This window comes from Choloepus didactylus, chromosome 3 (assembly GCF_015220235.1).
Source record: "Choloepus didactylus isolate mChoDid1 chromosome 3, mChoDid1.pri, whole genome shotgun sequence".
NCBI lineage: Eukaryota > Metazoa > Chordata > Mammalia > Pilosa > Megalonychidae > Choloepus > Choloepus didactylus.
The window spans coordinates 71,466,932-71,574,258 of NC_051309.1; the positions used below are offsets into that span (position 1 = coordinate 71,466,932).

The 107,327-nt window shown below is 35.8% G+C and overlaps 1 protein-coding gene across 1 annotated transcript; it reads right to left on the reverse strand.

The window, feature by feature from the left end:
* Nucleotides 1-3,734: 3,734 nt before the first annotated feature.
* Nucleotides 3,735-105,098, reverse strand: LOC119530283 (transmembrane protease serine 11C-like). Its single transcript, XM_037831429.1, has 10 exons — nucleotides 105,043-105,098; nucleotides 69,308-69,423; nucleotides 49,674-49,792; nucleotides 40,444-40,511; nucleotides 34,086-34,249; nucleotides 19,547-19,585; nucleotides 10,466-10,637; nucleotides 9,082-9,341; nucleotides 7,876-8,018; nucleotides 3,735-3,896 (listed from the first exon to the last, which is right to left on the reverse strand). Exons 1-10 carry the CDS (start codon nucleotides 105,096-105,098, stop codon nucleotides 3,735-3,737), a joined length of 1,299 nt encoding a protein of 432 aa, XP_037687357.1.
* Nucleotides 105,099-107,327: the final 2,229 nt, after the last annotated feature.

The window sequence follows — 107,327 nt, forward strand, 5'->3', positions numbered from 1 at the left end:
TCCACATCTGATAAAAAGGACCTGGGTAGAACACCAACAATGTTCATTGCAACCAGTATGATTGATTGAAAGATCATTCTAGGAAATCAATGTTTGAGGGCAATAGCATCCTCTGTCATGAGATTTAAATTATTTTTTAAAAATAATGAATGTAATGTAGAAGAAAGAACATTGTACTGAGAATCAGTAGATACCAGTACTCTTATGTGACCCTCAACTCTCTTGGATCTCATCTCTGTTACCTGTAAAATTTATGTCATAGTCTTTTATGTTCTCTTTCAGTTTCAAAATTACTTTTTGTTTTCTTTTTTATTATGCACAGATTTCCACTGATTAAAATGGACTATGTTCATCTGTGGATATACATCATCTAATAGTGATTGGAACTATAGTTTCCAAACTTTATCCTCTCATTCATTTATTTAGCAAATTTTTATTATAATGTGCCAGGCAGAGTTCAAGGCTTTGGGGATACAGAACAAGACAAATGCCCTAATCTCATGAAGTTCACTTTCTTTTTAATAAACAAAATTTTAAAGAAATGTATTGGGAGAACAGTTTTACTCTCAGAAAAGAATTAATTTGAACCTATATTAAAACCCCCACACAGTGAAAGATTAAAAGAGAATGTGATAAAACTATGCTTTTGGGGGGGAGGGGCATTTGAAAATGTATCAATATGGCTCTTTTCTTTTTTAGTAAGGGGATTCTTGAAAACAAAGAAATAATAAGCTCTCTTGAAAGGCTTTTGTTTTTATTTTGTTTTGTTTATTCTTGAAAACAAAGAAATAATAAGCTCTCTTGAAAGGCTTTTGTTTTTATTTTGTTTTGTTTACTTGGTGGAAAGTCCTCTTGGTGAAAACCTTTGAGAAAGCCAGTCCTTCACACTTAAACTAGGGATTTTCTGAGGGAAAGTAAACAAATTATGCCAGAAAGGATCTGAACAATCTACAGTACATTTTCCAGCAGCATAAACAAAGTAGTATGCTCAGCAAAAGAGCCCAGAAAAGCAGCAAAACTAGCAGTTGGAGCAAAAAGGAGAGGAATCAGAGATCAAAGCATAAATAGTAGTCTGCAGTAAGGGTAGCAAACTAGAATTGGCTTTACTAGATATTGAAATAACTTGAGAGTCTATAAGCCACAGCTGAGTACAAACAATCACAAAGATGCTGAAAGAGATGCCAGATAATTCGGGTGGTAGGAGTCACAAAAGCTTGAGCTTTAAGAAGGGAAAAGAAGAAACCAACTGAGAAATGAACCTTCAGTTCATGAAAGAATTCCTAGCTCACTAATGAGGAGGAATTTGTGGAGAAACTGTACTTCAACATATAGAGCTTACTTGTGATGTATATGTAACAGCATACCTATTTTATAAACTTGGCCATTATTTATATTTGGTGTATTAATTTCACTATTAATTCAAAGTTCTTATTCATGAATTCTTGCCAGATGCTATTTATAGCAGAAATGCCCTAATCTGAAGGGATACAGTATTTAATACATTAATGTCCAAGTGGGGAAGTTCCATTGTTACTGTTATTGCCTATTATTTTCTCTGTTCTATATAGAGGAAAAGCGAGTATATCATCACACAGTATATCAACATTGGTTGGTTTACTTCAACCAGCCCTATTTAGAGGTAGCATACTTCTTAAATGTGCTAACTTAACATACTTGCCTTCATGTCAAATTATTTTCAAAATTAAATGTTGTGTTTCTTTCCCACAGAAATTTTACCCAGTTTCTATAGATGAAGAAATTAGATAAAGAAGAGTATTGTGGCTTATATCACTTGTCCATATTGCTTTTCTTCAAGATACGGGAATATGCATAGATGACACTTCTTTATGCAAAATCTGAGACAAGACTTAATGAAAAGATAGGATTTCTGTTTATTCTGAGGTTATATGGTTTTGAAAAACAGTGTACTAAGTCAGAAGGTAGATTTATTTGGCTTACAGAGCATTTTTTTGCACCCTGCTCCAAGCTGGGCCGGAGTACTTCCTCAGACGTTTTTTTTTTTTTTTTTTAACTGTAGCCAGTGGGCAAGAGGGCTCTAGTTTTGTTTGGGATGTCAGCCTAGCTAAGCATTAAGAAAAATCTAAATCTAGAATTACTGAGCACATCTTTACTACTTCAAGAGAAGTTCCTGTTCATGAATGAATCAGAGAAGGGGAAAGTTAAGATGTGGTTAGAGATAGAGATATTGTTTGTACTCCTGGATCTAGCCTCAGCCATGCCAAATATACATCCCTAGATTTTTTAGTTAGATGAGCCAATAAATTTCCTGTTACTTAAGCAAAAGTTAATTGAATTTCTGTCACTTGAAACCAAAAGAATTCTGATCAATATGCATATTTCATAGATCCTTAGTTATAACCATATTATATAACATAGCATGTTTGTTAAGAATGTGGACTCTGGAATCACATGATTTTGAATTCCAGCTCAGTCAATTATAAAATCTCTGCTCTTGGGCAAATTATTTGACTTCTCTGTACCTCAGTTTCCTTATTTATAAAATCTAGATAATAAGAGATCATCCTCACAGGGTTATTGTGAACATTCAATGTAATAAAACATGTAAAATGCTTCAAATGGTGTCTGGCACATAGTAAGGAGTCAATAAATGTTAGTATTATTAATGCAATTATGTTATTGGGTCTGTGAAAAAAGTTTACATCATAGTAATGGCTATTATTGGTAGCTATGGGATTGTCAGTGATGAAAAGAGATGGGTAAACTCCTCTAGAGACACTGGTGGACTGTAGTCTGGGAAGGCACCTTGATGAGTAATTTCCAAAGTAAAGTTAACCAACTTGCTGATCTGGCAAGTTGGCATGGGCATAACAGCAAGCCAGTACACTTATAGACATCTGTGACTTCATGAAGATGTTTCTGAATAGGCAAAAGGTGAGTCCAGTGGAAGAAAAATTTCTGCATTATTTGTTCTTGTTGATAATTTGTATTGTTGAAGAATTTTAAGAGTTTCAGATATATAACACAGCTTTATTTGCATTACTCAAGCTCTATATTGAAACGTAGCCCATGTGTTCTGAGGATAATTTCACTATTGGTGAGAACCATATTCTGGCCACACTTTCATACTTGAAAGACAAATGGGGAAACTCAACATGCACCATGATCAATTCCATGCACCCTATGAGATTCCCATGCTGTTTTGTGTCACTCAAGGTGAGAAAACTGTAAATAGAGAAGGAATTACCATTGGCACAAGGACTAGAAAGAAATAGGCAGAGAGATTTTCCTTGGTAACTTTTTACAGGTATTATTCCTGTACTAAGCTACAACCTACCAATATGTTGATCCTGTGCAAACCATGTGTTTATCAGCAAGGGATTATTTATACATCCAGAAGGAAATTTATTGCTAATATCTATGATCATGGAAATCACACTATTCTATAATTAATTATCTAACTAAATTAGCAGGGCAGTTGTCCTTCGTAAATTGTAATCCATATTCACTGTTATAATTACCTCCAATCTGGAAAAGGGTAAAAGGAAAATTGTATGTCCTGGTCCATTAGTCTCAATCAACCCTTACCGAAATCTAACACAAAATTTTTCACTGTTTTAAAATTGTATGTATCTATGTTGGCAAGATTAATATGCATTAGGGAGGTGATATCTAAAGTAAATATGGTTTGGGAATTACAAACATATTTGATGGGCAAATGACCTGCAAACTTTAATATACAGGAAACTTATGTATTAGAGACCAGTTTTGGACCTGATCCAGTCTCGATAGTATGTCACTCGAGTGTAGACTCCAGGTTTGTTTGGAAGAGCACATTCATCTCCCCAGCTTACAATGCCAGCAAGGAACCAGATGCCTTTAGAATCTGCACGAACCAGAGGTCCACCAGAGTCACCCTAGAGAGAAATAGGATATATGCAATTGCAATAGTTAAAAGATGAATCATTTAAAATGACTATTTTTGTGTTCTAGAATTGTCTCTTGAAAAAAAAAGTATTAGTATATGTCTTTGGATAAATATAATAGAAAATATCTGATACATTTCAACTTAATTATCACCCAAAGAGGATATTGGAGGCAGTATTGCTTATGCAGCCATATTGAGGCATGATTTGATTATCTCCCCAAATGCCCCTATTTCTAGGCCAATGATGGGAAAAAGGGAAGATTGGTATTTACCCACCACCAGCACTGGACTATTGCTCTTCTATTCTTGTGTAAACATTCCTTCAATTTTCAGAATCATGTAATTTGGCTATTCTAATCCTGACATCCCTTATGGGTTTCATCTATTAATATTTAGGCCATTTTCCCAGAATAATAGATGTTGTCATCTGGATTTTCCTTTGCTCTAATTCTTTCCATCATTGTGGATAATTTCATCATCTATTGGATGCCATTTCTGGATACCTTAGCTCACAGTCTCTTGGCTTCCTTGACTCTGCTAATCCACATATTTTAGTCCACCCTTCCATGTCACTCCTTGTTATTACCTGTGACTGCTCCACCTCTGAAATGTCATTATTCAGCATTATGATTACATCTACCTATCCTTTCAATATTCATATTCCATTTTTCACTCTATATCTGCTCTTTAACCTCATTAATGCCAATTCTTTGACTCCTCTCTTTCTTCTTTGTGTATTAGTTCACTTCCTACTTCCCCTCTTTATTTATGTATAATAGATTCCATTATTCACCTGAACCACTGTCTTCCAACTGCATCCTCAGCTCTTTATCTTTAAACTTCCTCCCCACCGTATCCTAGGCCAAACCATACACTATGAAAAACCATTTTACAAACTTACATCCTCTAACCAATACCTCTCAACAATATTTATGTGTGTCTGGCCAGCTTTCTTTCTCATTTTTCAGGGCAACCAGCTCAAACTTTTGACATCTCACAGCTGTAAAAATCTGGTTCCTTCAGTAGAATCTAGTATATTGCTTACTTTCAAATTCATAGAGTACAGAGTAACAGATGACAATCCCTTCTTTTAGTGTCCTTGTCCCTTTTGACTTCCTAGCTCACCTATGCCAGCCCATGCTGTATCTACTCTCCTCATATGAATGAATGTGTTTAGTCCTTTACAAGGCTAATCTCATTATTTATTCCTTGGATCAAGGACCTTGTTCTATCAATAATCTTCTCATTGTTTGTTCATTTTTTCTAATACATCTTCATTTTCTCTATTGTCTTTCCCCTCTAGGTACATACATGATTGCTTTTTGGTCTTGTCTACCTGAAAAATGGCAACCTGCCTTTATTTTAAGACCTCCTCTGTTTCCCTAATTTTCTTTTTTCTTTCATAGCAAAGTGTCAAAATCATCTATATTAAAGTTTCCATTTTCTCATCCCATTCTCAACTTTCTTCCCAAAGGATTCTTTCTCCTCCAGTGTACTAAAATTGATCTCCCAAATTTCACCAATGAACAAATTTTTGAATTTGACAGATTCTTTCTAGGATTTATCTTATTTGATCTCTCTATGGCATGTGTCACTTCTGCAACACCAATTTCTTGCTGTTTTTCTGATCCCTGGATCCTACAATACCTTTGCTTTTTATGTCCCCCTGATAGCCCCTTAAAAGCACGTGCACCCAAGAGTTCTATTTTAGATGTTTCTTATTTTACACATTTTAGCTGGGCAATTTATTTGTGCTCATGGGTTTAACTACCACCCAGTTGGAAATGACTTTAAGTACATATCTCTAGCCAGAACTCTTTCCTGGCTCAAGGTTTTATTTCCAGTGGCATACTGGACATAACTCATAGGCCCTCAAATTCAGCATACTCCAAACTGAACTTCTATCCTCCTCAAACCTGCTCTATCTCCTATCCACCTTCTCTCAAGTTTCTCATAGAGAAACTTTCTTTTCCCTCATTCTCACAGCTAATAAGTCACAAAATCTTGTCCTTTCAACTTTCTTATTGTCTTTTCATTCATGCAGTGTCTTGGTTGAAGCCCTCATTCCCCTTTTCAGGCAAAATAATAGATCCCACTGTCTCAAGCTCCCTTGCCTCCATTTAGCCTTCCACTCTGTACGTATTGGATTTGGCAATTAGAAAATCATTAGGAATCTTGACTAGAATACTTTCAGTGAACTGATGGGTCAATAGTCTGCAAGTGGTAAGGTCCGAAAGTAAAGAAGTTGAGAATGTGAAACAATAAGGGTAAACTATTATTTAGAAACCTACCAAGAAGGGAAGAAGAAAGAGTAGGATCTATCAAGGGGGAGACTTGATCATGTTTACAGAATTAGGAGAGGGTCCATTAGAGTAATAATGATTGGAAAATATGGAAGAAATATCAAATAAATGGAAAATTCAATATCTGTATGAAGAACACAGGAAAGAAATTATCCCTAAATAGAAGAAACTTGCTCATCCTGAGCTTAGAAGGCAAAGATGAGTAAAATATGAAAGTATCAAGGAGAAAGAAATTAAGGAGTTCTCATATAATTGCTTCCATTTTTTTTCTGGTAAATAAGAAGCAATGTCATTAGCTAGGGAAGATAAGGGTTAAAGAATGTAATGAAGGTTTAACACAGCTCCATAAAAGACACATTAATGAATTATACAGTGTAAGGACTCAGCTGTAATTGTATGACACGAGTTTACAAGACTTCAAGATTTCCTGTGCCTGTACTTGGCATCTTGCATGTAAGAGCAAATAAAGCAGACCGATTGCTCTGTGGTTGGAGTTAATTAAGATGGGTGTGGGGGAAGTGGAAGATGGTGAAGTCATTGAGGGTGCTGTCAATAGTGTGGTGGAAATAATAAAACGTGGGTTTTAGGGTGTATAAAGTTGGAAGAGAGCCATGGGAATGGAGGTGATGGACTGAGAGAAAATAAAAAGATACAAGGATTTAAGCTCTCCATGACTCCAATGAATAGATTTAGTAGCAAAGTTAAAAAGATAGGTATCTGTAATTAGAGATGATAATTATGTATTGCAAATACTTGTTTGCATGTCTTCTAGCTCCTAGAATACAGGAATAATGTTCTACTCACCTTTAACTTCCCAACCTATCACAGTGTCTGGCACAATAAATAGTCATTACATGAGAGAATAAATGACTATATTAAGGGTCCTCCTGAAATGATCACTGATTCTCTCTGCCTAGATAACTACAGTGGTATTTTTTTCCAGGACTATTGTTTATAAACAACATCAGAGATTTTAGAAGCATAGTAAGCATAAGGAAAGGCAGGTTAGTATAGGGTTCAAAGTATGGGCTCCAGAACTCAATTTCCTAGGTTTGGATCCCAATTCTGTAAATTGCTAGTTGTGTGACCTTAGACAGGTTAATTAACTCTTTTTGTTTTAATCTCTTCATCTGAGAAACAATCTATAATAATACAAACATACTTCACAGGTTTTTCACAAGGATTGAATGAACTAATATTTTTAAAAGACTTAAAACAGTGCCTGGCACATGGAAAATGCTATATAAAGGTTTGGGTTGTTAAACAAATAAAATATTTAGAACATTGGATTAGGATATTAGCCAGATTAAGAAAGCTCTGTGATCGTTAGGTTTGGTGTTGGAGTCAGTTGAATATTTCTTGGTAAAAAAAGGCCAATCAAACTAAGATCACCAATATTCCATTTCATCTTTTCATTGTTTTTTCTGAACTGAGTCTCTTCCCCATTCCTATCTGAGCTTTTTATAACAGGAAGGGTGGTTTAGCAACTTTAGTGCTTTAATGAAATCTATAAATTTTCAAAATAATTTTAATTAGATTGTTTGGCTATAATAAATACTTAAGTCTTTTAAAATTGTCAGCTCTTTGAGGAAATTGAACTGGTTAATTGGACATTAAAAACTATAAGAAAAAAAAAAATCTCAGAATTGGAACAATCAGATTTACCTGGCAGGCATCCACACGTCCCTTCAAGAACCCGGCACACAGCATTCCAGGTGTGATGACACCACCATATACCGTTTCACTGTTGCAGGTCTTATTATCTATAATCTTCACTAATCCTTTTTGGAGTATATTAGGAATTTTTCCTAAGGGAAGAAAATTATATAATTTTTGCTAAAGTCAGTATTAATCTCTCTGGCTAGTTTATTAGCATCAATCTTTAACACTATGCAAACTTTCCAAATCAATGTAAAACACATTTTAATCCAGCTTGTATTTGTCTCCTTCTTTAGCAACAAAGAAGCAAGCATTATTTATAAACATGCCAAAGTAGTGCTAAAAATGACCAGACGTAGAAGTGCTTAGTGTATACATCCATATATGATGGGATTTTTTTCCTTTTGAACAGTTTTGGAATTTTAAATGTATTATATTTATGCCTTAGAAAGCAAAATGAAAAATTGAAATTCTAGAAGCATACATTTCAAGGCTGTTTTTAGATTTTCTGCTGATTTTGTTACTGTATTTCTGGATCTTTGAATTAATTTTAGGTTTATTTTTTTGCTTCCAAAATGAATAGAAATAGCCACCAAATCTTTACATTATTAGGGTCATGGTGATACACATATTGAAATGATTTTTGCTCACATATTGCCTGGTCACTGAGGGCGACTCATTTCCCACCATTTAAATTTGCAATCCTCATTCCCATATGCTATGCCCCATATTGGCCAATCATCTGTAGTCCCTATTTTTTTCTATAGCACTTACCTCCATAAAACGTGTAATTTAATTATTTATATTTATTGATTATTATCTGGCTTCCTTTGCTAAGAATGTAAGTTTTCTGAGGATAGGAATATTTGCCAATTTCATTCATTATTATATCCAAACAACTTAGAACAGTACCCAGCACTAAGGTGGTAATCAAAATGAACATTTATTAAATGAATGAATGAAATAGAGGAAAATGCATTATTTATTCAAATAATACATTTCCGTAAAAACTGACATGGTTAAGGGAGATTATGGTGAACAGCTCTATGAAACTTGTGGCTTTTGTTGTTAAGGATATTTTTCAATCCATTGCACATTATCTTCTTTAAAATGACCCAGAGGAAGCATTTCTCAGATTTAGTTGTGATTTTGAGTGTTTTTTTTCAACTCCTAAAACTCAAACCATACTGTGAAAGGAAGTTAGGAACTTACCATTAAATTTTAATGTTCCCCATCCTGTGACCACCGCATCTGAATTGGGTGGAAATGTAACAGTAGCTTCTGGAAGACATGCTCTTCGGATATTGCTTGAGTATAATACTGGTGAAGATATATGTACAACAGCAATATCATTATCATGAGCAGGGTAGTGGTAGCGTTCGTGAATTATAATATCCTTGATACCTCGCTGTATTTGTGGATCGCTTAAAAGAAGCCCAAAACTAACATTCCATTCTTTGGGATCACTGACCCTAAAGAAAATAGATTTATTTATTAAAAGTTCTATTTATCAGAATTGTAGGAATTCATCTTTTATTCTTTTTAAAACAATTAAAATATTTTGAATTTCCATAGTACTTATAAGCATACATCAGTAAAGCTGTATGTAAGAGAAATATAAAAGATGAGTTAGAAAGATAAATATGACATTACAAGATAGTAAGATTAAATAAAAATTGGGCAAGCATATGAGACAGAGTGAATTTATAGAAATTAAGGAAATAGTCTAAATCCTCATTTTGAGCCATTAAAAAACTATAAATAGGAAGATATTTTTGAGTTTTACTATTTTTAATCAATGATTTGTGTATAAGTAGTGAAAAAATAGTGCTTCTAGAGCATTTTCAAGCTCTCTATGAAAGTGACATAATAAGCAAGCATGATTTTGAAAAGACAGCTGATCAAGTTTCAAAAAAAAGGGCTACACAAATGCAATAGAAGTTAATGAAAAGAACCGTCAACCAAAAGAATAAAAAAGTTTTTTACTTTTTTATAAGTAAACTTTGAGCTCAATAATTTATCCTTTAAAGTAATCATCATCATTTTAAATATAGCTATAACATGTTTTGGAGGATGCAGTCAGAATTTAAATACTGATGACCAAATTAATAAAACCCAATATAACAATAATGAGAAAGAAGTAGAAATCCTTTGATTTGGGATTTCTAGTCTCTTTTTAAAATTGAAGTAAGTGACCCTAACTTATTAGTTCTCAATGAGGGGGGAGGCATTGATTTTGCCCTCCAGGGGATATTTGGCAATATCTGGAGATGTTTTTGGTTGTCATAACTTGGGAGTGCTACTTGCATCTAGGGGGTAGAGGCCAGGACTGCTGCCAAACACCTACAATGCATAGGACACCTTCCTACAGCAATGAATTATCTGGTCCAAAATGTCAGTAGTGCCACTGTGGACAAACTGCTCTTGCCTGACTATATCTGTTATTTTACTGATAATTCATTGAATAATTTTGAGGCTACTCCTCACCATATTGAATAGCTGGAGGCATAGTTGTGTGACTATATTGTTGAGAGGTATGCATCACACTTTTAGGCACTTGAGTGACTTTGAAACATTCACATGGGCCAGAACTTACTCTATGAAACAGTGAGCAGCAGTGACAAGCCAGCTGTTACTAATCAGAGTGGCTCCGCATCGATGGACATTGTTTTGTTGAAGACTAGCTTGCCAGGGCCATTCCCCTTCCTGGGCATCCATGCCCCCTGCTATTTTGTTGCCGGAAGGAGTTATTGTGCGATGTCCACAACCTGCTCAAAATTGAGTCCATTAGCATTGATATTGCTTATGCATGCTTTGCTATAGTAAACAAGCTCCCCATAATACATATCTCTATTAACTATTAACTTTGGGAAAACTCACAGTCTTAGGACTGACTGCTGATATGAAATTTCCTGAGAATACATTCAAAATGATTGACATCCTCCTCCCCACCACCCCCGACCAACACTCACATACACAATCTGTGGGTCTGTGTTGTCTCTCTATGGCCTGCTATAGGGATGGGTGGAATAAAACATCTGAATTTAGAAGAACACAATCATATAACAAATTAGAAACTTGCACAGGGAAATGTCTACTTTCCAGTTTTAGTGAGCAATTGTTGTAGAGCAATGATTGCTATGGAAACATTCATAAGGAAATATAAATGAATGTGGATGTAAATGAAACACTGATGGGATGCACAGTAGACACAAATGCATTCACAATCAAGTCACAATACACAATATCTGGATTAAAAAAAAACACATGAAGATATGTAACCATTTTCCAAAGTCACATGCTTCTCTGAACCAAGACTGTGCTTTAGTTTTTTTTAGATTCTGAGAAACTGCTGAACTTTTAAGTTTTTAAAGCAAATCAGCAGTAATGTTACAACCTCACAATTATTACCCATTTCCTTCATCTGTTCCTTTGATTATCTCATCTTTACTTCATCTAAAGCACTGAGTTTGTACCTTAAAATTTTTTGTATCTTTTACTATGATTGTCACACTCATTAATAAACATTTTTAGAGGACAAGTACCTATCTTTTTATTTTAATATATTTCCAGACCTACCACAGAGAACCTCAACAAATATTTGTAGAAATGAAGTCTATATAGTCCATGAGACATCTTGAAATAAAAATGCTTGACTTCAAAGCTTTTCCCTGTATTAGGTATGTTCCTAGGGATTTAGAGTGAAAAAGCTTTCCATAATCAATGCAGGGGACATAGATTAAAGCAGTAGCTTTCAATGGGGAATGATTTTGCTCCCCCAGGGGCTATGTGGCAATGCCTGGAAGCATTTTGGCATGCTACTCTTATCTAGTGTGTAGCGGTCAGGGGTACTGCTAAATATCCTACAGTGCATGGGATAACCCACCTTGCAACAAAGAATTATCTAGCCCAAAATGTCAACAGTGTTAAGGATGAGAAAGCCAGATTAGAGAAGTGCACTTGCACCATCTTTGAGAACATTTAAGTTAATTGGAAAGGTTAGATGATTAATTGTTTCACAAAGTTGTTATTGATTTTATGAATCTAAACATACCTAAAGATATTATTTTCTGAGGGTGGGAAGCACAAGCAAAGGTCTTGTAAAGTTTTGTATAGACATTTCCAGGCCCTCTAAATCCTTAAGTTTGTATATTGATTCTAGATTATTCTGTTCTTTTAAAAAATATTTTTAATCTTTTTTTTTTTTTATTAGAAAAGCTGTGGGTTTACAGAACAAACATGAATAAAATACAGGAGTCCCATATGCTACCCCACCACCATTCCATTGGTGTGGAATATTTGTTACAACTGATGATAGCAAATTTTTATAATTGTACTATTAATTAAAGTCCAGTTTAACTTAGGCTTCACTGTTTGTGCAGTATAGTTCCATGGATTTTGTTTTAAATTTTTATTCTGTCACCATATACACAATCTAACATTTCTACTTTTAATCATATTCAGATATATATTTCAGTACTGTTAATTGCATTCACAATGTTGCACTTCCATCACCAACATCGATTACCAAAATATTTCAATCATTCCAAATAGGAAATCTGTACATTTTAAGCCTTAACTTCCCATTCCATATCATGACCCCATCCCCTGGTAATAGATATTCTAGATTTTGACTCTATGAGTTTGCTTATTCTAGTTATTTCAAATGAGTGAGATCATACAATAGTTGTACATCTGGCATGAAACGTGATGCTTTTCAAAACATGATGTCTTCAAGTTTCATCCATGTATGTTGCTTGCACATATTTTTAATGCCAAATAATATTCCATTGTATGTATATACCATATTTTTTAATCCATTCATCAGCTGATGGACCCTTGGGTTGCTTTCATCTTTGGCAAATGTGAATAATGCTGCTGTAAACATCAGTGGGCAAATATCTGTTTGAGTCCCTGTTTTCAATTCTTTTGGATATATACCTAGTAGTGAGATTGCCAGGTGATAGGGTACTTCTATACTTAACTTTCTGAGGAACTGCCAAACTGTCTTCTACAATGGCTGCATCATTTTACAATGCCACCAGTAATGAATGAGTGTTCCTATATCTCCTCATCCTCTCCAACACTTGTTATTTTTCATTTTTTAAAAAGCAGCCATTCTAATGGGTGTGAAGTGCTAACTCACTGTGGTGTTGATTTGCATTTTCCTAATAGCTAGTGATATTGAGCATCATTTCATGTGCTTTTTAGCCATTTGTATTTCCTCTTTGGAAATATGTCTATTTAAATCTTTTGCCCATTTTTAAACTGGGTTGTTTTTCTTTATATTGTTGAATTGTAGGATTTCTTTATATATTTTGGATATTAGACCCTTATTGGATATGTGGTTTCCAAATATTTTTTCCCATTAAGTAGGCCTTTTCATCTTCTTTATAAAGTCCTTTGAAGCAAAAAAGTATTCAATTTTGAGAAAGTCCCATTTATATATGTATTTTTCTTTCATTGCTTGTGCCTTGGGTATCAAGTCTAAGAAACCATTGCCTACCAAAAGATCTTGAACATGCTTCCCTATATTTTCTTCTAGGAGTTTTATGGTCCTGGCTCTTATATATTAGGTATTTGATCCTTTTTGAGTTCATTTTTGTATGAGGTGCATAATAGGGGTCCCCTTTCATTCTTTTGCATATGGATATCCAGTTTTCCTAGCATCATTTATTTAAGAGACTATTTTGTCCCAGTTGAGTGGACTTGACAGCCTTGTCAAAGGTCAATTTGGCCATAGATGTGAGGGTCTATTTCTGAACTCTTTATTAGATTCCATTGGCCAATATATCTCTTTTTATGTCAATATTATGCTGTTTGGACCACAGTAGATTTGTAATATACTTTAAAGTGAGTAAGTGTGAGTCCTCCAACTTCATTCTTCTTTTTCAAGATGTTTTTGGCTATTCAGGGCACATAACCCTTCCAAATAAATTTGATAATTGTCTTTTCCATTTATGCAAAGTAGGCTGTTGGAATTTTGATTGGGATTGCACTGAATCTGTAAATCAACTTGGGTAGAATTGACGTCTTAATGATATTTAGTCTTCCAATCCATGAACACAGAATGTCCTTCCTTTATTTAGGTCTTCTTTGATTTCTTTTAGCAATGTTTTTTAGTTTTCTGTGTACAGGTCCTTACATCCTTGGTTAAGCATATTCTTATATATTTGATCTTTCAGATGCTATTGAAAATGGAATTTTTTCTTGATGTCCTCCATAGATTGCTCATTACTAGTGTGTAGAAACACTACTGATTATTGCATGTCTATCATGTATTCCACCACTTTGCTGACCTCCTTTATTATTTCTAGGAGTTTTATTATTGATTTTTTGGAATTTTCTATATACAGGATCATGTTATCTGAAAATAGTAAAAACTTTACATTTCCTTTCTGATTTGGATGACTTTATTTCTTTTTCTTGCCTAATTGTTACAGCTGGAACTTCTAGCAAAATGCTGAATAACAATGGTAAGAGTGGGCATCCTTGTCTTGTTCCAGATTTTAGAGGGAAAGTTTTCAGTCTTTCACCACTGAATACAGTGTCAGCTGTAGGTTTTTCATATATGCCTTTTATCATGTCGAGGAAGTTTCCTTCTATTCCAATCTTCCAAAATGTTTTTATCAGAAAGGATGCTGGATTTTGTCAACTGCCTTTTCTGTTTTGATCAAGATGATCATGTAGTTTTGTCTTTCATTTTGTTAGTATTTGCTTCATATATTTTGGAACTATGCTGTTGGGTGCATATATATTTACAATTGTTAATCTTCCTGTTGAATTGTTCCCTTTAACAGTATATAAATGCTATATCTTTGTCCTTTGTAACTGTTTTTGACTTAAAGTCTATTTTGTCTGGTATTTGTATAGCCACCCCAGCTCTCTTTTGGTTACTATAACACAGTATACTTTTTAAATACACAGTATTTATTTTTCCCATTCTTTCACCCTCACCCTACTTGTATCTTTGGTTTTAAGGTGAGTCTCTTGCAGAGATCACATAATGGGCCATGCTTTTTTTCCTTTTTTAAATCAATTCTGCCAATCTCTGACTTTGACTGGAGATTTTAATCCATTTACATTTCAAGTTACTATTGATAATACAGGATTTTCTTCTGCCATTTTGCTATTTAGCCTTTGCAAATCTTATACCTTGTTTTTGTCCCTCACTTCCATTAGTGCCTATCTATATTTGCTTTTTTGTCTTATACCATATTGAATGCCTTCTCATTTCTACCTGCATATATTTTTCATCTGGTTTTCTTGTGGTTACCATGGCATTAAAATTTAACATCCTAAATACATAAAAATTATGTTTGATTTGATATCAACTTAACTTCATTAGCATTACATGCATACTTTTCCTATACCCGTCTCTTTCCCCATTATTTGTACTTGTTCCCACTTGTATCTTTGTTCATTGTAGGTCTAAAACCATAGATTTATCTATCTAAAAACTACCCTTTTTACATTTGCATTTTAGCACCTGTAGGATGTAAGAAGTGTTGTGACACATCAAAGAATACAATACAACAATTCTGGCATTTATAATTACCCTAATGGTTAACTTTACAGTAGGTTTTTATTTCTTTATGCTGCTTTGAACCATTGTCTAGTGTCCTTCCCTTTCAGTCTGAAGAACTCTCTTTAGAACTGCTTGTATGGTAGGTCTAGTGGTGACAAACTCCCTTAGCTTTTGTTTATCTGAGAATGTCTTAATTTCCCCCTCATTTTTTGAAAGAGTCTCACCAGATATAAAATTCTTGGCTGGCAATTGTTTTCTTTCAGCACTTCATGTATTTCACCCCACGTGCCTTCTTGTCTCCATTGTTTCTGATGAGAAATTGGCACTTAATCTAATTGGGACTCCCTTGTATATAAAGGTTTGCTTTGCTCTTGCAGCTTTCACAACTCTCTCCTTGTTCTTTGCATTAGACAGTTTAATCAATATATGATGGTGTGTATTTTTCTTCATGTTTATTTTTCTTTGGTGTCCTCTGAGCTTCTTGGATTTGCATATTTGGTATATATATATATATATATATATATATATATATATATATATATATTTGTCAGGTTTGGGAAGTTCTCTCTCATTATTTCTTTGTATATTCCTGATTCCCCTTTCTCTCTTTCTCCTCCTACTGGGTTCCTATAATGTTTATATTTGTACACTTGACCATGTCATATGGTTGTTTTAGGCTATTTTAGCTTTTAATATTTCCTTTTTCTTTCTATTCCTCAGCTTGACAATTTCAATTGTCTTGTCTTCAAGTCCACTGATTCTTTCTTCTGCCAGCTCCACTCTTGAAACCCTCCTGGGCATTTTTCATTTCAGTTATTGCGGTCTTCAACTCCAGTAGTTCTGTTTGATTTCATTTTAAAATTTCCATGTCTTTACTTGGACTCTCACATTGTTCATTCATGTTTGCGTGATATACCTTAATTCTTTCTCTGTACCTTCCTTCATCTCATTAAACACTTTTAAGATCTTTTTTTTTAAAGACTTTGTTTGGTATGCTCACATTTTTGTCTTCTTCATTCGTGTTTCATGGATATTTATCCTCTTCCTTTGTATGGGCTGTCATTTCCTATTTATTTGTTTAGCACTCTTGTTGCAACTGTTCCTTTTACTATTTTTAAATGTTAACTCTGGAATTTATTCCCCAGTATGTCTGTTTCTTGAGTTTGAAACCAGCTGGTGATAAGATGGAGATTTTCTGGGGCTTCAGCTCTCTTATCAGGAAGATATGCCCAAGGTGAACAACATACAGGGTTTACTCTGTCTTTGTGTACCTGTGCCTTGTCTTTTGCTTTTGCTTTTTAGTTATTTTGGAGTTCCCCTGTTTACAGGAGCTTGGTTGTCCCCTGTGTTTCCCAGAAGACAGACCTCCCTATCTTGGGTGTTTGAAGCCAGCAGATCTTCATCCCAGACAGTCTGTCTGTATAATTTTTACACTCCTTTCATTGTCTCAAGCTGTTTTTGCCTGGAGGACAAATTCTGGGAGAAGGGACACCCCAGAGGACTTTCTTAAGTCAGTCTTCCCAGCCAAAACAGGGCCACAGACCCAAAAAGCAGTCTGGCTCCAAAGTGCCATGGAGCAGGGATCAGCAAGGGCACCAAGAGGTTCTATGATGGTTCCCCAAAGCTGAGCTTTCTTGGCCTGCCCAGCAAATGCAGTCCATCAGCTAACTATCCCCTACAGCCCTGAGGAAGCACTGGGTCTTTAAATCTTTGCCACCTCTACCTCTGTCTGGGGAGGATTGAAACAATAGCTTCCCATAGAGCAGGCAAACAATGATCTGAATTTGCTAATCAAATCCATGACCAGTGATTGGCTATGCCCATCCCTCTTTTGGATATTTATGTCCCTTTCTGTCACCAGTTAGCTAGCCATGGATTGGACCCCCCAGCAGCCTGCTGCTGGAGTGTGGGATGGGCACTGACAGCCACTGCTCAAAGAGAGTAATTTACTGTTTGTTTGTTTTTTACCATAATTTATCACCTTCTTACTCCTGCTCTTACTGTGCAGTGTTCTTTCAGCCTCCAGAGTTTCAAAATAGTTGTTTCAGACAGTTCCTGACTGTTTAATCATTATTTTGATGGGAGAACTGAGTCCTGGAGCTCCCTAACCTGACATCTTTTCTGGAAGTCCCTCCCTCTAAGTTACTCTCTTGATGCAACCCAAACCTCCAGTTATTAAGGCATCCTCTTCATAAAACCACTTAGTCAAAGCAGAGCTTCGGTGGTTTATTTCTGAGTGAGAAGGCTCTCACATTCAGTCACAGAATGTAACCCTTTCTTTTCCTATTTCTTCCCACTCCCTTAACATGGATGCTTAAGAGGGTAAAACAAATAATAGAGAACCCAGAGGTAAAATGGTTGCTCCCTATCCTCCTTCCCTGTTTGGACAACTCCTAAAGGAAGTTGGCTTTTACTCAACTTCCTCCAGAGAACTATAAAAACAAAGGTGCTTTTATTTGGGCGAGGATAATATCCCCCAGGCATCTCCACTTCCATGTTCCTGCTCTTACTCACAATTTTAATCTAATTTATACCCATGTATCAGCTTCCATTCTGATTTCTCACTTACTAATGAGCATTGTGGCTGTTAAGCTTTCAGCCTCCACCTCTGCAGGATTGACCTTGTCATGACCTCTGCTGAAGTCTTACACAGCACCTTGTAGCTTTTGTTGTGTCAAAAGAGGTCAGATGGCAAATTTCAAGGACATTAGGAATGTGATGAAGACTTACTGGCTGTACTTTCAGAACTGCCAGAGAATCTATCAAAGCTCTTACAGCATCCCTACACTTCTAACTATTGCTACACTTTAATACACTTTATGTCACATTCCAAAACTGTATGCTTTCCTTAGTCTTGCTTGATTTTTCTTGCCCACCTCCCCTCTTTTATCTGAAGTATGATCAAAATCCCAGATATGCCAGATTAAATTCAGAATACTGAAATGGATGGGCATTTAGTGTTTCAGCTGGGAGATGGACAAATTGGCTGATCTCTTTCTTACCACTGTTTTTATTCGTGTCTTGAATACCTCTCTTCTGTCCACCTGATGAATCCCCAACCATGGATTTTGATTGTTTGATATTGAGGTTTTAAATTGGAACAGTTGACTTTTTTAAAATTTAGATTTTGTCCCCATTTTTCTACTCATCTGTCCATATACTAGATAAAGGGAGTGTGAGCCACAAGGTTTTCACAATTACACAGTCACATCATGTAAGCTACATAGTCATGCAATCATCTTCAAGAATCAAGGCTCCTGGGGTGCGGTTAGACAGTTTCAGGTATTTTCTTCTAGCTATGGAATAGTTGACTTTTAACATGTCTTATCAAGTTGCTTGAGGATTGCTCAACCTAAATGTATCAGAGAGAAAAATATCTAATGCAGTTTAATGCTTATGTTTTTGCCAGGTTGCTCAGAAATAACTAAACTTGTGGCTGAGGGTCAGTATGAGCATTGTGTTGGTGTTGCCTGGCTCGGGAGTGGGGTGAGGACGACTCTCTAATCCAGTTGCCCCAATCAATCTTAGCCCCAGGTAACAGCATACTTCTTGTGACAGTCTACTCCTACCTCACTCAGGTTCCAGCAACCCTAAGGCAGTAGTTTGAGAATGGAAGCAGATGCCTTGGCTGGCAAGGAAGCTGCTTGCAGATAAGCAACTCTTAACTTCTCAACAAATAAAACGTGGCTTCTAGGATCAGAATTCCCAGTGAGTTACTATGCCTGGGGTTTCCATAGGCAAAAATAGAAGATACAAATAGCTAACATTTATTGAGTGCTCATTATGTACCATGTGCTACTTTATTTCATCTGTGCAACAACTTGGAATAAGGCTCTGAGTGGTTAAATAATCCTTGTAGTCATCCAGTTAATAAGTACCAAGGACTCAAAATTCAGTTGTACCTAGTTTTAGGTTTTACATTCTTAATCATCACTACTGATTCTTGTTACCCCCTGTACATGATGGCATGTGATAATGGTCCTCATTTTAAATCCATGACATCAGTCAATTTAAAGCCAACTACAGTTTCCTTCACATAAATTTCTAAAATCATGTTTCCCATTATACTTTTATCAATATCATATTGACTCAAGTGAGGTCCAAGAAATTAAGTTTCACTGGAAAATGACTCTTTGTGGATAAACTTACAGACATGGAGAAGATTTTCTGCTGCTGGCATCGCAATGTCTGAAAGTAAAGAGAAAAGGAAATTAAAATATTTACCTTTATGAATATTTGATTTTAATATTAATATTATTTTGTTTTGGTAGACCACATTATGATTCAGCAGGAATAAATACCTTATTTAATCTCAACCAAATAATTTCTACGTTCATAAATCAGAATAGAGAGTAATAGAATCTTAGTATTCATATTCATTCTTCTGTTTTATTAGAGAATATCAAGTCCTCCATTATAAGCTATTTGAAAAGGGGCCTGTGTTTTGGAAAGTACTCCATATATGGAAAATGGTGATCTCCTGCCAAATCCTGAATCCAAATCACATGAAACCTGAATGCATTTGCCACCTTTTATGTGTCAATTCAAATCCTTTTCGCCCATCTCTCACTTGAGCCACAACCATGGTGACCAAGTCCATGGAGGTTTGGATCAGCTCTGCTCAGGGGGTAAACTGACAGGTGTCCTGAGATTCTCAAGTCAGTATCTAAGACTTCTCATTTTTTTCCAGAAGAAACCTGCTGGCTGCTCTTAGAAACTCAACCTGGAAGTGTGGGCGTTAATGCCCATGGGGCTACAGGCCAATGCAACATGGATGCTTTTCCCTCTAGTCATATGGGACAATGTTTCTGAGGCAATAGTTTCCTCAGGGGAGAGAAACAGTTGCTCCTAGTGGTGGCCAGCTCTCCTTCCCCATTTTACTCTTCCTGCCCTTCACTCTCCTTCAATCAACTATCTGCTTGCAAGCCTTTGTCTCAGGTTCTGCTTTTTGGGGGAAACCCAGCTAAGACAATCAAATAACTACATATGATGATAAATAATGCCAGTAACTAAGAAAGAGTACATATATTGTTATATTTACTGTATTTTTTTATATGAGTGTATATTACTATATTTATTCCTTCTAAAATTAGTACTGTCTTTTGTGGTAAGTTTCAATTGTTCAGAATATTCAATTAAGCATGGAACCCCTTTTCTCATTCATTTTGAGTCAAAAAGAATTTATTTTACTAATAAGGCAACTTTAACATTGTTTACTCATTCCTGGATAGACAAATCATTCCAGGGAGTATTGCAAGATGAGATTATCTACTCCAGACAATTTTGCTATGGACCCCACATCACTGCAGAACTGCAAACCTCTTCAATCCATGGGGGAAGTGGGAAGAAGGTGAACAAATGACACAATTATCCTCCAAATTTGAAAGGTAGAGAACCATAAACCCAATAGCCATTTCTCCTTAAGAATTTCTTTCAAAAAGGAATCACCAGCTGCTCTAAAAATCAAACATTATAAATGCCAATGTAGGTTCATTTTTATTACGCTCTTGGATCTCCATACATCCAGGAGGGAGTTCCAGTTCTGCTTGCCAATTACAGAATTACAGTTACACACTCTTACATTAGGTTATAAAACCAATCTGGGAGACAAAGGAATCCTTTACCAGAAAGTCAGCTTGTCTGAACAAAAAGGCAGGAGCAATTCAGCTGTCTGATGGGACTTAAAAAGAGACAGCTATGATGATATGAGCCACACCTACTAAAAACAGAAAGTTGGCTATTTCCATCCAATCTCTCAAAGCTGCCTTCAAGAAGCTGTTTTTTGTTTGACAAAACAAAACCTCTAGAGTTTAGTTTTGAGTTTTGGGCCTTGGTACAATATATCAAACCATATTAAGATTTTGGGAAATAACTAAACTCTTTTACCTGGATTGGGAAAATGTTAATTACCACATTTTAAGAATGAATTATTTAGAAACCCTACTAGGTTCCCAGAAGTTTCTTCTTTCTTTGAGGTTTTCTTTAATGATACATGACTTGCTAAAGGAAAGAAATGTTTTGGAGTAATTTTAAATTTTAATAATTGTTCTATCCCAGAGCTTAATAGTATAATCACCACTTGGGTGAGGTGGAAGACAGGCTACAATGCATGGGGAAGTGACTTAAACCATCACCCATTTGTACTGAGTCACTGCGGTGGTTGTTTGTGTCTCTTTTTAAGTCCCTTGGCTCATACTCAAAGGCTGGAACTCCTGTAAATTTACCTCTGAATCAAGGAGTCAACAATGTAACCTAGGATACTCCATTTATATGTACCATGTAAAGGAAGGGACAAACAGTGGCACTGTTTCTGCCAGGAAGGAAATTGCTTCAAAGGATAGTAAGGCAAAGCGTTTTAAAAACGGCTCAGCCAATGTCCATTGGTCTTCCGAATGGACCAGGAATAAAAGAAGAATAGACCTGGGACACGACTGTCAGTGAACCTGAAGTCTAGTGGAAGAGAAAGACACCTATGTAAATAATTTAAAATCATGTGATTAAGGATGTGGCAGAAGTATACATTGGAATTTGGTGCACCAAGAAAAGTCACTTAGTATTTAGGATGGGAATAGCTATCAGGGAGGACAGGAACAGCTGATGACAAATATTCTTTTGCGGGTGGGTGTTGAAAAATTGATTTTACTGAGGGCAAAATAGGCATAATTCACTAAATGCTGAACACCAGATCAGAAAAGATGCTTAGATGTTTTCTAAATGGACTTTTGGATCAGTAGTGTCTCAGGTTGTTTCCCCTTGCAAAAGCTGCCAGAATGCAATGTACTAGAAATGGATTGGCTTCTATAATGGGGATCTATTAGTTCACAAATTTACAGTTCTAAGGCCATGAAAATGTCCCAGTTAAGGTGTCAATGGGACAATACCTCCTCTGAAGAAAGGGTGATGGTATCTGGGGTTCCTCTGTTACATGGGAAGGCAATGGCTGGCTCTGCCGATACTTCTCTCTGGGGTTTAGCTCTGGTTTCAGTGGCTTTCTCCAAAATGTCTCTGGACTTCTGTCTCAGCTTCTCTGTGTGTCCTTCTTGTTTCTCCTGGGGCATTCTCTTTCCAAGAGTCTCTCTCTCCATAGGCTTTCTTAAAGTACTCCAGTAAAGGATTAAAACCCATGTTGAATTGGGTGGGTCACCTTTCCATGGAAACAACCTAATCAAAAGGTCCCACCCACAATAGATCTGCCCCAACAAGATTGGATTAAAAGAACATAGACTTTTCTGGGGTACATAACAGTTCCAAACTAGAACACAGGTCATTGATGATTATTTCATATTTGGTGTCTTTCCAGGACAAGGAAATAAAAAATACAAGTTTGGATGCACTGGTAAGAAGTAAGACTCCCCACAAATTCTGATATCTAGTGAATATTTCATTCCTTAAGAGAAGAAATTTGAAAGAGATCACGTTAATGAAAACTAAATTGTATGATTCTGATGTATAAGAAAGAATTCTGCTCCAATGATAGATCCATTTATAATATAAATTTTATACAGATCACAGGCTTTAACTCAGCTTAGATGAATTTACTATTTTACACTAAAATGCTAAACTGGTTGATTAATTCTGCTTCTCAGATATTTTTTTCTAGGATTCTAGCATTAAAAATAGGCGTTTAGTCGTATTTTTTATGGAATGTGTTTTATGGGGTCTTTAAAAACATTCAAGTGGTAGATTTCTGAACATACTAAAACTATAAATGTATACGGACTCAATGAGCAAAGTAACTATTATAAATAGTCATCTTTCAGCATGGAAGTTCATTCATAGTATTTTCACCAAAACATGCTACTCTGGAGACTGCATTAAAAGGCAGAGGAACACAGAGTAGATCTATACTGTGGTTGAAAAAAAATTGGAATCCTTTCCTTACTGCAGGTTTTGATTAGTCACCTGCCGCATGTTTAACCTCAATAAGTGCTTTTATTTTTGTGTCTAATTAGACAGAAAATTATTTTTGTGGCTAGGCATTACACATCATTTGTCATTCCTCAGTGTAATGTAGGTTGGTTTTTCGCAATATATACCTTTAATATACTTGCCATTTTAACTCTGAACATAAAAAAAAAGTTCATGATTTTATTAAGCTCTAGTTGTATGTGCAAGTGGTAGTTTTAAAGGTAGAATTATCCTTTTTTTTTAACCTTTATGCAGAATTCAAGAAATATGAAAACCAGGAATACCTGTTTTTATTTGGATATTATATATGCTCCTCCTATGAATCAAGTCGTTGATTTTAAGCTTGGAAGCAGTACAAAAGGCTGGTGAATGAAGAGAGGACAAGACACATAGAGAAAAGTATATTTAAGCAGTCATTTTATGTAGTGAGTAGTGCATAATAAAAGCGACGTGCATCATTGTACTGCTATGGGCTCTTTTGAGGACACACATAGAACAGGAACTTAATATTTAGAATTAGCACTTTCAGTTTGGAAGTTCCCTAGTTTGACTCTTCTAGGTATCTTCCAGATACCTTGTGAAGGTTCACAGTTGGATTGAGCAGCTCTGGTGTCTCAGAGAATACTTTATGGATTCCCTTCAGCTCATGCCTATTGCTTTGTTTAAGACTCAAGAGGTAGTGCCTCCAAGAAACTTTCCCTCTTATTTCCTTCTTCTCAGACCGTTCCATAGCTTCATGTTCCTTTGCCAGTTTGCATGTAGTAGTCTCTGATGCAAAATAACCATTACCCAGTAATACTCACTTGCTAATTTAGTTAAATATTTTTTTTCCTCTGGAACTTATTTCAAGTTTCTTGCTTTTACGATATCTGTATCTCTCTTATAATGAGAAAAAATGTTTCTTCTGGGAACTAACTATGTTTGAAATTTAAAAAAAAGAAAAATGAACATATCCAGGCAGTGGCTAATACACTCAATTACAGCCATAATAGAATTTAGAGACTTAGTTTTTTGCAATCCTTATAAGTTAATTCATGACAATTACTTGATTTTTGAAGATGCACAATTAAGCTTTCATTAAATATAAACCACAACTACTTTTTTCTTATTCATGAGTGTTTCTTCTGAAATTTCGTGTAAGAGGCAAAGAATGCAGAGGTACAAAGAGTGGCAAAACTGGTTTGGAAGAAATTCCTGAAATGTTTAAGTTTTAATTGCAAGCTGGCCTGAGACTGAGAGACCTGGTAAATAGAGGAAATTTCTTTCTTTATATAAAAAAGCTATGAATATGTAGAACCTTTATTGTTTTCTTTGTTTGTTTGCCACACTATGAGCTTTAATAAACAGATGTGTTTATTAAAAAGTTAAAATTAACATTTAGTATATGACACTTTCAACTATTTAACCTGTATTGTATTAAGAGAAACAGGAAACAGTCAGCCTTTTATTGCTGAGTAGTATTCCATAGTATAGATGTACTACAGCTTCTTTAACCATTTATAAAAGAAGAACCAACATGGTTTTGTCTGATAGCTTTAGTACATTTATATCTCATATAAAGTGTTTATGAATGCCACAAAATTAGAGGCCGCTGGAATGGAAGATGAAATAACACAATTATACTTTAGTAGGAGTAACCCTATAGCGTACAATAAATGCTATTGTCTCACGCTCTTAAAAAAGGTTTCCAAACTTTCCAAAGGCATTAAAAAGTTCTCACTATGACTCATATTTTTATTTAATAGATTAACTTGCAATATTTCTTATGACAATAAATCAGAGATCTAGGAACATGAGAGTCAAGCTCATCATAACATCTAAAATCTAATCACAGAAATGTATGTATTTGCTTTACTATTGTAATTATGAAATTAAATTAAATGTCTTATTATGAGATAATTGTATATTCACATGCAGTTATACAAAATGATACACAGAGACCCATGTACCTTTTACCCAGTTTTCTCCAAAGATAGCATCTTGCAAATCTATAGTACAATGTCATAACTAGGATATTGACATTAATGCAGTCAAGGTACAGAATATTCACATCACCACAAGGATCCCTTGTGTGCCCTTTTATAGCCATACCCCTTCCGTCCTGCCCCCACACCCTCTTTAAACCCTGGCAACCATTAACCTATTTTTCTTTTCCATAATTTTGTCATTTCAAGAATATCATATAAATTTATTTAGATCTTATTTTATTTCTATCATCAATTTTGTGTAGTTTTTAGCATACAAATATTGTACATGGCCTTTGTTGGCATTGGTGGGGTGGGGGGGACCATAGGACTTTCTGTGGTGTTTTGGCTGGAGTATAGAAGTTATTGTCTAAAAGTGTTCTGTCATGATAGGCTGTTCATTTCCTGGTCTTTTGGCTGTAGAGAGCAGGCTTTTGTTGGGGTTCTTTTTTCCCCTGCACCTTTAGCATTTTGGGGTTATTGGCTTCTTCAGCTCCAGTTCCTGGTTACATGAATGTTCCAGTTTGCAAAAGCTGCCATTATGCAAAATACCAGAAATGGATTGGCTTTTATAAAAGGGATTTATTAGGTTTTAATTTTACAGTTCTAAGGCCATAAAAGTGTCCAAACTATGGCATCAACAAGAGGATACCTTCACTGAAGAAAGGCCGATGGTGTCCAGAACACCTCTGTCAGCTGGGAAAGCATGTGGCTGGCATCTGCTGGTCCTTTGCTCCTGGTTGCATTTCAAAGTGGCTTTCTCCAAAATGTCTCTGGGCTTCTGTCTCTCTTAGCTTCTTTCTTTCAACTCCTGTGCATCTTTGCTTGGGCTTCTGTCTTTCTTAGCTTCTCTCTCAGCTCCAGTGCATCTTTGCCTGTTCTCCCAGGGCATTTCTCTCTAAGTGTCTGGGGGTCCTCTCTTAGCTTTTCTGGGGCAAATTCTGGGCTTCATCTCTTGGCTTAGCAACTCCAAATATCTTTCTGTCTGCATCTCCAAGAATCTCCAAGCATCTGGGTCTGTGTCAGTTCTTTGCTTCTCCTGGGGGCAAACTCTGGATTTCATATCTTAGCTTCTCTCCAAAATGTCTCTCTCAGCTTCTCTGAGCTCCTTGTTTCCATTAGCTCTCTTAAAGGACTCCAGTGATCTAATTAAGACCCACCTGGAATGGGCAGGGTTACATCTCCATGGCAATGATTTAATCAAAGGTCTCACCCATGGTTGGGTGAATCACATCTCTATGGAAACACTCCATCAAGTTTCCACCCAACAAGATTGGATTAAAAGATCATGGCTCTTCTGGTGTCCATAACAGTTTGAAAACGGCACAAAGAAGTAAAATGAAAACACAGGGAATTCAGAATTCACCACTGTTTTCCTTGGGTCCTGAAGTCCCTAACCAATTTTCCTTCTTCTCACTACCTTTCAGAGTCCTCTTATGTTTGTTCTGTATGTAATATCAAGAGTTTTTAGCTGTATTTAGTGGGAGGAATAGGGACAGTTACATCTATTCCATCTTCCTAATTGAATTCTATAAAGCTATTTTTTTTTTCTGTTACCTTTCTGTCTATCCCTTTTTGTTTCATCATCTCAAATTTTGACTCTTCTTTCTTCATTTCTCTCCTAAATGAAAATGGTCCCTGAAATCCTGAAATTCTGTCTTTGACTCTCCTTCTCCATCTTCCTAGAAAATCCAGGGAGCTCACCACCATGTCACTCACTTGTACTCTTCCTATATTCTTTGTAATATTATCCTTTTTCAAGAATCTCCTCATGGGGATGACCACCAGATCTATGGTTTTGGGCCTGAATTTCCTCAAGAGGACCAGCCCTTTATTTCCAAATGCTTGACAAGCAACTGTATCTGGTGATGTGTATTTGATCTCATACTCGAAATCTAAACTCATTAGCTTCTTTCTGCTACTCCTTCTCCACCGTCTCCTATTTCTTTATGAAGTTATCATCTACCAATTAGTCAGACTTAAAATTAGATTCCATACTTTAATAAAAAGGTAAAATATAATCTCTTCAGAAAAGTTGCCTATTTAGAAAGATTTATTTCTAGGGAACTGTGGGTGGGCAAGATCTTATACTACTTAGAGTATTCTATGAAACATTTTGCTGATCAAACAGATTTATAGACCTGAAGACTGGTGCTTGGTTAAGGTACACTCTGGGAAATAATATGCTTTGATATATGAATATAGCTTTTAAAAAATGACTTTTAGGATTGGCCAGTTCAGTTGCTTAAAACATGAAGCCATGCATTATTTTAGAACCAAGTCACATGTAAAGGGAACATTCTACTAATATCAATCCATACCTCTGTGTTGGCCAGCTGTGCATGAACAGCTTCATTCTTCTTGTGAAACTCTTGATAATGGGTCAGGACTATCATTGTCATGTACGAAAGCCTATGTTATTACTATTTCTATTACTCTAATGTAATTTGAATTTTTACTTTCCCTAATTCTGATTTAGGATAAGTCTTTAAAATATTTTTCATACCTATTTCATTCACTTGATTGAGTGTAACAGTGTATACAAGACATTTTTGTGTAGGGAATTATTTTTTTAAAACAAATTATAGTCATAACTTTATGTTTGCCTATACAATTTATGAGCATTCAACTTGATGAGGCATTTCATTTAAAACCTTCACTTTAGTTTATGAGGCATTTATTTGTGTTTACAAGGACTGATTTGAATTTTTCCTACCAGAGCTTTCAGAAAAGTCACCATGTGGTCCTCTTTGCAGTTGTGTAGTTGGTGCATCTGGTCTCAGCTCTTGGCTTGATATTTTATGAGAGGGTGATGTACATCAGGCTGGCTGTGAGGTCAACTTGTTTGGTGAGATATCACCCGCATTTCTTTACTTGTTTTTTTTTTTTTTTACATTAAATTTTGAATTGCATAAACTTTAAGTATTATGTGTATGTTCTGGTTTGAATGATAAACTATAAAATAGCTTAATGAGATCATGTAAGCAGTCATATTACAAAATAATTAATAAAGAGAAAATCATGTTAACTAATTTTAATCAATGAAGTAATTATCCATTTTTAAGGAATGTGATGCTGTATAATCATAAGTGAATATTAGTTTTGGGGTTCAGGAATGCAAAAAATCTTTTCCCATTGAAATTAATGGAATTAGGTCAAGAAATTCACCTTATGAGGGATTTTTCAGGAAACAATTCCTTCATGGGCAGTAGAAAATTATATATCAATGGTTTTCCTAGATTTTATGCTAACAAGTCAATTTGAAAATCTGTTGATCTAGTAAGCTTAGAATTGATGAAAAAAGTATTAATCTCTCACTTAAGAATACACTCCATAAATACTAATTTTGTTAGTATCTGGGTAGGTAGTAGTAGTAGTATTTCTCACAGGATTTCAATGGTGAGGGAAAAATGAAGTTGCATAATGTATTTGTGGCTCTTAATAATTGCAGCACTTTTTCCATCCTAAAAGCTAAGCAATCTTTCAAAGAACAAATAAGTAAATAACTATTCTTTCCTACTCCCAGAAGTATTTTCTCTGCTAACTGGCAGCTGTGCTTAAACTAAGACACTAGCCTTCTATCCCATAATGAATCCTGCCAAAAATATCAACAGGTCCAAACCAATTCCTCATAATCAATTTATTTCTGTTAATAGCCTACCTTTCTCCTAGTCACATAGTCCAATTTTACAGTTCCTCTCAAATCTACCTCTTCTTTCCCTTTGACTTATCATGAACCTGGTTCAACTTTCATCTCCACTGCCAACCCTAGTGGATTAGTAATAATTGCTTGGAGAACAAGTGTGAGCTCAGTGGGGGTGGAAAAGGGGTTAGGAGATTAGGACTAACGATTGTGGAAGCCAAGTGGAGTCTGCCATTTCTCCCTGTGACCCTCAAACAAACTCCGTGCTTGGGATTACATGTGTTGGCCTGGCTTTCACACCAGGATGATAAATGTGGGCTGATTCCCTTCTTGGGGCATACTGACAAAAAACATATCCCATAGCAGATAGTGGTCTGTCCACACATTCCTTAACCTTTTGCCCTGAGCACATATAAACATTCCTAGACTAAGTATGTAAGTTTTCTGGCACCTGGCCCACTTCTGCTGCTATATCACCTCCCAGCAGGGAAGGATAGAGTCCTTTCCTTATGACACAAGCACAAGAGGTGTGTGTGTGTGGTAGACCATCTCCCTGCATCAGCCATGGATCAAAACCTGCTGGCCTTGGAGGACTGAGGCTACTAGTGAAGCTGGCCTTAATTGTCTCTTCTCTGTTTGAGTAAACATTGTTCCATCCCATGCCTGTGGGAGTCACACTATTGGTGTCTCTCACACATACCTGCAAACTGTGGAGTGGGGTTGGGACCCTGGGACTTCTATTCCCTGTGATAGGCATTGTTATGGTCTTTGATACTCTCCATCAGTTAGAATCTCTCCTGGAGATGATAATAGGTGTCTCACTTCTGAAGGACATCAGTGTCTACTAGCGATAATACAAGGGCCACACTTGGTGTTGGCCCTCCTCAATTTAGATTTTGCAAGAGAATTTATGAAATGAATTAACTTCCTCCTATGTATCTAGAATTGTACTAGCTATGCATCATCCTTTGAAGAATTGAAAAGATAGTCACCAAAGTGATTTCCTTTAGGGCTTAATTCTCTTATAAAATCTCAGTTGAGAAAGGCTATCTTTCCTCCTATTCTGGTTGTCAGTTGCAGTTTTGATATTAGAGAATTTATTAATTCATCTGACAACTATTTACTGATGCCCTTCTATGTGCCAGGCTATCTGCTAGGCTCTGAAGATATAATGGTGAGCAAAAACTGACATGGCCTCTGCCTTCATGGAGATTATGCTCTGGTGGGACAGACAGCAATGAAATAATCACCTTAATGAATGTATAGTTAAAACTTGAGATCCATGCTTTGCAGGAGAAGAATAGTCTTCTTGGAGACCTGTGCCAAAGGAACCTGACCTTGACTGGGATTGTTGGTGAAAAGTGGTGACAAGAGTGTAGAGACCAATGGACTGAGAAACATGTCTTTGTGTAAATTGTTGATAGAAACAGTTTCCAGCTGTTCTTATTTAGCAACTTGCATTCATTATTTGATTTTTACCAACTAGTGACAGCACTAGGTCTAATCTACAATCCACATCCACTGGAAAAGCTTAAAGTACATTTGTGAAATAATGATACTAATTGTATCTTTCATTTCACATACACTAACTCTTGGTATAAGCATAAGTGTGAGCAAGCTCTTAGCTGAGAGGACAATGTTCTGTTTCTCTTAGCAAGGTGTTTTGTATAAATACTTCATAATTGTTTATTTAATTTAACATTTCATAATATTTTATTTGATCCCTTCAGTAATTCTTTAAGTTAGATGTGGATTTCCATCCTTTCTTCATTGAAGACAATTTAGAAGATTTGAATTTGAAAGAGTGGCTACATATTTGACAAAAGAAGGCAGGTGTTTTTCTTTTTTTTTTAACTAGGGACTTTCGATCTGCAAGTTTAGGAAAAAATTTTTTAATGCAGTGGCAGCTCTCAGTTCTAAACTGATTCATAAAAATATTGTAAAGACTGCATGCACAGTGCAGTTGGCATCAGGAGGCATGGTTTCAAATCTTGGTTCTGCCCATTATCTGTTTTATAACTTAGGAGGAGCCACTTTACTTCACTGAATCTTGATTTTTCTTTCTTTAAATGAGGTAACAGACTACAGATCTCTAAGACCTTTTCTCACTCTAAAGTCCTCTAAATGTGCACTGTACAATGAATAATGCATTTTCATACATTTGATCTAGACCAGAAATCAGTAACCCATTTTCACTATTCCTGATTTTGCAACCTTGGATAAATGATTTAACAATATGGCAGTTATAGAGAATAGAAATTCTAAATGGACATTCTCGGAGATTTTGATTTTTAGTCTGGATCATCCATGGTATATTTTTTAAAAAATCATCAAACAATAACCTTTTCAGTCATCCCAGAATCATTTGGTATGTGCAAAGGAGAAGAAAATGACTTTAATATTAACGTAAGCAAAAAATATTTAGTAAGGTAAAATTTAATCCCAATTTCCTAGGCCATAGTCAGTGTTCAGTCATCATTTTCTCAATAAATGAATGAATAAGTTAGGCCAGCAACGAGTGATTTAAAAATTTTCCTGGTAATGACTTAGTATTATAACCAAAAATTATACTAAAATTTTTTCCTGTGATAGGTATTATTATGTAAGTGCTGAAAAGTTAATGGAGACTTTGTTGATTAATAATTTCATTTCTACCAAAGTGATTTTTTCCCCTTTGTTCAACTGCCACTGATTTACTTCATCCATGAGGCTCATAATATCTCTTTACATGGATTTTATTGTCCTGCTTTGAATCTTTATTTAAAAAGCCCATAGGGATGTTCCCTAAGATTCTGTTGGCTGTGGCAGCAAACATCCAAGATTACAGTTATCAGAAGGAGAGCCACAATGGTTGGGAAAACATTCCATTGCAACATGTATGTTTAGAAGAAGATCTTGGTTATTCTTAACTGAATGCTTGTTCTACGCCAGGCACTGCTCTGAGTGCTTTAGATACATGGGCTCATTTATTCTCAGAAAAAAAAAATTATGAAATACATGATACCATAATTTCCTTTTTATAAATGAGGAAACCAAGGCTCAATGATTTAAAGTGATTTGTTTTCAGTGAGGGGTTGGGAGTAGGAGGTGGTGGCAACCCTCCTCTAATAAGGCTTTGGGAGTTCAGTCTCCCTTAAGGCTGCTTCATTTCCCCCAACCATGGTACAACCTGAGTTGGAGGGGATAGGGTAGGGTAAGGTAGCTGCAGGACTATTAATAAACTTGATTATATATATATATATACACACACACACACACACACACATACATACATATATACACACACACACACACGCACACACACACATACCTATATAGATAGATAGATAGATAAAGTTGACTTGCAAATCCATAATCCTTAGGATATACATTTTGAGTGTTTTCCCACCTAATAAAAACCCAATAATTAATGATACTTATTCTGAACCAGTCCTGTTTTAAGTGCTTTATGCATACTAGGTCTTTGAGATCTTCACAACCATATGAAGTATATTTTATTATTATTGTCATTCCCATGATGAGATGGTGAGACCGAGGCACAGAAATGTTAAGAAATTTTCTCAAAGTCACTGAACTAATATGTAGAATACCTGGAATTGCATCTCAGTCCATCTCATAGCAGAATCAGTGAACTTAACCACTATGTTAGATCATCTCTTTCTAGACATAATAATATAGAAACACTGGTGCTGTGTTCAGTCACTCATTATGAAAAATAGTAGTGACCAATGACATCTAAGCCACATCTGTAAGAAACAGTGAATTTTTTCTCTATACTAAGCAGTTTGTATGAAAACGAAATCCACAACTTTGACATTTAGATGTAGCCTCTAACTAATTGAACTAATCAGGCAACACAGGAAGGGCAGGGCTGTCTAATAAGATACCATGACACTAACTTTGACTGTTGTAATGTGTTTTCTTCAGATCCCTAACCCAGAAACCATTTACGTGAATTCATAGTTGGTCTCAGTGAGAGTTGTCTTGAATGTGAACCTATGTCAGCTCATTTTGATGTGGTTTTGCAGGTCTGACCTGGTTGGCTGCTGGGTTTGATCCTGCACCTTAATCCACAGTCAGTTTCCCCAGTCTCCTGATGACAGGAGACAAGGGAGTTGCTACACAAAGGTATAGGTTAAGACAATACCAAAGCTCAGTCCATTTCTAAGTGTCTTACACTTAACAGTCCCTATTATTCATAAAATTGCAGGATGGCCTTGTAATAAGCAAAACTGCTGAAAAAAATCACAAAGCTGGAGAAAACCACCAGAACAGCTGCTTTCCCTAGCATCCCACATATTGTTCTTAAAGTTCAGAGAAATACCAGGAAGATAATGTTATGTTTTTTACATTTGAGTTCATGTTTTTCAGTAGATGAGCTCCTAAAAATATGTCTTTGGTGGCAAATTCCTTATAAATCACAGTGGTGCTTTATTTTTTCCAGGTCACTGCATGCAGAGTTAAGCAGTAAGAGAAGAAAGGCTCTAAGGGAAAATATCTAATAAATCGAGGAGAGTCACATTTCGGAAACATGATGACTTCATATCCAGGAGAAGTGTTTTCAGGTTTTGCATTTTGATCCTTTCATGTTCTATGCAAATGAACTCTTGGCCTAGATATTTTTTCCTTTTCTTTTAATGAACATTTAGTCCTTTAATACCTTCCTGTAAGTGTAGAGATACTTTTCTGCCCTTGGGGAAATTTGTTGTTGCAGAGAGCTGATAGCCTAGCTTAGCTGTGCCAGGTATTGGATGTACTTTTATCAAGATCAGAGAGACGTTCATTATCCTGGGAATGGACAGACTCTTGTCACCACCTTTTGGAGGCTGCCTCTCACAATATTGTTAGGTAATTGAGAATAAGAATTAGAATTGTACTGTATATGAGAGGGAAAGAGACAAGGTCCATGAAAGCCCTATTAGGAAGTAAGTTTGGTCTTAAAGGGGCTCAAACGCCAATGTGGAATTTAGGAGTCTGGATTCTTGAGAGATCCAGAAAAATGGAGGGAGGACTCATGACTCAGAGAACAAGACTGCCTTGTTTTACAAAGAAACGTTATTCAAGATCCTGATTACTTTAACAATGGGAAAAGGGCGTTTTCATTTGCATAACAAAACAATAGATTCAAATTAAAAGATGAAACTCATTCTATACCATACATAAAAAGGCTTACCTGCAAATTTAAATGAGGAAGAATCTATACGTAGAGAACCAGTATCGCCTTTTAGCATCTCATGCAAAGTGGTTTTGATCCGATCCCGAAATTTTGCTGTATTATTTTTATAACAGGATTTAAACTTCAGCACAGTGTGCACTACTGGTTTCCCTCTGGCTTGGCTGCAGAACATAAACAGAAAAATAAATTACACTTTTTTTACAGAGCCTCTATCACTCTTGGTGGCATCATTTTATTCTTGGTTAAGTGGTGCTCCTGGCAGCTATTCCAGTACCTCCCAGGGAAGGGGAAGTGGCACTTTATGGACATGGTGAGACACTATAAAGATAGTTTGATTTAGACTCAGAAAAACTGAGCTTATGTTTTAGATCCACCATTTGCCAACTCTTTGACTGTATCAAGCTATTTACATTCTCTGTACTTAAGCTTCCTCATCTCTGAAATGAGGATGATAATAATATGTACTAGGTTATTATAAACATCATATAAGGTAATAGATATAAAAGTATTTTGAAAAATACTGTGCAAAATTGTTTATTTATATAAATGTATTTAGGCACTACAAATACACTATGGACACTACACTAAGGACCAATAAAAAATAACAAAATGAAACATAATGGGTAGGATGAGAGAATTATTGATCATCTTGACTTTCTTTTAGCTGAGGCACAATTTGCAATAATGAGTCAGTTCTCTCTCATCTGTTGGAAATAATGACTTGGGAAGATGTTAGAATGGTTTTATTTTAATTTGTAATTCTGCCTTGAAGATGCAAATGTACAGCCAGAAATTTTTAAAGGGGAGAACTACTGCTGAGCTGGGATGAAATGTCTATTCTGCTTTCATCTTTGTTTCTGTGGCTCCTTGCTTTCTCATAAAAGGCGTTTCTTCACATTTGTTCACTTGCAAATGCACAACAGCTCCAGAGCTCTCTGTGATTTGAGAAAAAGCCTGAAAATATCTACCTCCAAAATGTCATAAAACTCATGAACAAAAATAGCAACCAAGGCCAGGATCCAAGATTTTCTGAGTGATCATAATACCTTATTTTTTCAATTACTTTTTTCCTAGGATAATTTTAAATAAATGGATTAATTAGTTTCTATGTCACCCTTATCACTTTGTGTTTTAAGGTATACCTTAAACCAGGTAGGTGCCCTTGCTTTTGGGGCTATAAATGTACTATTTTAATTTCCTTTGTGCAGTATTAAACCATTGCTAATTACATGTTAATTTATTAAGTAGTCTCTCCTCTTCTTCTGCTTTTATGTTTCCTGCAGGTACAATGATATCTCTTTCTTGTTTGATTTGCAGTGATAAATCCTTTGTTCCTTGTGGAATGGATGAGGACATATCATATTACTCAATTTATTTTTAAGGATTTTGTCAGACTGTGGATGTCACTCTGAACTTTTCTCCTGGGTCAAATAACAAACTAAAACCTAATTAAATATAGACACATGGATTCTTAACCTGATGTCAGTGGGGACATATGATCCCCTCCATCACCAAAAACATGAACTAAAAGTTATTTAAATTTTACCTTCCCCTGATTTACAAAATAATTTTTAGTTTTATATGACAAATGTCTGTATAACAGTTTTCCTCTCCATTCCCAAACTTTCCATTTACTCTTTTAACAAATGTGTATTGGTCCAGACAATATACCATAGAGAGTTGTAGACCCCAGTGCTATATCAGCATGTAAGACCATGAGGTCCCTGCTCTCATGCCATATTCTAATGGGAGAGACAGAGAAACAAGAAAACAAAGAAGTAAAATAATCTCCAACGTAAGTATTATGAAGAAAATAGAGCAGTGACAGGCATTCCAAGTGGGAACATTACACAGGTCTTCAGGAACGGCCTCTTTGAGGTGAGGCCTTAATGGCAAGAAAGGCTCATGCTAAGATCTGGAGGAACATTCCATGAAGAAGGAAGCATGTGTAAAGACCCCGTGGTGGGAACAATTTTACAAGTTTATTGGAGGAATCGAAAGTAGGTCAGTGGGGATATAAAGTTGCCAGTGAGGATGGGGGTGTGAGATGAGGTCAGAGAGAGAGGCAGGGGCCAGATCAAGTAGGGACAATGGACTATATAGCAAGGAGTTTAGAATTTGTGGGAAACTATCGGAGGGTAATCAGCAGGAGAATGACGTGGTCTTCCAGTTCACTCTGGAGAATGGATTGTAGTGGGGCAGGAGCGAAAGCTAGAGATTAGACAGAAAGATAGAATAAACAGGTAGGAAAGAACTTGCACGAGGATGTAGGGGAGACCATTAGACGGAGGAAGTGGAGGCCCTCCTCTTTGTGACTCTTGCTTCAGGTCTTTGAACTCAACAGCCTGATCCCTGTCATGGACATTTATATCACACCTATACTAGCAGGTTAATTTTTTTTCTTGCTTTCAGCTAGTGATTCTGCCCCCAGCATAACTCACCTGGTTTACTCAATTAAAGGTAGCAAGTGGCAATTTGAAATGCTGCTTTATGCTGCCTGACACATGGAAAGTTAGAAGAAATGGCCGTTAATGGATAGGGTTTCTTGGCAAATCAGAGTGGATCGATTGTAGTTGCTATCCACGTTTTGGCTCTTATGAAGTTAATACAGGGTTATAGTCATAAAAATTGAAGTCAAATGCTGTGTTACTTCTCAAATATGTTATTTGCATATTTGCACAATTAAAATGTAGTGTAGCTCTATGTTATAAGAACACAGAAGGAATTATCTTCACAGTGACCTTTGAAATGAGACATTTTTAAATGTTGAATAACAGAAAGACATCTTGAAGATGATTTAGAATGAAATTTGAAAGTGTTCTGGTGGAAAATCTGTCATATGCCAGAGGTTTGACAATTACTTTTAAGTTACTTAGAATATCCTGGTACCTAGAGAAGAAAAATTATTAAAATGACTAATATTCATTGTGTGCTTGTAAGAACTCTATGAGTTAAGTATTATCTCCATTTATAGAGGAGAAAAATTGAAGCATATAGAGGTTAAGCACCAAAAGTTATATGAGCAGAAATTTCTTTAAAAACATTTACAAATTCTTGTTGTACATAAATAGAAAAGGTAATAACTTTAGAATATAGATCTGCCTGAAACTAAAACCTGTGTTATTTTACTTTCTTGGTTCAGTTTTAGATCATCTATGCTCTTAACCAGTATGCACTTTTCAAGGTGGTATTTTATGGTGACAACTCTAGAAAAGGCACTGTAAATAATGGTTAGGGATGTGATAAAACCTGAGATCAAATTACAGCTTTATTATTTACTAAATGTGGGACCTTGGCACATCACTTAACCTAGCTTTGCTTCACTTTTCTCACCTGTAAAATGGAAAAATAACATATCTACCATACAGGGTTGTTGTGAGGTTTAAATGAATTAATATTAGTAAAATTCTCTGGGTTATTGGTTAAGAGCATGGATTACTTGAAGAATGAACTAAGAAAATAAAATACCAGGGGTTTAGTTTCAGGCAGACCTAGATTCCAAAACTTATTAACTTTTCTACTGTGCTTATTGCTATTTTTCCTCTTATACATGCTTAGAAAAGAAAGCAGTTCTGAGTTGTGTCTCATTTTCCTCCTATTAAATTGTATCATCTGGATTGACTTTTCCTTTATTTTTGTTGTACACACCAAAAACAATTATATCTCACATTCACTCCAGCAACTGAGATTTTGATTAGTGATACTGGAGAATATATTTTAATTTGTTGCAGATTTTATTTAATTTCATTTTAATAATTAATCATATTCTTAAATGTATCCAGGCAGATTTTCCAATTGTATTATAAAAATATATCTAGACAGCAAAAAGGGATAATTTACATTTTTGCAGGCATTGATTTAATTCTACATATATACACAATAAGTCTTTTAAAAAATGTTGGTGACTTTGTTGTGGAGCATGCAGGTTTGGAAACTTTTGGCTAGAATTTCATATAATTTTTCCCATAGGAATATGGAATTATTATATTTCAAAAGTGGCTTCCACTGTCTAAGTGGATTTTTAATCCATCTTGAAAGTTATCTCTTCTTCCCAGGGAAATATTTCCTCTCCCTTCTTGTTAAAGAGAGCTCATTGGAAATGATAACACTGAAGAATCATTTGAAATACAGGTGTTTGGTTCTTATACGTCTGTGTTTCTCTTATTCTAGGATAGGCAAGGACACTTATTTTGCTTCTAAGAGGCTTTATTCTTTAGTGTCAATATAACTTCAAGCACAGAATTTTACTCAAAACATTTTAATAGTTGATAATACTGATGATAAACAGCAAATGGTAACATGGAATTGTAATGCACAACTAGGGAGCGATAGTCCATTTAGTTGATATTATTTAAAAACAACAACAACAAAAAAACCTGCTAAGGGAATATTGCTGCTCAGGTGTAATGACCTACCTGCATGTGCATAACTCTAACCCAGGCTGACCTGCTAACTCATAGCCTCACTTCAGTCCAGAATGTGACCCCCTATCCACTGGGGTAAGAAATTTGTGTTAGTTCACTTGGTGAGTGCCTAGGTAGTTGTGTTCCACGATGGTTTAGAAACTATGGCTCCCCAGTATTTAGACTATCTGCTTTAAACCTTTTATTCCTAGATATGCTAGCTAGAGACATTTGGTGGTTTGAAGCTGATATATACCCCAGAAAAGGCCATGTTCTTTTAACCCATTCCTGTGGGTGCAGGCCTATTGTGGGTGCAACCTTTTGGTTAGATTATTTCAATTGAGATGTGACCCAGCCTATTCAAGGTGGGTCTTAATCCTTTTACTGGAGTCCATTAGGAAAGGATAAAAGACAGAAAACACCAAGAGATCTTAGAGGAAAAGTCCCCAGAGGAGCTGAGATAGGAAGCCACTGAAGCCAGAAGCTGAAAGCAACAAAACCCAGGAGCAAAGGACCAGCAGATGCCGGCCATGTGCCTTCCCATGTGACAGAAGTGTCCAAGAAACCAGCGGCCTTTCTTCAGAAAAGTTGTCCTTCTGTTGATGCCTTAATTTGGAAATTTTTCGTGGCCTAAGAATTATAACTTGTTAACTAATAAATCCCCATTGTTAAAAGCTAGTCTGTTTCTGGTATATTGCATTTCGGCAGCTTTAGCAAACTGAAACAAGGCCCTAGTAGCCAATTTCATTACCTAGTAGGCTTTCCAACAATTCATGAAAATAGAAATATATGTATGTATTTTTTAAATTATTAAGACTGCAATGCCCAGTGAAGCCTAGAAGAGTTTTTTGCACTGAGTAATTAATACATACTTTAAAAATTGAATTTCATCAATTATATTTTAAGCTTCTTATGTCAAGTCTGGGTATTATTTCCTGTTAGATTCTCCTGACCTAGCACATAATAGGTGACAACAAGTATTTTTTGGATATTTAATGCTATCTGAGTTTGGTATCCATTTCCTAGCAACTTCAAAAAAAATCTTGTTTTCCCTTTATACATTGGTTTTCGTTTCTCTCCATGGACTGCCTTATCCCAGAGGGTGGATTTCCTTGAGATATGCCTTCTTCTTTTCCCATATATATGTACGCATGTGTGTGTGTGTGTGTGCGTGTGTACGTGTATGTATCCTTTTCTGGTGTAGACTGCCTGTTTCTGTTGGCTTGAACTTCTCTCTATTTCTTGCTTTATATATTTCTGTTCCTTACCAGTGCTTGGATAAACATATTGGCTGCTGGAAAATAGCAGCAAACTTGGATTTCAAGAGAGGCTAGGAAAGTAAAGTAAAGGCTTGAACTTGGTTGGATGCAGCTATTTATGTGCTCATTATGTAAGTGTAGGGACTGTGGCAAACTGCAGCCTGAGAGCAGTTTATGATAACCATGTGGGAATGTGGGCCCCAGGTTGCCAGATCTTTTGATTTTTTTTTTCAACATAATGTGAAAGTTCTGTTTTTATGTGAAATTTCCTCACTTTTATATTCAACTTCTTTTTCTAAATCTTTGTACAAGCCAAAAATACCTCTGTAAGCCAGATTTTACTCATTGAGTAATAATTTGCCACTTCTGGGTCAAACATCCTATAAATGGCTCTCTTTTCACTTGAACTGATCTCCTGGTTTTCTATTTCCTTTTTGACTTTGTGCCCTTAAATAAAAAACAAACTCCTTTAACTTATGACCAACATTCATGATTAGCCTGAATTCTTGGTTCCGGTTTACTAATTTTCCAACAGACTTAAAATACCTTCTTTTACATTTGAAATGTTCAAAAGTCAAATTAAATTTTATTTCAATCATTCAACTATATACCAAGTGAAAGATATTCTGAGATGTGGAGTTGAAGGACAAAGGTTCATTTCCATCTTTGTGCTTCTTTAGCTGTTTTACATACCTTACTTGGACGACATGAGATGTGACATACTGTCTTCTCAGTTTGGATCTATGAAATGTTTCATTTATCTGTTAAAAATAAAATGGATAAAGACATATTTTCTTTTTTCTTTTTAAGTTTTCATTATGGTAAACTTCAAATATACACAAAAGCAAATGGAATAGTTTAATGAATCCCATTTACCCATCATTCAGCTTCACCAGTTATCAATATATGGCCAAACCTGTTTCATTTTACTCCTACCAATATTCCCCACTTTTACAGATTATTTTTGGGAAAATAATTTAATTCATATAATTTTATCCATAATACATCTGTGTGTGTGTGTGTGTGTTTGTGGACTGTTTTTTAAACATAGTCGCAATGCCATCATCACACCTATGAAATTAATCCATTAATATTGTCAAGTACAAAGTATTCATATTTCCTCAGGTCATGATCTACTTAAGAAAACAAATGTGATGTGTATTAAGCATGTGCCCTTTTGAAAATTATCTATATATTGACTCAATTCCATTCATAAATATCCTTTAATCAATAAATTATGTGGCAAAATGAGGCAAAAATATTTGCTTCTTAAAAGTAACATGAAGGGTATACTGACTGGGGAACAGAATGGTGAACTGTGGTGTGTGCATACAATGGAATATTGAGCAACTATGAGAAGGAGTGAAGCTGTGAGACACGCAATGAGGTGAATGGATCCTGTAGACAGCATTCTCAGTGAAGTATGCCAGAAACAAAGGCAAACACTGTAGTGCCTCAGTAGTATGGACTAACTACAATGTGTAAACTCAGAATTGAATCTTAAAGCACAGTCTAACAGGGAAATGATTATTGTAATGGTCCCTGGATTGTGGGTTCTTGCAGCAGTCAAATCTACTCCTGAATTGTAGTGGCTATCTCCAAACTCTGAGATGTTGATCCCTTTGTGTATGACCTGATTGATCTCTGGAACATTGTGTGTCTGGGTGACACCTGGGGCTTGGAGCTAGAGCTCGGCAGATATGAATGCCAGTATTAATGTATACAGCAACTGTTAAAAAAAAAAAAAAAAGCTGAAAAAGGGTCCAGACTTCAATAAGAGATATGAATGAAGCAGATCTGGTGAAGACTAGGGCAGATTGGGCCAAAGTGTAAAGGTTGAAACTGACGGTGAATTAAAACTTCTGCTTCCATGTGAGACCAAGGGAAGAGATGTTTATTTGGTGTAGGATCTATATTTTCTAAACAATATAACTTCTACAGTCAGTTTGTTCAAGTGCCACGGTTGCATGGAGCTTCGAATGGGAAGTGAGCTATGGTGGCTCTGTATAGGTTAGAGTGAAATAGCAACACATCCCAAAGTAATTTGGGAAGAGAATAAAAATATGTATTTGGGGCCCCCTTGAGGGGCTGGGGGAGGATGGATTGTTGCTGATGTTCTCACAAACATTGGGGACTGATGGCTTCATATGCAGAGCCCTCTGTCTTGGGGCTTACCCCTATGAATCTTGTTACTGCAAAGGAGAGGCTAAACCTGCTTATAATTGTGCCTAAGAGTCTCCCCCTGAGTGCCTCTTTGTTTGGATGTGGCCCCCTCTCTCTAATTAGGCCACCTTGGCGGGTGATTTTGCTGCCCTCCCCCTTGCTTGGGACCTGACTCCCAGGGGTGTAAATCTCCCTGACAATGTAGGATGTAACTCCTGGGGAGGAATCTGGACCTGGCATTTTGGGATTGAGAGCATCTTCTTGACCAAAAGGGGGATGCAAGATAGGGCAAAGTAAAGCTTCAGTGGCTGGGAGATTTCAAATGGAGTTGAGAGATCACTCTGGTGGACATTCTTACACACTATATAGATAACACTTTTTAGGTTTTGATGTTCTGGAATAGCTAAAAGTAAATACCTGAAACTATCAAACTCCAACCCAGTAGCCTTGACTCTTGAAGATGACTGTATAACAATGTAGATTACAAGGGGTGACAGTGTGATTGTGAAAACCTTGTGTATTGCACTCCCTTTATCCAGTGTATGGATGGATGAGTGGAAAAATGGGGACAAAAACTAAATGAAAAATAGGGTGGAGTGGGGGATGATTTGGGTGCTCTTTTTTACTTTTATTTTTTATTCTTATTCTGTTTCTTTTTGGTGTAAGAAAAATGTTCAAAAATGGATTGGGGTGATGAAGGCACAACTATATGATGGTACTGTGAACAGTTGATTGTACACCGTGGATGACTGTATGATATGTGAATACATCTCAATAAAACTGAATTAAAAATAAGTAACATGAGATACAAAGGGTAAGTTTTTTAAAAGTAACATGAGATGGCAGAATATTCAGTTTGAAGAAGTGTATTCAATGGACCAACCAACATTGTTTGCCTTCCCTGTTCAGCCTTATCTTGAACATCAATGCCATAAAACTGAACAGAAATGTCCCCAGAAAGAGGTGATATTTCTAGTGTTTTGTACCATGGACACCACTTTCATCCCTTCAGTGCAAACCATTTTCCCTGCTCTTTCAATTTGTCCAGTAGATAAATTGAGTAGAAATCTCTCAGAAAAATTTTTTGAAAAAATCACTTTCTCAACTACACATGATCCCGCAACCTACTGGAAGACACACCACAGTAGGGCATTCACATATTCTCAGACAACAAATTCTTTGACAGTTCCTCAGAAAGTTAAGTATAAAATCACCATATGACCCAGCAGGGACTCAAACAGATATTTGCATACCAATGATCATAGGAGCATTATTCACAGTTGCCAAAAGATGGAAGCAACCAACGTGTCCATCAACCAATAAATGGATAAATAAAATGTAGATCATACACACAATGGAATATTATTCAACTGTTAAAATGAATGAAGTTTTGACACATGGCACAACATGGATGAGCCTTGACAAGATCATGTTGAGTGAAATAAGCCAGACACAAAAGGGCAAATACTGGATGATTCAATGATATGAAATAATTAGAATAAGCAAGCTCATAGAGTCAGAATCTAGAATACAGGTTACCAGGGGATAGACGAGGGGTAGGGATTTGGGAGTTAATGCTTAAATTTCAGAGTTTCTATTTGGGCTGATTATAAAGTTTTGATAATGGATGATGATGATGGTTGCACACAATTGTGAACAGAGTTAACAGCACAGAATTATTTATTTGAATGTAGCTAAAGGGGGGAAATTTTCTGTTGTATATATATTACTAGAATTTTAAAAAATAGGATTGTTCAGCACAAACTGATTCCTAATGTAGAAAATGGTCTATAGTTAATAGTACAAATATAAAAATGTTCTTTCATGAGTTGAAACAAATATACCATAATAAATCAAGGTGTTAATAGTGGGGTAGTATATGGGAAAACTATTTTATGCATGATATCTCTATAAACCTACAACTTCTCTAATAAAAAAATTAAAATAGAGAAATCCTGTTCCTTGTTAGATCCTGTAGGAAAAGGGTTGTCAGACATTTGACCTGAAAGCAAATGCCAGGTTTTAGGAACTGTGATGGTAAATGTCAAGTGTCAGCTTGGCTAGGTTATGGTGTTCAATTGTTTGGTCAAGCAAGCACTAGCCTACTTATTACTGTGAAGTTATTTCATGGATTTAAATTATTAAGTTAATGTATTACATGTATAAATTATTAAGTTAATGTATTACATCTTCAATCAACAAAGGAGATTGCCTTCAGTAATGACAGAAGTCTCATCCAATCAGTTGAAGGCCATAAAGGGAGAAGCCACAGGAAGCAGGTAGCAGATGGAAGTCAACAGGAACCCAAAGTGAAAGGAGAAGACATTGCCTTGTGCATTGCCTTGTGACAGAAAAGCAGAGGACCAAGGATCACTGGCCTTCAGCCCCAGAATGCCACAGCCTTCAGGGTGAAAGCATTGCCTTGCTGAGCCCTCAATTTTGGACTTCTAGCTTCAAAACCGTGAGCCAATAAATACCCATTGCATAAGCTAACCCACTGTATGTTATTTTTTAGCAACTGGGAAAGTAAGACAAGAAACCACTTGGACATGGCCTTAAGCATGGATTTTAGAACCAATTCTTTTTCCTGAAATAAGGAAGAACAAAATTGGAAATTACAACCAAGGTCAAAAGACACACATATCACAAGTTCAAATCCTTCTCTTTTGTAACAGATGGACCTGCTTTCTTCTCCAAGCTTCCCCACATCATCCCACCCTTTTCCCTCCCTTCCCTCTGAAGTAGAATTCACAAAATGCCAGCCAAGTCACCAGTGAGACAAGTGGGTGGAAGGAGAATCTGGGTTATGTTCACAGGAAGATCTTTAAAATGATGAACATAAGAAAGGGGTTATTAACTGCAAAATCATTTATAATATTAAAATCATCTTTATGGGTGAGTAATTTGTCATAATACTTATCAAATACAGGAGGCATAGAAGTACCAATGAACACATGTTTTTAGTAAACAGAAGAACATGATCAAAGCCTGCAGTATATGGTGTTTTTTAGAAACTACATAAAAAATACAGGGGATTGTTTTATGAAAAATTTCCTACTAAATTTAAAGTTCTAAAGAAATGGGAGAAATGGGAGAAATTTTAGAAAGTAATCAGAACTACTTTCTAAAGAATTTTAGATCTTTAATTCACCAAATTTTAATGTGGTAACAATATTGGATTAACATATTCTTTTTTTTTATATTAGAGCAGTCATGGGTTTACAGAAAAAATCATGCATAAAATAGAGGATTCCAATATTCCACCCTATTACTAACAACTTGCATTAATGTGGCACATTTTTTACAACTGATGAAAGCACATTTTTATAATTGTACTATTAACTATAATCCATGGTTTAATTTAGGATTCACTGTGCTGTATTGTTCCATGGATATTTTAAAAACTTATTTTAACAACATGTATACAACCCAAGATTTCTTCTTTTATCCACATTCAAATATACAATTCAGTAATGTTAACTGTGCCCACAGTGTTGTGCAATTGTCACCACCATCCATTACAAAAATTTTTCCGTCATCCCAAATAGAAACTCCACATAATGTAAGCATTAACTCCCTATTCCTTCCCCCCACCTCATCCCTTGGTAACTTATATCCTAGATTCTGATTCTATGAGCTTGCATATTCTAATTATTTCATAGCAGTGAAGCCATATAATTGTCCTTTTGCTTCTGTCCTTTTTCATTCAACATGGTGTCTTCAACATTCACCCTTCCTTTTTATGGGTGAGCAGTATTCCACTGTGTGTATATATCACATTGTATTTATTCATTCATCAGTTGATGAACACAAATATATGGGAAAATTTTTTATTGGTACTGTTAGGTTATATTGCTAATCTTTTGACAAAGGATTACAAGATGAGGAATTTTAATAGAGGCATGAAAATGTTACCTCTATAGGACAAATGCTTCAGAATTGGATACATGAACCAACATGTTTGTTAGTTCAGTGTTCCCATATATGGACTGAAATTTGGGTCTGATCCCTTCTGTTATTTTACAGTAACCTCCCATGACTTCAGACACCCTGAGAATCTAGTAAGTCAAAATTTATTTTTCTAGTATTGTCCAATTTTACAAAACTAGTGCATCAGTAATTTTATAAATTATCTTCATATCATTAAACTTGAAAATGGTATTTTTTGATAAACCTTAGAACTTCTTAATTCTGTCCTGCCTGGAAACTTGACACAGAGTGATTTTAATTTATTACATTAGCTAAGTATTTTAATTAGTTTTAAAATAGCCCTGAATAGAGACAGTACTGTAATTCTTAAATTTAGGTCCACTGTTGGAATTCATGTTAGTTTTCTGATAGATTTCAAGGTACATGAAACCAATGAATGCTACCTTCATTGTTACTCAAACTGAAATGTTGCTAACATGTTAGATGGAAGATGAGATCTACATGTGGCCCTTTACTTTGTTATCTTTTAAATACATTTCTAATCATGATGAATTCTACAAATAATCTGTCATTTGACAGACTGCCCAAAGAGAGCCATATACATAGAAGTGCATATATTCATAGCAGGTTTAGGCCGTGCAATGGTTTGAAGCTGTATGTACCACAGAATATTATGTTCTTTCAAATTAATCCATAACTTCTTTTAAATTATTCCAAAAGTATGTTCTTTTAAGTTAATCCATTTTGTGGATGTGGACCCATTTTAAATAGGATCTTTTGGTGAGTGGGATCTTAAGATGTGACACGCCTCATTCAGTGTAGTTCTTAATCCTCTTACTGGAGTCCTTTATAAGAGAATGAAATTCAGACACAGAGAGAAAACCATGGAAGCAAGAAGCTGAAGGCAATGAAACCCAGAAGAGAAAGGAGAGACCAGCTGATGCTCTCATGTGCCTTGTCATGTGACAGAGGAGTTCAGGTCTTTGGGGAGAAAGAATTACCTGATGCTGCCTTGATTTGGACATTTTTCTAAGCCTCAAAACTGTAAGTTTGTAAGCTAATAAATTCCCACTGTTAAAAGCCAACCCATTTTATGTTATCTTCTTCGTGCAACTTTAACCAACTAAATCAGGCTGGATCAGTGTAAAATTTGTTTGTCAAATGCCTTGGTTTTATAGTGACCAAAGATGCCCTCTGACCCTGGGCACTCTGGTAACTAGTTTAATATATGAGTTTGGATAGCTTGCTTTGTAGGAATAATCTTAGGCACCATATGCATAACAGGTATCATTTTGGGCATCTGTTCCAGTTTGCTAATGCTACCATTATGCAAAATACCAGAAACGGATTGGCTTTTATAAAGGGGGTTTATTTAGTTACACATTTACAGTCCAAAGTCCATGAAAATGTCCAAATTAAGGCATCAGCGTGAGTATACCTGGAAGGCATGTGGCTGGCATCTGCTGACCCTGGTTGTGTTTCAGCTTCTCTCTCAGCAACTATGTGTTTTTGGTTCTTTCTCCCAGGATGTTTCTCTCTAAGTGCCTGGGGGTCCTGTCTTAGCACATCCCAGGGCAAACTCCTGGCATCATCTCTCTTAGCTTCTCCAGAGCAAACTCTGGGCTAGCAAAAGTCTGCTTTCAATGGCTGTCTCCAAAAATGTCTCTCTCAGTTGCAGCATCAAGCTCCTTCTGTTTGTAAGCTCTTTTATAGGACTCCATTGATTAAATCAAGACCTAACTGAATGGGCAGGGTCACATCTCCATGGAAATAATTCAATCAGCATTATCACCTACAGTTGGGTGGGTCACATCTCTGTGGAAACAACTTAATCCAAATATCCCACAAGATTGGATTAAAAGTTCATGGCTTTTTCTTGGGGGACATAATATATCCAAACTGGCACAGCATCTATAACCCATTGTATTTTGTAACCACATAGAATTTGGTTAGTTAAACATTATGGAATATTTGATGGATGGTGTGAAATCTATGTAATTTAAATGTGCTTAAGATTTTATAATATTGGTCTACTCTTGAATTATAGGACAATAAATCATAAAGAATGGAAGCATACTTGGAATGTGACTTTGGGTAAATTAACCTCTTAAAGCCTTGGTTTCCAAATATGGAAAATGGAGATGTGAAGTTTAAACAAGTTAATACATAGAGTGCTTAGACCACTATTGACAATTAGTAAAACTAATTATTATTGTTACGCTACTGCTTCTCTCCCAAATTTTTAGAATTTCTATTCATTTTAACTGGATATTGGATCTGCTAGAGAGCTATGAAAAGCAAGAAATGACATAGAGATTTTTTTTTGATTTGCTCTTTAGAAAACCACATACCTAGAACATGAAATGTTATTTATGAATGTCTACCCTCTGTAGTTAAAAAACAATCATTCATAGGAAAACAGCATTTCTCTTTATCCAATTCTTTGCCTTTTAAAAGAGTGAATCACCCCAAGAATTATTTAATAAAAATCAGAAGAAGAAAAAATAGACTGTAGGCAGTATGTGAGGTAAGTTTGACTAATGATTCACAACTCCATTAGATACATTCTATTATCTCCAGTGTTGTACTTATGAAAGGTGTGCATTAGGAATAACCATAACACATGGAGAATAATCACATTCAATGAAAATAGAAAGGCAGGTAAAAGCAGGTTCACTGATGAATGTAAATGAAAAAGTATGAGAAATATCTGATGACTATTTTAATGCAGGTGAGTTAGAAACTGGAATGAAGGCTGCTAAGGGAACCTGAAGCAATATTTCAGGAGTAGTGGTTAAGAGACCAGGTGGATATGATAATTAATCAGACTCATAGTATTAGAATATTCATTTGTTCATCTGAATTTAAGGCAGAAAGGGGGATTTCCTTAGTTCGTGTAGATTTGGAGCTATTTTAAAGTTTTATGTTAACTTTGTTATATACTTACAGTTTATTAAGAAAATTAATGATCCTGTTTTGGGAATTTTGGAGGAACTTATTTTAGGGATTATAGGATAATAGGACTTATGCTTAGGGCTTGTTATATTTTATCTTATTGTATTGCCTACAACAACCCTATATGGAGGTATTTATCATCTTATTTTTAGTTGAAGAAAACTGAGGTGTGGGGAGATTAAGTGACTTGTCTAAGGTCGTGCAACTAGTAAATGGCTAAACTTAGAACTGAAGAAGGACTTTGAGTTCAAAGCCTATTTCTTAACCATTGTGTTATATTATTTCCTTGTCACTTCCTTTTATTCATAGAACTAAGCTCAAAGTGGAGATTTTTCTGCCTCTATTTTCTGTCTATTAATTTTCAGTATAATGGTAAAAGCACGCCAGGATTTTTGAGAACTTTGAAATTATTAGGAACTAGAAAGTATTGTGATATTATGGAAAGGCCACATTTTCAAATCAGAAGATGACCTGTCAAGTATCTGCTGGGGGAAATGGGAGATGAACTATGCTACTGCTCTTGGTAAGATTTGGATTGGTTGGTAGAATTACTTGAATTAATTGTAGTGATATATATGATAACTCTATGAAGTCAGGCACCTTACTTAATTTTCCTTATCATTGTATTACCAGGACTTCACAAAATGTTTTGCACTGAGTAGGTGCGTACTACATATGACTTGAAATTTTTTTGAAATGTGTCCCTCTTAAATTTTTTCTGTATATATTTTTTTGACCAATTTTCTCAAGTGGTTGATTATCCTAACCTATAACTAAGGTAGGGGTAAAAAATGCTTGAAATTATCAATTGTTTTCAACACTTCTTAGACTATAGCACAGAAAAGTACAATGTGCAGAGAAAATTTTCAACTTACCAAAAACACTATGTTTCCATTTAGTTCTATATATTCTTGTGAATATGGTTTTTGAAACTTGCTGTCATAGTCAATGTTATTGACTTTAAAGCTGATGTGATAGTAGAAAGGTGTTTTACCTGAGGAGAGAAAAGGAAAAATAATTCTCACTTTGTTTATTGTGTAACCACTTCCATTCTCATCAAAATCATTTGAAATAGAAAGTTAAAATTTCAGATAAGTGAACACTTAAATAGTCTTAATTTAATAGCCCAGAGAGTGTTGAAGTAGCTTTGACAGAGGAATGTTAATTAAATTATAACCTAAAGAACACACACAACATTTTGTAAGGTTTTAATGCACCTGCTTTCAAATTTCAGCAATCTAGAGACAGATATGTTACAATGACAAGAAATTTACAAGATAATCATGCTTGTCTTTATGATTCTCAGATTATACTTAGGAAAATCAGTAGAATCTTAGAGTTTATTATTTATGAAATATCTAGGAAATTAAAATTAATAAAGAGAAAGTAAAATGAGGCATGAATTGTAAGTACTACCAATTAAGTAAATGAGCAACTTTAGAAAAGCATACCAAAGGAAGAACGATGAGGGCTAGTTTGGACTAGATTATTTTAATACATCTCAAGTAGAAGTGAATGACATTCTTTCTTGTGACTTTTTTTTAGGTCTTATTTTACTTCTCCACTATGTAGACTGGCCAGAGTATAATGAGAAATAAATAGACACATGGATAGATAAATAGATACATAGATAGAGGAAGAGATAGAGATAAAGATGATAGAGCTAAAGTTAGAGATAGAGAGAAATTGAGTGAGTGAAAGAGAAAGTGAGAAAAAGCATTCTAGAATATTCTAAGAAAATATTTCATGTCAGTGGCTGCAGTCAATTATTTGGAAAAGTCTCCAGAGTTTCTTCACAAATAATCAAAGAAATGCAAAGTTAAATGAGATGATTGTTCTTGGATCAAAATGGCAGAAATGAAAAAACAAAAAACAGAAAAAACAGGCACTCTTATAGCCTGCCAATCAGAATGTTCATTGGAACAAATTTATGGAGGAGAATTCTGTCAATTATCAAATGGCTGAGATATAGTTTCATCTTTTCATACCTAAAGTAGGAAATTAAAAAAAAATAAATTATGATTTATCTATGTAGTAGAATATTATATTATTATGAAAAATCTTGTTTTAGAATACTGTTTAATGCTATGGAAAATGCACATAAAAAGAGGGAAATAAATACAGGAAGGAAATGTGCCCCAATATTGAGAGTGAGTCTAGGAGAACTTCCAGGGAAGATGGCAGAGTAGGAAGCTCCAGGATTCAGTTCTTTCTCCAAAACAGCTAATAAACAGACAGGAACTATCTGAAACAACTGTTTTAGGGCTCTGGAGAAACTGCAGCACCCATGGAAGAGGTGGAGGGAGAAGTTGATAAACAACTGTAAAGAAGTATAAGTACCTCTCTTCCATGACAATTGATGGTGCCTAACCCCCCTGTCACTGCAAGCCACCTTGGAATCCAGCCTCTGGCTAGTCACACCTTCCAGAAAGGGACATAAAAATCTTCTTCTCCAAGAATGGGGGAGGGGGCACGGCTGAGCACTGTTCATGGCTTTTGATTAGTGAATTTGAATTGCTGAGACTGAGCTCCGAGCTACTTTTCAACCCTCCCTGTATAAAGGCAGCAGTGGCCATTATTTCAACTCTACTGCAAACAGAGTCAGAAGTGGAGGTTTAGAGATACAGTGCCTCCTCAGGCCTGTGAGGAACAGTTTGCTGAAGAGTGTCAGTTGCCGGACAAGTCAGTGAAGCACAGCTTAGGGGAGCCATCAAAAAGTTTGGCATCTTTCCCCGAGGGCACTTTGGAGCTAGTCAGTACCCCCTTTATGGGTTCCTGGATCAGTTTTGGCTGGTAAATACTGATTTGGGTAAGTTCTCTTCAGAGTGACCCTCCACCAAGAATTTGCCCTCTAGGCAAAAGCAGCTAGAGTCAATGAAAGTGTGTAAAACAAAAACTATAGAGGCAAAACAAAACAGAACAGATAAAGATTCCCAGAGAAGGAACAGAGAAAATGAAGCTTTCTCCTGGGGCTTAAAAATTTCACAAATAGTGCAATCTTAAAAATTGTACAACATATCCAGTGCAGGAATCAGATGAAGAGCTGAAAAAATCTGATCAGTTAAATATGACTATTCTAAAGATCTCAAATAAGATGAACAAAGTGTAAAAGAAGAGCCTGAACACAAACCCTGGGCAAAGAGAAAATGACCTTCAGAGTAAACTCATCAAGATAATCAGATGACTAAACATTAGCAAAATATTACAAGCCATACTAAGAAACAAGAAGATATGGCCTGGTCAGAGGAACAAATTAAAACTTTGGAAGAGACACAGAATTTTGGAACAACTACTAAAAGCTGTTCGAACAAATCTCCTAAATCAATTCAAGGAGATAAAGGAAAATATGGCTAAAAAGATACAGGATATTAAAAAACCACGTAAGCATAAAAAGAATTTGAAATTATAAAAGAAACATAACAGAAATTATGGGAATGAAAGACACAATATAATTGATTAAAATACACTAGACACGTGACAGCAAATTTGAACTGGAAGAAGAAAGAATCAGTGAAGTAGAAGATAAGACAATCAAAATCTTACAGACAAAGGAACAGACAGAGGAAAAATGGGAAAAGTTGAGCAGAATCTCAGGGATTTGATAAAATGTTTGAAGTAAGTACTTCCCTTACAGTAATAACATTGAATGTTAATAGATTAGACTCCCCAATCAGAAAACACAAATTGGCAGATTGGATAAAAAAATATGATCCAACTATATGCTGTCTATAAGAGACACATCATGGATGCAAAGACACAAGTAGGTTGAAATGAAAGGTTGGATAAAAGGTGTTCTACACAAACACTTAACAAAAACAGCTAGAGTGGATATACTAATATCAGACAAATAGACTTTAAATGCAAAACTGATAGAGAAAAAGAAGGTATACATATTAATAAAAGTAGCAATCCACCAAGAAGAAATAATCATAAAAATTTTTGGACCTAACCATGGTGCCCAAAAATTCATGAGGCAAACACTGGCAAACTTGAAGGGAGAAATAGATATCTTTACAGTGATAGTTGGACATTTCAATACACCACTCTCATCAATAGATAGAACATTCAGACAGAGGATCAATAAGGAAACAGAGAACATGAGTAATATGATAAGTGAACTAGCTCTAACAGACATATACAGATTACTGGGCCCTGTGTCAGTTTGAAACTGTTATGTACCCTAGGAATGGCCATGTTCTTTTAATCCACTCTTGTAGATGCAGACTTATTGTGGGTGGGACCTTTTGATTAGGTTGTTTCCATGGAGATATGACCCACCCAATTGAGGGTGGGACCTTTTTGATTAGATTATTTCCATGGAGGTGTGACTCTGCCCTTTCACGGTGGGTTGTAGTTTACTGGAGTCCTTAAGAGAGCTCAGGGAGAGAGTTTGCCCAGAGCTGACAGAGACCAAGATGTTTGGAGATGCTAAGTTAAGAGATGAAGCCCAGAGTTTGCCCAGAGGAACTAGGTGAGAATCCACAGACACTTAAGGAGAAAGCCACTGGAATCACAAATTGAAAACAATGCAACCTGGAAGTAAAGGACAAGCAGATGGCAGCCATGTGCCTTCCCGGCTGACAGAAGTTTTCTGGACACCATCAGTCTTTTTCTCAGAGAAGGTATCTACTTCTTGATGCCTTATTTGGACATTTTCTTGGCCTTAGAACTGTAAATTTGCAACCTAATAAATCCCCATTTTAAAAGCCAATCCATTTCTGGTATTTTGCACCCTGCAGCCCTAGCAAACTGGAACAGACCCCCAAACAGCAGGATATATATTCTTTGCAAGTGCTCATGGATCATTCTGTAGGATAGACCTCATGTTGAGTCACAAAACAAGTCACAATAAATTTAAGATTGAAATTACACAAAGCAATTTCTCTGACCATAATGGAATGAAGCTGGAAATTGATAACAGGTAGAGGGCTGGAAAATTCACAAATATACTGAAGTTAAATAACACACTCTTAAACAACCAGTGGGTCAAGGAAGAAATTGCAGAATTCATTTCAAGACAAATGAAAATGAGAATGCAACATATCAAAACTTATAGGATGCAGTGAAGGCAGTGCTGAGCAAGAAACTTATAGCCCTAATTGCCTACATTAGAAAATAAGAAAGAGCTAAAATTCAAGACCCAAGAGTATACCTGAAGGAATTAGAAAAAGAACAGCAAACTAATCCCAAAGCAAGCAGAAGGAAAGAAATAAAAGAGATTAGAGCAGAAATAAATGAAATTGAGAATGAAAACAATAAAGAATTAAAAAAAACAAAAGCTGGTTCTTGGAGAAGATCAATAAAATTGACAAACCCTTAGCTAGACTGACTGACAATGGAAAAACAGGGAAGATGTAAATAAATAAAATCAGAAATAAGAGGGGAGACATTACTGTTGATCATATAGAAATAAGGATCATGAGAGGATACTATGAACAACTGTATGCCAACATACTAGAAAACTTTGATGAAATGGACAAATTCCTAGAAACACAAGAACAACCTACACTGACTCTAGAAGAAATGGAAAACCTCAACAGACCAATTACAAGTAAAGGATAGAAACAGTCATCAAAACCCTCCCAACAAAGAAAAGCCAAGGAAGATGACTTCACGGGGGATTTCTACCAATCATTCCAAGAAGAATTAATACCAATCCTGCCCCAAATTACAAAACCTTGAAGAGGAAGGAACACTGTCTAACTCATTGTTTGAGGTCAACATCACCTAACATCAAAGTCTGATAAAGACACTACAAGAAAATTACCAACAAATTTCTTTAATGACCATAGATGTAAAAATCCTCAACAAAATACTTGCAATTCAAATCAAACAGTGCATGAAAATAATTATACACCATGTTCAAGTGTGTTTTATCCCTGGTATGCAAGGGTTGTTCAACACAAGAAATTCACACAATTTGAAGGGTAAAACCACATGGTCACCTCAATGCAGAAAAGGCATTTGACAAAATCCAGCATTGTTTATTGATAAAAACACTTTGAAAGATAGGAATAGAATGAAATTTCCTCAACATGCTGAAGGGCATGTGTGAAAAACCCACAGCTAACATCATTCTCAATGGTGAAAGACTGAAAGCTTTTCCTTTAAGATCTGGAACAAGACAAGGATACCCACTGTCACCACTGTTACTCAACACCGTGGTAGAAGTTCTAGCCAGAGCAGTTAGGCAAAGAAAAAGAAATAAAAGGCATCCTAATTGGAAATTTGGTGGTTTCAAAAGCAGTTAGTATTGCATCATTTCCTGGCAATACTGCTGCTAGGTATGTACCCAGAACTGAATGCAAGAACTTGAGCAGATATTGCACACCAATGTCTACAGAGTCATTATTCACAATTTCCAAAAGATGAAAGCAACCAAAATGTCCATCAACCAAGAATGGATAAACAAAATGTGGCATATATATATGATGGAATATTATTCAACTGTAAAAAGAAATGAAATGTTAATGCATGCAATAACATGGATGAACCTTGAGGACATTATGTTGAGTGAAGTAAGCCAGACATAAAAGGACAAATTTTGTATGATATAACTGTCATGAACTAATTATAATAGGCAAACTCATAGAGTCAGAATCCAGAATATAGGTTTCCAGGAGATAGATTGGGGTTAGAGAATTGATAGTTGATGCTTAATTTTACAGAATTTCTATTTAGGTTGATGGTAAAGACTTGGAGATGGATGGTGGTATAAATGAATGTTGTTAAACAGGAAACTTTAGGATGTATATATTACTAAAATAATAATTAAAAGATAAAACATAGGCATGTACAGCCCAGTGAACCATATTGTAGACAACAGACTATGGTTAATAGTAAAAGTATAAGAATGTTCTTTCATTGGTTATAACAAATGTATGATATAATACAAGGTAGTAATAATAGGGGAAATATATACGGGAAAATACATCTAATGTAAGTAAATGGATGACAGATGTATTTTAATAATCTTTCATCAATTGTAACAAAGAGAATTATTGTTAAAAAATAGAACAATTATAAAAAAGTGCTGTCGTCAATGGTACCAAAAGTTGTACACCAAGGAAGGTGTTGGTGGTGGGGTGGTGTACAGGAGTCCTGTATTTTAAGCATGATTGTTTTGTAAACTCACATCTTCTCTAACAACAAAAAGGGTGATTCTAGCTAGGGGATAATGTTATAATAGTTTCTATTTTCTTCTTCATATTTTTCTGTATTTTTCACAGATGTAAATGAATATTTTCACATCAACTAGAAAAATAATTTTTTAAGAAAAATCTTCTTTATCCTTAATTATTCCTTTTTACTACTGATTTTCTATTCTGTTCTTCTCCCTTGCTTTAAATTTTTCCATCTTTCTTTAATATCTGCTTTTGTATTTTTTAATCTATTATCCGCATGTCATAATCGTTGAACTTAAAATAATTACAAAGGATTATTTTTCTATTAGACTATCAAGGTTGTGAAGCCAGGGGTATTAAGGCAGTATTAGGTCATATTAACATGTTGAACAACTAAATGAATTTCAAATACTAGAGAGGAAATTTATTTTCCACCTCTGTTATCATACTGGAGCCCTAAGCACTAATTTAGAAGGGTACAATAGTAAGTTGTGCACAACCCTTCACATTCAGAGGAGCTATCAGACTGTTATAATGAAGCATCAGCCCCCCCCCAATCAAATATAACCTATACCTTAGGCAGACAGAAAAAAAATAGGATCTCTTCTAAGTGTCATTTTAATTGTTTTTTTCCTTCCTAAAGGTCATATTTTTCATATAATATGGTCATATTCTGAGCTATGGCTGTATGTTCCAGGGAATATTAGAGCCTGACTAATTCTCCTCCTTGTGTTTTCTTTGAATAATACAGAAAACATAATGTATAAATGTTGCTTGAGAAAATGAATTTATGTTTGTTTTTGAAAATATATCAGTTTGGGTGGGAAAGTGGCAAACTAGGAGCTCCAGGATTTAGTATTTCCACCAGAACAACCATTAAACAGTCAGGAAGTGTCTGAAGCAACAAGTTGAGACTTTGGTTGCTGGTAAATACTTTACAGCATCTGGGGAAGAGCAGGAGGAACAAGCTGGTAAATTATGGTAAAGACGATTAAATTGCTCTCTACATGCAGTGGTTAGTGGTTGTGGCATGCTGCCATGAGGTCCATCCCCTGGTTAGCTTGCTGGTGATAGGAAAGTACATAAAAATCCTCTTCCTCAAGACCAGGAATAGGCACAGCCAATCACTGATCATGACTTTTGATCATAGACTTTGGATTGCTGAGGCATGGCTCTGAAGGTGGCCATTGTCCAACCTGTTCCAGACAAAGGCAGCAGAGCACAGTTAAAGATGCACTGCTTCCTCAGGGCTGCAAGGGACAAATAGTTGAAGCGCTGCATTTGCTGGTCAGGCTAAGAAATCTCAGCTTTGAGAAGTCGTGGAAAAAGCTCTTGGCACCTTTTCTGATCCCCTCAGGGCACTTTGGAGTTGGCCTGTGCCCCCGTTGTGGGTCCCTGGTGCTGTTTTGCCTGGGAAACACTGACTTGAGGAATCTCTCACAGCATGCCCCCCTCCCAGGATTTGCACTCCAGGCAAAAGCAGCTTGAGACAAGGAAAGGAGGGTAAGAAACTATAGAAGCTCCCTGCTTTAGACACATGGGTGAGGGGAATTTCAAACTCTTTTATATAGGGGAACCCCAAAACAACAAACAAGCATAGGTCCAGGAGAAGACACAGGCCCAGGAAAAAGGGAGTACCCTTCACACTGCATTTGCCTAGGGCAGAGCTTCTTGATAGGAAGGCTGAAGTTGAAGAAAATCTCAGTCATATCACCAGCTGGTTACAAAATCAACAAATAGACATCTCAGGAATTAAATGAGTTAACATTTAAAAATATTAAAATGTATAGTGTGCAACAAAAGAGTACAATACAAAGAAACAGGAAATTATAGCCCATACAAAGGAAGAGGATAAAAATCCAGGCAACACCAGTGAAGAAGACCAGAATGTGGACATACCAAATGAAGATTTCAGAAAATGATCTTAAAATGCTCAACGAGTTAAAGGACAACAGAAAGAAAGAACAGCAGATATCTGGAAAACAATGAATGAGCAATATGAGAATCTTTGCAATGAGATAGGAATGTTTAAAAGGAACCAAAAAGAAGTACTGGAGGTGAAGACCACAAGAGATGAAATGAAAAATTCCCAGGAAGGTTTCAAAAGTAGATTGGAGCTGGCAGATAAAAAATCTGTGAACTTGAAGAGAAGACATTTGAAATGAGATAGGCTAAGGAGCAGAAAGAAAAAAGAATTATAAAAAGCCAAAATGGCTAAAGATCTCTCTGGGATACCATCAACCATAGCAGTATACACATTGTGCTGGTTTGGATGTATTATGTCCTTCAAAACACCATTATCTTTGAGGTAGTCTTGTGTGGGCAGGAAATGTATTGGTGTTGATTTGGTAGGGGACTTTGGATGTTTCTGTGGAGATGTGATCACTCAACTGTGGGTGAGATCTTTCACTGGATAATTTCCATGGAGGTGTGGCCCCACCCATTCAGCATGGGCCTTGATTAGTTCACTAGAGCACTATATAAGTCAGATAGAAGGAGTGAGCTTGTTACAAGAGGGACACTTTGAAGAATGCACAGAAGCTGAAAGAGTAGCTGCAGATGAAAGACAGTTTGAAGATGGCCACTAAAAGCAGACTCTTGCTCTGGAGAAGCTAAAGAGGACAAACACTCCAAGAGTAACTGAGAGTGACATTTTGAAAAGGAGCCATGGCCTAGAGAAGAACATTCTGGGAGAAAGCCATTTTGAAATGCAACCTGGGGGCAAGTAGACTCCAGGCGCATGCCTTCCCAGCTAACAGAGGTTTTCTGGACACCATTGGCCATCCTCCAGTGAAGGTACCCAATTGTTGATGACTTACCTTGGACACTTAATGGCCTGAAGACTGTAACTTTGTAACCAAATAAACCCCCTTTATAAAAGCCAATCCATTTCTGGCATTTCACATTTTGGCAGCATTAGCTAACTAGAACACACATTATGGGAGTTCCAGAAGGAGAAGAAATAGATTAATGGCAAGAAGAAATATTCAAAGAAATAATGGCAGAAAACTTCCAAATCTAGGCAAAATATGTGCATATGTACATCCAAGAAGCCCAGAGAACACCAAACAGAAAGAAAAATACACCCTATCATATGTTGTTCACACTATCAAATGCAAAGTACAAGGAGACAGTTCTGAAAATTGCAAAAGAAAAGCAAAGTGTTAAATACAAGGGAGCCCCAATTTAGATTGAGTGCTGATTTCTCATCAGAAACCATAGAGGCAAGAAGGCAGCTGGTTGAAATACAAAACATATTGAAAGCATGGTGTGTGCAGTATATAAAAGAAAATTATTTTATACAGTTCTTGCATTTTATATTTAGCAGTCATGTTTGTCATTGCACTTCCTTAACTTAGCACAATGCCTTGCAGATTAAAAAATTCTCAATAATATTGCTAGAATGAATTATTTATTTAACTTCCACATAGACATTTTTCCTTCATAACCATGCATGACAAAGAAAAATATTATTTAACAATATTAAAACATGCAGATAGGAACAAAATTGCCCCTCCAGTTCATAAATAATGTTGCAATTTATTCCAAAAGTTATATTATTCATTTTTGAAATACTTAAAGTGCTGAAAGAAATAACTGCCAATGAAGAATTTTATATCTGTTGAGACTTTCTTTCAAAAATAAAAGATTAAGACATTATTAGATAAACAAAAGCCAAGGGGGTTCACCACCACTAGACTTGCCCTACAGGCAATGCTAAAGGGAGTTTTTCAGACTGAAAGGAAAGGACACTAGAGAATCGTTCAAAGAGGCATAAAGAAATAAAGTCCTCCAGTAAAGTTAAGCATATAGGTTAATTATAAGTACCAGTATTATTTTAGTGATTTGTTTGGTATTTAGCTCCACTCCTTACATCCTACAGGTGCTAAAATGCAAATGCATAAAAAGTAATGATAGATCTATGATTTTGGACATGCAACGTACAAAGACACAAGTGGTAACCAGAACAAAAAATGGTGCAGGGGTAAAGGGGAAATATGAAAAGTATGTGTGGATGTGTGTCAGTTTGGATATATTATGTCCTCCTGAAAAGCCATATTCTTTAAAGCAATCTTGTTGGGGGCAGATTTATTAATTGTTTTGATTAGGGTGTGACCTCTTGATTGAAAGTGTCCATGAGATTTGATCCTGCCCATTCAGGGTGGGTCATTTTAAATAAATCACTGGAGTCCTATGAGCAGCTGAGAGAGATCTTTGGAGACAGCTGTTGAAAGCTGGTGCTTGTAGATGCAGACAGAAGGATGTTTGGAGATGCTAAGCTAAGAGCTGCTAGCCCCGAGTCTGCTCCAGAGAAACTAAGAAAGGATCCCTAGATGGTTTGATGCACAGGAGCTGAAGAGGTTAAGAGAGACAAGCCCAAAGACATTTTGGAGAATACCATTTTGAAATGCAACCCAGGAGTAAAGGAACAGCAGATGCAAGTCATGTGCCTTTCCAGCTGACAGAGGTGTTCTGGATGCCATCGACCATTCTTCAGTGAAGGTATCCTCTAATTGATGCCTTAGTTTGGACACTTTAATGGCCATAGGACTGTAAACTTGTAACCAAATAAACCCCTTTAATAAAAGCCAATCCATTTCTGGTGTTTTGCATAATGTTAGCATTAGCAAACCTGAACAGAATGCTATTGACATTAAGTTGGTATCAAATCAAATATGACTGTTAGATATTTAGGATGTTAAATTTAACCCCATGGTAAGCACAAGCAAAACAGATGAAAAATATATTCATTCAATATTGTACAACACAAAAAATAAAATATATATAAAAGTAGTTATTAAAGGAAGAAATAGGGACAGAAAAGGTATGACTTACAAAAATTAAATAAAATATCAGAAAAAAGTCCTGCATTATCAGCAGTGAATTTAAATGTAAATGACTTAAACTCTCCTATCAAAAAGCAGCAATTGGAAGGACAGATAAGCAAGACCCAAATACATGCTGTCTGCAAGAGACTTACATTAAATACAAAGATACAAGTAAGTGGAAAGTGAAAGAATGGAAAATATACCAGGCAAATGGTAAACAAAAGATATCTGGATAGCTATACTAATGTCAAATCAAATAGACTTTAAGTCAAACATAGTTTTGAGGGACAAAGAAAGTTAGTACATATTGATTGAGGAGTCAATTCAACAAGAAGATGTAACAATTACAAATATATATGCACCTGAAGCAGAGCCCCAAAATACATGAAATAAATACTGACAGATTTGAAGGGAGAAATTGACAGTTCTACATTAATAATAGGATAGTTTAATACACCACTTCCAATAATGGATAGACCATCTAGTCAGAAGATCAATTAGGAAATAAAAGAATTGAAAGTACTGTAAACCAAAGACCTAACAGACATATGTAGAAGGCTTCACCAAACAATAAGAGAATGCATATTTTTCTCAAGGGAAAATGGATTTTTCTCCAGGATATACCATATGTTATGTCACAAAACAAGTCTTAATCCATTAAAAAACATTGAATTTATACACTGTATCTTCTCCAAACATAATGGAATGAAGCTAGAAAACAATAACAAAGGAAACAATGGAAAATCACAAAGACCCAGAAATTAAATGACATACTTCTAAACACCAGTGGATTAAAGAGGAAATCACAAGGGAAATTAAGATATATCATGAAAAAAATGAAAATGAAAACAAAACATACCAAAACTTAGATGCAGCAAAAACAGTGCTGACAGGCAAATTTATAGCTCTAAATATTACATTAAAAAAAAGAAAGACTTACAATCAAAGACCTAAGCTCAAAACTAGAAGAACTAGAAAAAGAAGAGCAAAGTAAATACAAAGCCAGCAGAAGGAAGGAAATAAAAATGATTAAAGTGGAGATAAATGAAATAGAGAACAAAAAATGAGAAAGAATCAACAAAACAAAAAATTTATTCTTTAAAAAGATCAGTAAATTTGACAAACCTTTAGCAAGACTGGCAAAGAAAAAAAGAGATTACAAATAAAAATTAGAAATGGAAAGGGGGACATTACTATCAAACACACTGAAATAAAAAAGACTATAAGAAAACACTATGAACAACTCTACACATAAACATTAGATAACCTAGATGAAATAGACAAGTTCTTAGAAACATGTAAGCTACCTACACTGACTCAAGAAGAAATAGAAGATCTCAACAAACCAATGACTAGTAAAGAGATTGAATGAGTCATTAAAAACTTCCCAACAGAGAAAAGACCAGGACCAGATGAGTTCACAGGGGAATTCTTCCAATCATTCCAAAAAGAATTAATATCAATCCTGTTCAAATTCTTTAAAAAATTGAAGAGGAAGGAGCACTCCTTAATCTATTCTATGAGGCCAACCTCACCCTCATATCAAAGCCAGATAAAGACAAGAAAATTACAGACCAGTATCTCTTACAAATATGGATGCAAAACTCCTCAACAAAATACTAGCAAACTGAATCCAACAGCACATAAAAAGAATTATACACCATGAACAAGTGGTATTTATCCTTTGTATGCATGGGTGGTTCAATATAAGAAAATCAATTATTGTAATACACTACATTAGCAGATAGCATGATAATCTCAATTGATGCAGAAAAGGCATTTGACAACATCCAGAACCCCTTCTTGATAAAAACTCTTAGAACACTAGGAATAGAATGAAATTTCCTCAATTTGATATAAGACATATATGAAAAATTCAGAACTAACATCCTACTGAATGGGGAAAGACTGATAGCTTTACCTCTAAGGTCAGGAACAAGACAAAATGCCCACTGTAGTCACTGTTTTTCAACACTGTACTGGAAGTTCTTGCCGGAGCAATTAGGCAGGAGAAAGAAATAAAAGGCATCCAGATTTGAAAGGAAGATGTAAAACTTTCCTTATTTGCAGTTAGCATGTTCCTATTTACAGAAAATCCTGAAAAAAATCCACAGCAAAACTCCTAGAGCTCATAAATGAATTCAGCACTGTTGCAGGTTATAAGAGCAACACACAAAAGTTGGTGGTGTATCTATACCAAAACAATGAACAATCAAAAGTAGAGATCAAGGAAAAAATTCCATTTATAACAGCAACTAAAAAAAATCAAATATCTAGGAATAAATCTAACCAATGATGTGAAGGACGCATGCACAGAAAACTACAAAGCATTGCTTAAAGCAACCAAAGAAGAACAAAATAAATGGAAGGACACTACATGTTCATGGATTGGAAATGAAATATTGTTAAGATATAAACTTTACACAAGTGATTTATAGATTCAATGCAATCCCAATAAAAATTCCAACAACCTTCTTTGCAGAGTTGTTAAAATCAACCATCAAATTTATTCAGAAGGTGAAAGGATCTCAAATAGCCAAAGCCATCTTGAAAAACAAGAATGAAGTTGAAGGACCCATAGTTCCAAGTCCTAAAACTTAACAGAGAAACACAGTAATTAAAACAGCATGGTACTTTCACAGAGACAGACATATAGATGAATGAATTCAAACTGAGAATTTAGGGATGCCTCACATTTATAGCCAACAGATTTTTGACAAGGGGGTAAAGAACTCTCAATTGTGAAAGAATAATATTTTCAACAAATGGTGCTGGAAAAACTGGATCTCTTTGAAAAAAAAAAAAAGGAGGATCCTTTCCTTACACATTTTATAAAAATTAACTCAAAATGGGTCAGAGATTTAAATATAAGAGCCAGAAGTGGGAAAAAAATCCTTCTGAAAGAAAACATAGGGATGCATCTTTAGGACCATGTGTTAGAAATTGTTTCTTAGACTTTATACCCAAAGCAAAAGCAACAAAAGAAAAAAGAAGAGTGGAACCTCATCAAAATTAAAAACTTTTGTACCTGAAAGGACTTTATCATGGAAGTAAGATGACAAACTATACAATGGGGAAAATATTTGGAAACAATATATCTGATAAAGGATTAATATCCAGAATATATAAAATCCTTCAATGTTTAACAAAAAAAATCAAACAATCCAATTAAAAAATGGGCAAAAATCTTGGTAGATGTCTTGCCAAAGAAGAGATACAAATGACTAAAAAGCACATAAAAACATGCTCAACATCATTACCCATGAGGGAAATGTAAATCAAAACCATAATGATACACGATTTCACACCCATTAGAAAGACTGCTATTACAAAAATAGTAAATTACAAGGATTGGGGAGGATGCATAGAAATAGGAACATTCATTCATTGCTGGTGGGAATGTAAAATGGTATAGCTCCTGTGGAAAACAGTTGGTAGTTCCTCTGAATGTTATGTATAGAATTACCATATGACCTGGCAATCATATTACTAGATATAAATGCCACAGAATTGAAAGGAGGGACTCAAATAGATATTTGCACACCAGTATTCACAGTGGTATTATTCACAATTGCCAAATGATGGAAGCAACCGAACTGTATATCAACTAATGAGTTGATAAACAAAATGTATATACGTACAATGGAATATTATTCACTATAAAGAGGAGCGAAGTCTTGATACATGCAACAACTTTGATAAGACTTGAAGACATCACATTGAGTGAAATAAACCAGACACAAATGGACAAATATTCTATGAACTTGCCATTTCCAAATAATTAGAATAAGCAAACTCATAGTCAGAATCTAGAATATAGGTTACCAGGGAGTGGGTTGAGGACAGGGAATGGCAAAGTTAAGGCTTAAAATATACAAGATTTCTATTTGGAACAATGGAAATGTTTTGGAAATGAATAGTGGTGATGCTAGTACAGCATTTTGACATAATTAACAGTATTGAAATATATATCTGGATGTGGTTATATTGGGAAATGTTAGGTTGTGTATATGGTAACAATAAAAATTTAAAAGTAATCCATGAAACTACAGTACACAGTGAACCCTAAGTTAAACCATAGACTATAGTTAATAGTACAATTATAAAAATGGGCTGCCATCAATTGTAACAAGTGTTCTACACCAATACAAGGTGTTAATAATAGGATAGTATATGGAAATTCTGTATTCAAGAATGATTTCTGTATTCAAGTATAATAAAGGAGATAAAAGATATCATTTTGCCTATGCAAAGTACAATCTGCATTTTAAATTTACATGAATCATTTTATTTTTCCTTTGGTTAGAATGATATGCATATGTGTATAATTATAATTAACTGATAGCAGTGTCAGTGCACTTGCCCCTGAATGTTTCCACATCTAGATCTTTCTCACAAGTGGCAGCTTATTTGCTATAAAACCAGGTTCCCAAAGTTGGCTGCATTTATAAGATGAATCACCTTGAACACCCTCAGCTTGGTCCTTGGCTTCCGTTATCCACATTTAAACCTCCCTGGAAATAGTTTCCAGTATAGAATCTCCCAAACTTGCTTCTAAAGATTCAGGGATACCTTTTACATAATCTATGGAATCAGTTTTAAACTTGGTTCTGAAGACATAGTGCAGGAAGAATAATTCACATGTTTATCATTTGGGCTCTTTGGATAAGAAGCACAATATCAAAGCAAAGAAAGTTTGAATTTGAGAAGACATTATTTTTGCCTAAATTCTGGTGTTTTCTTTTCCATTTCCTCATTCTTAAAAGTGACATAGCTATGTTGGGGGCTAAGAATTTCCATTTATAGTTAGCACAGGAATATTTGGAAATATTGTCCTTAAACAGAAGTAGTGAGAAAAAGAGCAAGAACAATTAAGTCTCTCCATGCACATCCAAAAATTGTACTGTCAACCCCATATGTCAATTTCCTCACAATTACATCCTAACCTACTGCAATATAATTTTAACCTCCTGAGGCAGAAACTATGAGTTATTTCTTGATTTTCTCTCTTCCCTCTCCTGTAGTGGAATCTGTGACCCAGATTGATTCTGTTACTACAAAGTGTCAGGGAAATAGGATCTCCTTCTGTCTTGTTGCTGTACCAGGTATGGCCTGCATTGCCAAGGCCACCTCAGTGTCCAAGGTGGCTGTGCCAGCACAAAGAAGGAACAGGAGGAAGAGAAGGGCATGCCCTCTCCAAATAAGGAAACACCTCAGAAGTTGCACATACCACTTCCCTTTCATTCCACTGATCAAAACTTATACACATTAAGTCATTCCAACATGTAACAGAAGCTGGAAAATAAAGCATTTACTTTGGATAGCATCTATTCAGTTAAAAGGCACAGATTGTACCACTACAGGATAACATTCTCCTAACATAGCACTGGCCTAGTACCTGCCACTAAGTGCATAGTAGTTGCCTAGTGAATGCTTGAGTAGAATCTATGTACAGTTTCATATACCCTTATTCTTTCACCCATTTGAACAGTACTTATTACCTCTCTTAAAAAGTTAATCAAATAGAAACATCATTATGATATAGGGTCATGTGAAACAGAAAAAAATAGGTGTCCAGGAGTGAAAATATGTTCTGTAATTTGTTTTTTTCTAACTGTCCCTTGTTTAATTACTGACTGAAGTGAAAGAGGACTTTTATTTTGATGACATGGCTAGTCACTTTCAGGTTTGGAGTCTGGGATAATAAACCAGAAAAATTTTAAAGGGTGCTATAGCTTTAAATTTAATCTAAATAAGAGCATCATAAGTCTGTCTCTATATAACGACAAAACATCTGGATAAAAAGTATAAAATTCAGTTACCAGGTTGAGATTTTGTTTATTTAGTGGCAAATAAACATATAGATGCTTAAAAAAAGATCTTTATGATGGCAAGTCTTCAATGGTTTTTACAAAGACAAGGAAATAAAATCTAGAAATTGGGACACCACTACCAAAGAACTTCACACAATTTCAGAAGGCTCTGGTCTTGTTTCTATAGATTTACCATTTGCAGAAAACTTGCATTATTATTCTGATGAAGAAGCACTTAATGTTGGATGTTTTTTCTTCCTTTCGTAAGTTTTTAAAAGAAACTAAATTTCAGAATTACTAGGAAATAGGTATTACTATGACTAACTCCAGGGTGAGATCTTAAATATATTAGGTCCCTTACTCATTCTCACATGAGTAACTCCTTCTAGGCTCACTGAAGCTATCTGTTTGTATAGAATTGCTCTAGAATAAAATTAATATGGTGGTTACATGCACACACACAAATATATACAAATTATTATTTCAAGCAAGTATGTGTTATGGGATGTAATTATAACGCAATTTTAAAAAATTGTTTAGTAATAAAAAGTTCAATTATCACTATAAATTACAAAACATGGTGTCAATTCATAAATTAAAATCAGAGGACTATTTAATAATCAGATTTTGAACTTGATTTAAGGTTGAAACTTCTCACTTCCCCAAGCTCTTTACTTACTCAATTCTGCTATTCTTCCTTTCCCACTTAATTAGCTATATTTGGACCCTTCCATGTTTGGAGAGGACAGAAAATAGGAAGAAGTAAGGCCTTACTTAAATGATTAAGAATTTGGCATCTAGCTTTGGTGCTTTCTAGATTTGGTAGATATTTAAAACTAACTCCCTTCTAGGAACTTTTGATCTTTGAATTCTCCTTCTCTACATTGTTGGAACTGTCTAAACTACAGTTCCTTAACATGGACAAATGTGTCCATATTCCAGCTTGAGTGTACTCCTTCCTCAGCCCTTAGGCAGTTGGAGATGATTTTCATTCTTAAGCCTAAGATCTGTTCATTCCTCTAAGTGGCTTCTTGGACAGGACCTAAGTTGATGGGACTCTTTTTTGCATCATCTACATTTAGCCAATAGGACACATTCAAGCATTATTTGCCCAGCATACACTTTTGATGAAACTCCCCAAGGCTACCACCTACTTTTTACTCTGCTGAATAAGCACCAACTCTTTTTGCCTTTCAGATTAAAGGACACAGGTGTGAGTCATAAGCTGTGTTTCCTAAACTGCGAGGGTTGTCTTAGGGTCATATTGATCTCCTTTTTAAGACTCCTTTCTCAGCTAGAGATAAAGGGAAAAACAAATCTACTCTTCATATTTTGGGGTGGTTCTGATGGGATGAGAAATATTAGCATACTGCTTTCCAAAGACAATCTTTTCAAATATCCTCTTCATACCTCCAGTTCCTGGCACATATATACCCTCAATGCAAAGCATCAGGTTCTGTCTGTTCTGTGAATGGGCACCTCTTATGCAAAGTTTTATGGATGTATTTATGATGATGTTTCTTGGTTTGGCAGTGGCTCTTGGCTAGGAGTGGCAACAGCTAGTATTACAATCTACCTAAAGATGGTGCTTGCGCAGTCAGTGTCCATGGAAGGGGGTATATAGAAGATGGAGCAGAAATGATCATAAACACTTAGCTCCTGGGGTGACTGCCTCTTTACTCCATTGTGCAAAACCCTCTTTATTTGCCTATATGTAAATCATTTCCTCTTATAAACTGAAATGGATGCTCATTTAGTCAGACAGTCTCTTTTCTAAATGTGAATTTTTTTTTCATAAAATACTATTATGTTTTAAAGCAGTAGTGAGCCTGTAACTCATGGATTATATAAAATGGGGACATGATGGCAGCAGGAAATGATTCCAGGGTAAAAATACTTATATATACACTAAACATTTTTCTTGTAGACTTAATAAACAATGATTCTTGTGCTACATGCATTATTGCTTTTCAAGCAAAGAAAGATGTAATGAAATACAAGTTAATTTAAAAGTATTACTAAATTTACAGTACTTGTTTGTCTTACATATTTTCTTAGTCAGCAAAGTAACTATTCTCTTGTGGGAATGTGGAAAAATATTTTCCTTATTAAAAGATCCTCTTCCTTGAGAAGATTAGGAAACAGTGAGTAAAAGGAAATAAGAGAGCACATAAAACTTGGCAAGAGAATTACTTTTAAGAAAAATCAAACTCAGGGATCCTATAATTTTTTTCTATTTTATGCCAAATATGTAGAAAAATTTGGACTATCCTTTTCATCCCTCAATTTTAGGGAATACTATATTTCATTGGGAGAATTTTATAAGCAAAGAGAACATTTTTATAGAATAAAGAGCATGGACTTTGGAATAAAAAATCTTAACTTAGAATCCCAAACGTTAGGCTCTTACATTTATTTGTCTGCTTACTTATTAGTTCCTCAGAAAGTTGTAAGTTCAGTGGGTTTAAGGACGGTGGCTACTTTATTTATTAATGTATTGCCAGCACCTAAATATTTCTCAGAAACAAAAAAAGGGAGCATACTAAATCTCTGGTCTTAAGAATACCCTAAGCTAAAAGCTACTATAAAGTTTTCAGGAAATATTAGTTATGATAAGAAATTCTTTCTGTCAAATAATTTCATCTGATTCCTTTTCTTCCTCCATTCTTGAAATTCCTAGCTTTTCAAATAATGGAACCAATAAACTCATGTTACTGGAAAGCCAGATATAATGAATACTTACCATAAGCGACAAAATAAACAATGAGTCCAATGACCACAGCAGCAATCACCATCATTAAGACACCCAGGGAAATCTTTCCATATCTTGTGAGTTTCATTTTTGTGTTTGACTCTCTTCTGAGCAAAAAAGGACAGGAAGTGCAAATGTTAATATGAGCATGATATAGGACTTTCTCAGAAAAAACATGGGATTGACATTAAGTATAAAAATATTATTTTACATTAGTTATGGTTTCAGTGGACTGATGAGCTTGGAAAACAGATAAAGAATTAGTGAATACAATATTTGGTTTGTCTAATTTTCATTGCATATGAATAATGGTAATAATAAAATCAATATTCATTTGTTCATTCAGCAAATATTTATAGGTGTCCTACTATGCTAGGCACTGTTCTAGGCACAAAGATCTCTTCCCTATGGAGCGTACATTTTACCAAGGGGAGACAGAACACAAACAAAAATATAATTAATAAATAAATTATATAACAAATAAAGAGGTATTCAGTCCTGTGGAAAAAAAGAAGAGCTAGGTTAAGAAGATTAGACATGTGGAAGTGGCCATGAGATGGTTGATGATGGCATGACATGATATTAAAGAGAGTGGCCAGGTTAAATCTACTGAGAAGTTAAAGTGATCAGACTTCAAACAGGTGAGGCAGTTAACCATGTGAAATGTTCCAGGAAAAAGGAAAAACTAGACAAACGCTCTAAGGTAGGAGCATGCCTGGTATGATAGGGAGCCAGTGTGTCTGGAGCAAGAAATGAAGGGAGGTGTAGTAAGAGAGGTACTTAAAGCCAAAACCACATAGATCAATGTGGTTCATGATGAGAATTTTGGCTTTTTCTCCGAGTGAAATGGGTTTTGAACAGAGGAGTATGTTGATCTGACTTAACGTCTTAAAAGGATCACTTGGCTGGATGTGTGGAGAATCTGTTGTAGGCTGTGAGGATAGAAGCAGAGCAACAAGATAGAGTGATTAAAATAAGCCAAGCACAAGATGATATTGGCTTGAACCATGATGGTAGAGGTGGAGGAAATGAAGAGGCCAAATTTTGGACATACTTTTAGTATAGAGCCAACAAGGTTTCCTGATAGATTAGATTTAGAATGTGAGAGGAAAGGAGTCAAGGATGGTTTCAAGGTCTTTAGCTTAAGAACTCAAAGGATGGAGCTGTCATCAATTGAAATGGGGAAGGCTGTTGATGGAGCTGGTTAAGGGGCCATGATTATCAGTTCACTTTTGTTCATTATGTTTGAGATGTTTGGTTGGCATCCAAGTAGAGTTGCAGATTGGATATACAAAGTGGAGAGAGATATGGATTGGAGATATAAATTTGGGATTCATGCATATATAGATTAGGCTCTAGGACTAGACAAGATCATCAAGAAACTAAACATAGATAGAAAAGACTAAGAGATAGTTACTGGATAATTCCTACGCAGAGAGATTAGGGAGAAGAAGAAGAAGACCCAGCAAAAGAGACCAAGAAGTAAATGACCAATGAGGTGGGAGGAAAACCAAGAGAAAGTTCATATCTTTGAAGCCAGTGGAAGTGTATCAAGATTGAGGGAGGGGATCAACTGTGTCAGATATTGCTAATTATGCAAATAAGATGAGCAAATGATCACTGAAAATTGACCAGTGGATTTAGCATCATGGAAGTAATTAGTGACTGTTCCTGTTTGCTAGAGCTGCCATTATGCAAAATACCAGAAATGGATTGGTTTTAAAAGGGATTTTATTTGGCTACAAATTCACAGTTCTATGGCCATCAAAGTGTCCAAACTAAGGCATCAGCAAGAGGATACCTTCACTGAAGAAAGGCCAATGGCATCCAAAACACCTCTGTCAGCTGGGAAGGCACGTGGCTTATGTCTGCTGATCCTTTGCTCCAGGGTTTTGGTTTCAAAATGGCTTTCTTAAAAACATCTCTGGGTTTGTCTCTCTTAGTTTCTCTGGAGCAAACTCTGGGCTAGCATCTCCAAACATCTCCAAGCATCTCCAAGTGTCAGCATCAATGTCAGCTCTTAGCTTCTCTCCAAAATGTTCCTCTCAGCTGCTCTAAACTCCTTCTGTCTGTGAGGTCTCTTATAGGACTCCAGTGATTTAATTAAGACCCACCCTCAATGGGTGGGATCTATATCTCCATGGAAATAATTTAATCAAAGGTCTTACCCACAGTTGATTGAGTCACATCTCCATGGAAACACTCAATCAAAAGAATCAAAAGTTCAATGTCTGCCCTCACAGTATTTCATTAAAGAACATGGCTTGGGGGGGGGGGGATATAATATATCCAAACCAGCACAGTGAAATTGATGAGAGACATTTTAGAAGAGGAAAGGATATGAAGCTTATTATGGAGGGTTTAAAAGAGAATGGACAATCAGAGACTGTGACTATAGGTTACATTTAAAGGAATTTTGCCACAAAAAGGAGCAAAGAAATGGGACTCTATATCATGGAGGAAATGAGATCAAGAGAAGTTTTACTTTGTACCCATCACATAGGTTTTGAGAGCTATTGACTTTTGCCAGATTAACTTCATCTATTTTTCTGAAGTATTTTACAGTAATTGCAGTAGAGTACTTGCATCATGACATTCAACCCTAAATAATTCAGTTTCTATCTTTAAAAAACAGTAAAAGCATTTTCACCTGACCATTATCATACCTAATGACATTATCAATAACTCCTTAATATCATCTAATATCATGTTCATATTCCAATATCTTTACTTGTCCCTAAAATGTCATTTAAAATTGGTTTGTTTGAACCAGGACCCATCAAAATCTACACATTGTATTAATTTGGTTTTTGTATCTCTTAAGTCTCTTTTATTGTAGAACAGCTTCCCATGGCCCACTTTTTTTTTCTTTATAACATTTACTTGTTGAAAATACTGGGTCAGTTCTATATAATGTTTTACTTAAGAGAATAAATTTATTTATTTTTTTAATTAAACATTTTATTTGGAGACAATTGTACATTCACTTGAAGATGTAAAAAAAAATACAGAGAATAATGTTCTCTTTACCTAGTATCCTACAATGTTAACGTCTTGTCATACCATGATACGGATATTGATACAATCAATATACAGAACATTTCCATCACTACAAGGATCCCTCATGTTACCCTTTTAAAGCTACATACACTGCCCTTCCCCCCTTAACCCCTGGCAGCCACTAATCTCTTCTCCCTTTCTATAGTTTTCATTTCAAGAATGTTGTATAAATGGTAGCATAACATTGTGCGAACTTTTGAGATTGGCTTTTCATTACTCCACAAAATTTTCAGATATTCATACAGGCTCTTATTGTTGTGCTGGTTTGAATCTATTATGTATCCCAGAAAAGACTGTTCTTTTAATCCAATCCTGTAGGGGTGGACCTTTTGTCAGTGGGACCTTTTGATTAGGTTGTTTCCATGGAGAAGTGACCCACCCAGTTCAAGGTAAGTCTTAATCCTTTACTGGAGTCCTTTAAGAGAGACAGAAACACCCTGGAAGAAGCAAGGACCCACAGGAGCTGGGATAGAAGCCCAGAGACATTTTGGAAAAAGCCACTGAAACCAGAAGCCAAATCTGCGAGAGAAGGTTCAGCAGAGCCAGCCATGTACCTTCCCTTGTGACAGAGGTGTCCCAGATGCCATTGGCCTTTCCTCAGATAAGGTATCTACTTCTTGATGCCATAATTTGGACATTTTCATGGCCTTAGAACTGTAAATTTGCAACCTAATAAATTTCTATTGAAAAACCAATCCATTTCTGGTATATTGCATTCTGGTATATTGCAAACTGAAACACATGTATTGCTGGTTTTTCTTTCTTTACTTTTATTGCTATGTAGTATTTCCTTATATGGATATACCCCAGTTTAACCATTTTCACCTTGAAGAATATCTGATTTGTTTCCTATTTTAGCTATTAGGAATCAAGCTACTATAAATATTCATGTACAAATTTTTATGTGAACACAAGTTTTTATTTTTATGGGATAAAAATGCAGCCTCTTAGGAGTACAACTTCTGGGTCTTATGGTAGTTCTGTGTTAGATTTTAAAGAAATTGCCAAAATTCTTTTCAGAGTGGCTATATCATTTTACACTCCCACAGTGAAGGCATGATCCAGTTTCTCCTTATCCTCACCAGAATTTGGTGTTGTGATATTTTCAAATTTTAACCATTTTGAGGAGTGTGTAGTAATGTTATTGTAGTTTTAGATTGCTTATCCTTAATTCCTAATGATATTTTTAACATCTTTTCACAGACTTATTTGCCATCTGCATATCCTCTTTGGTGAAATATGTCTTCATATCTTTTGCCCCTTTTCTGATTGCATTGTTTGCTTTATTCACAGTTGTGTTTGAGAGTTCTGTATTATTCTAGATACTAGTCCTTTGTCAGATATGTAGTGTGCAAACATATTCTCCCAGTCAATAACTTGTCTTTTCATTCTCTTAACAGGATCTTTCACAGAGAAAAAGTTCTAAATTTTGATGAAGTCCAGTTTATCAGGTTTTCCTCCTATGGATTGTTTTTTTGGATCAAATCTAAGAATTCTTTGCATAGCCCTATATTCTTAAGATTTTCTTCTATGTTTTTTCTTAAAGTTTTATAGTTTTATGTTTTATATTGAAGCTTATGATCAGTTTTATCTTAATTTTTGTATAGGTATGAAGTTTAGATTGAGGTTCTTTTATTTGCCTATGTATGTCCACTTGCTCCAGCACCTTTTGTTGAAAAGACTATCCTTCTCCATTGGATTGCCTTTGCACCTCTGTCAAAAATCATTTGGGCTTAATTATATGCATGTATTTCTGGATTCTCTATTCTGTTCCAAAGTTCTATGTTTCTGTCCCTCTGCCAATACAACACAGTGTTTTGGAAAACTTTTAATTTGAAATAATTTCATACTGACAGCATAGTTGCAAAAATAATACAAAACCAATACAGAAAACTCCTATATACCCCTACTCAGATATACAGATTTGCCAACTTTTAATATTTTGCCACACTTGTTTTCAAGATCCATCCATGTTGTATCAGAATTTCATTCCTTTTTACAGTTGAATAATATTCTATTGTAGGTAAACACCACATTTTTTCATCCATTTGCCTGTTGATAGACATTTGGATCACTTCCACCTTTTGGCTATTATGAATAATGATGTGATGGGCATTGACGTAAAAACATCTGTTCAATTCTTTTGTGTTTTCAATTCTTTTGTGTATATACCTAGAAGTAGGGTTGGTGGGTCATATGGTATTTCCATGTTCACTTTTGAGGAACTGCCAAACTATTTTCCATAGCAGTGCATTTGCACTATTTTACATTCCTACCAGCAATGTACTAAGTTTCCTATTTTTCTGCATCCTTTCCAGAGCTTATTATGCTACATTTTATTGATAATAGCCATTCTAGAAGGTGTGAGGTGTTATCTCCTTGTGGTTTTGATTTGCATTCCCCTAATGGTTAATGATGTTGAGCATATATTCATTTGCTTATTGGCCATTTGCAAATTTCTTTGGAGAAATGCTTATTCAAGGTCTGGGCTCATTTTTAATTTGGAGTGTCTTTTTTGTTGTTGTGTTATAAAAGTTCCTTATATATTTGGATATTATGCCTTTATCTGATATATGGTTTGCAACTATTCTTCCACTGTGCAGATGATCTTTTCACTTTTTTGACAATGTCCTTTGATGCACAAAATTTTTTAATTTTGGTTCAATTTATCTATTTTTTCTTTTGTTGCTTTTGCTTTTGGTGAGAAGTCTAAGAATCTGCTGCCTAATACAAGGTCATGAAGACCTTCCCTTATGTTTTCTTTGAAGAGTTTTATAGTTTTTAGGTCTCAAGGTCTATTTTCCTTGCTATTAGTATAACCAACTCAGTTAACTTCTATTTACTAAGCATGTAGACTTTTTTTTTTCTGTTCTTTCAGTTTCAAACTACTTGTGTCTTTGAATTTAAGGTGAGTCTCTTGTAAACAACATATTGTTGAGTCATGCTTTTTATCCATTCTTCCAATCTCTTCCTTTTGACTAGAGAGCTTAACCTATTTACATTTAAAGTAACTGCTGATAATGTCAGACTTCTGCCATTGTTTTCTTTAGTTTTTGTAAGTCTTATACATTTTTTGTCCTTCAATTCTTCCATTAGATGAACTTTTTAGTGAACCATTTAGAATCCCTCCTCACTTCCCTTTTTTTTTTTTTTTTAATTTAAAGCCCATCACTTGATAAGTTGCATGGGCATTTTTAAAATTGTGATTGTTCATGTACCATACAATTATCCAAAGATCCAAAGTGTATAATCAATTACCCCCTGGACCATTATACAGCTGTGCATCCATCACAACAATTGATTTTTGTTCAAGTTTTGGAACATTTTCATTACTCCAGAAAAGAAATAAAGACAAAAAAAAAAGGAAACTCAAATCCTCCCATACCCCTAACTACTCCCCCTCCATTGCTGACTCATAGTATTGGTATAGTACATTTGTTACTGTTTAGGAAAGAATGTTGAAATACTACTAACTGTAATATACAGTTTGCAATAGATATATATCTTTTCCTTTATGACGCTCTATTATTAACTTTTAGTTGTAGTATCATACATTTGTTCTGGTTCATGGTAGAGATTTCTAATATTCATACAGTTAATCTCAGACATTGACCACCACAAGGTTCACTGTTATATACATTCCCAACTTTTAACCTTCAACTTTCCTTCTGGTGACATACATGACTCTGAGCTTCCCCTTTCCACACATTCATGCACCATCCAGCACTATTAGTTATTCTCACAACCTGCTACCTTCACCTCTGTTCATTTCCAAACATTTAAGTTCAACCTAGTTGAATATTCTGCTCATATTAAGCAACTGCCCCCATTCTTTAGCCTCATTCTATATGTTGGTAACTTATATTTCATGTCTATGAGTTTACATATTATAATTATTTCCTATCAATGAGGCCCTGCAATATTTGTCCTTATGTGTCTGGCTTATTTCAATCAGTATATTGCCCTCAAGGTTTCTTCATCAACCCATTTTTTTTAAAGATGGTTTTGCTCACACCCCATACATTCCATCATAAGTGAAAAATCATTAGTTCCCTGCATAGTCACATATTTATGTGTTCACCACCCTCACCACTATCTATATAAGGACATCTACATTTCTTCTGCAAAGATGGAGGAAGAGTCAAAGAAGGTAGAGAGGCAAAAGAAAAAGAAAAAAGAAGAGAAAAAACACAACAAACAAACAAACAAACAAACAAACAAAACCAACATGAGAGCTAGGAAGCACCAAAAGGAAAGATAACCTTAGATCGAAGTAAAATAAAGAGTCAGACAACACCACCAGTGCCAAGAGTCTCATATCCCTCCCCTATACCCCCCTCTTATCTGCATTTACCTTTGTATATTGCCTTTATTACATTAAAGGAAGTATAATACAGTGATTCTGTTAATTATAGTCTGTATTTTACATTGATTGTATTTTCCCCCAATACTTCCCTATTTTTAACACCTTGCAAGTTTGACATTCACTTGTTCTCCCTCATGAAAAAACATATTTGTACATTTTATCACAATTGTTGAACACTCTAGGTTTCACTGAGTTATACAGTCCTAGTCTTTATCTTTCCTCTTTTCTTCTGGTGTCCCACATACTCCTAACGTTCCTCTTTCAACCACATTCATAGTTCTCTTTGTTCATTGTACTTACATTACTGTGCTACCATCACCAAAATTGGGTTCCAAACCTCTCACTCTTGTTTTTTCCTATCAGTCTTAGTGCTCACTTTAGTATTTCCTGCAGAGCAGATATCTTATTCACAAACTTTCTCACTGTCTGTTTGTCAGAGAATATTTTGAGCTCTCCCTCATATTTGAAGCACAGTTTTGCTGGATATAGGATTCTTGGTTGGTGGTTTTTCTCTTTCAATATCTTAAATATATTACACCACTTCCTTCTTGCCTCCATGGTTTCTGCTGAGAAATCCACACATAGTCTTACTAAGCTTCCTTTGTATGCGATGGATCACTTTTCTCTTGCTGCATTCAGGGTTTTCTTCTTATCTTTGACATTTGATAATCTGATTATTAAGTGTCTTGGCATAGGCCTATCAGATCTATTCTGTTTGGAGTATGCTGTGCTTCTTGGATCTGTAATTTTATGTCTTTTGAGATGGGAAATTTTCATTATTTCCTCTATTATTGCTTCTACTGCTTTTCCTTTCTCTTCTCCCTCTGGGACACCAATGATACATATATTTGTGTATTTCATTTTGTCCTTAAGTTCTCAGAGACATTGCTTATATTTTTCCATTCTTTTCTCTATCTGTTCTTTTGTGTGTAGGCTTTCAGGTGCCTTGCTCTTCACTTCCCGAGTGTTTTCTTCTGCCCCTTGAGATCTGCTGTTTTATGCTTCCACTGTGTTTTTTGTCTCTTATCTTGTGCCTTTCATTTCCACAGATTCTGTCAGTTGTTTCCTTGAACTTTTGATTTCTGCCTTATATACATCCAGTGTTTTCTTTATAGCCTTTATCTCTTTTGCCATATCTTCTCTAAACTTTTTGAATGGATTTAGCATTAGTTGTTTAAATTCCTGTATCTCAGTTGAAATGCAAGGTCGTTCCTCTGACTGGGCCATAACTTCATTCGTCCCTGTATAGGTTGCAGTTTTCTGTTGTCTAGGATGTGACCTCCTTGGCCACCCCAATCAGGTTTTCCCAGATGAGAACAGGTTCAGGTCCCAGAAGGAAAAAGTATTCAGCATCCAGTTTCTCTGACGGTATGTCTTTGAGGATTGCCACACCCTGTGCTTTTCTGCCCAGCAGATGGTACTTGTCAGCCTGTCATTCCAGACTGGTGTAAGGAGGTGTGGCCCATGGCTGTTTTCCCCCAGGCTATGGATCTGGTTCTGAATGTAAGGCAGGTAGTAGAGCTGGGCCCCTCCTCTTTCCTCTTGGGAAGATATGCCCCCTAGAGAGAGAGGTCATTTGCATATAAATAGATTATTTGTTTCTCTGACTCTGCTATTTCCACCCTTGTCTGGGTCAGAGTGCTTGTGAATTTAAAATGGCTGAGGCTTTCTCTACTCCAAAGCACTGTGAGCTGAAAATGGTTGAGGCTTTCTCCACTGAGCCACTCAGGTTGAGAGAGAGAGAGAAAGGGACAGAAAGCCCCCTTTCAGGGTCATTCTATGGCACCCAAATCACCTATCAGCCAGAGATTGCACCTGATCCTTTGGGCTCCCTGTCCTGAGGCAGATACATCCCCTGACTCTCCAAGGTCAGTCATCACCAAAAGCCTCTGTCTGCTTGTTGGGGATTCATAGTTTGTGTTGAGTGGTTAACATTAAAACCCCAGTTGGAGCTGGGTCAAGATATATTTGCTTGTTCAGAGAGTGCTGCTCTCTAGCACAAGGCTTTGCAGTTCAGTCTGCATGAGGGAGGGGGCTCTTGGCTAAGGTCTGCAGTTTTTATTTACAGATTTTATGCTGTGATCTCAGGCATTTCTCCCATTTCAGATTGTTGCATGATGTGTAGACATTAGTGGTCATCTCCCAGCAGTTATTCCAGATCTTTTACTTGTTGTTCCTCATTTTTTATTATTTGTTCTGGGGGGACTAACTTCTACTCCTCTCTATGCCACCATCTTCTCCTTCCTCCCTCCTCAATTCCATTTGTGCATATTTTTTCTGATATTTTCTTTGTGGCTACTATGGAGCTGAAGTTTAACATCCTGAATCTATAGTAATCTTGTTTGATTAGATGCCAAAATAACTTTGATAGCATACACAAACTACATTCCTATATGCCTCTGTTCTCCCACCTTTATGCAATTCTTGTCCCAAATCACGTATTTATGTATTACAAGTCCAAAACCTCTAATTTTCATTATATTTGAGATCCTGTAGGAAGTATAAATGGAGTTACAAACCAAAATTCAATAGTACTCACATTTATATTTAACCACTTCTTCCTTATGTCTTCATATGGCTTTGGTCTATTTTCTAGTGTCCTTTCCTTTCTACCTGAATAACTGCAGTTATCATTTCTTGGAGGATTGCTCTAGTGGTAACTAACTCCCTGTTTATTTTTATCTGGGAATGTCTTAACCTTTCTTTAATTTTTGAAGCCCAGTTTTGTCAAGTCTTTGTTGGCAATCTTTTCCCTTCAGCACTTTAAATATGTCACACCACTGCTTTCTTGTCTCCATGGTTTCTGATGAGAAATCAGCACTTAATCATATTGGTGCTTTCTTGTACATGATGTTTGTTTTTTTCACATAGTTTTCAGGATTCTCTCTCTGTCCTGGTCTTTTGTCTGTTTGATTATAATATGTCTCCACATGGGTCTATTTGTGTTTATTCTGTTTGGAGTTTGTTGAGCTTCTTAGATGTGTTAGGTGGGTATATTCATGTCTTTTGTTAAACTTGGGAAGTTTCAGCCATTATTTCTTTGAATATTCTTTCTGATCCTTCCTCTCTTTCTCCTTCTTTTGGGACTCCCATAATATATATATTGGTATACTTGGTGTTCCACAGGTCTCTCAGGCTCTGTTTACTTTTTTCATATTTTTACTTTCTGCTCCTCAGACAAGATAATTTCAGTGACCTTATTTTCAAGCTTATTGATTCTTCCACCAATATGTTGAACCCCATTTAGAGAATTTTAAAAAAAATTTTCAGTTGTTGTGGTCTTCAGATGCACTATTTCTGTTTGGTTCCTTTTTATTTCTCTATCTCGTTATTGAAATTCTCTTTTTGTTCACCTGTCATTTTCCTTATTCCTTTTAGTTCTTTACCCATGTTTTCTTTTAGCTCTTATTGATGTCCGAGGTCGAGTCTTACTCTAATGTTTTCTAATGCTTCATCTTGCTCCTTAGCATTGATTGTTTCCTGTTTCTTTGTATTCCTTGTAATCATTTGTTGCACATGGAAATTTTTATATTTTAATGTGTTATCTTGGAATTTGGTCACTGGGACATCTGTTCCTTAAGACTATATCCAGCTAGTATTATATACAGATTGTTCCTTGAATTCCAGGAGCCAATAGAAAAAGCAAAAATGAAGAAAGAAAGAAATAAAAGGAAAGAAAGAAAGAAAGAAAGAAAGAAAGAAAGAAAGAAAGAGGAAGGAAGGAAGGAAGGAAGGAAGGAAGCATCTTTCCCTGTCTTTGCTGATTGGCCTGTAGGCATGCTCTCCTTCAGAGTACAGACTGCCTATTGATAAGTTTAAAGAAAAACCCAAGAGGAAAGTGTAAGTTCCTCCCTTGTCTTTTCTGAACATATGTCTTGTCCTGGGCATGCACATATTACTCTAGAAATTAGTCTGCATATACAGATATGAATGTCCTTTCACCTAGGAAATATTGTAACTCCCAGTTCCAGGTGTTACACTGTATTTTCCTAAGCTGGCAATCCTTTTTCTTAGGTATATGTGATGACTGTTCTCTTACAGTGTACTTACTGCACTGAGAACCATTGTTATATGCAGGACAAGTTCTGTAATGGTGAGCCTGTAATGACTGTCCATTCTTAAAACTGTAACCAGAGAGAATGCACATCAGCATGCATGCAGATGTTGCTTTTCTCCTCCAGAACTGGAGCCAGGAACCTGCACTGGGATTTGCAGGCTGGGTCTGCAGTGGGCTGGGGAGAGGGTAGGAGAAGGGTCAACAGGGTGACAAGTTATTTTCCTACTGTTTTTTGGGATGGGGTGAGTTAAGCAATTTTTTATTGCAATGTTTCTAACAACCTATAATGCAGTGATGTCTACATATAATTTCTAAAACAGGATAATGTGTGGGATCACAGAATCCTTTTTCTAAGGGGCACCACAAGAAATTCTTCCCTGGAAAACACTGGGAAATATTGTTATAATGGACTGATAAATTTGAGTATTTGTGATGGTCTCTGGTGGTCATCCGATACTTCTGTGCTACAGAAGCACACACTACCCTAGTGGATATTTCCACTTGGAATTCAATGAATCTAAAGCAGAAACTCCTTTGTCTTTAAATTTGGCTTTTACTCCTGATGTTGCTATGTCACCATCATCCTGGTGACTCATGCTTGGAACAATTGATTTGAGCACTTTCTTCTTTTTTTTTAGTGAAGTTTTCACAACAATTTTTAATTTAAAGTCTGTCTCATCTGATAATAGTATAGCTACCCCAACTCTTTTGGTTACTACTTGCATGGCATATATTTTTTCCCATGCTTTTATTTTCAAGCCACTTATGCCTTTGAATTTAAGGTGAGCCTCATATAAACAGTATGTAGTTGGGTCATGCTTTTTTTTTAAAATCCATTCTGCCAATTTCTGCCTTTTAACTGGGGAGTTTAATCCATTTAAATTTAAACTAACTACCAATAATGCAGGCCTTTCTTTTGCCATTTTACTGTTTTGTGTTTGTAAGTCTTGTATCTTCTATTAATGCCTGCTTCTGTATTTATTTGGCTTTTTGTATTGTAACAGTTTGAGCCCCTCCTCATTTATTTCTGAATATATTTTTCATGTATTTTCTTTGTGATTACCAAAGGCTAAAATTTAATGTCATACATATATAACAATCATATTTAATTTGATATCAACTTATCTTCAATAGCATATTCATACACTGTTCCTCTACTCATCTGTCCTCCCACTTTTTTTCTTGTTACAAATTATGTTTGTATATTGTATATCCAAAACCATCGATTATCATACGTTTTGCATTTGTGTTTTAGCACCTGTACTAAGAAGTAAATTTGCATAACAAACAATACAAACAATACATAAGCCATATGGTTACCTTTAGGGGAGGTCTTTATTTCTTTATGAACTTTGATCCATTGTCTGATGTCCTTTCAGTCTGAAGAACTTCCCTCAGCATTGCTTGTAGGGAAGGTCTACTGGTGACATTTTCCTTCAGCTTTTGTTTTTGTTTGAGAATGTCTTAATCTCCCACTCATTTTTGAAAGAAAATCTTGCCAGATATAAAATATTTAATTGGCAATTGTTTTCTATCAGCACAGTAAATATTTCACACAACTTCCTTCTTGCCTCCATGGTTTCTGATGAGAAATTTGCACTTAATCTTGTTGGGATTCCCTTGAACATAACTTGTTGCTTTTCTCTTGCAGCCTTCAGTACTCTCTACTTGTTCTTGGCATTTAAGCATCAATTATGATGTGCCTAGGCATGGTCTTTTTTTGACTGTATCTTATTTGGATGTGCACATTCATGTCTTTGGTTAAATTTGGGAGGTTTTCTGCCATAATTTCTGTTTCAGTTTGCTGAAGAAACAGAAAATTAACCAGAAATAGATTGGCTTTCATAAAGAGGATTTATTAGGTTAAAAATTTACAGTTCCAAGGCCATAAAAGTGTCCAAACTAAGGCATCAACAAGAAGATACCTTTACTGAAGAAGGGCTGATGGCATCCAGAACACTTCTGTCAGCTGGGAAGGCATGTGGCTGGTGTCTTCTGGTCCTTTGCTTCTATGTTGCATTGCTTTCAGGTTCTGATTCCAGTGGCTTTCTCTTGACGCATCTGTGGGTACTCACTTAACTTCTCTGGGGCAAACTCTGGGCTTTATCTCTTAGCTTAGAATTTCCAAATGTCTTTCTGTCTGCATCTCCAAGTGTCTGGGTTTATGTCAGCTCTGAGCTCTTTCTCTCTCTCCCTTAGCTCTCTTAAGGACTCCAGTAAACGAATTAAGACCCATCTTGAATGGGCAAAGTCCCATATCCATGGAAATAATCTAATCAAAAGATCTCACCCACAATTTGTTTGGTCAGATCTCATGGAAACAACCTCATCAAAAGATCTCACCAACAATAGTCTGCCCCCACAAGTGAATTACAAGACAACATAGACTTTTATGGGGTACCTAACAGATGCAAACCAGCTCAATTTCTCTGAATATTTCTTCTGCCTTTTCTATTTTTCTTCTTCTTCAGGGATACTCATTATGGGAGTATGGGACTCCCTTATTAAGTATATTGGTATGCTTGACGGTGTTCCACAAGCTTCTTAGACTCTGTTTATTTTTTTAATTTTTTTTTATTTTTCTGCTCCTCAGCCTGAATCTTTCCCATTGTTTTGTTCATGTTCACTGATTCTTTATTGTGCCACCTCCAATTGGCTGTCATAACTGTCTAGGGAATTTTTCATTTCAGTTATTGTGTTCTTTGACTTCAGAATTCTCTGGAGAGATTCCCATTTTGTTCATTGTTTTCCTCATATCCTTTATGTCTTTCTTCATGTTTACCTTTATCTCCTTGAAGATCATTCTTTTAAAGTTTCTGTATGGTAAGTCCAAAGCCCAGTCTTCTTTTTTGGTGGTTTCTGGATGGGCCATCATTTCCTCTTTATTTTTCTTGTAATCTTTTGTTACACACTGTACATTTTGATATTTTAAACCTTTGACTCTTGGAGTTAGTCCCTGGGCTATCACTTAAGTTTGTATCCAGCTATTGATATGACAGAGATTTTCTTGAATGCCAGGAGCTAAACAATACATACAAAAGGAGGCTAAAAGCACCTCTCACTATCTTTGTAAATCAGCTCTGCTTTGGCTGATAGTATTCTCCAAAGCTTAGCTCTCCTATCAAACAGATAAGCCCAAGGGTCTTCTTTGGTTGATGGTCTCCTATCAAGATCAACCCATGGTAACTGGGAAGAGCAGGGGCCTCTGTCTTATATAAGCTTGCATGGAGCCAAAACCAGGAGCCTGTTTCTTTTCCTGGTCTTGTGCTTGCTAGTGGCCTTAGGAATTCCCCATTTTCAGTTTACAGGGGTTTCTGTTTCTTCTTTCTTAGCATAAGCATTCAGGGTTGTAAATTTCCTTGTGAGCACTGCCTTCACTGCGTATCATAGTTTTGATACATAGTGTTCCCACTTTCATTCATCTCAAGATACTTTGTGGTTTCCCTTGTGATTTCTTCTTTGACCTATTGATTAAGATTGTATTGTTTACTTCCATATATTCATGAATTTTCCAGACTCTGTCTGTATTGATTTCTATCTTCATTCCATTATACATGTTTTGTATAATTTGATCTTTTTAATTTATTGAGACTTATTTTGTGACCTAACATGTGGCCTATCCCAGAGAATGATCTATGTGTACTTGAGAAGAATGCATATTCTACTGTTTAGGGACACAGTGTCCTGTATATGTCTGCTAGGTCTTGTTTATTTATCATATTATTCATGTTTCCCATTTCCTTATTGATCTCTTTCTCAGTGTTACAGCCATTGGTGAGAGTGGTGTATTGAAATCTTCAACTATTATTTCCCCCTTCAGTTTTGTCAAGGTATGCCTCATGTTTTTTGGGGCCACTGTGGTTAGGTGCATAAATGTTAATGTTGTCATTTCTTCTTGATGAATTTACTCCTTTATGAGTGTTTTCATTTCCTAGGCTGCTGAAACAAAAACCCTGCAATGGGTTGGCCTAAACAATGGGAATTTATTAGCTGGCAGTTTCGAGACTTAAAGAAAGTCAAAATGAAGGTGTCAAGGTGCTGCTTTCTCCTAGAAGACTGGTGTTCTGAGGCTATCTGCCAGTGATCCTTGGCTCCTCTGTCATATGGCAAGGCACATGGTAGTGCCTTCTGGGCTCTCCCTTTTTGCTTCTCTTGATGTTGAAAAAAAAGGACAGAAGAAAGATGCTGGGAGCAGTATGGAGAAGTGAAGATCTACAGTAAAGGTAATTGCATGAGTAAATGCAAAACCCAAAGTACTGCATCCTCAATATATAACTCTAATTTTTATTTCCTATAAGGTTTAAAATACAATTGAATAAGAAAGAAATATATCTCCCTGTAATGGTCATACAAAATACAAAGAGGTAATGTTGACAAAAGCAACATAAAGAGGGGAAACAGAAGGTTATAAAAGCAGACACTGTGTATGCTATTGAAGTTAAATTGTTATCTTTCCAAACAAGTAGGTAATAGACTTAGGTTGTTTATTCCAAACCCCAGGGTAACCATAAAGTAAGTATTTAAAATATATAAAGAAACAGAATAAGAAAGGGATCAATCAGTTACATAACAAAAGATCAACTATACATGAAAGGAACTCACAATAAAGGAAAAAAGAGAAAAAATCCATATAACATAAAAAACAAAGCAAAAAATGGCTGAAGTAAGTACTGCCTTATCAGTAATAACACTAAATATAAATGTATTAACCTCTCCAATCAAATGGATAAAAAAACATGATCCAACTATATATTGTTAAAAGGACTCTGGTGGTGTGGACTCTTTATGTACCCCAGAAAAGGCCATATTCTTTTAATCCACTCCTGTTGGTGCAGAGCTATTTTGTGTGGTTAGGTTATTTCAATTGAGATGTGATCCAGCCCAATCAAACTGAGTCTTAGTATTTTTACTGGAGTCCTTTATGAGGGGATAAAAGAGAGAAAAATCCCATAGAGCACAGAGAAAAAGCCCCTAGAGGAGCAGAGAGAGGAAGCCACTGAAGCCAGAAGCTGAAAAGCAATGAGATACAGGAGAGAAGGACCAGAAGATGCTGTCCATGTGCCTTTCCATGTGACAGAGGTGTCCCAGACATTGGTGGCCATTCTTCAGAGGTTTCATAATGTTGATGCCTTAATTTGGATATTTTCATGAACTGTAAATTTGTAAGCCAATAAATCCCCATTGTAAAAGCCAATCCATTTATGGTGTAATGCATTCTGGCAGCTTTAGCAAACTGGAACAGATTTTGGTACTGAGAAGTGGGGTGCTGGAATTTGCAAATACCAAAAATGCTGGAATAGCTTTATAAATGAATAAGGGGAAGACTCTGGAAGAATTGTGAGGTGCTTGATAGGAAAGGCCTAGATTGTTTGAAAAGACTGTTGGTAGAAATATGGACACTAAAAGTACTTCTGATGAGCCTTAGAAAAAAATGATGAATGTGTCATTGCAAACTGGAAGAAAATTGACCTTTTTTTTTTTTTTTTTTTTTTTGACTTAAACAATGGGAATTTATTCGTCACTGTTTTGAGGATAAAAGAAGTCCAAAATCAAGGCATAACAAAGCAATGTTTTCACCCCAAGTCTGTGGTATTCTGGTGCTGTCTGTGGCAATCCTTGGGATTCCTTCTCTATCCTAGTCACATGAATATGTTCTCTTTTCTTCTCCTCTGGGTTCCATTGCTTCCAGCTTCTGGCTTCCGGCTTTCAGTTCCTGGCCCTTCCCTGTGGTTTTCTCTCCCTATGTCCAGTTTTCCTCTGCTTTTTAAAGGACTCCAGTAATCCAGAGTAAGGCCCACCCTCATTTACCTCAAATGAAAAATCAACATCTTCAAGATATCCTATCCATAATAGGTTCACATCCAAAGAATATGGATTAAGACCAAATATATGTGTCAATTGGGGTACATAATCCAATAACCATGAATATCTCCATCTGACTGAATCCATAAGGCTAACAAGTAAAAATCAATCCCTCTATGTTTCTTTGTTTTTTTTTTATTTGTTTTTTGTTTCAATCCCTCTATGTATAACATGACTATTTTCCAATGAATTCTTACCAAAAAATGGCATTCGATAAACATATATTTTAAAAATTTAATAAATTGTTAGAATTTTATTACATGAAAGACAGTGAGTATCTTGAAAATAAGAACCATGCTCTATACTTCTTTAAATGGCAATAGTATGTAATGGTTAAGAGCAGGGTTCCAGGCAGTGGTATGACAAAGTTAGCTCATATTGGTCACAAGAGCCAATTGTTAAATGTTAAGGAAATTTGCAAGCCACTTGTTAAAACATCATTGGTTGCTTGAAATCTGCCATAGTGGACCTACCTACACCACTGAAATTGGTAAACACTACAATTCAGGTGCTTTGTTTTTTTTTTTTTTTTTTTTAATTCATTTTTATTGAGATATATTCACATACCAGGCAGTCATACAAAACAAAGCATATATTCAATTGTTTAAAGTACCATTATATAGTTGTGCATTCATCACCAGAATTAGTTTTTGACATTTTCATTACCACACACGCAAAAATAATAAGAATAAAAATTAAAGTACGAAAAAAAAAAAAAACAATTAAAGCAAAAAAAGAGAACACTGGGTGCCTTTTTTTTCCCCCCTCATTTTTCTATTCATCCATCCATAAACTAGACAAAGGGGACTGTGGTCCATATGGCTTTCCCAATCACATTGTCACCCCCTCATAAGCTATATTTTTATACAATTGTCTTCAATATTCATGGGTTCTGGGTTGCAGTTTGATAGTTTCAGGTATTTACCGCCAGCTATTCCAATTCATTAGAATCTAAAAAGGGTTGTCTATATTGTGCAAAAGAATGCCCACCAGAGTGGCCTCTTGGCTCCTTTTGGAATCTCTCTGCCACTGAAGCTTATTTCATTTCCTTTCACATCCCCCTTTTGGTCAAGAAGATGTTCTCCATTCCATGATGCAGGGTCTAGTTTCTTCCCCGGGAGTCATATTCCATGTTAACAGGGAGATTCACTTCCCTGGGTGTCAGATCCCACATAGAGGGGAGGGCAGTGATTTCACCTGCCAAGTTGGCTTAGCTAGAGAGAGAGGGCCACATCTGAGCAACAAAGAGGCATTCGGGAGGAGGCTCTTAGGCACAATTATAGGCAGGCCTAGCCTCTCCTTTGCTGCAAAAGTCTTTCCAAGGGCAAGTCCTGTGGTAGAGGGCTCAACCCATCAAACCACCAGTTTCCTATGTCTGTGAGCACATCAACAATCATCAAGGTGGGGAAGCCCAACACCCTTGGATTCTCCACCAGCTCCTCAAGCGGGCTCTGCATATTTTTTTCATTTTTTTTTATTAACCCTTTTTTTTTAAATCAACTATATAAAAAAAATTTAGAACAAAAACATACAATAAAAAAAAAAAAAACATTTCAAGCAAACCATAACAGGGGAGTAAGAAAAAGACAACCAACCTAAGATAATCACATTGCTTCCAACATGTTCCTACTCTACCCCAAGAAAATAATCTAATATAGTAACAATTCTGTGAACTTGTTCCTACTATACCCATCAGAAATTAACAGACCATAGTCATTCCTGGGCATTCCCAGAGCATTAAATTTATTCACAATAGCTTATCTGTTCTTATTGGGTTATCAATCCCCCTTCCTTAATTGCTGTCTATCACTAGTTCCCCTACATTCTACATTAGAAACCACTTGTTTTACATTTTTCAATGTTCACATTAGTAGTAGCATATAATATTTCTCTTTTTGTGCCAGGCTTATTTCTCTCAGCATTATGTCTTCAAGGTTCATCCATGTTGTCATGTGTTCACATTGTTCCTTCTTACAGCTGTGTAGCATTCCATCGTGTGTATATACCACATTTTATTTATCCACTCATCTGTTGAAGGACATTTGGGTTGTTTCCATCACTTGGCAATTGTGAATAATGCTGCTATGAACATTGACATGCAGATATCTGTTCATGTCACTGCTTTCAGATCTTCTGGATATATACCAAAAAGAGCAATAGCTGGATTGAAGGGTAACTCTATATCTAGTTTTCTAAGGAACTGCCAGACTGAACCATTATACAGTCCCACCAAAAATGAATAAGAGTTACAATTTCTCCACATCCTCTCCAGCATTTGTAGTTTCCTGTTTGTTTAATGGTGGCCATTCTAATTGGTGTGAGATGGTACCTCATTGTGGTCTTAATTTGCATCTCTCTAAAAGCTAGTGAAGCTGAATGTTTTTTCATGTGTTTCTTGGCCATTTGTATTTCCTCTTCAGAGAACTGTCTTTTCATATCTTTTGCCCATTTTATAATTGGGCTGTCTTTACTATTGTCATTGAGTTGTAGGATTTCTTTATATATGCAAGGTATCAGTCTTTTTTCAGATACATGGTTTCCAAAAATTTTTTCCCATTGAGTTGGCTGTCTATTCATCTTTTTGATAAATTCCTTTGAGGTACAGAAACTTCTAAGGTTGAGGAGTCCCCATGTATCTATTTTTTCTTTTCTTGCTTGTGCTTTGGGTGTAAAATCTAGGAAGTGGCTGCCTAACACAGGGTCTTGAAGATGTTTCCCTACATTTTCTTCTAGGAGTTTTATGGTATTGTCTTTTATATTGAGATCTTTGATCCGCTTTGAGTTAATTTTTGTGTAGGGTGTGAGGTAGGGGTCCTCTTTCATTCTTTTGGATATGGATATCCAACTCTTCCAGCCCCATTTGTTGAAAAGACTGTTATGTCCCAGTTCAGTGGCTTTGGGGGCCTTACCAAAGATCAGTTGGCCGTAGATCTGGGGGTCTATCTCTGAATTCTCAATTCGATTCCATTGATCAATATGTCTATCTTTGTGCCAGTACCATGCTGTTTTGACAACTGTGGCTTTATAATAAGCTTCAAAGTCAGGGAGTGTAAGTCCTCCCACTTTGTTTTTCTTTTTTAGAGTGTTTTTAACAATTCGAGGCATCTTCCCTTTCCAAATAAATTTGATAACTAGCTTCTCCAAGTCTGCAAAGTAGGTTGTTGAAATTTTTGATTGGGATTCATTGAATCTGTAGATGAGTTTGGGTAGAATTGATATCTTAATGACATTTAGCCTTCCTATCCATGAATGTGGAATATTTTTCCATCTTTTAAGGTCCCTTTCTGTTTCTTTTAGTAGAATTATGTAGTTTTCTTTTATAGGTCTTTTATATCTTTGGTTAAGTTATTCCTAGGTCCTTGAGTTTTTTAGTTGCTATCGAAAATGGTATCTTTTTCTTAAGTGTCTCTTCATTTTGTTCATTTCTAGCGTATAGAAACATTACTGACTTATGTACAGTAATCTTGTATCCCGCTACTTTGCTAAATTTATTAGCTCTAGTAGCTGTATTGTCAATTTCTCAGGGTTTTCCAGATATAAGATCATATCATCTGCAAACAATGAAAGTATTACTTCTTCCTTTCCAATTTGGGTGTGTTTTATTTCCTTGTCTTGCCAGATTGCCCTGGCTAGTGCTTCCAGCACAATGTTGAATAACAGTGGTGACAGCAGGCATCCTTGTCTTGCTCCTGATCTTAGAGGGAAGGCTTTAAGTCTCTCACCATTGAGTACTATGCTGGCTGTGGGTTTTTCATATATGCCCTTTATCATATTGAGGAAGTTTCATTCAATTCCTGCCTTTTGAAGTGTTTTTATCAAAAAGGGATGTTGGAATTGGTGAATGCTTTTTCAGCATCTATTGAGATGATCATTTGAATTTTCTCTTTTGATTTGTTAATGTGTTGTGGTACATTGATTGATTTTCTTATGTTGAACCATCCTTGCATGCCAGGAATGAGCACCATTTGGTCATGGTGTATGATTTTTTAAATGTGTCTTTGGATTCAATTTGCAAGTATTCTGTTGGGAATTTTTGCATCTATATTTATTAGGGAGATTGGCCTGTAGTTTTCCTTTTTTGCAGCATCTTTGCCTGGTTTTGATATTAAATTGATGTTAGCTTCATAAAATGAGTTAGGTAGTGTTCCATTTTCTTCAATGTTTTGAAAGAGTTTAAATAAGATTGGTGTCAGTTCTTTTTGGAAAGTTTGGTAGACTTCTCCTGTGAAGCCATCTGGCCCTGGGCATTTGTTTGTGGGAAGCTTTTTGATGACTGATTGGATCTCTTTGCTTGTGATTGGTTGGTTGAGGTCTTCTATTTCTTCTCTGGTCAGTCTAGGTTGTTCATATATTTCCAGGTAATTGTCCATATCCTCTACATTATCCAGTTTGTTGGCATATAGTTGTTCATAGTATCCTCTTATAATTTTTTAAATTTCTGCAGTATCTGCAGTAATGTCCCCTTTCTCATTCATTATTTTGTTTATATGGGTCTTCTTTCTGTTTTGATTTTGTCAGTCTAGCTAGGGGCTTGTCAATCTTGTTGATCTTCTCAAAGAACAGACTTTTGGTGTTATTTATTCTGTCTCTTGTTTTTTTGTTCTGTCATTTATTTCTGCTTTAATCCTTGTTTTTTTCCTTCTACTTGGTTTAGGATTGGATTGCTGTTCATTTTCTAGCTTCTTCAGTTGATCCATTAGTTCTTTGATTTTAGCTCTTTTTTCCTTTTTAATGTATGCATTTAGTGCAATAAATTTCCCTCTCAGTACCACTTTCACCGCATCCCATAGATTTTGGTATGTTGTGTTCTCCTTTTCATTCATCTCTATATATTTATTAATTTCTCTTGCTATTTCTTCTTTACCCCACTGTTTAGGAGTATGTTGTTTAATCACCAGGTATTTGTGAATTTTCTAAGTCTCTGATGGTTCTTGACTTCAAATTGTATTCCACTGTGGTCAGAGAATGTGCTTTGAATAGTATCAATTTTTTAAAATTTATTGAGGCTTGTTTTATGTCCCAGCATATGATCTATTCTGGAGAAAGTTCCATGAGCACTAGAGAAAAAACTGTATCCTGGTGATTTGGGATGTAGTGTTCTATATATGTCTGTTAAATCCAATTCATTTATCCGATTGTTTAGGTTTTCAATTTCCTTATTGGTCTTCTGTCCGGTTGATCTCTCTATAGGAGAGAGTGATGTGTTGAAGTCTCCCACAATTATTGTGGAAACATCAATTGCTTCCTTTAGTTTTGCCAGTGTTTGTCTCATGTATTTTGTGGCACCTTGATTGGGTGCATAAACATTTATGATTGTTATTTCTTCTTGTTGAATTGCCCCTTTTATTAGTATGTAGTGGCCTTCTTTGTCTCTCATAACATCCTTGCATTTAAAGTCTATTTTATCTGAGATTAATATTGCTACTCCTGCTTTCTTTTGGCTGTAGCTTGCATGAAATATTATTTCCATTCTTTCAGTTTCAATTTCTTTATGTGTCTGTGTCTAAGATGAGTCTCTTGTATGCAACATATTGATGGTTCATTTTTTTTTTTGATCCATTCTGCCAATCTGTATCTTTTAATTGGGGAGTTTAATCCATTTACATTCAATGCTATTACTGTGAAGGCATTTCTTGAATCAGCCATCTTATCCTTTGGTTTATGTTTGTCAGATATATTTTTTAACTCTCTCTCTTAATGTCCTTTAATGTACCCATACTGAATCTCTTTAGTACTGAACCTTTCTCCATATCTCTCTCTGTTTTCTTTGTTTCTCTGTTGGTAGGGCTCCCTTTAGTATCTCAAGTAGGGCAGGTCTCTTGTTAGCAAATTCTCTCAGCATCTGTTAGTCTGTGAAAAATTTAAGCTCTCCCTCAAATTGAAGGAGAGCTTTGCTGGATAAAGAATTCTTGATTGGCAATTTTCCTGTCTCAGAATTTTAAATATGCCATGCCAATGCTTTCTCACCTTGATGGTGGCTGCTAAGTAGACACTACTTAGTCTTATGCTGTTTCCTTTGTAAGTGGTGAACTGCTTTTCTCTTGCTGCTTTCAGAACTTTCTCCTTCTCTTCAGTATTTGACAGTCTGATCAGAATATGTCTTGGTGTGGGTTTATTTGGATTTATTCTATTTGGAGTTCACTGGGCATTTATGATTTATGTATTTATGGTGTTTGGAAGATTTGGGAAGTTTTCCCCAACAATTTCTTTGAATAGTCTTTCTAGACCTTTACCCTTCTCTTCCCCATCTGGAACACTAATGAGTCTTATGTTTGGACATTTTATATTATTTATCATATTCCTGAGGTCCATTTTGATTTTTTCAATTTTTTTCCCCATTCTTTCTTTTGTTCTTTCATTTTTCCATTCTGTCATCCTCTAGGTAAGTGATTTGCTGTTCAGCTTCCTGTAGTCTTGTACTATGAGCGTACAGAATCTTTTTAATTTGGTCAACAGTTTCTTTTACTTCCATAAGATTATCTATTTTTTTATTTACTCTTGCAATTTCTTCTTTATTCTCTTCTAAGTTCTTCTTCATGTCTTTTATATCCTGTGCCATGCTCTCATTGTTTGTGTTTAGTTCTTTGATTAATTGCTTCAAGTACTGTCTCTCTTCTGATCTTTTGATTTGGGTGTTTGGGCTTGGTTTATCCATATCATCTGGTTTTTTCATATGCTTTAAAATTTTCTGTTGTTTTTGGCCTCTTGGCATTTGCTTAACTTGATAGGGTTCTTTTAGGATATGTAGAATGATTCAAACCCTTATCTCTAATTTGTCAGATCTACAGATTTGTGGAGTACACTTTAACCAGCAGGTGGCATCCATGAGCCACCTATTCCCCTCAAGCCAGTTCTCCCCCAGTTTCTCTTTGTGGTGAGTGGGGGTTTGAGTCTTGTGGTGTCCAATTGGTGCACCAAGCTTGTGTGTGTAGTTGGTGTTGCCTGCCTGGCATATGGGGTGTGTGTCTGTGTGGTTAGAGGTGGCAGCTTTAATCAAATCTCCCAGGTGTTCCTGGAGATTTAAAGCTGTTGCAATAGTCTAATCCTTCAGTTCAGTTTTGCCACAGCTTGTTTCTGCCACTGACCCACAAGTCCTTGGTATTGGCGTATGGTCCCTGGGACTTGCAAGTGGGTCCCTCTTCCAAGCTGTGTGCACTCCTAATTCCTCTGCCGAGGGACAACTGTGCTACATCACAAATGAGCTTCATCTCCCAATGAAGGTTGTGGGCTGCAGGGCTGTGTAGGGGCATTCCCAGTTTGCTGAAAGGATAGCTTAATGGGGCATGTTAATTTCCCCCTTTTCACACAGCTCCACCTTTCCAGCTCTGGGACAATTAGCTGAGGGGGTAGGAAAGGCTATTGTCCATGCCTGATATTGTGGTGTATGCATTTATTGTTGGAAACACTTTCTATCATACTGGCTTGTTTGGGACAGCTCTGGGCTGTGGCACTGTCACTGGGCAGGAGCATTCCCAGCCCACCGGCAAGGTGGCTGTAAGGTGGCACCCCCCTTTTCTTGGGAAGTTGTGGTGTTTAGCAATTTCCTCTGCCACTGGACTTACTGCTTTGTGTCTCAGAGCTCTCTTAGCTCTGCTCTTGTCTGGGCCCAAATTGCAAGTCTTTGAGGCTTTGTGTAATGGGTTTCTTACAGTAATTGTTTCAGAAAAAGAAAAAGAGGAAAAAAAAAAGAAGGGCCCACCTTGCAGATCTAATAGGCTATTGAAATACTAAGAGGCAAGGAGATTAGGGCCATTAAGGAACAATCAAGAAAGCAGAGAAACTGGCTCTTCAGACAAGGAAACTTGCCCTCTGGATTTGCATATGAGCCTGACTCTGTTTGAGCCCTGCCCTTCTCCATTCTATGTTCACCAGAACTCCAAAACGTCTCTGTTTTTATTTTTGGGATTTTTTTTCTTTTTTTTTTTTTTTTTGCTGTTTTTGCTAGCACTATCTCCTCTCTGCTGGGCTGACTGCTCCTGGATTCTCTGGTGTCTGGTCTCAGTCTATGTTTGGCGTTTGGATCAGCAGTCTGAGTTGTCAATAAGAGCTGCAACTGCAGTTCTCCCTCTTCATTCTCAGCACCAATGGCCCCTCCTCCCATGGGACTGAGCCTGGCAGGGAGAGGCATGGTTCCCCTGCCCATGAGTACTTACAGATTTTGCAAATCTCAGCTGTTCTATGCATTCATGAATGTTGTATGAAGTATGCTCAAAGTCAAATTGCTCTCCAATGTCTGGTCCATGCAGTTCCTTTCTACTACTGCCAGAGGAGTAACTAAAACCAACACTTTACCACTCCACCATGTTGCTGACCTTTTTTTTAAAGTCCTGAATTCAGATTGGAAGGCAGAATTTGAAAGTCACAAGCTCAGATATTTAGCCATGAGATATCCAAACTAACTGTGGAAAATGCAGCCTAACTTCTCTTTGCAGCTTATAGTAATATGTGAGAGAAAAGCGATAAGCTGAGAACTGAACTCTTGAGCATAAAGCAACAAGAAATTGATGGTTTGAAAAATTCTGGGGTTCCAGAAAAGTGAATCCCCAGACTCTAGTGCCCCATGTGAAGATTTAACCAAACATGGAAGAACCAGTCAGCTATTTCAGTGTGAGTCAGGCTTGGAGATGAAGTTATCCAGAAAGAATTTATGGAAGGTCCTATAGCCTGATGGTTGGGACCCTCTGTATGTTGCATGCAAAACTGATTTTTTTCTGTGAGATCTGTATGAATGGAACTACTGCCAGCCTGTACTAAAAGGGACAGAAAAGGAACAGATTGAAGTAAAGATGAATTCAAAGGCAAAGCCATGGAAGCTGATATCTGGAGCCAAGACACCTCAGGCAAGGAGAGTGTACCCACCCATGTACATGGAAAAGAGGTTTGCCTGGGAGTTTGTAGAAGGTGGGCCTCCCACCCCATTGTTCAGGAAGAGTGCTGCCACCCCAGGCTTCAAAGAGGGTGGGGTATATTCCCCAGTGATTGCCGAGAGCCTGGCCACCACCCTATGGTTCTGAGCCTGTACCCCAGAGATGGTAGAGACTGACTTCCACCTGGATGCTTGAGGAGAATGGAACCAATATCATGGCCATCTCTCCCATGTTTGGAAATGTTGGACCCCTCACCCCAGTGTTTGGAGAGAGCAGTGATGATGCACAAGCCCTTGGAAAGGGTGTGGCTGCTGCTTTCTTAAGCCCCAGGGGCAAAATATCATTCTAAAAATGACTTTCAGACCTGGAAATCTAAGGAAGCATGCCCTGCAGGTTTTTGTAACTGTGTCCAGTGACACATTTTCCTCCAGTTTCTCCCTACTGAAATGTGACTGTTCACTCTATGATTGTCCCTCCTCTGTATGTTGGAAACAGATAACTTGTTATAAGTTTCACAGGTCCACAGCCAGAGGGGAATTTTGCCCCAGGACAGACCACAAGTGTAACTGATTTTGATGAGACTTAGTACTAAATACTGTTACTGGAATGATTTATGGCTTTTGTGATATTGTGATAAAATGAATGTACAGTATATGGAAAGCATATGTCTTTTTGGGGTCCTGAGGGTAGAATGTGCTTGTTTAAAAGCTGTTATGTTACCCAGAAAAGGTCATATTATTTTATTCCATCCATGTTGGTGGGACCTTTTGATTAGGTTGTTTAAATTGAGATGTGACCCACTCGATTCAAGATTGGTCTTAATCCTTTACTGGAGTCCTTTATGAGAGGATAAAGGACAAAAAAATCCCAGAAAGCACAGAGAAAAAGCCCCAAGAGAGCTGAGAGAGGAAGCCACACTGAAACCAGAAGCTGAAAGGCAATGAAATCCCAGAAAGAAGGACAGCAGATGCCAGTCATGTGCATTTCCATATGGCAGAGGTGTCCCAGAAGTCACTGGCCTTTCTTCCAAGAAGGTACCATCTTGTTGGTGCCTTAATTTGGACATTTTTATGGCCTTAGACACAAACCAAAACAGACTCACTAATGACTCAAAGACAAAAATAGGTTGAAAGTGAAAGGACAGAAAAAATATTCCATGGAAATGGTAACCAAAAACAACTGGGATAGTTATATCAATATTGGACAAAATAGGGTTTAAGTAAGAAACTGTAATGAGAGACAAAGTGAGTTACTATATACTGATTGTGTTTTGAAGTGCTGTGCACCTGAGAAGAAATTTTCTTAAATTTAATCCCTACCTGGGTGTGTGTGAGTGCATTGTAACTGGGTCCAGTGACACATTTTCCTCCAATTAAGTAAGTAGGACCGTTTGATGAGGTTGCATTAGTTTAGAAGATGGAGCCCACCTCAATAAAGAGGGGCCTTAATTTTATTAGTGGAGTCCTTAATAAGTGGAGAGAAATTCAGAGAGAGAAAGCTACAGGAAGCAAGAGGCTATTTTGGTTCCTTTGATCTTTCCTATCAATTTTAGAATAATCCTATCTATATTTACAAAAATCTTACCGGGATATTGATAAGAATTGTGTTAAACTGGTACATCAATTTGGGCACAAATTATATCTTTATTATGTTTAGTCTCCCAATCAATAAACATGGTTTCTTTCTCCATTTATTTGAATGTTCTTTGATTTCTTTAATCAGTATTGTGTAATTTTCAGCCTATATGTTTGCTGTACATATTTTGTTAGATTTACCTGTAAACACTTCTCTTTTTTGAGCAATTGTAAGTAGCATTGCATGTTTAATTTTTGTGCCCATGCATTCATTGCAAGTATATAGAAATACAATTGATTTGTATATGTCTATCTTATATCTTGTGATCTTTACTGAAGAACTCACTGATTAGTTCTAGGAGGTTTTTGTAGGTTTCTTGGGACTTTTACATAGACAATCATGCCATCTACAAACAGAATTAGCTCTATTTCTTCCTGTCTGATTTATTTGCTTTTAATTTTCTTTTCTTTCCTTATTTCACTGGCCACAGCCTCCAGCAATACAAGCGCATAAGTGGTGAGATCAGGCACCCTTCCTTTGTTCCCAATCTTAGGGGAAAACCAGTTTTACACCATTAAGTATAATTGTTAAGTATAAATATGTATGTAATTTTAGCTGTAAATTTTCTTGTAAGAAGCTCTTTATCAAGTTGAGGAATTTCCCTCTATTCCTATTTTTATAAGAGTTTTAATTATGAATGGGTGTTGGATTTTGACAAATACTTTTGTACATAAGTGATAAAATCATGTGAGATCATATGATATTTCTTTAGTGAGTTAATATGGTAAATTGCATTGATTGATGTTTGAATATTGAAACTGCCTTGCATCCCTGACATAAAGTATCCTTGACCCTGGTGTATAATTCTTTTAACATATTCCTGAATTCTATTTGCTAATATTTTCTTAAGGGCATATGCATCTATATTTATGAGGGATTCTTTTTGTAACATTCTTTTTTGCAGTGTCTTTTAGTTTTGATATAAGGATAATATTAGCCTCATGAAGTGAATTCATAAGTATTCCTTACTTTTTTATTCTCTGAAAGAGAATGTGTAGAATTAGTATAATTTTTTTCTTAAAATTTGGTAGAATTGTCCAGTGAAATATGTGTCTGTAGATTTCTTTATTTTGGAGTTTTTAAATTAAAAATTCAATTTCCTTAATAGTATGGGGTTATTTAAATTATCTATTTTATATTGGATGAATTGTAGTTTGCAGTTTTTTTAGAAATGGTTTCATTTCCTTTAAAATGTTAAATTTATTTGTGTAGAGTTGACCATAGTATTCCCCTTTTGATGGCTGCAGGGTTTGCAGTGCTATCCTGGTTTCATTCCAATTTTGGTAATTTGTGTCTTCTTTCTTCTCTTATTTTGAACTCTTTCTAGCAATTTGACAGTTGAGATTTTCAAGGAACCAGATTTTTGTTTCCCTTATTGCTCTGATTTGCTAATACTGCCATTACACAAAATACGAGAAATAGATTAGCTTTTGTAAAGGGGATTTATTAAATTACAAATTTACAGTTCTAAGGCCATAAAAGTGCCCAAACTAAGGCATCAACAAGAGGATACCTTTGCTGAAGAGTGGCCAATGGTGTCTGGAACACCTCTGTCAGCTGGGAAAGCACATGGCTCTTGTCTGCTTGTCCTTTGCTCCCAGGTTGTGCTTCAAAATGTCTTTCTCTGAAATGTCTCTGGGCATCTGTCTTGGTTCCTCTCAGCTTCTCCAAGGCAAACTCTGGGCTTAATTTCTTAGCTTAGCATCTTCAAACATCCTTCTGTCCATATCTCCAAGCATCTCTAAGCATCAGCAAGCATCTGCGTCTTGGCTTAGCATACCCTGGGGTGTTTTCATCTCTCTACTCTGTGTGAGATCCCTCTAAAGGACTCCAATAAATTAATCAAGACCTACCCTGAATCAGTGGGATCAAATCTCTATGGAAACATCCTATCAAGAGGCCACACCCTAATAAAAAAGATTAATAACTCTGCCCCCACAAGATTGTATTAAAGCATATGGCTTTTTGGGGGGACATAATATATCCAAACTAGCACACTTATTTTTCTGTTTTCCTGTTTTAAATTCATTGATTTCTGCTCTTATCTTTACTATTTTTTCCTTCCTTCTTACTTTGAGTTTTTTTTTTTTTTCTTGGTTCTTGCTGTGGGAGCTTATTGATTTGAGAGTTTTCCTCTCTCCTAATATTTGATTTAATGCTATAAATTTCTCTCTCAGAACTGTCTTATTGTGTTCCACATATTTCACATGTTGTATTTGAATTTTCATCCAGTTCAATATATTTTTTACTTTCCCTTGAGACTTCCTTTTTGATCCATGGATTATTTAGAAGTGTGTTTAGTTTCCAAGTGTTTGGAGATTTTCTTGTTTTTATTTTCCTGGTATTGATTTTTTTAGTTTGATTACATTATGATTGGAGAGCACACTGCATGGTTTTAATTACTTTATATTTTTTTGAAAGTTGCTTTATGACTCAACACAGCAGGGCATGGTCTACCTTGCTGTTTGTTCCATGGGCATTTAAAAATTATTTATTCTGGTGTTTTGGTTGGAATGTACTATAAATGTCCATTATGCCCTGTTGGTTATCTTTTTGGTATCAAGTTCTTTTTTAATATATATATATGTATATGGTATATATATATATACACACACACATTGATTATAGGGATTGTCTCACATGACTGTGGGGATTGAAAGGTCTAAATTCCATAAGGCAGGCCACAAGTTGAAGACTGTTGAAAGTAAGGTTGAATACCCCAGGAGAAACTGGCTGAGTGAAGTAGAGACAGGAATTATTCTTTCTGACTTCTGAAATTCTCAATTACCTCATTAAGAACTCCAAATGATTGGATGAGGTGACTTCTCCCATTGCTGAAGCCAATCTAATTTGTTGATTGTAGATCAATCAGCCATAGATACAACCAACTGACTATAGATGTAAATCCATCTAAGAAATACTCTCATGATAATAATCAGGCCAGTGGTTGCTTGACCAAACTGGACACCATAACCTAGCCAAGCTGAACCATGAAATTAACCATCATATCAGCTTTAACTAAAGAAATGTTAATTATTTTGTTATAGTCCCCTAGGTTCCTGAAGTTCTGTTCATTTTATTCAGTCTTTTTCCCTCTGTTCTATCTTCTAGTTCACTGATTCTTTCTTCTGTTTCCTTCACTCTGTTGTTAAACCCATCCATTGAGCTTTTTATTTCTGGTATTGTATTTTTCTATTCTAAAATTTCTGTTATGCTTCTTTATGTCTTGTATTTCTTTTTTGAAACTTTCTATTTCTTTGTGAGGCATTCAGTATTTTCACTTGTTTCAGGTCTGCTCATAATTGAGTGCTGAAGCATTTTATCATGGCTGCTTTAAAATCTTTGCCAGATTTTTCATTCAGTTTGAGGTGTTCCTGATTCTTATTATGATTCTCAATTGAAACCTGGAGTTTTTCTAATATGTTATGAGTCTTGGAATCTTTTTTTATTTTCTGTTTTAGTTGGCTGTCTCTGATATGGCTCCATCTCTGGGGGTGGGGTGCAACTTTGCTACTTCTTGGTAACAATAGAAATTTTGGTTCGCCTCTTCACCTTCATTGACACTCTGGGGGGGGGGGCATGCTCCTCATCATTTTTGGGTTGTGGTGGGTGTTCCAGCACACCACGTGGCCTCCACAGACACCGTGAGGGGTGAGGCATCTTAGTGCTGGCATCTTATTACCCACATTAGGGATGAAAGTCCTGGTTTCCTACTTGGGTTTCTCTGACAGCACCCTGTTGATGGTGTTGGAATGCCTCTGTTATAGGCTCATAGTGGTGGAAGTCTAGCATACCAACAGCATCTTTGCTGGTGTGTGTGAGAGTGGGGCCACAGATTTTTCATTGTGGTATTTGTCTGTAGTAGAAAACTTTTTTCTAAAAGGATTTTTTTTTTGTCTTGTTAGTCTACCCTTTTCCTGGTCTTTGGCTAGAGAGAACAGACTTTTGGGGGGGGGGTGTTTGTGTCTGTATCCATTGCCATTTCCAGGTGGGCAGCTTCTTCAGCTCCAATTATGGGATATATTAGGCAAAAAAAAAATCCAGGAAACTCACGATGTATCATTCCTTGAGTCCTGAGGCTCCTAGCTGGTCTGGCTTTTCTCTCCACCTTTCAGAATATTATGTTTGTTATATTATATAATGTCTCAGGAGTTTAGTTGTACCTCGTGGAAGGAATAGGGAAAAGTATGCCCACTATATTTCTGGAAGTGGAAAAATAACAGCATGCAGTTTATGTTGTTGGGAATAATCATTGCACATTTTTTTATGCTTCTGGGAATTGACATTTTATTTGTGTTGTGTTTGTGTTCCCTGCCTCATGAGGGTAGGGGCTATGTTTTATTTCTTATACATTCTAGAATAGTACTGGCACATGACAAATACTTCATGAATATTGAATGAATATATTAACTTGGCAGGGGAGTTGGTGTTTGATTTATATGTCTTTTATGGTAGATGCATGTAATATCTTTCCACCTACTTTCTAAGGATTTGGGCATGGCTTTAGAAAAAGAATAGAAAGAAAAAATAAAAAAATAAAAAAGAAAGATATTGAGAAGCATGGGTGAAGATAGCATAGGATAATTGGATACAGGTTATATACAATAGCTTGGATTCATTTATAAGTCATGAGGAAAAATTAAGGCTGTCAAAAGGAACAATAGGGTACTTACTACCTTCTCCATCCTTTAATTAATGCTGTAATCAAAACAGCCTCTCAGATGCCTTGGGGTTTACTCATTGTTATTCACATACTTGTGGGATTGTTATAGGCATTAAATGATATACACCACTTGGAAACAATAGTTGGATAAAAGAAGAGAGTAATACAACTTTTAGAATAAATTGCAATATTATTTATGAATTGGAGGGGCAATTTTGTTCCTATCTACATATTTTAACATTGTTAAATATTTTTCTTTGTCATACACAGTTACAGAGGAAAAATGTCTATGTGGAAGTTAATTAAATAAATAATTGATTTTAGCAATATTATTGAGCATTTTTTAATCTGCAAGGCATTGTTCTAGGTTAAGGAAGTACAATGATGAACATGACTCTAAATATAAATGCAAGAACTGTATAAAAATAATTTTGTATTATATACCACACACACCATGCTTTCAATATGTTTGTGTGTATGTGTGTGGGGAGGTTGTTTGTGTGTATGTATGTGTGTGTAAGATGTTTCTGGCATATAGAAATAAAATATATTGAAATGACTGTATTAAATATTAATTATTGTGGTCACCTTCATTAGTTTGACTTTTATTTGCAAACAGAATTAAATATGTATCAGGAAATTTATTTTGTACTTACCAGTTATTCTCTAAACAGATAAATAAGAAAACTGTTAACAACTAGGTCTCCAAGGCAAATGAAATTTCCAAGTCTTAATCTTTTTAGAAATCTTACTTTGCTTTAAAAAACACCCTGACTACTTTAAATGTTCTGTTCAAATTATGTTTTCATACTGCACATCAAAATTAATATCTCAATGTTTCTATAGGTGTTTGATGCCCATGAACTTTTTCTGGTCCATAATAAAATGCATAAAACCTTAGAGGAAAACACTTTTCAATCTGACCAACTTAGTCTTTCAGTCTGGAATATTGTTTAATTTTTTTTGGAAAAGGAATTGACCAAATGATATGCTAAAATCCCATAAATTAATTTCCTATAGATAAGCATATCATTCTAAAGCACTGCCCACAATACTTACATATTCAATATTATCAAGTTGTGTCTGTAAATTTTACTCAGTACAGCTTGTCATGGCGTAAACTTCAATGAATGTAATAAATACAGTGTGAAATTTGAAGTGACAAATATTTAGCTATGTATTCCCATTCTTCTCAATCTTGTCCTTATACCACATTGAGCCATCTAAAATTGCTGCTTTTGTAGGTCAAAAAGCATTGAATATTGGCAGTTTTATATAATTCAACCTCTAGATACACAGATACCCTTCATTTACTGTTTTTCCTTTTGGTTTGTCTATAGGACTATATGTAAGTGATTCCTGTATACAAGCATTCATCCATTAGTGGATATTGTTTGACTTCAAACTTCCCTCCAACATAAAGTTATTTTGTGTGGAAAGGAACTTTGCAAATCACCCATTAGAATTTCCCAATTTTAAAGAAGGGGAAGAAGGGGAAACTGTATATTCAATTTATTTGTCAGTTTGTATGATATTTATATCCCATTCACAACTCTCACTTAACTTGAAGCCAAACTCTAAGATCATCTTGACCCACAAATGTAAAATTACGGTTAATGAATAAAAATTAATTTTTAAAGGTGGAAGAAGAAAGTATTTCTAAAATGCAAATGTTACTTCTACTTACAAAATGTTTTATTGGTTTGGAAAGTAGTTATCCAGAGTTTAAATACATATATTTTTAAATTTAAAAAGAAAATCAAACTTTGCCAGCATCCAGAGTCTTTTCTTTACAATGTTCTCCCTTAAAAAAATGACATATGAATTCCATTTTCCCTAAGTGTTATTATATGTTGGTTGAAATATAGACTTCTTATCATTCAAAGAAATTGGATCTTGGTTAAGAGTTGAAGTGAGAAATAGAACAACCTGCTTTAATTTCAAGAAAGTATCATAATTTTCCATATGTGTTTTATGCATTCACCATGTATATGCTGGACATTCAGGTGTAATAGTGATGAGATGGTAACTATATGAAAGGATTATTTAGGGATTTTAGAAACAGTTGCTTGTTGTTGAGTTGTGCTTAAAAAATATTAAGCCTTTTAAAAGCATAAAACCAGAGTCTGTCTACCCATTGTTTCTCATATGTTATTTATGGAGCACAGGGAACTGAACAAGCTGACATGAAGGACAGAACATGTTACTTAGGAACTGAGATTAAATATTTTCACTAATGTTTTTTATTAATTAAAAAAGATTAATATAATTTGGGAAAATTTGGGTGATTCTCTTACAGTGAACTAACTATCAATGTGAATATGCGAAGTGACTGATGACTACAGCTGTTTATCAGGCTGTTTATCATACTGCTTTTCATACTGTTCATCTAGAATCTAGATGGTAGCAAGATATCAAAACCATAAAAAAATGTCTAAAATTTTCTTTGAAAATATGAATCAGGCTCAATAGGTTTATCAAGATAACGTATTTTGTTGGAGTACCAGAAAAGACTGTAATGTGTATGTAAACTCTTATCTTTCAGTGTTAATTTGATTGGTGAAAGAATCAAAATGTAAGAATTATTTGTCCATCTGAGTTTACCATGGAACCAACAATATATATTTTGGCTTTCTGGCACTGCCAATGGTGAGGAATAAAAACTTCTGTTGTTGTTGCTGGTGTTGTTTTCAAATAAAATATTAATGCACGTTAATGAAGCATTGTGATATTTTGAAAATTTAAAAAATTAAGACCTAAACTTTGGACTACTCTTCCTAGAGGTAAAAGAGAATACTCTGAACATAAATATTATGTCTCTATATCAACATACATCATTAGAAATGTATATTAATATCTTGTGTCCTTTTAATTTTCAGAGCGAAATTATCTTTTTAACAGTAAAATCACCCAAAACATCTTCAGCAATTATACACACAATTTTCATGAATGTCTTATTTGTGATTTAAGGATTTGTCACAAGAATTTATAAGCAATGCAGGCTCTAATGATTAAAATTTATCAACCTTAATCATATTTCTTTCTCTTTTATTGTTTACATTGCTCTTATTTCCATAAAAATGGTTGAGACAGCATCTCATTTTTAAGAACTTTAAAATATGAGTTATGTTACTTAACCTTAATTAATTCATTCTCTTCAGAAAATTTACTTGAACAACGGCAAGGCCTCCTGCTGCCCACCCCCTTTAAACCCACCTGTTCTGAAGAGGTGTCCGTATCTTCTCTCTCCACTGAGCTTGTCCCTTTTCCATCTTCTAGAGTGCTGCACAGCCCAGTCATTCTCCACCTATTTAGCTTACAAGATTTTGTGACTTGTATGTGTTTTATGATAATGGTATAATGATAATACTTAGCACTTACACAACTTTTCATCTTCAAAGTGCTTTCCAAACATTTACTAATTAATTTTACATTAGTAAAACATGAGCTGTGCATATGTCACTCCATAAATAATAAGTAATCATATGGCCCAAGTGGAGGCAAAATTTAAAACTCTCAGTTGCTGTGACTGAGAAAGCGATAGGACCACCTGGTTTGAGGATTGCAGTGAGCCTTTACTCAGTGTCACATTTCTTTGTGAATTTGGAGATTTGCTGCTGCTCCTCTCCATCCCTAGATTCCATTTCCAGAAATTGTGGCAATTTCTCTTTTGCTCGTCTGTGGAATGCCAGTGGCTCTCCCAGCTCTAACCTTCCATTAGCATCTGAATGCTTTCCAACTCATAACTCTCCTGCCTCTTCAACCCATAAATCATCTTTTCATGAATTCCTCCCTGAAATTTTTACATCCACCCTAATACAAGTGCTAATTAATGACATTTTGATACTCTGAAATCCAAAGGGTGGTGTTTATTTTATTAAAAAAAAATCATATATGTGCTTAACTAGTAATTTTCCGAGATTTTGGACAGCATTCTGGTTCTTGGCAGCCAGTATTGCTTTTCTCAAGAGAGAAAGCCGGCAGACCTGGATAGGTTTGAGGTGGGACCAGGACATTGACAGCAGCATGCTCTCTTGAGTCAGAGACTTGATGGGAACCCAGTGAGAGGATAGGTGCGGAAGGTTGATGGTGCTTGCAAACCTGATGGGAAATGTGCGTCTTGGAAAATGACAGTGTGGACAGTGGACACATGATGACTGAATATCAGCCCCTCAGCCCCATTGCCTTGACACTGTGTAGGCTAGGTCACCTGGAACTTACAGGAGGGGAAGGGATATTGTAACAACTGAGAAGATCGCAAACTGTCTAAGAAACCTGCAGACCATATATGGTTGCTGCCATTAGGCAGAATGGATGCTTGAAAGAGAGACGTACTTAGGAAAATTACTCTGTTAGGGGCATACTTGAGTTTGTAGCAAGAAAATATCATACCAGCTAGAGGAGGAAGTTTGGGTTTGATCCTAAAAAGAGGCAGATTTTAAGTTATACAAAAGAGGCACTCTCTTAAAAGGCTAGATTTTAAGCAATAAAATGTTTAGAAACACTCAAGAAAAGAGCCAGGATGATAACTTCAAGAGATTCTATAGAAGAACTATGCTATAGAAAGATGCTATATGGAAGCTGTAATTCTAAGTTTCCATGTATGTTACATAATTATGTGCATTTGAAAATGTTTTCACTATTTAACATTTGTGATAATGTATTTTTATTAGAACACTTTCAAAAGTTAAAAGTATTCTTTCTTTTCTATTTATTACTACAACTCTGAGCATTCACTTTAAAAGATACCATTAAAAATCAATCAACCAGCAAACAAACTATTGGATTGAAACTAGAAAGAGTAAAAAAACTAATTTTTAAGATGAATATTGGCTGGTGCATTGATCTATAATCTAAATGAAAATCTAAAACTTTTAGATAATTATCATGAAACAACATAGAATGATGTTGGAGATAAAATATAAGGTGAAGATGGCAGAGTGCAAAATTGTTTTATACTGTGATTACAAACCATGTAAAATTTTACATGTGTGTAGATGAGAACCGAAAAAGAACATGGAAAAGTGAAAATTGCCATGATTTATTGTTGGCAGTGTCATTAATTTTTAAATTACTTTCCATTAATATAATGATGCCTACATAATACATGTTTTAAAAAAATGATGGAACAGTTTTGATTTTGGCTTATTTACTTATATACATTTTTGAACATCTCAGGCAAATTTAAAAATGAATCTCTTTTTAAAATAAATATAACATGTTATGCATTTTTCTATGCTGTTTTCAAATAAAAAATGTTTTATGAAGGTAAAGTGTGTAGTAAGTGAAAAATCACACAGAATAGTGCATAAAGGTATTTTAATATTTAAAAGACACTTAGGAAGGAAGAAGTTTTGTTGATTTTTAAACAAAATAAGTCATTTTAGAAGTACATTGTTCTATATGAGAAGTTTTAATTAGATAATAATAAAGCTAATTTAGTAAGTAATCCTGAAATAGATTCAATTCATAATTTGAGATACAGCATTTTGCATTTTGTT

Bases quoted from the DNA above. Each gene is read 5' to 3' on its own strand.
- LOC119530283 (XM_037831429.1), bottom strand. From the start codon at position 105,098: ATGGAAAAGGGACAAGCTCAGTGGAGAGAGAAGATACGGACACCTCTT. The intron at 8,019-9,081 runs GTAAGTTCCTAA...TTCTTCCCTTAG, and splicing joins GGGAACATTAAAATTTAATG to GAAAAATTCCTAATATACTC. The intron at 3,897-7,875 runs GTAAATCTGATT...ATTTCTCTCTAG, and splicing joins GACGTGTGGATGCCTGCCAG to GGTGACTCTGGTGGACCTCT.